Source organism: Drosophila montana, unplaced genomic scaffold (assembly GCF_035044405.1).
Source record: "Drosophila montana isolate Dmon_TW-CO22-7 unplaced genomic scaffold, ASM3504440v1 contig_3200_1, whole genome shotgun sequence".
NCBI lineage: Eukaryota > Metazoa > Arthropoda > Insecta > Diptera > Drosophilidae > Drosophila > Drosophila montana.
In genome coordinates this window covers 7,332,372-7,464,199 of record NW_026998080.1, presented here as the reverse complement: position 1 = coordinate 7,464,199, position 131,828 = coordinate 7,332,372, and the positions used below count along the sequence as shown (strand labels likewise).

The 131,828-nt window shown below is 40.0% G+C and overlaps 11 protein-coding genes across 23 annotated transcripts; 6 read left to right on the top strand and 5 right to left on the bottom strand.

The window, feature by feature from the left end:
• The first annotated feature begins 3,594 nt into the window (after positions 1-3,594).
• On the top strand, positions 3,595-13,591 carry babos. Its single transcript, XM_064686576.1, has 3 exons — positions 3,595-4,215; positions 12,818-13,039; positions 13,097-13,591. The coding sequence occupies exons 1-3, from the start codon at positions 4,146-4,148 to the stop codon at positions 13,408-13,410; spliced, it is 606 nt and encodes a 201-aa protein (XP_064542646.1). The 5' UTR covers positions 3,595-4,145; the 3' UTR covers positions 13,411-13,591.
• A 1,089-nt stretch (positions 13,592-14,680) lies between these two features.
• On the bottom strand, positions 14,681-26,035 carry LOC135431430 (neuroplastin). Its single transcript, XM_064686575.1, has 6 exons — positions 25,848-26,035; positions 17,665-17,883; positions 17,281-17,603; positions 16,613-17,170; positions 16,147-16,333; positions 14,681-16,089 (listed from the first exon to the last, which is right to left on the bottom strand). The coding sequence occupies exons 1-6, from the start codon at positions 25,903-25,905 to the stop codon at positions 15,938-15,940; spliced, it is 1,497 nt and encodes a 498-aa protein (XP_064542645.1). The 5' UTR covers positions 25,906-26,035; the 3' UTR covers positions 14,681-15,937.
• Positions 26,036-30,314: 4,279 nt separating this feature from the next.
• LOC135432031 (uncharacterized) lies at positions 30,315-31,864 on the top strand. The gene is made up of 4 exons (XM_064687475.1): positions 30,315-30,791; positions 30,851-30,964; positions 31,020-31,082; positions 31,149-31,864. Exons 1-4 carry the CDS (start codon positions 30,384-30,386, stop codon positions 31,770-31,772), a joined length of 1,209 nt encoding a protein of 402 aa, XP_064543545.1. The 5' UTR covers positions 30,315-30,383; the 3' UTR covers positions 31,773-31,864.
• Positions 31,850-35,253, bottom strand: wrapper. Its single transcript, XM_064687476.1, has 6 exons — positions 34,916-35,253; positions 33,444-33,923; positions 32,938-33,381; positions 32,811-32,876; positions 32,171-32,305; positions 31,850-32,110 (listed from the first exon to the last, which is right to left on the bottom strand). The coding sequence occupies exons 1-6, from the start codon at positions 35,082-35,084 to the stop codon at positions 31,914-31,916; spliced, it is 1,491 nt and encodes a 496-aa protein (XP_064543546.1). The 5' UTR covers positions 35,085-35,253; the 3' UTR covers positions 31,850-31,913.
• A 1,841-nt stretch (positions 35,254-37,094) lies between these two features.
• On the bottom strand, positions 37,095-40,535 carry Rtf1. 2 transcript variants are annotated; one of them, XR_010436806.1, is made up of 5 exons: positions 40,378-40,535; positions 39,299-40,268; positions 38,062-39,243; positions 37,736-37,997; positions 37,095-37,675 (listed from the first exon to the last, which is right to left on the bottom strand). XR_010436806.1 is itself a non-coding variant. In XM_064686887.1 (4 exons), the coding sequence occupies exons 1-4, from the start codon at positions 40,456-40,458 to the stop codon at positions 37,891-37,893; spliced, it is 2,340 nt and encodes a 779-aa protein (XP_064542957.1). In that variant the 5' UTR covers positions 40,459-40,535; the 3' UTR covers positions 37,697-37,890. The 2 variants fall into 2 exon arrangements, 1 of the variants encoding a protein (XP_064542957.1); XM_064686887.1 differs by lacking the exon at positions 37,095-37,675 and having other exon boundaries at positions 37,697-37,997.
• Positions 40,536-42,071: 1,536 nt separating this feature from the next.
• Positions 42,072-48,015, top strand: LOC135432531 (uncharacterized). Its single transcript, XM_064688256.1, has 2 exons — positions 42,072-42,264; positions 47,630-48,015. Exon 2 carries the CDS (start codon positions 47,650-47,652, stop codon positions 48,013-48,015), a length of 366 nt encoding a protein of 121 aa, XP_064544326.1. The 5' UTR covers positions 42,072-42,264; positions 47,630-47,649.
• A 98-nt stretch (positions 48,016-48,113) lies between these two features.
• LOC135431823 (uncharacterized) lies at positions 48,114-51,471 on the top strand. The gene is made up of 6 exons (XM_064687151.1): positions 48,114-48,266; positions 48,366-48,567; positions 49,138-49,389; positions 49,453-50,384; positions 50,451-50,648; positions 50,947-51,471. Exons 1-6 carry the CDS (start codon positions 48,158-48,160, stop codon positions 51,057-51,059), a joined length of 1,806 nt encoding a protein of 601 aa, XP_064543221.1. The 5' UTR covers positions 48,114-48,157; the 3' UTR covers positions 51,060-51,471.
• Positions 51,472-56,680: 5,209 nt separating this feature from the next.
• On the bottom strand, positions 56,681-71,588 carry Atg16 (Autophagy-related 16). Of its 8 annotated transcripts, none has more exons than XM_064687845.1 (11): positions 71,280-71,588; positions 70,908-71,169; positions 70,688-70,850; positions 69,989-70,077; positions 68,870-69,345; positions 68,665-68,807; positions 57,480-57,780; positions 57,328-57,412; positions 57,123-57,266; positions 56,852-56,977; positions 56,681-56,801 (listed from the first exon to the last, which is right to left on the bottom strand). In XM_064687845.1, the coding sequence occupies exons 1-10, from the start codon at positions 71,377-71,379 to the stop codon at positions 56,884-56,886; spliced, it is 1,857 nt and encodes a 618-aa protein (XP_064543915.1). In that variant the 5' UTR covers positions 71,380-71,588; the 3' UTR covers positions 56,681-56,801; positions 56,852-56,883. The 8 variants fall into 8 exon arrangements, with proteins under 8 accessions (XP_064543915.1, XP_064543916.1, XP_064543914.1 ...); XM_064687846.1 differs by having other exon boundaries at positions 56,681-56,793; XM_064687844.1 differs by having other exon boundaries at positions 56,681-56,977.
• Positions 63,995-67,942, top strand: LOC135432371 (uncharacterized). The gene is made up of 8 exons (XM_064688040.1): positions 63,995-64,295; positions 64,382-64,547; positions 65,173-65,348; positions 65,441-65,642; positions 65,792-66,043; positions 66,114-67,048; positions 67,230-67,478; positions 67,540-67,942. The coding sequence occupies exons 1-8, from the start codon at positions 63,995-63,997 to the stop codon at positions 67,707-67,709; spliced, it is 2,451 nt and encodes an 816-aa protein (XP_064544110.1). The 3' UTR covers positions 67,710-67,942.
• Positions 71,589-73,685: 2,097 nt separating the features above from the next.
• On the top strand, positions 73,686-120,819 carry Liprin-gamma. Of its 5 annotated transcripts, none has more exons than XM_064687840.1 (11): positions 73,686-74,124; positions 106,357-106,918; positions 107,424-107,955; positions 112,187-113,089; positions 113,158-113,218; positions 113,278-113,963; positions 114,043-114,204; positions 114,369-114,513; positions 118,359-118,470; positions 119,984-120,007; positions 120,072-120,819. In XM_064687840.1, exons 2-11 carry the CDS (start codon positions 106,805-106,807, stop codon positions 120,513-120,515), a joined length of 3,183 nt encoding a protein of 1,060 aa, XP_064543910.1. In that variant the 5' UTR covers positions 73,686-74,124; positions 106,357-106,804; the 3' UTR covers positions 120,516-120,819. The 5 variants fall into 5 exon arrangements, with proteins under 5 accessions (XP_064543910.1, XP_064543909.1, XP_064543911.1 ...); XM_064687839.1 differs by lacking the exon at positions 73,686-74,124 and adding an exon at positions 106,160-106,285; XM_064687841.1 differs by lacking the exons at positions 73,686-74,124; positions 118,359-118,470 and adding an exon at positions 106,160-106,285 and having other exon boundaries at positions 120,072-120,346.
• LOC135431770 (uncharacterized) lies at positions 103,462-104,188 on the bottom strand. The gene has a single exon (XM_064687078.1). It carries the CDS (start codon positions 104,132-104,134, stop codon positions 103,595-103,597), a length of 540 nt encoding a protein of 179 aa, XP_064543148.1. The 5' UTR covers positions 104,135-104,188; the 3' UTR covers positions 103,462-103,594.
• Positions 120,820-131,828: the final 11,009 nt, after the last annotated feature.

Genomic DNA, 131,828 nt, shown 5'->3' with positions numbered 1-131,828 from the left:
GCTCCAAAACAGTGGAAGTTATAGATTTGCCGAATTGCCACTAATATATATATGTGTGTATGTGTGTGTGTGTGTGTGTGTGTTAGGGTATGCATGCATGTATGTGCATGTTTGTTTTCTAATACCAAAGGCAGACCAAGCTTATTTGTTGTTGTGCTGCAAATTTAAATAAAACGAATTTTTGCCAAGTGCTCTCCTCCTCGATTCTCAAGAACTCAAGTAGGCCTTGTATGTAGATGTATGTACGTAGATGCATGGCTGTTGATGTGTATTTAGATGTATGTATATTATATGTATGTATGTATGTATGTATGTATGTATGTATGTATGTATGTATGTATATATGTATGTATGTATGTATGCATTTATGTATGTATGTATGTATGCATTTATGTATGTATGTATGTATGTATGATTGCATGTGTGCATGCATGTAGGTATCCGGACATACATATATTCATACATGTACGCATGCATGCATGTTTGCATATCTACAAAACAAACATGCATACATGTATGTACAAACAAGCATACTTATACTTACTATATATGCAAACTTAAAACTTCGCCCAAAAACCTTTGATTCGTATTTCTACCGCGGAAGCTTGGATTCTGCGAAAAGTATGAAACACAACTAAAAATTTTTTTTCTCCATTTTTCCACACATGCGGGTGGAATTTCCCGAAACCCCATATAGAGATCTAAATAAAGATTTGCTTAACATTAAAACGCATCTGCCCAGAATCTCTTTTAACTAGTGCAACGCTAGATATATAGAGTGATATAATAAAAATATACGATATGCATATCCATGTCTACATTTCATGTAGCCACCATAAAAAGATTGCAAAGCATTTTTTCAGTGTATGTTTACATATGTATTATGAGTGTTTACTTCTTTTTGCTTTGTGGTAGATTGAAATTCTTTCGCACATTTGCTGACACTTCCAATTCCAAACAATTATTTCAGTTGCCTTTGCTGGGGACTGTGGGTCCTGTTTCATCCATTACGGGCTGCTCTTTTGCACAAACACCAGCAAAACAACCCCCGGCACACACCCACGTCCACACACACACACACACGCACACGAGATACTTGTTTGGTTTTACATATACGTATGCGCCGCGTTGCCAACCATGCTGAGCACAGCCGGCATGCCAATGCTTTGCTCTAAGTTCTAACGCTCTCTTAAATGCGCACGGGCTCTCTTAGCTGCTGGGTACTAATGGAGTCTGCGCGGCGACTGAGATGAGTGTGAGATACATCTATTAAGATCTCTGAAATGCTTTATGCTGGCAGCGCGCAGCTTTTAACCGACGGGGACACACACACATACACACACAACAGTCACATAGATTGTCGCTGTTGTTTATTTGATTAATTTGTTTCCAAAGTTGTAAAGAAAATTCTGAGAAATTCGGTAAATGCCGCCGCCCAACAATGTGTGCGTTGTCTACGTGTAAATATAAATATTTGATTAATATCCTGAGCATTGCTTAGCTGCAGGCGCGAACATGTGCAGCGCTCGGGGTGGTGCTGGGGGAGCTACAAAATCTCCGACTGCTGACTGGCCCCAAATCTGCATTTGCGGATGTTTACAAAAAACTTGGCACCCAGGCAAGCAACCAGGCAGTCAGGCCGGGCAACCAGGCCCAGTCCCAGTCCCAGTCCCCAACAGAAGACAAAACACAAACAACAAGATGAATGTGAAATACACACAAATACATAATGCATCCGCGAGATACTCTCTCACTCACGCTGCACACACAATACGCACTTTGTTTTATGGTCGTAGATTAATTTTAATTGTTTGTTTGTCTCGCTTGCAACCCGAAACATATCAGCAAATGTTGCATTGCACATTACATATGTGTGTCCACAAGCAGAGCACAAACATGACACTGTCTGACAGTCGTCGTCATATCTTGCCGCAAACTGCATCTGTGGGATGCGATCCCCCATCGCACAGAGCCAACGCTGCTGTGGTCTCTCCAGAGCAAGTAAATCACAGTGCCTGCCAGTACCGAGGGCAATCAGCGGGCTTCCCATACAAAATGCTGGGAACGTTGCAATTTCATTAAGCAAATACGAACTGTAAAATGGAAAATGCCAACTTGAGATGTTTCCCGGTTCTGCAGATGACTCCGCAGCGCTTCTGAGAACTTCCATGTAAGAGGAGCATGTAGAACAGCCCGAGCATATTAAAATGGCAAACAGCAGCAACGAAACTGTGCAGTGTCCAATAAATTAATGGAATTTAGCACAGGAATGCCTAAATAAGATAAACATGATATAATTACATTTTTTATGCCTTTGCGAGTTGAATGCCAAATTAATTGCTAACCGATTGCCTTTAATTTAACCCAGATTCGCTGCAAGCCAGGATGCTGTCGCTTTCACATATGTTTTTTTTATTGCCATTTCGAGCAAACTACAATTCGTATGTAAAATTTGACACATATATTACCCGGCTTGGCCTGGGCAAAGGTTTTGTTTTTTCAATTTGTTTCCCATTCATATTCGGCATGTGCAAAATTCGAAAATTTTCCTTCTAGCTTAAGCTTCCATTATCACTCTGCGGCGTAGAATTAGCGTGCTTGCAAATGAGTTGAAATTCCATCGAATTAAAGAAAAGTTGTAGGCAATAATTTCCGCCCGGTTGTTAAGCACTTCTGAAATTAATTTTCACAAAGATATTTGAAAGTAAACTTGAACCCGTTCGAATGGTTATCAGAAAAGTTGCGTACACTCTCGAAACTTTGTCTTAGATTGCACTTTTTTTTTTTAAATACATATTTACACACGAGATCAACTAAAATAGTTTGATCCCGCTATAGAATTGCATTTAAGTACGTCAGCAAACCAGAAGCTAATCAGCTTACACCTGACTATTCTGCCTGTTGTTTACAAATTAATCATTTAAAAACAAACAAATGCTAATTATACTTAATAACAATTTAAACAATAATTAGCTTTCAGTTCGCCTATCTATAGTAGATTATATAAAATATTAATTATACGCCCTGTTGCGAAATATTCCAGAAACTTAGAAATACGCGAATGTTTGTTATGTTTAGCAAAATGTTAAATACGTTAGTTGCTTTCAATCGATGTGTTCTTTCAATCATCATCAATCATTAGTACCCTCAGTAATTGGTCGCCTTCTGCTCATCCGTTTTTTACTGCATCCATATCAAATTAGAATTCAGCTTCGCTGTTTAATTGCTTCAAAAATACTTGATCTCCAATATTTGTAATTTATATGCAGCTTATTATTCAGTCAAATCTGCATGGGTATGGTTGGCCCTAAGCCAAATTTCTAATAGGTTATATATTTGCATTTCATTGAAAGAACTTTCTCAAATTCTAGGCGAATAGCGCCTTAATTGCTCTCAAAATTCAAGTCAATGCATGTTTCTCTTTGGCATAGGTGCGTCGCTCTCTCTTAAGGTAACTCTTTGGCAATGCCACAGACTGTGCGCTCTCACCCGCTCGACCGCTCGCCCGCTCTCCACCACCGACACCACCGCCATCACCGCCGGCCCAGCGCCGAGGCCGACGTCATTTGTTACTGCACTCTTGTGCCGACCAGTTCGAGTGCGAGTGTGCGTAAAAGCCGAAACGAATACCCGAAACCGAAACCGAAACTAGCCGAGTGATTGGAAAAGTTATTTCATAAATTCGCGCCTACGAAGACAGTCCAACAGTCAAGCTTTATGCGGAGATCACGGTGCTTGGATTCGGAAACGTTATCGTCCAGTAATTAGTGGAACTTTTCCCTGGATTTCCTATACCTCGTTTATCTGTGTCAGAGTGTAAAGTGTGCCGAGTGAAAGAGCTGGAAATCAAAATACAAAACAAAGTAATTACAAAGCCCATCAAAAGAAAAGTGCTGAATATGTAGGCTGAAAATTGGAACGCTGAACTCTTCGAATTCGACTTCAAATTAATTACTCGGCAATAATTTTGGAAAATCACAAGAATAATAAACACGCGATCGAACAAGCAGCCAAAGACGCTAACGAAGACGACGTGTGACACAGTTTAACATTTGGACGACGTCTTTGGAATATATACCCAAATACATTATCATATTACTTTCGAGTGTCGAACAGTTAAGAGCGCTCCAGAAATCCAGACAAAAATGGTGTCGAGCACAGCCCTAAATAAAGTTCTTATATCAGGAGCGCTGCTGATCGCGGGATGTTGCCTGGGTAAGTTGCATTCCGGCCGTATGATCGTATGATCTATGTGCAACGGAAATCTGTTGCAATTGTATGGTTTATGTAAGCCGGAGCACTTCGGCACAATCTAATCTCTGTGCTTATTGGGACCCTTTGAACTGACTTAATCGCATAGATCAGATTCACATGCATCGAAATGCGTTTTCGAGCATCTAAATAAAAATGATTGTGTGTCTGTGGAATGTGTTGGACAAGTTCTGACCTATATATATATATATATATATAAGTGTATTCGAAAGTCCATCGCATTGAGTGTGAGCATTCAAACTATCTTAATAGCTCAAAGTGAATCATTCCAGAGGATTAGACACAGCGCCCAAAATAGTATCAAGTATATCCTGATTCATAGTCACAGATTGTTGCATATAAGTATAAAGAATGTCTGCATTAATTTTGGAGGTATGACAATCTTTCTACGTGACAAAATTCAAGTGAATACGTCCAAATGATTCACAATCGGGGATACCCAAAATACTCAATATATTTAAGCGTGTGAGAATGATATTTTCATTGGAATAATGTGGAAGCTGTTGGCATTTGAAAAGCATGCAAACAAGTTCCGCACTCAAAGGTTGGCTAATCAATCTTTCAGCTATTGCTCAATCATCGCAAACATTAAGCGAATATAATAAGTGTGATTGCTACCTGTTTGTGAATATTTGCGTACCCAGGTGCTGTGAATGCAGCGCGCTTTTCAAACAGTAAAATCTCATAATTTATTGGCGAAAGCTGTCACATTAATGCAGTTATTTATCACGATCAATAGACCGAGTGCAGCTTGCACAAGACGAGCACTCCCTCGTTCAAGCGGGCACTCATTCAATAGGAAGTGAATATGCCAATTTTCAAATGAATGGTATGAATGCCGCCAGCACGACGGGGTGTGCGATTCGTTCGCGTATCGGTTACGCTGTTAATTATTCCATAGGTGCCTAATAGGCGACAACACAACAAAAACAACACCAACAATGCCTGAGGAAGTAGGCAACAGTAACCAGGTATATCGCCAGGTAACCGGCAGGGTAGGAAGCGAGTGCGAATCTTGACACACCGCAGCTCCTTGGTTCGATTTCGGTTAGGCAAGCGTGTCGAAGGAGCGTGAGAATGTGTGTTTTGCAGCTCGTAACCTCCTTTAACCTCAGGCATTCTTCTCTCTCCTCTCTCCTCTCTCCTCGCGTTACCCTTTGCCCATAAACAATGCGATTGCAATCGGTTTGATTGGATTGCAGAGCTTGGAAGAATCAACCGTTGTGTGTGTTTTACTTTCTCAAGGCAGCCAAACTAGCAAATGGCCATCAATTTCTGCTCCTCACACATGGCATTAATATAATACTCAAATCAATCCTGACATGGGTAAATAAGCTAAATGATCATCAGCAGCAGCGCAAACGTTATCTGTGCGCTTGTTTGTCTACCTTTTCTTGTGCATCTTCGGAGCCTCCTTTTCGGGGCGGGCATTAAATTTCACGACCGCGAATCCGAGAAACCGGAGCGATCGAACAACATCCTCGCGCTGTCTCCCAGTCACGACGCGGAGGGGCTCGGTCTGTGTCTTTTGCATAATTCTCTCTGGTATTTGCATACATATGTATATATTTATTTTGGAATCTCTGACTCATGCCAGAAACATAGATGTGGCTGTTGCTCTTGCTGGAATTCGTGAGTATATAAAACCGGAGATACAAAATGCAGATACGACGAGTTTGCTTCTGTCGCTGCGCTTTATGTTTAGCCGCCCGATTCATTCGCATTTTCATTCTCAGTCCAGTTCTCTCTCTCTCTGTCTCTCCCTGTCTCTGTCTTTGTCTTATTCTCGTACTCGTTCGGCGGGTGCATGCTACAGATGGGGGCACAATGGTATGGGTAAGGGGCATGCCGCAGAGCAGCAAAGCGAGTTAAACCAACTCGTAACCAATTCTCGACAATTAAAGAATCAATTTACTTAACAGAGCTGGCGAATTGGCGGCTGCCGCTGCCCCCTCCTCAGCTCCTGCTACAGCTACTGCGGTGCGGGTGCCGGCTTGAGATACAGGCAGGGTTCGGCTCAAGTGTGTGTGTGTGTGTGTGTGTGTGTGTGCGTGTGTGTGTGCACTCAACTGGGGCAACAGCAGTCAGAGGCGGGTATTATTATTTGAGCATGTGTGTTGGCATGGCGACTCCCATGTGCAGGCAATGAATGAGTACTCGAGTGCACATACAAAGTACTCGTTTATACTCATACATACTCATATGTACTCATATGTACTCGAATGTACATAAATTGTGCCACATTAAAACATAAAAATTAATCGTTTTGATCGGTATAGTAATGAAGAGCTCTTCATGTTGACGTTGATGATGATGATGATTCAGCTGCAGCAGAAGCCGCAATTCGGATGGAAAAACAAATTTATGCTGAATATGTATATATATTGAATCAACAAACATTTGTGATTCTTTTGATGAGTTTTGTAAAGATCAGCGCCTGAGGAATGACGCATGTATCAAAATGTCATAGATTCTACATGTTATTGTTTATTTAACTTACAATTAACGAAATCTGAAGTTTTCATTTTAGAAGCCACTTAAGTACTCCGATTCGAAAAGGGGTTTTGCGATTTCGAATGTTTCTTCTTCTTGTAGTTTTGAGCTGAGTCGCAATAAGATATCGGGCTCTATTGGTTGATTCTTTGAATATCGCGGCATTATGTACGACAGCACATGAAAGGGAATGGCCGAGGCCTAGCCATAAATAATAGAACTGGAAAAAAAGCAAAACAAAAGAATTGCTGTTGCCTTTTGCGCTAAATAGTTGGCGGTGCTGGAAAAGGAGTGCCGCATATTAATTACATGCCACAACCACTTGAATGGAACACGAGCCCTGGGCCAAGCCCTGCCCCACCCCCCTCAAACCCAAGGGTACCCAAAACGCCAGTCGCTGGTTCCCGGCTTACAAATGAGGAGCATTTTAATATGCGCTGAACGTAGAAGCACTTGGACTTGGACTATGTTTCGACCAGTGCGATGTCTATGCTTTTGTTGACCTATTCGATTTGTTGGGGATCTATGCATGTATTTATTTATATATATACCTATATATATGTATATATAGAGACGAGTAGCTGCTGCTGTTGTGGTTTTTGGCTATGTGCCCGCATCCAAGCACTTGCCCGCCTCATAAGTGCCGACACGTGCACTTTGGGCAACGGGAAACGTTGTCCATGCCCCTTGGCTCTGCCACTGCCACTGCCTCGGGTTGGGCCTCCCCTCGACGGTGTCTTCGTGTGTGTGCCAGAAATTTTAAGGCGCTGGCTGGCGCTGATCATAACTCTGGCGGGCAACTGTTGAGGCCAACTACATAAGTGAAATCAATGTTCTGTTCCCTTTCCCTCTCTCTCTCGCTCTCTCTCTATGTTTGATTTGTCGCTTTCAAAATGCACAAGTGTAAGTGCATATGCATGTACCGGGCCGTAAATTTGTAATTTATGTTTCGAATCGTACTTTCATTTGCATTTCTTTTGGGCTTTGGGCACTTGATCGCCTTTGTGGCCCGCTTCAATTGATAATCGATTATGGGACAACACGCCCAATTCAATAAATTCTTTGAGTACCATTTCGATTTGCATTTTCGATTCGAACAGCTTTCAATAATTGCCAGAAAATGCGTTAGTTCGACATCTGTCGATTTTTAGCTAAATGCAATCCCCTCAACCAGGCGCAGGACACGCGGCCTTTCAACTCCAATTGTATGCGAATATTTTGTGTGTGCATCTGTGTGGGTTATTTGTCAATGGATGTCCGTCTGTCCGTCCGTCCTGTGTCTGGAGTCTGCGTCTGCGTTCGCTGCACATCTGCCTGGGGCAGTGCGTAGGTAGACCTGGTTTATGGCTGTGTCGGGCTCTCCCTCGGGCCGTAACCTGATCGTTCTTTCACAGAACCAGAATGCCATTATCATTATCCGCTTCGCTTCATGTCTCTATCTGCCACCACGCCACACAAACAGCATAATTTTCGGCTCGTATAACGCACTCGTCAGTTGGCCAGACGGACTGAGACCTGGACTGAGACCGTCAGGGTCAGTCACGTAGGGGCATGCTGGCAGGCAGGCAGGCGGTTCGTAAGCCTGAAAACACACAGTCAAACAGACGGACACGAGAGTCAGACGGATAGACAGACAGGAGATCAAAGATCAGAGCTGCAAATGCGCTTTTGGGCCGCTGCCACAAATGAGGCACTCGCGGGCTTATCAGGTAGTAAAAATGCTGCACTTGGATGATTCCAGTGACTGGGCACAAATCCACAAGCGGGCACTGGGCCCTGGCCCTGGCCCTGGCTCTGGCTATCCAGTGGTCAGCGGCAGCGTCATTCGCATCGTCATCTTCAGGCGCATTCGGGTCAGCTCTAGGGGTTATTAGCCGAAATTTTCGGAATCATTGTGCTTATGATAAATTGTTTTTGGCCCAATTCTGAGTACCAATTAAAACAGGAAAACAAGCTGGAAACAACAACAAAAACACAATCAGCTACAATTGTTATCTTAAACATTTAAAACATGACACAAAAAAAAAGAAGAAGAAGCTGATTCTCATGAGAATATATGTGCTGAGGCCTAAATATGGAGCATTACAAGAGTTTTTTAGCCTAATGATAAAATTCTGCTACTCTGATTTTTTTTACTTAGCTGCATATATACGTGACATAAGGAGTTGTCGATGGAATATGCTTAAAATAATAAATAACAGCTTAAAACCATAAAAAATGCAGCTAAATTAAACTAAAACTTCGAAGATTTCAGAAACTCGAGTCCTTGTTGACAAAAACAGTTCAAGAACCATTTCAAGAAACATTTCAAAAATAATATATAATATATAATAATTCGAAATTAAGTCCAGTTAATGCGAATATTTTATCAAATTATTTCACACTTTTCACCACTTGAACAAAGTGTAAGCAAACATTTTTTGTCGCTGCCTTGTTGCACAATATTAAGTCCATTTAGCTCCGGCAAATCGACTGCATCCACTGTGTTCCCGGTTCATTGGCTTCTTTCTGGGAAGCAGCAGCAACCATTTCTTGTTATTGTTATTTGTTTAATTTTATGGCTCAAGTTTACGACAAAGAGAAGTCGACGGGGTCAATGGGTAAGCGTATGTGCATTTTACGTTGTTTTTTTTTTTTATTTGGTAGTTGAGGAAACGTATCCGCATAAAATACGTCCAAAAGGAATGCATCTCGAGAAACTCAATTCATTGATAGAGGGGCGGGAGCTGCTGTGGTTCCGCCTACGCGAAAGCAATCCAAGTTCACTCACCCACATTCTGGCACATGTCTGCGTATCCGTATCCGCAATGCATTAGCTGCTGAAATTTAAGCCCACTGAACGTAAATACCCTGTAACATGGGTAGAGTGGGTGTGTTATATGAAAGGAGGTGGCTTTATTGTCGTTTATATTCGATTCAAGATCTCTGCTGCTAGCAAAACAAACTTCTTTAAAATAACTAATATACCCATTTTACTCACTTTCAATGGGTATACGATATAAACAATTGAATTAAATACTTCACCCCGTTACGCTTGTTAATCTTTCAAAGTCAATTATGTCTCATCCTTCGCAAAACTTTAGGCAAATCTCTTACAGGGTATTCTTATAGTCGCGCATTCTGGTAATAGCATTCCTAGCTGTTTGTTATTGTGCGAGTGTCCGATCTATATGCGAAGTAACAATTTCAACACGCAACGCTGAGCAGCCGCGGCGACAAGGAAAGCGACAAAAGTGGCTATAATAAAGTGTGTGCGGGTGCGGGTGTGTGCGTGTGTGTGTGGCAAAGAATAATACAATAAAGACAATAATGACAACAACAACAACAATAACACAGTCGGCAGCTATAACACACACACACACACACGCACACACTTAAGCGAGACGCCAGAAATGGCAGAAGCGAAATACAAATGTAAATTTAAACTTTTTTTACAATCGCCCCCCCGCCCCTTCACTCCCGACACTTTGTCTGCCCCTGGGAGCGAGGGTGTGATATGCCTGTGTGTGTGTGTGAGTGCGTGTGTGCGTGTGTCTGCCCGTGCACTGCAGTTGCCAGAATAAAAATGGACATTGTTGTGAAATGTTTTTCGATTTTGTGTCCACTGTCGACACCACCAAAACAAAGTGACGCCGACAGTGACAGCGACGCCGACTGCGACGCAGACGCCAGCAGCGACGTAGTGGCAGCTACTGCGCGTATAAGCCATGCCATCAATGTTGGCCGCATTCCCCGACCCCTGGACCGAGCGCACATGCACATGTGGGTGCGGCGATCGGCCGACCGACACGGGGTGGGGTTGGGCCGGTGGTGGGGGGGGGGGGGGGGTATGTTTTCTCTTTCCATTCGCTTATTTTAATTTCTGTTTTTCGTATGCCCCGTGCACCCGAGTTTCATGTGACCCCATTTCCGTGAAATGTTTTTCCATTCGACTTTGACAAAATACTCGTATGTACACACACTCATATCATTCTATATGTGTGTGTACGACCGATAAAAAGGAAACGGTGAATATTTGAAACGGGGAAAAATTCGAATTGTCTTAATCTGAAATTGCAGATGCTGCTCCTAGCTGTATCTGTATCTGTATCTGTATCTGTATCTGTATCTGTATCTGTATCTGTATCTGTATCTGTATCTGTATCTGTATCTGTATCTGTATCTGTATCTGTATCTGTATCTGTATCTGTATCTGTATCTGTATCTGTATCTGTATCTGTATCTGTATCTGTATCTGTATCTGTATCTGTATCTGTATCTGTATCTGTATCTGTATCTGTATCTGTATCTGTATCTGTATCTGTATCTGTATCTGTATCTATCTGTATCTGTATCTGTATCTGTATCTGTATCTGTATCTGTATCTGTATCTGTATCTGTATCTGTATCTGTATCTGTATCTGTATCTGTATCTGTATCTGTATCTGTATCTGTATCTGTATCTGTATCTGTATCTGTATCTGTATCTGTATCTGTATCTGTATCTGTATCTGTATCTGTATCTGTATCTGTATCTGTATCTGTATCTGTATCTGTATCTGTATCTGTATCTGTATCTGTATCTGTATCTGTATCTGTATCTGTATCTGTATCTGTATCTGTATCTGTATCTGTATCTGTATCTGTATCTGTATCTGTATCTGTATCTGTATCTGTATCTGTATCTGTATCTGTATCTGTATCTGTATCTGTATCTGTATCTGTATCTGTATCTGTATCTGTATCTGTATCTGTATCTGTATCTGTATCTGTATCTGTATCTGTATCTGTATCTGTATCTGTATCTGTATCTGTATCTGTATCTGTATCTGTATCTGTATCTGTATCTGTATCTGTATCTGTATCTGTATCTGTATCTGTATCTGTATCTGTATCTGTATCTGTATCTGTATCTGTATCTGTATCTGTATCTGTATCTGTATCTGTATCTGTATCTGTATCTGTATCTGTATCTGTATCTGTATCTGTATCTGTATCTGTATCTGTATCTGTATCTGTATCTGTATCTGTATCTGTATCTGTATCTGTATCTGTATCTGTATCTGTATCTGTATCTGTATCTGTATCTGTATCTGTATCTGTATCTGTATCTGTATCTGTATCTGTATCTGCATCTGCATCTGCATCTGCATCTGCGTCTGCGTCTGCGTCTGTATCTGCATCTGCATCTGTATCTGTATCTGTATCTGTATCTGTATCTGTATCTGTATCTGTATCTGTATCTGTATCTGTTACTGTATCTGTATCTGTATCTGTATCTGTATCTGTATCTGTATCTGTATCTGTATCTGTATCTGTATCTGTATCTGCATCTGTATCTGCATCTGTAAATCAATCTGTATCGGATGTAGCAGTGGTGGAAATGGATATGAGCTGCGAACTGTTAAAACAAACATCAACAAAGCACTTTGATGAGTAGCCCTAATGCATTGCCAAAATAAAATACGCCGGTTTGAATTTCAATTTAATTCAAACGTATGTTACAAGTGATTAGCCAGCAGGAAATGTGGGTCATAATGCCCCAACCCCTGCTATGGCAGCCACCGGCGCGCAGTGTCTAGATTTCATAGCTATTTTTATTACTCTATTGTTTTTACCAATGATCATTTCTTGTTTTATGAAAATACCCTGCAGGTCAAATGCTCTCGTAAAACTTTAGATGATCAGGTCGTAAAATGATTTTAAATTCAAGGTTGAGATCCACCCACCTATTTTGTTTGATTTTGCTTTGTGATTTCAATCTCCCGATATTCAGGAGCCTATAAAAACAGATCTTTCTGTAAAGATTTTTCATGACAACGAAATCAGCAGGCAATCCATTAACTGAAATTATTTAACAAATTCCATAAATTCTTTATTGACTGCAGCGTGATCATATTCATAAAATTTGACAGACTTTTTTGACTTTTTATTGAAGTAAGATATTTTAGAAAAAACGTTTAAGTTTCTTTATTATTATATCATAATTGATATGTAAACTATTAGATTTTGAAAATGTTTGTTTCTTTCTTTGGTGGTTCTATTCAATATATTGCAATATTTATCGTTGCAGTGTTTTCTTACCCGACATTTACGGAAGATGATGATGTCGGGATGATGGCTGATGAGTACGACTACGGTCCCGATGATCAGAGCGTTGCCAGTCAGCCAGTCAGCCAGCCAAAGCCAACAAATATTGCAAAGTCCGCCGTGCCGAAAGCCAACAGAACTGTGATCAAGACAGGAATTCTGGGCGAAGATGTTTTACTAACGTGCGATGAGAAGATAACAAAAGGTATGTACTTAAAACAAAATTGATTTCGAGCTGACCTAATTCTGATGTTCGTTTCAGATGTTGTTATAATCTGGTACCAGAACTCCAATGTCATCGCGCACGGTCAAAATTTATTACTTCCAAACTTCAGTCTAGATCCGAAGAGCTTTGATCTGACAATACTGAAGGCGAGTGCCCAAAGTGCTGGTGACTACTACTGCCAAATTCTGCCACAGAATGTGTTCGTGCACACAAAAGTCATTTTGGGAGATCATTCGCTTGACGTCATCACGCCGGAGAGCTCGAAGTCCGCTCAGGATAGTTTGCATCGATTTGCGTTGATGTGGCTCCTGATGCTGGGCCTGTTAGTTCTGCATCAGCACAAGCATTAGTTAAGTTTAATATTAAGCAGCGATTTATAGAATGTACCCTGGATACACCGAAATTGCATCTCTGTCTCCCTTCTGTCTCCAAAAGCTAAATAAGAATTTTAAGTCTTGTTAATCGTGAATTTATCTATTTTGTAAAGACAAACGATTTTATTTATTAAAAACCAAAGTATACAGAAGTAAATTTATTTTCTATTAATTTCCATTAAATAACAAACTAATCAAAAAAAAAAACATTTAATTTAGTAATAATTTTAATTCATATTTTAATGTATGACAATTCTTAAATCTTAGTCGGAAGTGTATATTCGCAAACCTTTCGTTGCCTGAAATTGGGGATTTAAAAACATTACGTCAAAACAATACCAAATACATTACAAACCTCAGCTTTAAGTTCGGCTAGTGAACCGGGCTTAACACTCCCAGCTGACTAAGGCCTTTGCTTATCATTTATTTTTAAGATTTAATTAAAAGCACAACTTTTTAAATTCATAATTGCCCATTCTACTGAAAATATTAAAATTCCTAAATACTTTCACAAAGAAATTGTGGGCTAAATTGGATCTGAACCCAAAATTGGCATCTATCAAATATAACTAGAATATCCAATGCTTGGGGACCAAGATTTTCAGCTCATATTATGTATTTGCCGAAATTGCTCAAAAAAACAGGACTTCGATATCGATTGTTATCGATTACTTGGAAACGGGGCAAGTTATCCAATATCGGAAACAAACTCGATCTGCGCGGGGACTAGGAGGACCTACAGCTAAAATTTCAAGTCTCTAGCTCTTATAGGTGCTGAGATCCTTGCGTTCATACATACGGACAGACAGACGGACATGGCTAGATCGACTCGGCTGCTGATGCTGATCAAGAATATATATACTTTATGGGGTCGAAGATGCTTCCTTCTGCCTGTTACATACAGTTCAGGGAATAAAAACAGTTCCGTTCGGGTTTCAGTTACTTCAGTTTACTTTCGATTCTGTTGCAGACCTTTAACTTGCCCCCAGTTCTTTAATGGATTGTCTTTCACCCGATGGATCGCAAATAATACAATGTTGAAATTTTGCTTTATTTATATCGGTATGTATATATGTATATTCTTAATGTCGCATTAACTAAATTAAAAGAGAAAAATGTTACAATATTTGTTTAAGACACTGGCTTTTAAATATGTATGTTTGTTAACAGGTCGGCTCACGAAATTAAGTTTTGCATTTGCAAAATTCATATGGAACTTGACTTTAAAGTTGAAACAATCTTTGCATTGATTGCTTGCAATTGGCACGTTTATTTTCAATGTTTCAATACTAATATTATGATTCTTAAATAAAATATAAGTATACAAAATATATTCTCATATTTGTGTGTGTGTCTGTGTGTGTGTTTTGATTGTAAGCATGCGAGCATGCATAAGTATATCATCGATCTGTATGGTCAGCGGCTGCATATATATATATATCTATGTATATATCAATGTATATGGCCAATGGCAATTTCAGGTATTGTAGCTAACAAATTTCAATCGAAGCCAAACAAATAAGCGACCATCCTCTCCTCACCTGATTATAGTATATACGATATTATTACAAAAGTACTTATTAACATGCCGTTTGTTCAATCTCTTAATTTTAAGTAAGTATCTTCCGGATTCCTTATCGTTCATAGTTACCCACGTTTATTTCCATTTCGTAAAAAATAGTACATGTGCGCGCGTGTGCGTGTGTGTGTGTGTGTGTGTGGGTAGGTACACATGTATATTTAAGCTTTGGTCTAGTTATCATAATATTTCAAATGTTTGCATAATTCGAATATATATTTGTTAAATAAAATCTTGTATATCTTAATGCTCGGTTAAACAAAACACGAAAAACATTCTCATTCATACACCCCCCCGCCTATATGTCACTAGATCCTCATTAACCCATTTCTTTTTTCCTTCTTATTTACATTCTTAGTTTCGGTATCTGTATCCGGTATGTGTGTGTATATATAGTATATGATTCTGTTTCTGTTTCTGTTCAGGTAATTAGGATGTGCTCCATTCGGATTCTAGAAATCGTCAATGTTAACTATCCGTAAATACAAACAAATAAATATTATATGCTAGGTTTTGGGCGGTTTTCAACCGATCGTCGCAGTTTTTCGTTTTTTTTTAACTTTATCTTTAACTAAACTAAGCTAAACATAATTCGTACAATTCTTCCTTCCGTATGCTGTTTCTTGGCACAAATGATTTGTTGTTTTTAGTGAAAATTCGCCTATGCTTGATTGATTTTATATTAACATTAACATTGAGCCCACGATGTGGGCACTTTCAGGCGCAATAGCATTTTGCATGTATAATTAGAATACTTGGGTTAGGTTTTGTTGTTTTCTTTGCAATGGCATTCTTATAGATAGGCTGTTACTGCCCAGTTGCCGGGTTCAAGGCACAGCACAAGCAAAAAACATGTAACTCGAAATACGTATGTACAGTTCCCCCGGCCCTGTTCCTGCTCATTGAATCCCACAATCAACATCCTTAGAGTCGCAGCATGGATATGCTGAAGGCGGCTAGCATCAGGCCGGGCAGCATTCCCATGGTGCACGCCGAATTGTTGCCGGAACCAACCCCAAAGCCGGCACGCACCAAGTCACCCGGCGGCACAGCCCCATCGTCGATTTCCTCGGAGTCTGAAACCGAATTGGATTGGTGAAAAGTTCAAGCATATTTCTATTCAATTAAGTTACCCTCTACGTCCTTAATGTGGAAGTCATGATCTGGCGAGAAGTTGGACCAGCCCTGGGTATTCTTCGTCTTGACACGCGCATGCCACAGGCCAGGCGACAGCTCCATCTGATGTGTGATCTTCCAGATGCCGTTGTCCTTGTCATGGCGTTGTGTCTGTATCACCGACACGGTGCTCCACGTATACGACTGCAAATGTGTGGAATTAGTAAGCGTGGAAATCAATTGGATGGAATAAGAGAGCTCTAAGAGAAAAGGTTCCATTGTGCAGCGTTTGAGGAGGAATTATATATAAATTGTTAATTGGCATAAAATTTCAATTCCACATAGGATCATACAAGTCGAAAAGCATGCTTAATGAAACTTTGCGGAATTGAAGCGAAAAGGGAATACAGAACAAATTTCTTGTGGTACATACTATGTTAAGCTTAAATCAAGTTTTGTAAATCTTTATATTGTGAAACTTACCCCCGTCAACCTGTAGTCTAGCATGGCCTCGGAGAGGGGCTGCAGACTGCGGACCAGCCAGTGCATGGTCACCTGTTTGCCCTCGATGGAGCTGTCCTCGTACTGTGGCGTCTCGGGACGATAGCTCAGCTGGATACGCACCTCGTTGGAGCCAATGGCGTTCTCAACGTGGCACAGATACTCGCCCAGATCGTTGGCCTCCACATGCTTGATGAGGAGCATGGTGCGATTGTGCGCCTTGTGCAGTGTGTTCCTGATCGAGTACTTGTCGGACAATGACAGTGTCTTGCCGTCCTTTATAAAGAAGCTGATGGCAATGGGATTGGCGCGATATTCGCAGTAGAGCTCCGCCGAGTCTCCTTCCTGTGTGTTCACATGGTGACGATGGGTGGAGACCTTGGGGCTGTACTGAACATCGACGGTGACCATGCCGTGAGGCGGATCAGCGCTGCCGTCGTCGCCAAGGCACTGATAGACGCCAGCGTTCTCCTCGTCCACATTATCCAGAACTATGACGCCATTGGCTGCATCGCTGGGCGGTGGCTGCAGTCGCTGACCCTGAGCGGATGGGAAGATGAAGTGGGGGAGAGAGGCAAAACATTAGCATTCGGCACAACTAGTAAAATCCAAGTGGGCTTTGGGTCAATGGTCAACCACTATACACATACATTCAGGGACCATTTGATATCTGTCTTGGTGGGCAGAAACGCGCGGCAGACGAGCTTGTGACGGTCGCCCTGCTTGAACGTCTGCGAGCGATCCGTAACATCGCGATCGTCGCAGAGGATCGACAGCCGGGCGCCCACGATCAGTTTTGTATGCTGCCTCACGTCCTGCGGCAACACCACACAGTAATAGTCATCCGCATCCTCCGCCGTGACGCTGCCAATGCGCAGCGAGTTGTTCCTCATGACTTCCACCCGGTTGTTGATGGCATTCTGGCCAGTTGCCAGCACGGTGCTGTTCTTGTACCACATGGCCACATTTTTAACTGTCAACGGGTTGTTAAGACTAGGTTAATAAACAAATTTAGTGTATATTGAAGTACGTACTCTCAAAGTTGCGGGCATCACAGTTGATGATCACATCGTCGCCTGGCTTGGCGTCTATAACAACATCCGACTGCTCGAAGTAGGGTGGCGCACTCTGCACATCTTCCACAATGGGCGCTGGTGGCCCGTCCGAATTGCCAGAGTCATCCTCTCCACCGTAATCGTAATCATCGTCCTGGTAGTCCTCGCCATTCTCCTCGCCAATCGGTGACGCCCGCTCTGTAAGAGGAGAGGCATTGTGATAGAGTCAGTGAAAGGCAACTCATCTACGACCGTGACTCATATTCCATGTATCTATAGCTGGTTCAAGTCAACTCTCAAGTGTACAGCTTGTTTGCATTACTTGTTTACACGGCTGACGGAACTCTTAATTGGAATTGATAAAAATCACACCCCATCAACGCATTCAATAGGGAGTGCTCGCAACGAGTTCGTCATCTGATCTACACTTTTTAGCAAATTGACTTTTACACCGGATGCGAAAGGGTGAACTCATTTGTCTGCATTCAAAAAACTTTCAGCCACCAGAAGCATATGCTTTGCCAAAAACAAGGCTTAACTCTGACCCATGTCCATAACGAAGGGGTCCCAGATTGTAAAGTAAATATTTTTGGACTTTTAGTAAGGATATTTTGTAGATTGTCCTATTTAATATTACTAATGTACTCTATTGACTCTACCCTCTGTAAGTCTTGTGGTTTTAATAATGGATTGTCTATATGTCCAACACTTCTTAAACTTTCTTTGAAGACCCAACAAAAGTTTCCGATTGTACAGATCACGCTTTGAACCAATGCTACGCCTTAGGTTCGTGGGCCCAGTTTTTCCCAATTTCTTAACTCTGATTTTAAACTTTGTCTGCTTAAATTTTTGTCAATTGAACAGATTCTAAGTATAATAAATTAAATTAAACTAAATGGAACCTGAACCAGCAACCGAAATAAAAATTAATTATTCTTAGATTCTTTACACAATAGAGTTCATTTAGCTTAGTTTCAAGCGAGCCCGTTTACTTTTACCAAATGGTTCGGTTCAGATTTATGTCCAGCTATTGTTTATCCAATTTATTCGGTTGGGTTCATAATCAAATTAAATTAAAACTGAACCGACCCATCTTAAAAATAGAAATGGTTTATTGTAGGTTTGGAATCTTTTCTATTTCTTACCCAACCCGTCTTGAGGTTTGGTTCAAAGCTATACAAATATTTAAATTTAAACCCAAAAGATTCGGTTTAAAACCGTTTTGCAGCCTTGGCTGTAAGTCAATTAAGTAGCTCATATAAATAACTAGAAACTATATAAAAAGCGGCAAATTTTCTATTATTTTTAATTATACGCAGACAAATTGCCACTAAAAAGTAACGAATTTTTCGGATAAGGCCGCTAGAAATTTAATTGCCAGCGATAAAGGTGCATGGGCCAGAGTTGACCGATGAAATTGGTGTCTTTGAATTACATGCACGTAATCAAAGACGATCATAATATGTTAATCGAATGACGAATTTATGGCTGCGAATCACAAATCGCCATTACCAATGGCCAATAGCTACATAAGTATATGCCATTTGCATGCCTTGTATGGGGATCGTTTTTTCTAATTTCATCAGTGACATCTAACGGCAATTCCAATCTGACGACGCGGTGCCCACGCGAATGAGTCATTTGCCAAAGGCATCGCGTCATCAAAATCAACAGTCTTTTGCTGGATTTGGATGCGGAACGATGCGCCGCAAGGTGAGGCATTACGCAAGGCGCTTCAATTGGCTGCCACTCGTTATCATGGCTCGATAAAAGCGCTTGCCTTAAAGAGTTGGCAATCAAGCAGAGTCTCGGTCGCAGCCAGAGCCAGAGCCAGTTATCTTATCCAATCCCCCGCAAGACAGATAAACTCACACGCAGTCAACCCCTTTTATGGCAATCAGCTCTTCGAGCCGAAAACAACTTTTGCCAAAGGCCATCGGGCGCGGGAGAAATAGATATAGAGATTGAGAGTGAGATTGAGATTGGGGGACCGAGACCAAGACCGACCGAGACCTTCACCGCCAGCATTGAATACCAAATATTACAATCTTGGGCAGACGCAGTTGTGTTTTGTTGGTAAAATTTCATTTGCCTGAGTCAAGGCCAAGTGCGTCCCAGCCCAGTTGTTGCCACTCCAATCCCAGTAGTCGACTGTTGGCATTCGCGCAAGTGGGTCAGCTCGAGAGGCGCCCCGGCGGGGCAAGGCTTTTCACATGCGTCAGCTGCTGCTGCTGCGGCTGCTGCTGCGGCTGCTGCTGCTCTCTTTCAGTTTCAGGGCTCTCACTCCATTGGCCCGCATTGTCCTTGGATCGATGTCTGGGGGCCAGCAAACAAAACACAATACAGCGCCAGGCACTCAACAGTCTGCCATATGGATGCTCCAGCAACCCCTCGGCTCCAGCTCCTGCTGCAATTCTCGATGTGGGACAATGGCGTCAGGACGTCGCGGCGCCAACGACAGCACCCTTGCCCCCCTTCTTCCCCTCCCACCTACCGCTCCCTGCTCGATGAGCTTAATGTCGTAATGGCTGTGGCCTTTGATGGCGTTTGCCAGCGCACGCATTGGGACTAGACCGGCAACATTTGGTGCTTGGAACTGGCGTCAGCAATTGGCATTCGGGTCTCAATTGCTTTTGAATTCCTCGACCGAACTGTGCCAAGGGATGCGATGCAATTCGTTATGCCCCAAGAAAGCACATTTATCAGATGACAACTAAAAGTTATATGGTAAGTAGTTTTTTATCTTATCTCATCCCTAAGCAACTTTTATGACCTTGTAAATATAATTGTCTCCTCTGCTGCGTATGAGTTTATTTTTCATCTTGACTAATACGCATTGTTCCCTTGCCTTTTTTCTCAGTGTATTAAAACAATGTATGTTTTAGTTATAATACACATTTGGCTGCTTGGCGCTTATTTGATCCACATTTGGTTTATTTATTGCTACCAACATTCTGTCATTTCGACGCTGTGCTGATTCCATCTCAGCAAAACATGTTTTGCTTAAGATTTTATCCGAAGAACAACCTGTTTGTGCCTTTAAAATATCCACTTACAAAGTTTATTGTATTAATTTGACAACGTGGAACATTTAAGAATAAAATATGATAAGGCATTGATGGTTCGAAACGTTTTCGTCATCAATTCAAAGTCAGGGCTGCAACCTAAAAAGCAATTGACGCTGGTTTGAACCAGCTGTCTGGCTCTAAGTTCGATTCATGTGTCATATATTTTCATAATTGTAATAAAACATTTGATTTAGATTGATTGAATGCCCGTTCTACTGAAAATATTGCAAGTCCCAAATATTTTCATACGTAAGTTGCGGGCTACATTTGAACTGAATCCAAAATTCGTTAAATAAGTCCAAAGATTGGGATCTCAGTTTTTTAATGCTTAGGGACTAAGTGTTAATCAAAAGTTTCTTTCGGGTTTTGCTTCATAGTAAAAAAAGGATGAAGGTATTCCGGGCTGAAATTGCCTCGACTCAAAGCCAATTTGCAGCCTTGTTTAAAAGTATTCAATCTGTCTATGTTAAATAAATGTTTTAGATCGTTTTCCCACTATAGTTATATAAATAGTGACTGTTGGGAAGTGACATATCAGTAAGGTCAGTATGGAAGCAGATAACATGCCCGGCATCGCATCGCATCGAGTCGCATTGATTGTTCCATTCAATTCAAGATTTAGTTCAAGATGATTGCTATAAGCACGTATAATATGTGCGAGCGTGTTTTTGTATTTATTTCATTATCGTCATGGATGTTGTGCCCACCTCTGTACCGCTGCACCACACATTGCAGTCGATATGTTGTGTGCTGTCCTACATCTGCTGGTCATACGCATATATATATATATATATACAGACGAATATACAGATACTGTCGAGTTATGGGGTCAGTTCGTAAACAAATAAAACGCCATGTCTGTCTCAATGAAATATGCTTATAAATAAATATGAACGGATCGCAGTTCGCCAAATCCATGTACGATTTTGGTTTTAGTTCGACTGTCAAATCCGCAACGCCAAAATTGTACACGCTATTTCCAGGGAATGAAAAATGTACAAGTAGCTTTGGCCACAGGCGCGTTTACAGATGGCCGCGTGTCGGGTTACGGCAGCACAGTCAAAAATATGTTTTACATCAATTTTTCATTATATTATTAAGCGTCAAAAGTTATCAAGGCAACAATTTCTTGACTATTTTTCTCCCTTTCTTTCTTTCTCCCCTGCCCTACGGTTAAGATAATACTACATCCATGGATCCGGAACCTCGCTATTCGAGAGGGTATCTATCAATGTTAATGGCTGGCCAAATGGTCCGACAGACGGCATAAATTGCTTTCCATATGTATGTCCAAGTACATAATGCGATTCCACGAATTTGCATAACGTCTCCCAAATTAAACCAAAAATAAATATGTACATACGAAAAGGGAAATTAAATTGAAATCAATTGGTTCGGCATCGATTGGACTTTTATAAACATACATACACATTATGTACAATTACCTATGGATACATATGGAGCATATGGACTCGTGACAGACAGTCGAACTGGGAAATGTGATTTGCACACGGATCACAAAGGGCGTGCCGCGGATCTGACGAATCGCCCAATTCGATTGATCAAATGCTGGCCAATTTCCATAAAATCGTTGCCGATCGGCAAGTGAATGCGTAATTTGAGAAGTTTTCAATTTCAAACGAAATTTAAATGCGGAAATTCTTGGGCATGCAAAATATCTGCGTACGTAGGTCCAGCATAATCGATCAGCTAATTAGAATTTTAAATAGTATTGTATTCCAGGAACCTCCATTAGTATCAACCTATGCTAAGAATTTTGTGGCCCGCCTGGTATATAATGGCATTGAGTTCCAAAGAACCTTCATTGATATAAAACCCGGAATTATAAAGCTAACCCGAAATTTGATTAAAATTGGGAGCTTTTTAATGCTAAAGTAAAATTATTCAAGGGTAGATTTTAAGTATGAAGAGAATATGGTATTGTTTCAAAATATATTTGAGAGTTTTTTATTGTAAGCATTCATTATGTTTCCTTATATATCCAAGATATGTAAGTTGTATCTCTATCTTATATATTATACAAGAATAATGTTGCTAGCTTTAGATGCCAAATTGATCAATAGGCCGAACCTTGAACAAAGAGCCAAGCCTCGTGCAAATCTGATGAGATTTGACCAAGCTATGGGGTTGGGAAATTTTGACCTATGTCTATATAGGATATTTGAGGTTACCATTTTTACATGAATTTTGACTTAGAATAATGTTGCCAGATTTAGATGCCAAATTGATTTTGTATGTATATGTGTGATTGAATGAATTAATGCATGAATGTGTGTATGTTTTTGTGTATGAATGTATGTATGGATGTATGTGTGAATGTGTGTGTATGTGTGCGTTTATATGTATGTATGTATGCATGTAAATTGTCTTATAAAATACCAATAGCAGACTGATTTGTCTTGTTGCGCGGCAAATTTAAATAAGAAAACGTATTTATTAAAGATGCCCTCCTCCTCGATTCTCAAAAATTTAAGTAAGGCTTGCAGGCTCCACCTATGAATTAGGCGCAGGTGGCTTCAACGCTGGAAGCTGAGGAGCCGGAGGAGCACCAAGGGGGCGGAGCTGGAGGCGTATGTATGTAAGTATGTATTTATGTATGTATGTAGGTATGTAGGTATGTAGGCATGTAGGTATGTAGATATGTAGATATGTAGATATGTAGGTATGTAGGTATGTGGGTATGTGGGTATGTAGGTATGTAGGTATGTAGGTATGTAGGTATGTAGGTATGTAGGTATGTAGGTATGTAGGTATGTAGGTATGTAGGTATGTAGGTATGTAGGTATGTAGGTATGTAGGTATGTAGGTATGTAGGTATGTATGTATGTATGTATGTATGTATGTATGTATGTATGTATGTATGTACGTATGTACGTATGTACGTATGTATGTATGTATGTATGTATGTATGTATGTATGTATGTATGTATGTATGTACGTATGTACGTATGTATGTATGTATGTATGGATGTATGGATGTATGTATGTATGTATGTATGTATGTATGTATGGCTGTATGTATGTATGTATGTATGTATGTATGTATGTATGTATGTATGTATGTATGTATTTTCACATGCATTTTGACAAAGAATAATGTTGCCTGGCCTAGCCCGTGGCACGTTTAAAATAAATTCTCTCAATGATCTTTGAAAATGAGTTTTGTTGACTTCTCAAAGAATTTATTTAAACCTCAAGAAACAATTCCCATTCCACAGTAGTCATTAGTCTCCGTTCGTTTATGTGATAAATGTTGTAATCATGAATTAACAAACATAATTCGTACAGCTGCTTATTATATCAACATCCGTCAAATTCTTTCAAGTAAATTTTGATGCAACAGCCAAAATTTCAAAATATTTACATAGAAGCCATAAATATGCTTTGAACTTGTTGCTCTGGCTAAAAGTCTATTTTGATGTATGTTTTTATGTACTGTTCTCTGTGCGGACTTCCAGCAAAATATGTGTGCAAAGTTTTAGCTGAAAACTATATAGAGAAAAGCGTTTGTATGTGCTCGGGGAAGGGGTTTGTCAGATTTCGACATACGCCATGCTGCCTTATCGCATGCCTAAAATTGGAAAAGCGAACATTTAATTAAAAATTTGTATTCTTGGTGGCCCCCGATGGCAGGCAGCACTGTGTACCCCACTCGCACACTGTGACCGCTGTGCCCAGTCGCAGCGTGTAACCGCGGAAACCAGAACTGGATGAAAACAGAGATCCATAGAGTTGGGGGCGTCTATTTTGTTGGCAGGCACTGGCTGCGTGTCTGGCATGAGCAAATATCCAACATCAACCTGCCATTCTTTGCACAACAAATATTTGCTCTTCTCATTGGACTATTCCACTGGGGACTGGAGGGGGGTGCAGAGCCACATGGCCCACAGCCTCGTTGGCATATATAGAGTTGGGTTCGAGCCAGCACCCAGCAGTAAATGACTAAATAATGCGAGGTTCTGCGTGTATCTCTGAGCTATGAGCACTGGAATGTTTACCGTTATCAACATTTATGAAATTTAACTTTCAACAATAGATAAGCATTCAACCACACGATAAGATATGCTGGGCTCCGCGACTGGCATTCTGTTTTACGGCGACGGCTTTGGCTTTAGCTTTGGCGCAGGTAAGCGTAACACACGTGGGTACTCACACAAGTATACATATACATGTGTGTGTTCATCGTCATACTATATCGGCATGATATGTGGGCTGGCGCATGGCTCATGCCTATTAATATGGTACACACAGCTTTGGTAATTCATAATTTTGACACATACGTCAAACCCATTGACAACGCCCTCCATTAAGTTACGAATACTTTTGTAAGCAACTGTAGTACGAAAGAAATATTTGAAATTCCTTCTATTTAATAACCAACTAATAACAGGCGTTTAAATGAGCTGAACAGACTTTACCTAATCTGAAGAGAACCCCCTTTCTCTTAAGGTTAAGTGTAAATATATTTGTAGTGCATATTTTATAAAAATGCATATCATTTGCTTATCAAGCAGTGATAAATAATAACAATAAAAAGTGATTGGATTAGCTACACTATAAAATTACTTCTAAGCTTCTGCGTCTTACGATATAGAAAATCATATATATTTACTAGATCTTATTACCCAGCTTTGCCCGGGCAAAGTTTTCATCATCAAACTTTAAACATTCCTTTTTTACTTCTATATAATTCACATAGATCTTTGAAAATAAGTTTGGGACCAAGCAGATCGTTAGCAACGACTTTCATACAACCCTTTCCGCTTATTTTCCACTCTGGCGGGTGGAATTTCTAAAAGCAACGCTCTAAAGTTTAGTAAACTTATTCATTTCAGCCAGGACAAAATTATTTTTGATATTTTTTGTTTAATAATCAGAAATGAAAAAAAAAACACAACTTATATATTTATTTTCATTGCATTGCTAATTTTTGGGGCGTGTCCCATGTGTATTCGATTTGTCGAGATTTCAATTCTCTAGGGTCCAATATGAGCTTGAGTGCCAATTAAATAAATCCGATTCATATCTACATATAGCTCTAAAGAGCAACAGCCAGGTCTGATGAGGACTTACCGCCATAAAATTGTCCAATTAGCAGACAAATGAGTAACATCCACGTCGTAGCTCTCATTGTTATCTCTCAGCTGGTTTTATTTGTTTGTTTGTTATTTGGCAGCAGCGCACGCACTTAAAATTTATATTTGTTTTTTGAATTTGCTGCTCTATCGGAGGTAGATCGTTAACTGCAATTAATATGTTTGTTGGAACTCGATTTAATTAATTTGCCTCCAAATTGCTACAACCAATTGCGGACCCAATTGGGCGCCGCAAAGACACAAAATTTCTGTTGCTTTTTTAAATTGTTCGAATTTTTCTTTTGTATGCGTCGCGTATCGCGTCGCGGCCACCGGAAGCTCAAAAAAAAAAAAAATTTGCCAAGCCAAAAAAAAAATAAAATACAAATTAAATATCAAAGAAAAGCGCGCGCATTATTTGAGTTATTGAATTCGAAATCAAGCTGTGAGCTAAGCGACCCCAAAACCAAAACTCGTGTTGTTATTCGCAGCTGTGCGCTAGAAATCGCAGCTTCCACTGAAAAAAAGTGGACAAATTTTCGCTGATTGGCAGCTAAATGATAAACATGGCTCTAAGTATTCGCCTAGGTTATGCAAGCTGCCTCTCGGATGATGTTTTGAGCCCAGTGCGAAAATTGGAATTTGTTGTTGCTCCGCTCTGGTCACTAATACGCCCTCTCCCTCTCTCTCTCACTCTCTCCTTCTTCATCTCTCACTCTCCATTTATCTGTGGGCTCGCTCAATGCCAGAGCGCTTGGCCGGCTGCAAAAGTGGGTCGTGTCGGGTCGTTGAGGTTGGGGGAAGGCTACAGGCGCGTGGCGGTCGGGGGGGTGGCCAGGGTGTGCCAAGTCGGCAAGCATGCAAATATGTATGCATATAAATAAATTAATGTGCAAATGCGAAAACTCAAAAACGAAAAATAACAACAACAAAAAAAAAAAAACCAAAAATTATTGTGGACATGACGAAGCCTCGACACCCTTTCCATCGACATTCTAACCAGAGATTTGTAGAAAAAATATATATGTATGTGCAAAATTAATGTGCGTATATGAAATATGTAAAGTTCACCACGCTCTGGATATATCTGTGCCAATTGGAACATGGCCTAAACCAATAACAATTTGGGCTTAGCAGACCTACTTTAGAAGGCCTGCATACTTTGAGGCAGAGTATCGAAATGCAAACATCTGAATACACATGTATGAACATATGTATGCAGCAGCATGTTTACATATGATATATACTATGCACATACATATGCACATACATGCACATATACATATGTAATATGCGAGCTACTCACAAAATAAATTTGCAATGCTTCGCAATGCGCTAAAAGCAGCACAACGAATACTAACCAATACCTATTCATCTATTCATATATTTGTTTTTCGCAAAAGCTTTTTTAAATGATGGATGAGTTCGAATATATAATCACCTAACACCCTTCACGAATGGAGGCGAGAGTTTTGGTCCAAACTCCCCTAGCTATATTTTAGGGCCTATTACAGTTATGACACCTCATGTGACAGCTTTTGACGTAAAAAAAAGCCTCTCGGTTATCAGAAATGACTATTTCGAATATATTTATCAATGTTAAACGTGACATGGCCTGTGCTTTCCATTGGACTTCGATTCTGACGAGGGCCGTTCAAGGTGTCACTTAAAGTACTTCCCTTAACTATTTTTTAGTTTTAACTGTTTTATGAACTACAATTGAGGATATGGATTATTTTCTGACTATATTCCCAGGAGTTTTTCTAATAAAACTAAGTGATTGCCTATGTTTTTTCCTACTAAAGGATCATTTAGTTAAATTACAGTTCTTAGAATCATTTTGGTACTAGCCAAACGGTCGAAACCGAAGATTGCAATTCTCAACAATTAATTTCCGAACGGCTCTCGTTGCACTTCTCGTACTTCTTCTTCGTCTTGGGGCTTTAACAATCTCTGCGCTTGTCTTGGCTTTTTCATGTCTTGTTTTTGGTCTTGTTGCCGTTTGTTTATTTACATTGCGCTCCAAGTTTACTCACACACACACACACACACACAAGCGCACAGATGCAGCCAAGGGCTGCACTTGTATGCGTGCGTACGTGTGTGTGTGTGTGTTTGAGGCAGCTGCAGCTGCGCTCAGTTTGCTATTACAGCGATTTTTGGAATGAGAAACGAAAACTAAAGTCCCCGCCTGAAAATTGAATCGAAAACTTTTTACTGTAAATAACAACAATCGATGTTTTTTTTTGTACTTTTGTTTTCAGTTCTCTGACACACCCCCTCTCTCGCTCTAGCAGCCATATCCATCTGTGGCTGCTGCTCCTGCTGCCCTACACAGCAGCAGCAGCAGCCGCTGCCATACCCCGCAGGCCCCGTCCCCATTCCACTCTTGCATTTCCATTTCCTTTCTCGGCCAACTCTCCGTGCATTCATTTCGCTTTCGTTTGCTGTACATTCGGCTGGGATAGCCGGCAGCGGCGACAGACGACAACTGCAGCCAGGCATCGAGTATTTTGCATACATTTTGCACATATTTATAGAATGCGCGGCCAATGCATTTGCATTTGCATTTGCATATTGCACAAGTACGAGATGTTGTATTTGGTTATTTGTATTTCTGTTTCTAATTGCGAGTGCGGCGAGTGCCAAAATGCATTGGGGGCCGCCACAAATCGAATTCGCTGTGGCAATGCCACATTTGCTGCTTGAGGCTTGTGGCAAGATATTTGTTATTATGAATCACGGGAGTCATAGAGTTAGTTTAAGGTGTGCGTGTAGCAGAGGCTGGCTCTGGGGCAGCTGCACCCGCCGCCTGGGCCAGGTAAAGAATGGATAAAGTGAAGTGCCTCAGCCTGTGCCATTTACACGGGGCAGCATCTAGAGGAAGAGAAACAGGTTTTGCGTTCGCCTGCGACTGGTCGGTCGCGAGATGCGAACAACGTTGAGCGACGGACGAAGAGAGATGGACGGAGAGTTTTAAACAACAACAAATATTCGGCTGAAGCATTACAAAAGGCAACCCAACTGGCAGCGACGACATATTGTACGAGCAATTTTGATTTACGAGCAGGTTACCGTCCACAGATGCTCTTCGAAGTTGTAACACTTGCACTTGCAACGCTTTCGCTTAACTTCGTGACGAACTTGTGCCCCTTATTAAATTCATTTGCTTCAGATACTGCCGTGAAAAAGCTTTTGCTCGCCCAGCGATAGATACAACTATGTGCATGTGTGTGTGTCTGCGCGCACAAAACAAATTGAAGTTTTCAAGTACTTAATGGTAGTATTGATAGGAGTATATTTTTTTATTTTTGTTATTTTTTGTGCGCTACGCGCTTGTTTCGTACCCGTCGCGATGCTTTTCAAGCGAGAACTGAAAGTAAGTGTAGCGCGTGCTTGGATGCCAGTTGGGAGCCAAAACGATGGAATGGAACATAGCCAACGCTCTCACAACGCGTAACAGTTGTTGTTGCTGCTGCGGCTGCTTGGGGCTGCTTGCTGCTGCCGCAGGTAAACAAATTCGTATCTTTTCCGCGTTCCTCTTATGGCGCCAAATATATCTGAGCGAGAGAGAGATAATCGGACGGTGTGTGGGTCCAGAAGATGCTCACAATGTCATTGTCAATTGTTGGTGGTTTTGCTCTGATTGAAGCCCTACACCGAATGAATACCCTCTACTAATGCGGTAGGGAATTTATGTCATGGAAAATATAGGTACATTATAGGAAGATTATTTTAATCGTTATTATTTATAAGACTAAAAAGAAAATTGTTTGAGTGACGAGTTTATTCTGCATGATTTTGAACAATTGGAAACAATACAAAAGACAATTATTTTTATAAGTTAGTAATGCTATAAGAAATGTTAGTTGGCATTACTAAGAGGTGAGTATGGGTTAGATTACTTTATCAATTTTCCAGAATTTGTATTTTGTCTTATCAAATTTTGTTAGTCATAACGGAAGTCCTTTATATCTTGATTTATTTGTCATCTGATGTGATGCATTGTAAATATGCGCTGTGACTGATGATGATCAAACCACTTTAAATTTAGCTTCAGATAATGACAATAACATTGATAACAAGAATTATTAGCTATCAATATTTTCACTGCAAATAAACATATGCAGTATTTTCAAATTTTAAATCGCATTAAAATATATGTAAAAATCAAACTTAAAATTTCCTCTTTCAAAAAACCGTTATGGTAGAGGTTTACTTTTAAGCAGTCGGTTGCTCTTTATTCTCACACAACTAATAAAACTAATTAAATAAACTGTTTTGTCAGTTCTAGTTTTCATTATTTTTACAATTTACGGTCTTACAATTACTGGTTCAAATTAATAGGTGTTAATAATTTGTAATATGAAAACTAAAATAACTGATAAATACACTTTTAGCTTTAGGCACTTTTTTTTTTAAACTTCGAGCTATCGATACATCGATATAAGATTTCGCATTTGGCACCAATTTGCAACACTGGCAATTTTTAATACTGAACTTACTGCGCGAATCTTTGTTTACAACTTGAATAATGGACGTGCCTCTATCGGAGTTCAATTCTCTGGACTTGGAACGCGAATTGTACGCCAGAGTTCTGAATACCGATGGCTCAAAGCAGGAGCGCTTCGGGCGACTGTTGGCAGCGCGGCAGACAGAGGCACAGGCGCCAAATCCACCCCCACCAAGAAGATCTTCCATTGCAAAGTTTGGAGCCCGCGTTCAGCTGGACGACTTTGCTGAAATTCAAATGTATAATCAGGCAGAGTTTGATTTGTTATCTGGCAAAGTGCGGTGGAGACTAGAGCGTGTGCGCAGGACAGAAGATGGCGAGGGATTGGAGTACTTTCATCCGGATGTGCTAAGCCGTATTGAGCGCAACCAGACGTATATGCTTAATATGGATGAATTCCTGGTACGCCAGGAGCCATATATTCATAAGGTAAATCCTATACAATATACATACTAGTTGACATTAAAAAGTTCATGTTTCCATCACAGATCTTTGCCATATTCGCATCGCGCACCAATGGCCAGGGGCAAAGTCTTTGCTATGCCAGAAGTTTGGCAAAACTGCGCAGCTGGGATGAAAATACGGAAGAATTCGAATGGCCAGTAAGTTGGCTATTGTATTTATCCATCCTCTGCATCTAATTCATACATTAAACAGCTTATCACAACGGAAAATATTGCCAGCGTGCATTTGGAGGACAATGGGCTGCTTCAGACAACCGTAAGTTAGTTCTTGCCTTATGATTCCTGTCTGCATAATCTCATGTTAAAGTATATTCTCTTTTAGCTTATGACGCCAGAGTATATTGCTAAAGCCTTGAGCTACATATTGACGGCAATAAAGGATAAGGGACTGGAGAACTATGTTGCCATTGCCTGTGATCCGAACAAGCTCGGCTTGCCAGCTGTAACAATGCTGGTGGAGGCCGTTGGACATGTGATGCTTCCCTGTGTTTATGATATTGCCGATCTGCAAAAGACATTGCAGAACATGTTTTGTTTGGCCTGTGTGCGCTGCTCCATGCGATTGGAAAACGAGCTATATATTAAGAGTACATGCGCGGAGCAGCTGAGCAGGATCTGCAATGGCAACAGTACAAAGAATATGAATGCAGTTGTGCTGCTAACGGACTATGCGAACCGACTTACACAGGTCTTGCAGGCTATGTGGCAGTACGAGGAGCACCGAGACAAGCCAATCTCCCTGATTGGGCTGAACAACAAAATGCTAAAGATCTACGGCTCCCACGTTAAAAGAGAGCTACCACCAATTACGTTCGAGGACTGTGCGGCTGGCTCGGGCCTTTTGCAATTGATTGTCTTTGATGCCTTGTGGTGTATTTCGCCGGAGCGTGAACAGGAAGAGATCAATCTACATCCCATGCTTTATCAAACGGTCAGGCAGGAGTGAAAAGCATTTATAACAAATATGGAATAGGATAAATTCTGTAAGTACATTTTGTGATTAGTATTTTGCGGATGTGAAAATAGAAAATTTCTTTATTTTATTGGAACCTTGCATTCAGTACAAATATATTTATATTAACTTTAGTTATGTGTAGCGCATAGCGAGGCAAATTTGCATAAATATCGTAAGATGTACCAGGGTACTATAACCACAGTCTGTTGCGCGGTTATGTGTCATGCTGGCTGTGAAAATATGTGATCTCTGCGTTATCTCATTCTCAAAGATCTCTTCCGTAGCATCGTATTGCAGTTCCGATTCCGTTGAATAGTTGGGTAGCTCAACTAAAAATTACAATGGGAAAGTTTGTAAATATCTTATTTAGAAGGTTCTCATGGACTTACCCTCGCCGCCAGTTGCGAATCGCACGGTCTTACTGTTATCGCTCCAGCCAAAGCTGTTCCTTGCCAGAACCGAGACCTCAAAGAGACTGGCAGGCTGCAGGCCATGCAGAGTGTATGATGTTATGTAAATGGGACCTACGTTTGGGGAAGAATATTGAATTAAAGAATGTGCAATCGAGGTGTGAATGAATGACTCATTAACTATTCCAATTGTTTTGTTTATAATATAAAATTTGTTGATGCCAAATTGTTTGAAAAGCTTAAGGCTAAGAGTTGCAAGCCTTGCAAATAACTGGAGTCTACTTAAAGATAATGTTACAGAATCACAAATATGCAAATATTGATTATTTATTTGATTATTTTCATAATCATAACTCAAACGAAGCTTGGTATGTAGGTTCTCGCATAACAAATAGATTGCAAATATTTTCCCTTTCTAGAAGTCTTCTCTCAAAATTTGAAAAGAAAAATCCCTATAAAAGGTACACATTCTATTTAATCCCCTTAAGACCGTACCTTAGACACCGAGTTTAATCAAGAATGCATTTTCAATACAAAGTGTGGGATTGAGGAAATGTTCGTTCGTACAGGGTATCCCCTAGTCGGTCACTCCCGACTACAGCACTCTTATTTGACTTACCAATGGTCACTTGAGCTGGAATTGTCAGTTCTGTCCAGTTTGTTTTCACTGGCCTTGTTATATTTGCTTTAGAAATAAAAGAATACGTTTTTCAATAGACTTAACAAATATTAAGGAAATTGCCTACCTGATGGAATCTGTCGGAATCTCAACTTAAACTCCATTATGGGCAGCAGGCTCTCCGTCTGCCAGACCAGCACATGCGACGTGGAGCTCTGGGTGCCGGGATTGATCTTGAAGACGCACGGCATTGGGCGTCCAGTCAGCTCGATGGTGGCGCTCCTAAAGCCAATCGAGTTGCTCGCGCGGCACTCGTACTGTCCCATGTCGGCGTCGCGCACCTTCTTGATGGTCAGCACGTGCTTGACCAGGCTGACATAGCTGTCCAGGGCGTGGCTGCTGGCCAGTTCCGTCTCCTGGCTGTTGATGTGTGCGCCCATTTGGACGGGCACACCGTAATGGAACCATTGCAGCGTCGCAGGTGGCGCCGCCTCCACAATGCACTCCATTTGCGCCCGATCTCCGACTTTGGTGTACACCACGGGATGCGGCAGCGTCGGCTCCGGAGCAACTGAAAGTGTATCGATTGCAATTACTGTCGGAGTCGGGAATTGGTTGCATCAGCAAACCTACAGAGGACCCGGAGTTGAACTCCCGCCACCGCCGGCTGACCCACTCCGTTGGCGGCCAGGCACTCGATCAGGCCCGCCATGCTCCTCGACTTAATCTCAAAGATGTGGCTCTGTCGATTGCCCGCATTGCTGTACTGGTCCAGCGTGTTGCCGTTCAGCCGCCAGCTGATCGCCGGCTGGGGCACGCCCTTGGCCATGCAGACGACCTCGAAGGTGGCGCCAATGGGCAGCTCCAGGACTCCGCTCGGTTCCGTGACAACGCTCGGCTCATATTGCACCTCAATTGCATGCACCTGGACGGCGTGATTACTGTTCGACATGATCTCACAGTAATAGTCGCCAGTGTCTTCCGATTTCAAATTTGACACCTGCAGGCTGCCATTCGCCCATAAGACCACACGTTCCGGTGGCGGAATCTCCGGATGACGCGAGTCCACCAAAGGCACGTCATCCCTGTGCCAGCGCACATAGTGAAACGGAGCTGCGGGCAAACATTACATTAAATCCTATTCAAAATTCTCAACAGCTGGTAAGTACATTCTTGATCTTTCTCGAGTTATTTAGTGAGAAATATTTTGCCCTGAATATTAAAAATATATTTAATTTTCCGTCCTTTGCATATCAAGTTAAGATAAAGATGGTGAGAATTCCACATAAGTCTGTGTATTTTTTTTTTCATTGCAACCTTATTGTTCTATCCCATTCGAATGAATGTCTGCCCCTTCATTTTTATACTCTGAACCCATTGAAAATGGATAAACAGGGTATAATGTATTTGTGCAAATGTATGTAACAGGCAGAATGAAGCATCTCCGACCCCATAAAGTATATATATTCTTGATCAGCATCAACAGCCGAGTCGATCTAGCCATGTTCGTCTGTCTGTCCGTCTGTCCGTTCGTCTGTCCGTTAATGGTATAAATGAGAAATAAATTATTTCAGTTAATACAGAATTCTTCCCAAAAAGAATTCCTTTCAAAGTTATCATAATATCAGCAAAGATTCAACAAGAAATTCCCAGCTATAATTAATTATAATTATTTAAATTATTTATGCACCCCTTTATAGCTCTATTAAGAGACAGAATCTTAAGGCGCAGCTACTTCAAAACCATCTAGTCGACATTTAATTAATCAAATCCGTTTTCGTGTCTATTATAGAAAATAATAAAGAAAAAAAAATAAGATGAAAATCCATTGTGATGAACGAATTTCCTTAGCTGCCTTTTGTGCATTCATTCAAAACGCTAAAGAACCTCAATTTAGAGTCCAAATTAAATGTTATTGTTGTGTCCAATTGCGTATAGAACGGGCCCAACAAAGGAACAGTTTCAAGGTCCATTAAATTGGTAACCTAAACTGCATTTTGTTCTCTTAATTCAAACCGTGAAACGCAGTTTTTCTTTAAATTCAATTAAAACATTAATTTATATAAACTTTATAATTATTGATTTGTTTATTTAGTGGCGCTTACTGTCCAAATGGCAGGGCAATAAAACGGTGTCATTTTCGTAGCTTTTGATGGTAGTTGGAACGCTTTTAAATTTCTGATGGTTCTCAAGATCATTGTTGAAATTGAGCTCGCCTCGAATGAGGGGCAATATGATCAAAAGCGATATTAGGCACAAATTCGTTGAGCACATTTTGCAGGCACTTGGACTTAAATTTAATAGGAGACTGTGATTTAAATTCTCGACGAATAATCGAATCTATGCGTAGCTTTTCCCCTCGGGCGCGTGTCGCTATTTAAACTGTGTATCTGGGGGGCGAACTGTTCCGGCGCGTTTGCAATCCCGAGCTCAACTGAACGCTTGAGCGGCCGATGGGAATCTGTTCGATGCGGCTTCAGAGGGCGGCGGCAGAGGCAGCAGCAGCAGCGGCGGCAGCGGCAGAGCCAGTGACAGTGACAGAGGCGACGCCGAAGACAGCTCAAAAAGTCACTTGCTCTTTCTTGCTGGGATGCCGGTTGATTAGCTGCCATTAATGTTCGGCAACGGAGGCGCGTATTGTGCTCGAGTACATACATATGTGCCAGTTTGAGATACAATTTAAGTGGCAGCATATACTATATAAACATATATTTATTTGAAGTATCTATAGATGCAGCGGAGCGTTCCATACACCCACGGCAAGCATGTCCATTTGCATGGGCCATGCATCGGTAGTTCTGAATTCTGAATTCTGAATCCCATTCTGATGCTGCCTCTGATCTATTACATTCTCCGCTTCAGAGAACGTGCTGCTATTGCATACTTTGAGATAAAATGTCATTGTGCCACAATATATACATATGTATATGTGTCCGCCACATCATTGTGATCGGATCAGACACATTCACACATTCGCAGTTTGTCTCACGGAACGGCCCCAAAAGCGAGCGAGATGGACGCCGACTCGGTCACAGTTAAAACCCTGGGGCTGGACCCTCCCCTATATACTTATCATGGTTGGCATTATGAATCGAATGCAAAGATTTTAATAAGAGAGGAAAAAACTATTACCGGAAGTGCATTTAAAAACATATATGCATATACGAGTGTACCTATAAAAATGTTGCATAATAGTAAATATTTGTATGCTTTTTACGGTGCAAGCAGCTTTCATCTTGGGAATTACTTTTGTGGCTCGTACCCTTAGATACCTTGATTTTTCTTAAAAAAAGGTCTAAATTATGAAACATTCCCTCTTCCTCTAAAACATACAAGATGTATTGAAATTTACAAAAACTCATTTTCTTTCGATTTGAGATAAAACTGCAGGAGAGATAGAGATTATAACATGAGGAAATTCTCCCAAGAAATTTCTTTGCAAAGGACTTTAGATATAAAATTTGAAACTTTTTTTATTTTGTACATATTTATTATTTTTATTTATAGACAATTGTAAATATTACAGTATTACTTATACATTTTAGTTTAAAAATAACTCTTAACTGATCATAACTATTATTTTATGCCCAAGCTCACAAGACTTTTGCTTTTCCACAAAGCTTTTTATTATATACTGAGAAGATGTTTAGTTCGACAAGATGAGGCAATATAACCATGGCAACCATGTATCAATAGCTGGTAATCTTATATAATGGTTCGTTTCGAATAGTAGATATTTAAAAATTTTCCAGAGCTTTTCTCAAAACAGTATTCGACTTTTTAAATGTTATATAACTAGCGCTTATCTAATTTCCATTAAAACTCAAAACCCGAAAATCGACAGCAGAAAAACCCAAGTACAACAGCAAGTACTTATTCTGATAGGTAATACTCCCAAGAGTTCATCGATCTTCAAATTTGTAAAGTCTGTTAAATCCGTTTATGTAACATATATATAGAGTATATGTATATATATTATATATTGACCTTTGACAACTTGACGTAGCTTAATTCGAACTCCCGCAAAACATCTGAAAGGCGATCGCTTTCAATTAAAAGACAATTTCATCGAATTAATTAAATTAAGTGTGGACACGAAGGGGGCTCCAACAGCTGCGCAAACAAACTGCAAACCAATTAAAGAGGCGTCCGAAAGACTTAACCCGCTTCGAGACGAACAGCATATGTATCCATCCATCCATATGGAGGTCCCACTTGGAGTCAGCAATGATGTACTCATCACCAGGGTACAGTTGGGCAATTACAGATACATTTTGGACACGATCATTGAGTATGGTACGTATTTATTTGTAAACCTGACTACATCAACAGATTTCATTTAAAATTAATACAGCGCTGAATGCTTACAACCGATGTATTTAATATTATGTGATTATGTACGTATGCATGTTTGTTTGTAGGTACACTTATATGTATGTATGTATGTATATTGTGGGAAATAACAAATACAATTGTAAATTTATAAAACATTGACTATTGGATTATATAGCAACTAATACAGTTAAAAACTTATCGCTTATAAAAATACAAAGGACATGCGAACCTATGACTATGCGTAAATATAATATAATAATATAAAATAGCTGGTAAATGAGTTTTGTTTGTAAAATTTTAGCTAATTGTTGTTCGTAAATTAATATTATTCACACACACTCAATTATATGTATATATAAATATTGATTTATATATATATATGTATAAAACCAGTGGCAACTGTTACAAATAAACATAGATCCGAGGAACAGAGGCAGAAGTCTCAGAGAACTCCCTTGGGACGGGACATTGGAATGCAGACGCATTTGCATTCTGTGCGAAAGTCTCGTTAGGGATTTCTTATGACAGCCCTGAATGAAAAATAAATATGGTCTCTATATCAGTACATAGCGATATATTCGTAAACATACAATACAATTTGTAAACTATGCCTATAGGTGATGGAGCCAGGTTGGAGCGTTAACAAACTTTCCTCCTTTGTTGTCGTCATAATAATCGATTACGTTTAATTACTCGTAACACCACACTAACCTAAGTAAAGAACATTGTTAATTGAACGGTGCAGCTAGATGAGGCCACGCTTCTTTTTGTAATCTTCCAGGTTCAGTGAACGCTTGGACACCGTCTCGGTTGGTTTGTTCGCTGGCTTGGGCAGCGCATTGGCGCTGTTCACTGCAATTGGAGGCGTGTTAATAACAAACTATTATTGGAACAAAGGTATCTGTTGGTAACTTACCTGGCAGCGGTACGTCTAGGTCTATATCAAAGTCGTGCAGTGAGTACAAGCTGTAATCCTTGCCATCTGTTGGCTTTGCATTGGAAGTGCTTGTTTCATTGGGCTTCTTCTTGCCTGGCAGCGGCGGCGGTGGCAACGGGGATAACAGCGACTCATCATCATCCTTTTTGGTGCCCTTAAAGCCCATGCGGGGCTGTGTAATGCGGCGCGTAAATGGATCTGATATCTTCATGCCTTTGTTTGCACGCGCCTCCTCCATGATGGCCTTCTCAGCGTCCTGCACATTGCGCTTACGATTGCGATCGTTTATGTAGGAAATCAAATTGAGACTGTGAGAACGTCGCTTGTCAAGCTCAGAGGCGCGAGTCTCTAGCTGATCGATTTGCTGGCCCAGATCGTTGGCAATATCGTAGTCGCCACGAAGCATAGCCGCATCGCGCTCCTTCATTAGGCAGGTCTTCTTCATGGCATAGTTGGTGGGCCGATTGCGGAAGCGATTCTTCTCCTCAACTATCTTGTCTACATCCTCGTCCTTGAACTCGTAATTGAGCGCCTTCTTAATATCGTTCGCCTTGATCTCAATCAAATCAATTGTCGGCGGGAGCACGTGCTGCTGCTGGCACATCTCAACCCATTTGTTAAACTCGGTTTCAGTGAACTCCTGATTAGATATAAACTCCAGCCGAAAAACGCGCTCCTGTGAGCCGTGCTTGAGACGCAATCCCCGATTGGTGCGTGTCGAGCCAAGTGTGTATATTTTGCCGGTCTCCACAACGCCCACGATCTCGGCCACCCGATACACGGGCTTCTGGCCATTGTTGCCAATGCTGATGCGCACAAAGCAGTTGACTACGGTGCTCTCAAATATGGGCAGATTGACGAAGCGCTCCATTTTGAAGCGGGAGAGCCGCAGCTTGTTAAGATCCTCGCGGGTGGTTATAAACACGGGGCTCTTTGTGGCCTTCTCGTCGTCCTCGGACTCGCTAGACGCCTTGCTGCTGTTCGAACGTGATCGTTTGCCCGCCGGCTTCTCTTCGTCATCCCAATCGCTGCTGCCCGAATCATCTGAGTAGATCTCTGACGCTTTCAGCTTGACCGCCGATTTACAGCCAGAGACGCTCTCCAGTTCCTCCTTATCATCATCTCTGTCGCGTTCTGCTTGTCGCTTTGCTTCCTCCTCCTCTGCAATTAAATTCGTTTTACTATGTATAGATTTTGTGGATCATTTTGTACTTACCTCGCTTGGCTTTGCCTTCACGCTTGGCTTTGAGCATGGCCATGGCGTTGCTGCGCTTGTCATCGGTTTTATTTGCCTCGACGTTCTTCTTGCGCTCCTTGGACCTCTCCTTGTGATCAAAGTAATCGGCCACGCTGCTCGAACTCTGCTCTTCAGCGTTTTTCTCGGCGCTGCTGCTGGTTGTACTGGACCCAGTGCCAGATGTCGATGGACCCTCGCGAATCGATGGTATGGGCGAGGGGCTCTTGGCCGAAGCACGCGCCTCTGGCGCACCGCTCTTGCTGGTATCTATGTCAGCTGTGGTTGCTGCCGGCACGGGTGGTGCCAGGTCCTTTGACTTTTTACTGCGTTTGTCCTTCTTGGATTTCTTCTTGGCACGCTCTCCCTTTGTCTTTGACTTCTCGTTCTTTTCGCCACGACGGGCGAGTTTGAGCTTCCGCTCAATCTCCCATCGGGTGCGCATAATGTCGCGCTGTTCAATACGCTTGAAGATCTCTGTTTCGCGCTCCTTTTCGGACAGTCCATTCAGCCGTTTGCGGTCCTCTTCGTCGCCCATCAAATCGTCATCGTAGCCGTCATCAAACTCTGAATCGGAGCTAGACGATGACGAGCTAGATGAATCCGATCCAGAGGGAGAGCCAGACGTCGATGATGATTTCGATTTGGATTTCTCATTTTCAGAATCGCTGTCGGACACCTCGCCCTCCTCCTGTTCACTTTGAATGTCTGGCTTCTTGGGTTCGGGCTCGACGCGCTTTTCCACGGGCGCTGCGACCTCATCCTGACTGTCGTCGTCCCAATTCTCCTCGGAAGAACTCGAATCTCTGCTTGTTTTCTTCGGACGCTTCTTTTTTGAGGCTGGCGCACTTGATTTATTATTTGCCCAGTCCGAATCTGAATCGGACTTTGAGTTCGGGGCTTTTGTGGCATTGCTTGGCTTCTTTCTCTTTCTGGCCAGCGACAACAAGTCCTGCGTGCAAAATATATATAGATTTTTACAATAAAATGCTGCGCATTGATTTGTTACATCGCGCAAATTTTACAAAGGCGTCCTTCCACATTTCTCACGCATAACTCACCGATTCCAAGTTGGTGTCCGCGTCGCTATCACTATCGCTCGAATTTGAGTCGATTAGAGACTGCGTACGACGTTTTCCCATTGTAATTTAAGTAAAATTTGTGCCAAACAACGAGTTAACCTGCAAACAGTGTGAAAATAAATAACTAACATACATATATACAGCGACAAGGGCTTAACATTTTGCTCAAATGTTATTAACAGCAAGCATTCATTTCTTCTCACATAAACTGCGGTTAATAATGTAAAATTAAATATAAATATGCATTTTCGTATAAAATGTTGTTAAAAATAGATTTATAGTAATTATATAATATATTCTGCGTCTAATTTAATGCCAAAACATAAAAAACGTTTAATCTAAATTTAACAGCTGCCAACTTACTCCGAATCGTTGTCTCTAACATTAAATATAGTGCCTTAACAGAACTCCAACATTGCGCGGGTGCCTATCGATTGTTAATTTTAATAATATTTTTCCAAAAATATAAGCAGCTAATTGGATTTAATTTGATATTTGAAAAATATATCGGATAATTACAATTTTGAAAAGAGAAAAATGTATGTTTATGGAAACAATAAAGGAACATCAACTGTGAAGCCACCGATAATATGTCCTTTTACAACACTTGCAGCCCGAAAATCACATTGCCTGATCTCTAGTATCGTTAATCGATATGTATGGCTGTGGTAAGCTGGTAGCTATGAAACATTGGCGCGTTTTCAAATTTGTAGGTCTCATTAATTTACATGGAAAATTAAATCGAAATATTTATCTGTAATGCACTATATGCATTATACGACTGCATTTTAAAGCTTGGTCAAAGATCGACTCACCCGTGTGGTTGGCGGGCACAAGAATAACCACCACAGTATGTCACTGCTTGTCGTACGAGGCGACTAAAAGAGACAAATTCCTGGAGCCTTAAATCTCCTCGAAGATAGCTTCGACTTATTATAAGGAGTACAGGTGTAAATTTTCGCTTTATTTGTTATAACTTATGTAACTTTTTACCATGTAACCCATGTTATCTCACCTATGTAAACACACTTGGTACAGGGTATACAAGTATTTATATTGCAAGCGGCTTGCGCAATATAACTGTTCACATTATTGTTATAAATTATACAACGATAATTGAGTTACATTAGTGGCCATTTGTGGCAGGTCCCTAATAAATGAGCCAAGTACGCAGCCTCCGAGCGCACATTGTTACACATTACCGCTGACTGTAAAGAGACACCTAACAATATGTGTTTGTTCGAGGGGAAGGTGGTGATATAAATTACTGGCGACGTCAAATTAAGAGAGAGAACTCAAATTAAACAGGTGTACATTCAACATCGTACATTGACCGCTTCCGACAAGTGCGCTCTTAAAAGTCAGTTGCCGGATAGTTAGAACGCAAACAAGTTTGAGTTGGACGGTGGAGAGATTTGGTTCGAACAAGATGTTGGTAAACATACGTTAAATTTCTTTCAACTGCAGATCACACACTTTCTGCCCCAAAGAAGTGCTCTTCGGTGCTCTTCTCTTATATTGAGTTGCTCTTCTATTGCGGCCATATGACTGGAGTGGTCCGTTCCGTTCCCCAAGAGCACCAAAGCAAGCTGCGTCTGCAGAACTTCTTTTTTCTAACTTTTATAACAAGCAACTGCAGGAAAAACTTTAGTTCTGCGTTAGCCATCGTTTGGATGAGTTCGGCTTTCTGTTTCTGCACCGACTTGAAGTGAAATATAAAATAAAATCAATATTTGTGATCGGTCTTGTTGTAAGTGTTTGCAAGGTTGGGACACACATTACACACATCCCATTAAGCAGATTATGAGATTTATGACGTTATAAAGTAAAAGAATACCAAAAGAGAAACCAAGTGCAATACGTAAGGTAAGTGACGCAACTAACCAAATAGTTAAGCTAGGTTTATAAAGGAATCGATAATTAGGACTATTGTTTAACAAGTTAATCCAGCTAAGCCTCTTTTATATAGTTGTCATCATTTGAACCAACTTTGTTTACGGTCTATGCACAATTCTTACATATGTGCATATATTATATTCATATTTCTATGTAAATTAACAGCTTCGGCAACAATAAAAACAAAATAACAAAAAACCATTACCCATACCTTAAGAATAAAAAAAAAAACCATTACACTTACTGGAGGAATGACTAAGAAAAATCACAAAAAAGATGTTAACCGGTTTGTTCGAACCGCAGCGACAACGGCGTCGGACATCTCTCGAATGGGATGGGAAGGGATGGGATGGGATGGGAGGACAGGAGGCAGTGCATAAATGTGGCAAAGAAAGATTCTGTAAGACACTAAACTAAACTGTAAGACTGCAGTGGGAAAAAGAGCGGCAGTTAAGTTGGCTAAGAGCTAAGAAAGAAATAACATAACATAAAACACACATTCAAAGCAGCAGCATACGATTTTTAAATAAAAATCAACAACTTCCGTCCAAACCTTTAATGAACGGTTGCATTTTCCAGTTATATTCCACAATGGGATAACAGTAGGTTTCCAATCGTGGGTTTGCCTTGATTAAAACACAGCTATTCGGTTGCATGACCACGAATTTAGCTCTTTATAGAAATAACAGTAAATCTAAATTAATTATATTATGGTTCATTAGCGTTCTCATGTTAAAGATTGAGTTATTTACCATAATTCCAAGATTGGAAGGAATATCTTCAATATTAATGAGGAGCATTTCATTTTCCAGTCCAACTCAGCCTCGTTTTTAAGTTAAATCAACTTCTAGGGAATATACCTTTATATATATTACTTACAATATTTCTAGCAAAAAGATTAATTCTTTAGTTATTTATCATAATTCCAGGAGTGCTGGAAGGCATGTCTTTTTTTATAGGGTTCATTTTGTGTTCACTCTAACTTAGCCTCCTTTTGAAGTGACATAAACTTAGAGGGATAAGTTCTTCATATTACTTGCAAGTATTTAAAGAACAAGATTAGGTCTTAGTTATTTATTATATTTCCAATGGAAGTAATAGTTTCCATAGCAAAACGGTTCAATTTGTGTTCATTCCAATATTGCTGGAAGGACCATCTTCATTTATACAAGGTTCACTTTGTTTCCATTCCAGCTCAGTCACATTTTAAAGCAAAGCTTACAATTCCAGAGTAAGTCATCAGTTACTTATCATTACTCCAATAGGGATGGAAGGAATATCTTAAATATTAAAAATGATTACTTTGCTTCCATTCCAACTTACAATTACTTTTGGTTTTATTCATGGTTCCCTTGGCCAAAAATTCTCGACTATTTCTGCGCACATTCAAATGCGGAAATTCGAAAGATAAACAGAGCTCGGTAAACTTAACGGGTTTTTTTGTTTGGTAACTGCGTTTTGGGCTGGCCAATTTCTTTCTTCAATTTCGATCATAAATTAGCTGTATAATTGGCCGCTAACACCTAAAGAAACAGAAAAACTAATAAGTGTGTCAACAGGCAAACTACGCACACATATGTAGAAATCAACTTGAGCTGAGCTTGGGTGTTAAGACCAGCGACTCGTAGATGGAGATACTACGGACTCAGGTGGGCATTCTTATATTATGTGGTTTCAGCCAGCAGCACCGTTAAGCATCCGAAGATTTGCCAGTGATAAACGCCTATTGAAAATTCCGACTACTGCATGACACAAATAATCGAGCCGCTCGGTGAATGAATCAAATTGCCCGACCTCGCAGCATGCAGAATAGAGAGAAAGTTCTTTTAACGGGTTTTTTTTCTACTTCTTCTTCTTCTTTCGGCTGTATTGATTTTTTGGCCACGGTGTGGAGTTTAAAATGACATCACGCACAGACAACTATTCAAAGTCTATTTGTATACCCTTAAATTTCAGGTAAATAGAGCTCAGTTCCTTGAATTCTAGAGCCGAGATTACGGCTCTCAGACCTGGAGACTGCGGCAGCTTGAGCCTGGCAAGGTTTCTCGGCCAGCATAGGCTGGGATCCTGCATATACTGGACATATATACATACATAGACACTCCCCGATTTGGAGCATATCTTGGCTATTATAAAAATTCACATTAGGTTTATTTCATTTTTCGCACCTATTCCCGCTCACACCTTAATTAAACAACCCATTTTCGAGCTGTGCGAAAGCGGAGCAACAGCCTCTGCCCAAAGTGCGGAACTTGCAGCATGCGAATGTTGTCAATGTATGTGTGTATGTATGCATGTGTGTGTGTGTGAGAAACTATGAATGTATGCTATGACAATTCGCAGCTGTGTGCAGGGTATCTCATAGTCACCCGACTGTCTATGGGTCACTTCAACTGGCAATACCCTGCATCCGTATGTATGACCATGTTTATAGATGCATATAGATCTGATTTGTTAATTGGAGAAATTAGATAAGTTGGGAGTAGCATACGATCTTATGAGAAACCACAACAGATCTGTGCAAGGCAAGATGAGATGATAAGCAAGAAGAGCTGGCACTCCTTAAGATCGGGTTAGCCTAGTATAAATTCTTCGTCAACAGAGCTGAGGATCTTTTAGAAACTCTTCATATATAGTATATGATGTTCATTATATAATACCATAAAGAAGTTAACAGTCTGAATCCGGATATGTTATAGAATACAAAAATGGGTTTGGGAAATACGAGTTTTGTAATATGAGAAAACGGAGAAAGTTATTAAAATAAAAATATGATGAAAGCGTAAATAATAAAAATAAAAATAATAAAACCATAAATAATTATATAAATAAAATAAAAAATTAAACAATTAATAATAAATAATAATATAAAAAACAAATTACAAAAATAATAATAAAACAATTAATAATAATGATAATAACAATTATAATACAAATAAGAACTATCAATAAAAATAAGATCAGATCTGCCTGTTACATGCCTGCACACAGCTTGACTATACCCTTTCGATAGGCGCAGGGTATACAAATTGACCTCATTATCGTGTGGGTTTTCTGAGCATTTGAAAGAAAAGAAGAAAATAAAAAAAAAAAAGGCCAAACAGATGACCACGTCGTGCGCGGTTAAAGTGTTGGTGAAATTGAACAAGTGAATCGCGGCATACCAATTCGTGTGCTCTCCGGTTGGGTTTTAAGTGCGCCATAAAAGGTTATTTGCATATGGATTGAGACTGTGATGGATTCGACGATAGCACAGCTTGTAAATAGAATAATGATATGCTTATTAAATGGAGCTTACGACAGGCTGCAAGTCTATCTATGAATTAAATATAACTGGCGGCGCGCTGGGCTTTTGGGCAAAGAGCCGGTTTTTCTTTTCTTTACTTACTTTATTTATTTTTGGTGAAATTGTTGTGTCTAGGTGTAGCTCTGGGTAGGTGTGTGGCGCAGGTGAGTATCAAATACCGTTGCGTCGACATTGTTGCCAATGAAGATTAGGGTGCATGGCTTTCTGGCCAAGAGGCTGGGAGCTTTTCTTAGCCACATTGCGGCATTTGCAGCATGCAATTTTCATGTTTAGCCTGCGCGATGCACGCCACTGTAAACACACACACACCTGTGTGTGTGTGCGTGTGTGTGTGCGTACGCAGTAAAATTCACTGTTAGAATAACAAGTTTTTCGACCTGTGAGTTCAATTTTTTAGTGAATACTATGCGAGATGGTTTTTTAAGAACTGTTACTAGCGCTAGTAGTCGCTGGCCAGCCGTTGCGCTTGGAAAACTCTGCTAATTGGAAATGAGACGCTTAAAAGCAGCCAAAAGAAAACTCACCTAATGCATATGTATGTGCCTGCCTGTGTGTGTGAGTATGTGTGTTTGGATAGTAGCTTATTTTTATGGGTAGAGAGGCGTTTATTACTTAAGCCTGTCAGCCGCACGAGTTTCTCGAGATCTATTTTAAGTCGGGGCATGCTTTTGGTCTAACGAAAATCGAAAATCAAAAATCGTCTTTAAAGTTTATGCTTTGAGGCGACTTTTTTGGGGAAAGTGAAATTCGACAGACTTGTGCTCGCTTGTTTTCTAAATATATAAAAGTATTTAATTCGGAGCAAAACACGTTTCGACGTCTGAAATTTGTGCGGAACAAAACGACAATTCCGACAAAGAACCGATAAATATCGATTGTCGAACGAACGCACAGTTAGATTTAATATCGTAAGCTTTGAAGAGCCCACAGGTTTTATGTAAATATTTACTTATCTATAGACAAACGTATTTAGAGTACCTTCTCGTGGAGTCAACCGAGCCCTTCGCTCCGTTGTGTTTGACTTGGCTTTGTGTCGATGGAAAATGTTGAGAAAATCTACGAAAGTTCACAACCTTTTTATTATGTTTTGGAGCTGGCAACTATCAAGCATAAATGCTGGCCATTAAGTTGGCAACTGAGCAGGCACAGTTTCGGCCAGCGAACCAGAACAAAAGCCCAGGTCACTCACTCCCCAAAGAGGTAATTGACTTTCCTCGTACTCAATAGTCCATGAGGTCACTTACGTGCCCGCTGCCCGCCTGTTATGAAATATATATGCTACAAACTTCTTGGGGCACAACGAACCCGCCCAGAATTGCGACTCTTGCGGAGTGCATATCATATTAATTATATGGCTCTCGGCCATTCGCAAATAAATTGATGTGTATCGAAAACGTTTGCCCAACAGAAATTCAATCTAATTTCTGTTAGAGCGCAAAGTCTTTTAGCTTAACTTACATTTAAGAGGTCTTCTTTCTTATCCTCTCTATGTAATCGTTGAATATATTTAATTATGCCAATAGTCGCTCTTAAACTGTGTGAGTTCTTGCTAATTCTGGTCCGGAAGTGGGCTTCAAATCTGGCTCGTTCGTGAATGAAGGAAGTCTGAAATCTAGCTGCCAATATTTGCCCTCTTCCACGCCCCTCTTGGGTGAATGTGGCCGATATATGAGAAGTTCGCCCATTGAAAGAGGTCATTCGTAATCTGACTGCCAAATGGAGAAAACAATTTGCGGGTTTAAGCTGGTCTCTCAATGGGCGTGGCTATAGATATAATTCAAAACTTTTTCTATTTAGAGTTTTAAGCTTTCGAACTGATTTAAGGAGAATTAATATTGCTCTGTAAATAGATTACATTTTTAAATATAATATAGCATTAATAACCTAAGGCTTGGATGGCATAGCTTAAGACAGTTTGTGTATACTTCAGTCAATAACTTTTAAGAGGTTGTTCGTATATGCTATAGACATATATATATACAATTTAGTTCACAAGAAGCATTCCCTGATATTTATGTGTCCTTTTAGCCATCAGTTGAATAGTCAGAATGGCCAATGGACTGTTTAGCAAAACCTTTTTGCAACCTTTTGCGATTGGAGTGCTGCTGCTGTGCCTGACTCAGTCTCGGGCTCAAGAGTCGGCGACGGTGGCCACCACCACATCTCCCGATGAACTGGCTGATCTCGGCGAGCAGAGCACAATAACTGCGATTCCGGAGACAACGACAGAGGTGGGCATGACAGTCGACATAGTGCCAGCCACCGAGACTGAGAATCGAAACGCGGGCTTTGATCTGTCGGCTGCCATAGAGGCGGAGTCCAAGGACGCAGTGCATCTAAGCGAGCAGGAGCTCTTCTTGAAAAATGCGCTCTGTGAAACGGATAAAGTTGGCTTCGAAATTGTGACTGGGTAAGGCAGAAAAAATCAAGTTAATGAACGAAAGATATTCAATTTTAATTAAAAATCTGACAAATGTCTTATTTTTCTTCATTTTTTTTTTTAGTTATGTATTTTCCGCTCCTGGCAGGCTTCTGGATTCCCTGCCTGGCACTTTGATGCTAACAGATTGTCTCGCAACTTGCCTGAGGAATAAAACCTGTCAGTCTGTCAACTATGAGACTGGGCTCTGCGTGCTATTTTCAGCGCATGCCGATCAGCTGCCAGGTAAATCATAAATAACAGATATTTGCATATTTAAACAGTTTTACAGAGCAAATCTTGATCACATATATTATGATTCATGTATCTTCATTTGGATTTCAGGCGCCTTGACGAAATCGCAATTTCCGGTTTTCACAATCTATGCGCAGAAGTCTTGCCTCTCCGCGAAGCCCTGCTCGCGGGCCTGGTTCGTCGACCGTGTACAAAATTATAGGTTGAAGTCGGAAGTAAAACGCAGCGTCCCAGTCGGTTCCCGGCGCGAATGCTTCGAGCTCTGCCTGAGCGAAACGGAATTCACGTGCAGGTAATATGGGCTTTCATTAATATACTCATTAAACAAAGGATTCACGGTTTGAACCAGCGACTCGCCTTAATTTCTGTTCGCCATGGTTGCCACATCTATGAAGACAGCTTTCAATTTAAATAGTTCAAAACTATTGATTACGACTGACTCTGAACAATTCGCAGATTGTAAAACTCATACTCTCAGTGTTTCACACTTCTAACATGTTCCAGTGATATTCGAAATTCCACCCGCAACTGCGGAAAAATTGTGGAAAACGGTCATTTAACTAGTTACATAAACATAACTTTAAGCTTTATTATAACAAATCGTAGACTTCAGTATAACATTGTTTCCATGCTCCAGCGATTTTGGAAATTCTGGATTCACCGGAATCTGTGGAAAATTGGCGGAAACAATTTTTTAATTAGATAAATAAATCGTTCAGTTTTAACATTTTTTACATTTTTAACTTCAAGTTTTCTACTTTTAAGCTTCCTAGACTTTTTCTTTAAAAATCTTAGAGCTAATTGTAAAAGGATTCGCAGTTATATTCTGATTATGATTATTCCCATGTTTGACATTTTTCAGATCTGCGAACTTTAAAAAAGCATCAGGCGCCTGCGAGCTGAGTGAAATGGATCGTTCGACATTGGCTGGCACGAATGCCTTCCAGATCACGGAGGGCACGGACTATCTGGAAAACCATTGCATCGAGGAGCCAAACAAGCTGTGCGAATTCAAGCGATTGCCCGGACGCATCCTAAAGACGGTCGACTCTGTGTATCAGGAGGTGAGCAGCGTGGATGAGTGCCGCGAACTGTGTCTCAATTCGCCCTACAGGTGTGTGCACATATACGATACATTTGAATGAAAATAATTATTATTATTCCTCATTCCCGATAGATGCCACTCGTATGACTACAACGATACGGGCGACATGGTCTGTCGTCTGTCGCATCACAGCCGGGCAACGCTGACAGACGTGCAGGATCCCTACCTGGAGGTGCCGGAGGCATCCACCTATGAGCTCGCCTCCTGCTACAACGTGACCATCGAGTGTGGCGGTGGCGACATGCTGGCCCGCATACGCACCTCCAAGCTGTTCAGCGGCAAGGTCTATGCCAAGGGTTCGCCAAGGTCGTGCGCGGTCGACGTGCGCAGCGCCTTGGACTTTGAGCTGCGCATGAACTACCATGACCTGGAGTGCAATGTGCGCCAGAGCCAGAGCGGGCGCTACGTGAACGATATTATAATACAGCATCATGACATGATTGTCACCTCCTCCGATCTGGGCCTGGCGCTGGCCTGCCAATACGATCTGAGCAACAAGTCTGTGACCAACGGGGTCAACTTGGATGTGCGCGGCGATCTGACGCCCGCGCTCTCGGAGGAGGTCATCGTGGACTCACCGAATGTCATTATGCGCATCACCTCACGCGACGGTTCCGATATGATGCGCTCTGCCGAGGTGGGCGATCCGTTGGCCCTGAAATTCCAAATTATGGACGAGCAGAGTCCGTACGAGATTTTCGTGCGCGAACTTGTCGCCCTGGATGGCGTGGACAATTCGGAAATCACGCTGATCGACTCGAATGGCTGCCCCACAGATCACTTCATAATGGGCCCCATCTACAAGAGCGATGGCTCCAGCAAGGTGCTGCTCTCCAACTTCGACGCCTTCAAGTTCCCCTCCAGCGAAGTTGTCCAGTTCCGTGCCCTGGTCACGCCCTGCATGCCCAGCTGTGAACCGGTGCAATGCGATCAGGAGGACACCAGCGGCGAGTATCGATCCCTGCTCTCTTACGGACGCAAGCGTCGATCATTGAATGCAACAGGTGAGTTTGGGATTATAAGTGGAATGTGCTTGGATTGTCTTTAAACACGTCCAATATTTCTTTTAGCTACCTTCGATATGCGTCGGAAACGAGAGCTCAATGCGCCCACAGACATGCTGCTCGTGCAGTCCATACAAATAACTGACAAATTCGGCTTCGATGAGCAGCAGAGTCGCAAATCCAATATCGGCGGTTACTCGGAAAATAATGAAACGGAGTTTACAACTGCCAGCCCGGGCCGCGGTTTTTGTGTGAATGCCTTTGGTAGGTATTACTCGTTAAAAAGAGTCCAATAATTATAAAGATTAATATTTGTACGTAAGCAGATTGTCTGTTTAGTTATTTCAAGAATATGCAGACTTATCGTCGCTCTCATTGCAAGCGCCTTATGCCCCTTTCGCAACTTGAACTTGTTGGGAATTACAAGCGTCAAGCAACGAAAGAAGCCAGAGGCTTTTTTCTATGTTACACTGGGCTCATTCTCTCCACCCATACGCATAGTTATATTATTAATAGTAGAGGAAAGTCTAAACTCTATAAATATCCTATCTTCTTCTTCTAGGACTCATCACGGCCGCGACATTTTTCCTACTTACTCAACTGGCTATCATTGGCATTTGGACATTTTGCTATCAGCGCCGGCAGAAGCTGCAGTCGTACCAGCACTCGTATTAGTTCTTTCAGATTCGCCCTCAAATCGAACAAGTTAATTTCGGGAGGTGCGAACCAGAGATAACGGGATACTATATATATCTACTTGGGCTGCCTTAGAAATTGGTCTTGTCTAGTCAGTGCTCGATTTGGGTGTAAGATAATAAAAATAGAAATGTCGCGGATTGTTTGTTGGTTAATGGATACTTTAATGTCAAAAAACAATTTACATATATGAATTAATTTTTTACTTGATCTATTATTAACATTGATTTCCACACTTATAAAGGTAGTTCGATCTGCGCATTGAACTCCCTTTGTGACTTCGGAAATGGGCTTTTTTAGTTGCTGGCATTTGAAATCGAAGTTAAACAAACTGTTTTTAATTAACTCTCTTTAATTTACCGATTAGCTTAGATCAATGAAGAATTTTCAACCAGACATCAGATTATTTATTTACATTTATTTATTTATATTTTCATATATATTTAATATGTTTATTTTATATACAATACATGAATTATTGCCGATATGTGTACTTGATTTAATTAAAATAAAAATTGCCTTAAAAACAATATGTTGACTGTCAGCTGAACATATCACATTATAAATTTGTGATATGTCTTGACATACATGTTAATTAATTTTCCTGGCAGACTGTTAAAAGTTCAAAGCTAATCCTAAAATATTTTGCCATCAACTCAAAATAGCCAAGCACTAACTAGGCAATGTTTGTCTCAATTTAAGTGAGTATAATTATAGTAAAAAGCAGAAAATATGATTATGTGTAGACACGATTAGAATCAACATCCGATTAGATCTTGACCTACTCCGATGACGGCGCACTTTTGGCACAGATCACAACTCCGTCGACCGCCTCGAAAGCTGTCTACGGGATGGAATGTGGCCATTAGCCAAGTCGAATCAGCTTGTGCCATCTCTTTGAAAAAGAGATCAAAAATGTGAAAAACTATGCTGCTGAGCTCAAGGATTGCATAGGAGACCTCAGCTGACCTTGAGGCATTCATAGCTCACATCTGGACTCAGCCTTAATTGGCCAACTCAGATCAACTTTAAGCCGGAATACCGGAAAGACGCGCACAGAGGATGCCGCGCAGGAAGATTCCATTACGACCCATATAAAAAATATGAGAAGCTATTTTTAGTTTTCTCGCGTAATGCGCTAAGTAATTTCTTGACAGGTTGAATGATGATCTTCCAAAAATAGAAGTCAAGCCTAAGCCAAAAAAAAGTTGCACAGTTTTAAACTCACAAGCTTAGAGTCACAGTTTGATGGTCAGCCACAAGGCTCTAACCCGTCTGTTTTGAGACATACTTAGACAGGGCAACAGATTATTGCCACAGCACAGCAGTTAATTGATATACTCGCTCACAAATTAAAAGGAGTATATCGGTTTTATGCACTGTCCGTATGAAGTAAGAGACTTAAAGCTTGGAATTTATGCGCTTGTATAACCGCTTCAGATAATGTAGTACACTTTATGGAAAATCACAGAAATTTATATCTTCCGCCGTTTTAGAGAGCGAACGAGAGAGAGAGAAAGAGAGAGATAGTGTTTAAATTGTGAAGCTGCTCTAGAGATCACTCTAGCTTAGATTGATAACTCTTCACGAATCTATATCCTCCACAGTTTTAGAGCCTTGCCTATGTGTTTGAATTGAGAATGAAAACTATGGATGAGCTGCTTAAAATATCTTTCTAAAAATCGATTTGCAGCGTGGCAGATCGTTAAGATCATGGACCTATATCTTCCACAGTTTTAGAGCAAGTGACCGAATTGGGAGTGAAGACTACTGATGAGCTGCTCTGAAGATCGATCTAAAAATATTTTGAACTTGCCACAAGTACGATCGTTTAGATCTATAATTCTTAATAATTCCATATCTTCCACAGACTTAGAGCTAGAATGTTCAAATTGGGAAAGAAGACTATTGACGAGCTGCGCCAAAGATCAATCTATAATTCTTTTGTACTGGAGCTTGGGAGATCGGTTACATCAAATACGCTTTATAAACCTCTATCTGGGAATGAAGACCACTAATGAGCTGCTCCAAAGATTGATCTAATAATATATTGTACTCGAGGCATGTAGGATCGTTAAGATCGACAACTCTTTGTAATTCTATACTTTCCACAGAAGGCTAATGAGGAACTGCTGCAAAGATCGAGGCATGAGGATTGCCTGTTCAAGCTGTAACTGGACTGTGAAAGAGTATTGGGCAGTCGTGGACACCCGGCTGCAACATTGCTGCAAGTTCTCTCTGCTTTTTGGCATTTTATTTCTGTGGACTAACATCGATCGGTTTATAACGATGCGTGCTAATGTGAGAGACATAAGGCATAAATCTGAAGTACAAATCTGAGGTACATTGTCATCTCAACGCTTGCATGTTGCAACTAATTAAAAAAACTTTCCTAATTTTCTAATTTAAGAAGCGCACTGACAACGACAACGACGACGACGACGACCTTTTATCATTAATTGCAGCAAAGTGCTTAGAGTCAGTGCGGAATTCATGAGCGGCTCCTCCGCAATGTGTATATAGGCGTATTTATTGCTGTTCCTAACGTTGTTTTCGTTCTTGTTGTTGTTGTTGTTGTTGTTTTTGCTTTGTAAGTGAATTAATTGAGATGAATGCACCTAACTGTGCGAGGCAGCGGGCGTGTGGCGCGAGGTCCAGCCCAAGCCAGGCCAGCCCAGGCCAGACCAGACCAGACCAACCAGGCCCGATCCGATCCGAGCAGACAGCAGTTACCTTCTTGAATGTGTGCTTGGTCTTCCAGCAGATAAAGATACAAATCTGCACGAAGCCTGTTTCCTGTTGCACTGAGGGTGCATTAATTTGCATGATGCACACCATCGGCTCCAGCCAACGCCACTTATTTACGTATATATATATACAGATATATATATATATATATATATAGAAATTTCTGCTGGTGCTTGAAGCAGGTGCGCAACAGTTGGCCGGCCGCTGGATGATAATGGCAAGAAGCGTCGCAATGAGTGGAACGTCCAACCCACATCTTAAAGTGAATCGTTCGTTGCCTCTGCATCATGGTGTCGCCAATAATAACGCTGCCGGAGACTGCACATATTATTTTCGGGTTGCTTCAAGTGGGCGTTCGCAGTCGCAGTCGCGTTCACGTTCGCGTTCCAGGAACCTCTTCAATTTTCATTTACAGTTTGCTGCTGCGTGCTTCGTTATTTTACGAAAAGTAAATAGTTCTTAATTGCAATTGTGCGCGCACTTGATCGGACGCAAAGAAACTTATATAAATACCTATTTCGGAGTTTTCAGATTCTCCTGCAGCAATTTTCGTTGGTTCGGCTCACGCTTCATACTAATGGTTCGAACCAAAGGTTCGCTGGTTCGGTTCGCACTTCATACTAATGGTTCGATTCGTGAACCGGTTCCATCTATATTATATGTTTTGGTTCGAGCCTTGGTTCTTTAAATTCCAATTGAACTATTCAATATAAATTGTATTTATTAATCAAACATATTTTCTATAGTTTACTTTTAATATAAGAAAATAATCATTGTGAACCAAAAATTATTTTAAAAAAAACCGGTTCGGTTCAGCCTGAGATTCGGCTGTTGTTCTTTCTAGCCAACTAAAACGGTTTGAGATTCGGTATATGTTGAATAAAAATCTTAAATTCCAGTTTCAAACCGGTTCGCTCTGAACCCGGTTCATATAATTACAGTGCCTGCCAGCTGTTTGCTCAGTGTAGGCAAAAATGGCATTGATGTGTTCTCTAAATTCCATATACACATGCATGGTGGGCCCTGCTGCTGGTAAACGATCTCATGAGATTGGACATCGCAGTGGCAACTGTCGTGCCAAAGTGAATACATTTCTCAATAAAAGGGCTGCACGAATGTGTCCCTGTCGAGTGACTGTGGACTGTACCTGCAGAGCAATTAGATTTCTGCACCTCATTATCCACACGAAAAGCATTCTCGTGCTATTAAAAAATTACTTTTCTCAAGTGTACCAAGGTAAACGATCTTTGCCAACTAGTCTATACACACACACACACACCGAGCTCTACCCAAGTGACTTAGTTGCTTTCATTTAATGCCCAACGCTTTGTTATAAAATGCATACTTACCTCTAGACGGCTATCTCAGCGAAGTTAGCTGAAAATGTTGTAAATTTTACGATAACCCTTCATGGCTAAAATGTCACTAAGGTGCATTGACATTGCGTTTATGTTTGGCTCTCCGACTTTACATTTAAATGGCAATGTTATATAGAGCTCAAATGTTTATATTATCTTGCAAATACCCAAATATTTGTAAATAATCAATTCTATAAGATCAGCTTCTTCCACGACGAAGGGGTAACTACCCTAGCATATATATAGTATATTAGAAGATTTGAAAGTGCAAAAACTCTTTCTTCTACTGCCTGCATGCAGCTTTACAATACCCTCTATTTATCCAATTTTAACGGCCATCACAGGGTATTAAGTTCCTTAAGTTCCCATGTTGTATGATATACTGGTCCGATCCGCCCAACTTGGCCATATGTACTACTGCCTGCATGCAATTTTACAATACCCTCTATTTAACCAATTTTAACGGCTAGCACAGGGTATTAAGCACTTCAAATTTATAACGATGAAGGCAACATTATTTTTAATGCCATAATGACTCGGCATTCTTGCGGCTGCTTAAATGCTGCTGCATGCCAACGGCAGATGATTTAAATTGTTGCCTCTTACGTTTTAGATAAAAGAATGTTGGTTAGCCAAAGAAAGGCAGGCCGAAAAGATGAGGCGTATTATTACTAACGCTTTCATTTGGCCAAGCCAGACTTTTCTGTTCTACGCTTTAATATTTCAATTTGCTAAATATTCAGATGTAATTAAGATGTAATAGATAGATATTGATAAGTCGATTACCGATTATCTACCGATTATAAGGTGTCCGAATTAATATGTAAAAAAAATTAGAAAGTAAGAATATCTTTGGCACGCCGAAGATTTTATTCCCTAGCAGACATTTGCCTCTTGCATATACTTACATATATGAGAATCGTGATGCTCGCAAATCTTCTATTCTTCGATTCTTTAAACATTTCATGACATAATTAAAGCATCCTCTGCAAGGGTATAAAAAGGTTCATAGGACTCGTGTTATCTTGAAAAAACGTTTGCCTGTAATTTGTGATTTGTTTTTATGATTAAAAAAAAACTTAGACATGCATCGAGCTCTATTCTAGACATGTTTATAGCGCACCTGAAATACGTTGGAAAAGGAAAAAAAGAGAAACAATATTGTTTGTTTTTTGTAGTTTATATTTTCATATTTACATGTTTAAAAAATATTTTATACATCTTTTTTAATCAATTAAAAAATAATTGTTACGCGTTTATAAAATAAATATTTTGTTTTGAAATAAAATATGTATTAATTGCTAAATTCGTTCAAAACCTAAATACACAAAAAATCAAAACTAAATATTTAAAGGGTAAAACATACAAACATATAAAATAGGAGTAACCATCTAAAGTTAACTCTATAATAAGAATTTCATACAAAATGTGTGTGTGTGTGTGTAAAAAAGTTGGTTACATAAAAATCTGAATAGGTATAAAGCTGACTCAAGATACATATATATATATATATATTGTATAACATCAAAATACATATAATAATTTTAAGGAGGTGGTAGCCAATGACACAAGGCTGACTTGCTGTACTTGGTGACAGGCATCGGGAACTATATGCCTGACAAAAGTAAGTGTAGCTAAATGATAAAAAAGCTGCTAGTTACATACTTAGATGAATTTAATTGCTTCTCAGTTTTGGGCTACGAGTCGGAGTAAATGATGCATCTTTTACTCTTCCCCACAGACGCCAGCGAATTGCTGTTTGGACTCCAACAGACTGCATTCACGGCCGTGCTGCAAAAGAAACCGAAACCAGAACTAGTTGCGTTAGAAATGACAACACGCCAAAAATAGGATATAAAGGCAAAGAATACAAATAATGCAAAGGTATGTAGAGTACGATTCTACGGACTGTTGCCTAGTTTTGAGTACAACACACCTGTGGCCCTTGAGCGTGGTTTCGAGAAATCCGTTCACATTCCATATATATATTGCCCCGTCTGCCGATCCGCAGGCGATCTTTGAAGCGCAATTATTAAAAGCTGCCCGAGCGAAATCACAGCTGATCTTAAAATGCTCGTTTCTGTGGCATGAAAGTATATTATTTATAAATGTATTCAGTTTGGAGTTGAAATTGAGCTTACGAAAATGTGGATATAACTTGATTCTTGCGTAAGTCTAATAGTTTTATTGTATCATCCCTCACGGAGCATATCAGGTAATTGCAATCTGTCGGCATAAAGATTAAAGACAAACATTAAGTTTTTGTTAGTTTTATCATTTGAGGTCTTCTCACCCTTTGATAAATCCAGCGAGGTGATTTTGGCAGGCATAAGCACATCATCAGCTTGTTTTTCCGTTCGTATATCCCAGAAGCGGATTTTCTTATCATAATGGCCACTAATTATTGTCGAGCCGAGGCTATCCGTTGTGCACAGATCATTGCAACTGGAGCCGGCAAACTTGGTCTCGATGCAGGCAATGCTGCGTAAGTCCCAGATCTTTAAAGTGCGGTCGTGACTTCCGGTAACCACTTTAATTGGCTCTTGGACATATTTGGCGGCCATCACCTTGCCACTGTGACCCGTCAGTGTGTGCTTTAGCGTGTGGAAGATAAGTGTAACTCAGTTAAAGAACAAATATATGCAGGCAATTACATAGTTACAGCCCGGGGGGGGGCAATATAAACCCAACGCGTTGACAATATTTCGTGAACAATAAATTTTGGGACGTCTAAGATGTACGTAATACGCTCGAGTCACTTACTAATTACTCAGTTTTCCAAAGAACAGCATGCAATTAAAGTTGTCGTAAAGACAGACCTTAGACAACAACAAGCGACTGCTTGAAACGAATTATTGAATTAGCTCTGTTCTGTTCAGTTCTGTCTCTGGCGTTTGCTCCAAAAAGTAAATAAAACAAGTAAGAGGTTCTAGTCGGGAGCTCCCGACTAGGGGATACCCTGAACCCTCTTCTTCCGACAGGCGATAGATATAAAATGAAAAATACTTGATATATATATACTGTTCTAGATGCTACATGTCAAGTTTGGTGACTCTAGCTCATATTATTTGCCGAAATTTCTCAAAAAACAGGATTTCAATATCGATTTTTATCGATTACTTGGAAACGGGGCAAGTTATCGAATATCGAAAACAAACTCGATCAGCGCGGGGACTAGGAGGACCTACAGCTAAAATTTCAAGTCTCTAGCTCTTATGGGTTCTGAGATCCTTGCGTTCATACATACGGACAGACGGATATGGCTAGATCGACTTGGCTGTTGATGCTGATCAAGGATATATATATACTTTATGGGGTCGGAGATGCTTTCTTCTGCCTTTCTCATAAATTTGCACAAACACATTATACCTTGTTTACCCATTTTTAATGGGTTCAGGGTATAAAAACTGTGTGGACAAGGGTTAAGAGTGGCAACACTTTAATGTACTGGAAGAGAGTTACGGTTAGGATCAGGTCGTTATCGTACAGAACGCAGCTATTCATTGCCAAAAGCCATTTACCTTTGCGGTTAAGTTTGTTTAACTTTAAGAATTTTGACTTCATCTCAGACTCTTCAATATATGTAGTTTTCTGGATGCCAAAGATATACCCTTGGAGGCATTTGCTTTGGTAAACTCATATTAACAACTTGAAAAGTGAGAGATCACAAAGTTTGCAGCCTCTCGTTGAGTCCACATATCAATTATATCGACAGATGTATATTTTTTTTTTATGGGGTCGACTTTGGTGCGTAACACGTTTCATGCCAAAACATAAATATATGTACATATACGTATATATATGCATGTATATGGCAATGCAAATTTTTGTGGGTATTGGTAACCAGAATAGCCTGTTCATGTCCCTGACCAAGTTTTTCTTGGCAATAGCAAGTGATGCGCAGCTCCTGCTCTTAACCGGGCTCCGAAAGAGCATAAAGGGGAATGTTATCAACCCGGCAACTGAAGCTGAACGGTCAATGCACGCTCTGTAGACTTGGAGCTGGAAGTTAACCAGAATAAGACAACAGGTTTAATAGTTGCGTTTCTCTCTGCGCTCTCTCTTACTCTCTCTCTCACTCTTGCCGTGGAGACTTCGGATTAGAAGTTGGCACAGGTTGACGTATTGTCAGAATTTAAGCATAGACTCTCTCTCTTACATTTTCACACATTCAAACTAAGTTTAGTGCCAGGTTCTTCAATCTTGAATGGAATGCCGAATGAGCATGCAACTGTTGGCCCGTTGGCTGTCTTTAAGTGCAGCGCGGAAAGGCCTCTTAACTTATAAATATAAGAACATAACATTGGTCAAATGTCTTTAGTTCTGCGGCAACCTTTCAGTCATCAAGTACGTCCTCCAATTGTGCAAGAGGTGGATCAGTACCCGAACTTCTTACTTAAACTAATATGATTTAAAGTGTTGTGCGTCGGTGTCAGCTAAATTCAGTAAAAACTAAAAAAATACTATATATAAATCATGTATGAGACAGAAAGGTTCTTAGTGTCGCAAAGGTAGGTTGTGCCTAAAAATTATGAACAATTAATTAAATTTTAAATTAAAAAGCTGCTCTTGGTCTTAAAAGCATTTCAGAACGTTTCAATTAAGTGCCCTAACACACAAAATAGTTAAAAGGGATTATTTCTGGCAGTCAGCGGAAGTTGCAGTCAGGTGCAACAAGTGCGAATAACAGGTGGAAAAATGTCTTTTTGGTTTATTGAGCTGTTTATTTGCCATTTGCGGAGGCGGAAGTTTCGCTTGATCTTTCGTGAAGGTCGCACTATGCGACAGCATAAACAGGGCCAATAAAATTGTGGCAAGGTTTTACACTTTTAATTTTCGAAATTGGAAATGCTTTTTTTGTTCCTCGTTTTGCAACTGACCTTCGCAGTTATGTTACTGCAGATTCGATTCGCTATTTATCCGTGACCCCAAATTTAAGCACTTTCTCTGAAGCGCATATATTTGAGACTTGAGCATATATTACAAGCTTTAAGTCTCTTCTGACGTGGGAGGGGCATAGGAGACGAACTAGTATACTATTTTCTATTTAATTACTTAATTTTAAAAATGCATATGCTATTCATAAATTAGGAAGTGGATATCAGAAGCAAGAGTCCCGAAATGTAGATTCTTTTAAGGAATGTAATTGAGATCTTTTTTAAAGATTTAAAAATGGAAAGTTTGCCAAAACCAGCAGGGAATATTATTTGTTTATGGATTAATGAATTTTAGTGTAGTTATGTATCTATATTAATCGGGGCTCCAAAAAAATTGCTCGTGTTTCGGTTTGCCTTGAAATTCGGTTCGTGCAACTATTTGCTTAAGCCTTGATTTTAGATTTAACCTCGTTTAAGCTTATATTTTAAAAATTTCTATGAAACAAATTAATATTTTACTTAGAAATGCCCGTTCTAATGAAAATATTGCATATTTATACATATTTTCATATGGAAATTGCGGGCTAGATTTCGAGCTCTACCCAAAATTGGCATCTACCAAATATGGTTAGTTAAATCCAATAAATGGAAGCCAATTTATTGGGACTAGAACTTACACAAACATTTTTTAAACTTAAACTAAGTAAATGAAAACAAAAACTTGTTTTGATTAAAATTTTTTTTTTTTTTTTTTTTATTTAAGGTTTGGTTTGTACTTAGTAAAAACTTAAATAGAATTCCAGATTCTTATCGTTTTGCAGCCTTGATATTAAAATGAACTTGAAATCCTTCCATGTAATATATAATTCATTGCAATATATTAGGCTGTTAGTAAACTGGGTTATGTCTGCCCGAAAAGGCCCATTTAAATGCCGGCGGATAATGAGCACAGTTTTTGTGGCTGAGAAAAGGTTTATTAAGGAATTGGGTCGCGGCGGCAGAAAATGCAATCGGGTATGTTTTTCGTTTTGGGCAATTAAATAACCAGCTGAACAAAATGTTGTCGCTGTTGTTGGTATTGGAAACCGTTTGAGTGATCTTCGCGGTTGTCATTAATTCAATAGCAATAATTCAGCCGAGATGTGGAAGCAAGTTGTCGCGGGAATCGCGGCATGATAAGGAGGAGGAGGCAGAGCTTAAGTCAATGTGCTCATTTCAATGCCCGCGGACAGCGGGACTATCTCAAGATGTGCGCAAAAAGAACCGTTTAAATGTCAATCCAGAAATACCAGTTAGAAAAGGTGGTGCAGCAGCCGCCGCAGCAGCAGCAGCAGTTACTGCAGATAGATGCATAGAAAAAGTAGGAAGAAATCGTACTTATATGTTTAGTCACATGCTCGCAATGTGTAGCACCAAATGCTGCCGCTGCTGCTGCTGCTGCGGTTGCTGCTGTTGGCCAGGCCTAAGTTGCCTTGATGCTATTTAGGCCAAGTCAATGCGGGTTCTCAGCCTGTTGTCATATTTAACAATTTATTTGATTTGCTCGCAATGTGCACTTGCATAGCAAAGGAGGACGCCTGCGCCCAATCAATCTGGTTCTATATATCTCGAGAATAATCCGCAAAAACAATTTTCTCCAAATTTCTACTGCAAATGTAAGTAGAGTTAGCTATAAATAGCAAGTGCTTTAAGCAAGTTGCCAGAACTTGATTTAGCTAAAGATTTCTTCACTTTTTATACTCCTACATCTGCAGCTAAAAGAACCTTCATCTAGAATATATATATGCATGATCAGCATCAGCAGACTAATCGATCTGTCCGTATATTTATGTATCTTTAATTCACAACCGATCTCTACTACAAGATAACTCTCTCAAAACCGATTACTCTTAACAATATATCCCAGATAATAACACCTCGTTTCTCGACTTGTCTGAAAATGGGTTATAATGCAGAAATGTCTGTTACCTTTGTTTACGAACCTGTAACTAATTTACATAGGGTCATGTGTGGAAACGCAAATAAATTAAAATGCTAATATCGCGCATGGGAAATGCGGCGGTAACAAAAACCCACTAACATATTAAACTTGTCTGCTTTCATCTCATGTTTACGACATGCAGCTAAATCCATAATTTCCATTTTGACTGCGACAGAGGGAGGAACGTATTCAAATATTTATTCTTTGAGAGTTTTCTTTTTAGCTTTGTGCAATGTCCGTCTGCCGCCCTTGAAGATCGTTTCGTCACGCCCACTTGCACTCCCACAAATTGCTGAAAACGTTAATATTATGAATTGTATAAGCCATACGAGAGTCTAGTTATCAAATTGGGTGTCTTGGTTCTGTTAGGTTTCGCTATATACTATAAACCGATAGTTATCGATTTTGTAATAGATCTAAAGACAAACTCCTATAGACCCTGCGATCACCGTGATCATACAGACCGACAGACTGATGGACAAACAGTAGATCTCCTCACCTGATCTTGCTGATCAAGAATATATACCTATACTCTATTATCCTATTTATTCATTCTACACCAACTTAAAGTTCCTTCTGTTGTGCTGCTCACATATTAAAACTTATACTATAATCCTCAAGTTGGCCTACGTCGAAAACTGTCAATCAGCAGATGTCACTCGTCAATGTTGCATTCAAGATGTTTGTGTCATTCCATAGATGTCAACTAAAGAGTTCAGTAGCCTCGTTAGTTGACTGTGTTTTCTTCTTCTTCTTCTTAACTGTAGCGTCTCTCGATCATCGGGATTGTTTGCCAAGTTAACAATGGGCTGGACTTAAATCAATATAAAAGCATTTCTTACTAAGAAAACATTATAGAAAACGACAAAGGGCAGTTGTTCGAGTAGAAGGTGAGCTAGTTGAGGTCTTGCATTTCCGAACCTATAAGGTACTTTGGGCACAATATAACTTGGCAAAAAAGTTTATATCGATTTAGTCATATTCTTAAATCTATCTTTTAGAAACAGGAGAATTAATATGCGATAAACTATTCTCTTTTCTTTCATATATCCTATCATTATCATAATATCGATTTGAGAAATGGGTTTTTAAGCATATCTACAAAATCTAAAGAGCTAGATAACCCGAAATTTTTAGTTCTCGTAATGAAAATACAGATTAAGAATGTTTTACTTTAAGGGTACCTCGCCTCAATTCCTCTAGATATGGAAGAAACCTCATTTGTTAAGTTATAGCCTTGCACTTTGGTATATACACACTTCTGCATGCTATATTTAAACCCATAAAGCGTCATAAGGATCGGACTATAAAGACCGAAGTTAACCAAGAATGCACTTCCCATACATAGAGTGCGGCAAAGAGAAGAAGAAGCACAGACTCTGCATAAGGTGCACAGCTTGCGGCGCGCATTCGTGCATAAATGTGTATGAATGTGTGGATAGAACAAAGCCAGAATGCTTTTAAGTCGATTCAGGGTGTCTAACTTGTTAACTATTAATAGTACTTAAGCTATGAAAAGGCTAGGCGTTGCCTTTGGGCATGCCCAACTCTAATTTAAAATAACAAAGATTGTTTTTCTAAAGATTTTATTGTATGAGAGAGAGAGAGAGAGGGGGGAGAGCCTCTGGGCTGTCTGATAGATAGATAGATAAACGCAAAGGTCATTAGACCATAATAAGCCTATTAGGCTTATTAACAAAAACTACTTACATACAATTAGATGGGCATAATGGTATCTCCCCTGGCAGGGCGCCAGAGCAATTGAACGGACTAAACGACACCTCGAGACGCTGGCACGAAAACATAATTAAATTAATACCTTTGCTATTGTTTTTCTTAACGTTTTCCAGCGTGCCGGGTACGAGGAGCTCAAAAATAGACAACGTGCACAGTCCACGCATATCGAGGAAAATATTTCCAATGAAAAGCAGCATAAGACCATTACGCAGCATGAGGCCAACGCACTCACTCCTCCTCCTGCTGTTCCTCCTCGCCTGCCTGGGCCCAAAGCCAGGAGATGCGGCCGCAACGCTGCAGCCAGCTGGAGGCAGGGACAATTTGGCGGACCTGGTACCAGTCGTCATTCATCTGGCACCACCAGCACAAGCAGCATCAATGCCTGAAAGTGACAAAACAAAGAGCACCGACAGCAAGGCAGCTGATCCCAGCCAGAAGAATGATCAATCATTGTACGTGGCCAATGGCACGGGGCAGCGAGGGGCTGCGGCAACAAAGACCAAATTGGTTGACGGTAAATACCTGCAATACAGTAGCTGCCGCTACCTCGGCCCGATAATGCAGCGATTAACCATGACATTGGTCATTTTCTACCGATAGATGCCAGCCAGGCAGACGCGCAAATGCCCTTATCCAGCGAACAGACCCGTCAGCCCAACGCTGAGGAAATTGTCTTTGAGCGCATCTTGCCAGCCACCCAGTCAAACTATCACAATTCGGTTGAGGAGTGTGACCCAGATTTGCTGGGCTTTGAAATTATCACGGGGTAAGATTTCTTAAAGATTATCTAACTGGAGATCTTAAGTATACAATCTATTAGATTAGGTTATGAAGATATTATTTGCAGTTCACGGTAGATCAGTTGTCCCAAAGAACCATTTGGGCAAGTGAGCAAGAAGGTTGCTGGTTCGAATCCCAGACAAAGGTTATTCTTGGCCAATGTTTGTCCACAATTGAGTCAATATAGCCTCATCCAAATCGTTATGAAGTTATTATTTGCAGTTCTCGGTAGATCAGCTGTCCCAATACAATGAACCATGAACAAGAAGGTTGCTGGTTCGACTCCCAGGCGAGTGTATGGATGTAGAAATGTCTAAGCCGAAGGTTATTCTTGGCCCATGTTATATAAAAAGTTTTACAGCTTATAACTATATGCTATATATTCCTCATCAGAATCTACACTTAAATCGATAAAGTCCCATCCAAATCGTACAACTTTATTATAAAGGAACAATTGATTGCCTATAAAGTTTTTGTACAAAGCGTATTTAGTCTTCGGTTAGCCGAAGTTAGCTGTTTCTTCTGTAAAATAACAGCTACTTTTCTCAAGTGTTCACGATCTTAGGGCAACATATATGATTTATTCATTATGACTTATTATCATTGTAATTTAATGTCATTTACAGTTATGTTTTCTCAGCGCCGGGAAGACTGCTGGACTCATTACCCGGCACCTTGATGCTCACAGACTGTTTGGAATCTTGTCAGAGCAATGAAACATGTCAGGCCGTCAACTATGAGACAGGACTTTGTGTTCTATTTTCATCTAATGCTGATATTTTGCCAGGTAAGTTGAGGTCAAAAAGTGACACTTAACATATGTTTAACTCTTAAATCGGTTAAGTTTAATGGGGTTCATTAATGGTTCCATTCTTTTAGGTGCCCTGACAAAATCACAATTTCCAGTTTTTACGATATATGCACAAAAAACCTGCTTGGGAGTGCGCCCGTGTGCCAGAGCTTGGTGCATTGATCGCGTCCAAAACTACAGACTGGATGGACATGCAAAACGGGTCATTTCGGTCACCTCTCGTCGTGATTGCCTCGAGCTGTGTCTCGGAGAAACTGAATTCATATGCAGGTGATTCAAATTAAGAGCGTTTTTATTGCGAGTAGTTAAATTATTAGATACTCTCTGATCTAGCTGGAGAAACGGGGCAGAGTAGAGAATTTAGTTCGTGTTTTTATTGTGGCAAGAAAAATATATATCTAGCAAAATATTTATTCCAGGTCGGCAAACTATTATCGCGATTCAAATACTTGTGAGCTGGCCGAAATGGACCGCTTTACGTTGGCGGGTTCGAACTCCTTCCAGGCGCATGTCGGCACAGAATATTTGGAAAACAATTGTGCGGAGGAACCAAATAAACTCTGTGAATTCAAGCGCTTGCCGGGCAGAATTCTGAAAACTGTGGACTCGGTATATCAAGATGTTGGCAGCGTTGACGAGTGCCGCGACCTGTGTCTCAATTCGCCATACAGGTAAGAAGACAATCAAAGCTTAATTGGAATAATTTACTAAAGGTATTTATCAAAACTCCTGACTTTCCAGATGCCATTCGTATGATTACGGGGACACCGGCGACATGGTCTGTCGACTCTCGCACCACAGTCGGGCAACGCTTTCGGACGTGCAAGATCCCTATTTGGAGGTGCCTGAGGCGTCTACCTATGAGCTGTCATCCTGCTATAATGTGACCATCGAATGCGGCGCCGGAGACATGGTCGCTCGCATACGCACATCGAAGCTCTTCGATGGCAAGGTCTACGCCAAGGGCGCGCCCAAATCTTGTGCCGTGGACGTGAGCGGTTCGTTGGACTTTGAGATACGCATGGGCTACCAGAATCTCGAGTGCAATGTGCGTCAAAGTGGTTCGGGTCGCTACATGAACGATGTGGTCATTCAGCACCACGACACCATAGTCACGTCTTCAGATCTCGGCCTGGCAGTTACCTGTCAATATGATCTGACCAACAAGTCGGTGACAAATGATGTTGACCTGGGCGTGAAGGGCGATGTGGAGACAGCGCTCTCCGAGGAGGTTATCGTCGATTCGCCCAATGTATTAATGAGAATCACTTCGAGAGACGGTTCCGATATGATGCGCTCCGCAGAGGTGGGCGATCAGCTAGCTCTCAACTTTGAAATAGCCGACCCACAGAGCCCCTATGAAATATTCGTACGTGAACTCGTGGCGATGGATGGCGCTGATAACGCAGAGATAACGCTCATAGACTCACAAGGCTGTCCCACAGATCACCTAATCATGGGGCCTATCTACAAAAGCGCTTTGTCGGGCAAGATTCTATTTTCGAATTTCGATGCCTTCAAGTTCCCATCGAGTGACGTCGTACAGTTCCGTGCTCTAGTAACGCCCTGTATGCCCAGCTGTGAGCCGGTGCAATGCGAACAGGACGATATTACGGCGGAGTTTAGGACACAAGTATCTTATGGACGCCGGCGGAGGCGCGAGACCTTTGCAGAATGTACGTACTTATCATATTATATATTAAAAACTGTCTCCAAATCGATATTTATAAACACGCTCTTCGTATGGTAAACGAGAATATATGTTTTAAATTTATATTCAAACTTTCCTGTCCCTATATCCCCTATGTATCCTCAAAAGCAATCAAGTCTTAAGAGTTCCAATTTGTACACTTATAGCAAATGTCGTGGGTCATCAGCAGCATCAGTTGTGGCGCACAAGTCGCGAGGCCAAATCTGGCATGGGCAAGAACAAGCCCAGCCAGGAGGATTTGCTTCTGGTGCAATCGATTCAGATAACCGATAAATTTGGCTTCGCTAAGAAGCAGCAATCGGAGCAGCAGACAAATCGGGTCAGGGACTACGATAATTATGACAATGTGCTCTTTGTCAATGACGCAGTGCCTGGCTTATGCTTTGATGGCATCGGTACGTATAAAGGAATATTAGATTAAAGCTATTTATTGATTTATATGTGTTTTTTTTACAGGCTTTATTGTTGCTGCCACCGTGTTTTTTGTGGCCCAGTTCATTGTTATTGCCATTTGGTCATTTTTATACCGGCGACGACAAGTCCACCAGCCATATGTTAATCACTTTCTGAATGCGGCAACAAAGTACCGGGGCAATGGCTGCAACAATATCACATTTGATAAATAATCTGATAACCCCCACCCAGCGAGCGGACTCGATGATATACCCACTTTGGCAGCCGGGCCCCAGCTTGGGAGCCCGAACTGCGGTAGTTAGTATGTAATTGGGGCCCCTTTTTGAATTGTGAGAAATCCTGGAGTCGGTGCAACATGATGCAATATTTTCGATATGAAATCGTAGGAACGCGTAGCTTAATTTAAGTGAACAAATTAAAAATATAAACAAGTGATATTTCGAAATTTAACAATTTGCTTAGTGTAAAATTTTGCAAAAAACATAAATATAACAGTAGTTAATAGTAGCAATAATAACGATATTAATTTATTAATTTTGGAAAAATAGATGACTGTTTTCTAGTACACTTGTCAATTTTTCTGATTTGTTTAATAACTGTTTTAATAAAATTCGTATATAATAAGTTAAATAAAATTAAATAAATCCACCTTTAATACTCATACAAAAAGCTTCCCATTCTACGAGAGAAATATTATAGAAATGTATCGAATGTATTGAATTTTAACAGGGTGTGTCCTAGTCGGGCCCACTAGCTTAGAGCACTATCACTTGATTTGAATATTAGTTAAAGGGCGAACAAGTAAACAAGTATTGCAATAAAAAGCTGGAAAAGTTTGATATGCACTTGCTGATAATTGTATCAACAAGTTTTTAGGTATTTTTCGATCAAACAAAGCTCTACGAAGTTCTCAATATAATAGCTACTCTTCAGTATATATTAAGATATATACATTAGATGAATTTGATTAGATTGTAGTTTTGTATATCGTAGCCTTTTCCAGTTGTATTTGGTTAAAGATAAGAACGGGCACATTATTAGTCGGCAAAGTCAATTACTCATAGGCATGCCTTAAATAGTTTATGGCTTGTTTAAATAGTTTTTTGTTTTTCCGTTTTTGTTTTAATTATATTCAATGATTCACATTTACATCTAACTACCACTCACCCTTAACCGGTTATCCATTACCGTCCATACGCGAGCGCCATAATCGTTCGATGTACCCAGAATGTAAGCGCCGGTCGAGTCAAAATCGACAGAGTTGATGCCGGCACTGCTCCCACTAAGCACAGCGCGTGGCTCCGTAGAACCTAATTGAAATTGTATACAGTTTATAATTAAAACACCTAAGCAGCTGCAGCACAATAATTACTTTTGCCGATATCCCATAGTTTGACTTTTCTATCCGCGCCGCCCGTAGCTACCATGCGCTCTACCGGACTCCAGCGTACCGCATGCGACTCGTTCTCGTGGGCTTCGAACTTCATCAATATTTTGGTCGGATTTGGCTGGCCCAGATAGCCTGCCGCCTTCAGTGTTTCCATGGACATATTCGGGCCGACCCGTCCCACATCATGTCCAATTTCACCGGCTGTGAATCTTGCACTAATGTATTCCTCATCATTGAGACCCAAAGCTTCCATGGCGCCGTTTATAGAGCCGTCATCGATTTCCTCGTCACTCACAGCAGTCCCGACAAACTGGGCTGGACTCGAGTTACGATGCAGCGGGGTGCTGCCGGTCGCAGGAACTATCTGGTTCATTGCCGAATTGGGTTCACGAACGGCGTCTTCCAGGTCACGTTTCAGTTTTGCCGAACGTTTTCTGAAAATTGACGGCAGTCTTTTTCTAGATATTTTTGAAATCGGTTACATATTTTATGTTGAACCATATAAAAGCAAAACAAGAAAAAAAAAATCATTAAATTCAAGAATGCCCGTCTGGTTTAGACAAATCAGCATTATTTACCTTCAATAAAGCAATGTGTTAAATTAATTAAATGATCCAATGAACAAGCTTGCGAATTATTTAACTGTCGAAGTTTTACTAAGTTATTTCAATATGCCATCAATCTTGAGTTTGTTTATTCAATAATATAAAAAAATATATCTGGATACAAAACTGTCCCCCAAAATGCAGAGCTGGGAGCCTAGATTGTCTTGGATGTTTGGATGATAATTTTTTGATAAGCATTTAAGAAGACAACTTTGACCCCTTGAAGAGCTCTTGATTGGTAGAAAGTTGTATTCTTGCATACAAAACTTCATAGATAACCCTATAAAATTAAAATTCGCATTGACTTCTTAATATGACAACCGATTTGGTATGGACCCATGCGAACCAAACCTATAAATATCACAAGTTTTGGCCAATACTTATCAACATTTCTATAAAAATGATAAATTTACTATATCAAAAGCACGATCCGGTAATTGAAATATGAATATAGTGCACAATGTATAATAAAAACCATTCTTTACTATTTGATTACCTTATGATACTTTCGTTTTCCTCGTTCAGTTTATCGGCATCTTTGGCCCTATAGCGCATTAATCTTTCCAACAAGTACCGATTTTCATCCTGTAAGTCAACAGAAAAGATCAAAATATTTATTAACAAATATTTAAATATTATTGATTGCAAGGATTACAGCTGTATATGGCCTGGTAATAGAATCTATATTTAAATGAAATCAAACGAACAAATTGAATGGAAATATTATTATTATAATTTAGTAAGTCGATTCGACTCTCCGCTGACGTAGTTATTGCCCACAAAATATAAGATTTAATATGAAAAATTAATCCAGATATCAATACACATCTTTGTAGACAGACGGACAGGCTAGTCTTGTTTCTCCATTTCAAATTCAGTAAATTTTATGTGGATTGATGTGTACATAATTATCATAACTATTCAAAAATATCTGACTATTTGATCCACACACATATTCTTTGCTATTATATACACACATATATTAACTACTTACCGAATTTCTTCAAATAGCGACTAGGCAATAATAATGACATACAATTTATAATATAAATGAGATAATTTGGAAAAAGTTACAATCCTTGAAAACTAACAATACTTAAATGTTTAAAAAAATAATGTATAGAATTTGTTAGCAATGCTACAACGATGACACCCGTTAATCAGGCGTACCTGGAATGACCATACACCTACTGACCTGTACGTTGCGCATCTTATCCTCGAGGGAACTGAATGCCAGCTGTAGCGCCGTGTGCTCATCGAGCAATGTTGTATTCAGTTTTTTAAGTTCTTCCAAACTAGAGTGTAGCAGCTGCACCTCGGCCCGTAAACGATTGTTGGCAGTTTGTTGTTCGTAGAGACTGAAAATACAGCAGGGGTAAGTTAAATGGACGCATCGATTGGTATGCTTCACTCACCTGTGCTCCCTTTCGGCAATAAGCTCCTTTTGCTGCTCTACTTTCAGATTTAAGTCGACAATCATTTGGGAGTGTTCACCCTTCCGCTTGTGCAGGTCCGTAAGTTCCTCTTGTTGCGCCAGCAGCTTCTTCTCCAGCGTAGCTATGGCCACATTAGGGCCGGTGCCACCTGTTGACACAGCATTTCGCAGTTGCTCGTTCTCTACAGACAATTTCAGGTTGTCCGATTTGAGCTGCGCAACATGATCTATAAGCCGGTTGTCTATGATTGGAAAGAGAAAAGGTGTTAATAAGTATAAGACGTAAATTAAGATCTGGGCGCAGTCAGAACATGCTCTAGCTACACCATATATGTATACGTATGTTTCTCACTTTGCACTATGATCTCCTTAAAGGTTTCACACTCCTTGCGGTCTCGCTCACGCAATTTACGGACAACGTGGTCGCGCCACACGTACTCCTCGGTGGACATCTCGCAGCAGTTCCAATGACTTTTAGCTTATCCCAATATTTTATTGCGCCTTGCTGCTGTTGTCGTCACAATGCGAATGCAGGCATATTTATAATGGCCACGGAAACCTATTTAATTTCCAGAATCTAAGCGTTGCAGTGCTCAAATGTTACTTCTTTCGGTATCAGAGAATGTTTCCTTTCTTGTTGCAAGAATTTGTTGTGACCGGACGATAATTGTTGTACGCTATCTTGCTGGACAGCTGTTTTTACTGTGGTGGCTGGACGATATTTTGTCAATCGATAAATATTTTAAAATACTTAAAATACCGAGTTTGGGGTAAGTTGACGGTATTTATAATTTATGACGGTTGGGAATACCGCCGGGTGGAATTTCTTAAAAAACTTGATATAATTCGGGAATCATACGACTTTCAGCTTGCATCACAGCAATTCGTTATTTATTAATATCTATTGTATATGAAAAGAAGATGTGTTTTCTTACAAAGTTTAATTTTATGTTATTCAGAGAAAATTATACTTAATTATTCTACCGTTTTAATAATATACACTTGCCTTACAGTTGGATCAACTGTTCTTTTTATATATATAAACAATTCGAAGTTTTTTTTTTTTGAAATTTTGTTATAATCCGTTAAAAATACAATCTTAGTTTAAAATCGGTAGTGCAGTGCTTTAACTATTTTTATTTTTTAACTATTTATATTTGTAATAGGTATTTTTGGAATAGCAAATCAAACTGTCTCATTTCAACAGGTGCGAACAACAATATTACGCACTTGGCTGCATTAGAAATTTTACATATCCAGTCCAGGTGTGATTTTGTTGTGAATCGTGTATTATTTCTTTGTAAAAAGAGACTTTTATTTAAAAACTGGACTATGTACGTGAACTATGAACACCTTAAGACCATTTCCACGTATTATTATCTCTTTTTGACTTCGGGAAAAGACTTTAATTTGTTAACACTTGTTAAACCTTGTAAACAGTTGTAACTGATAACTAATAAAGTTTACCAATCAACTCAAATGAATGGAGATTTGTCCTTAAAGCTAAATATCGTAAAGGATAACAAAGGTGTGCTCATAGTTTACACTCTATATCCATATTTTGTAGTAAATATTTTTATTTGACCATAACGAATTTTCCAAATAAATTAAACGCAATTGAATTAAAACACACCTGTCCCGCTCAAACAAGTTCAATCAATATTAATTAAAATACAGGTATTTTCCCTTAGGCGCATTCCCGCTCCTGACGTTTTGCATGGGTGCTTCTGTTGTGTGCAGGGTTGCTGTGGAGCGCAGGGGTGCTGCGGTGCCTGCTTGCACCGAGTTTCATAATTCGACTTAAATGCTACGAGGCAATTTGCAGTAGCTACAACAACACATAGCACAAACAACATGAACAAAGTGCACATTCCTGCCGCTAAAACGCCGCCTGCTGCTGCTGCTGCATTATTACAAACACAATAACAACAACAACAGTAACAACATGCGGTAGAGAAGAACCATCCACTCACACTCGGACACAACTCAAACAGACCGCAACCCCACGCTGGGCAACCACCACCCACCCACACGTGCAGGGGAGCGAAAGTACGAGAGAGAACGAGCAAAGCTTTGAGCGCGACTTCTGAACAACCATGTCGCCGCATGCGCATAACGAGCAGGGTGCGCTGAGCTTTTCAACGACACGCGTCGTTGGCCATTTTTGGGTGGTTGTCGTCCAAAGCTCGGCGCGCTGTTGCGTCGCATTTATTGTGCCAGCTTTGTGTTATTGCACAGTCAATGCCGCTTCCAACTCTGGCCAAGCAAGCCAGCGTGAACGTGTGGGTGTGCGAGTGACAGAAAGGGAGAGCGAGAGGGAGAGAGAGAGAGAGAGAGATTGCATTGAGAGTGTGCTCAAGCAAAGCTTTTAAATAAGCGCTTTCAGTTGTTGCTGTAATAAACAGCAATTCTACTTTCCAAAGTTCAATTGAGAAATTCTACGGTGAGTGTGCGACTTTTTTGCCAGTTTGACGAAAGACGTTCGCGAGTGCGGTAACGGTAAACCGAAAACGAACAGTAAACAAAAACAAATATCGCTGTCTGTCGCAAGGCGCAGGGGGTTGAAATATTAACATTGCATCAGCATAAGGCGCAATAACTTTTCTGCAAAATTGTTGGAAGTGTAGTGAGGATATACTCTTTAAATATATAAATAATAATTGCAACATTATTATCATCCACATATGTGTATATCTGTTGGTGCAAGTGCAAAGTTAAATAAAAAATAAAATAAACTGCAACATTAAACACACAGTTTTCGGGCAAAAACAACGTACGCTAACTGTAACTTAAACACGCCGTGTTGCGCCTTCATCCAAGGGTGAACGGGAGCGTTCCACCCACCCTCGCCCACCCTCGGCTGCCTTGAATAAACTTTCATCCCAATCGTGTGCTGTGAAAATCACACAACAAAAACAAGCGCAGAGTTTTAGTTTTTATTCGCACAGCCATTTGCTTAGTGCCACAGCAAAGCCGCGGGCGTGGCGTACACGGTAACGGACACGGACACGGCTAGGGACGCGGAGACAGACGCACAAACACACACACACACACAGACACACGCGGAGACAGCAGCAGTTGCAACGGGACCATTTCCTTTTTTTGTCGTTTTCGCCGTGTGTTAATTTGTCCTGCATTTGCAGCAACAGTGAAAAATAACTGCGCAAAGTTTTACTTTCGCTCGTGGAAAATATTTGGTGAGTGCTGTACAAATAAAAACATTCGATGCCATATCATATTTTCCACTTTTGTTATACTATATCTATTAAAAAGTTGTGTATATATATCAGTTATTGATATCTATATCTACTTCAGCTACACTTTTATTTGTTTGAATAGAAATTTTTTTTTAGAAAATAAATAGGTAGGTCTTTAAATATATATGGGAAATTAAATAATAATAATAATAAGAAAAGGGTATTGGTTATAAATTTTTAATTCCTATTTAATCAGAAAATTTGCACATTAATAATTCAACTGTAATTTAGTTTATCCCCTTTCGCTCAGTGTATGCACAGGCTTTTACATGTAAAATGCGCAACTGGCGTATTGAAGTGATTTAGTCAATAGCTACACAATAAAGTAGTTAAGAGCTCTGCTAAACAAAGATGGCCAGAGTCAGTTCGTATTAAGGGTCAAATGCGAAATCCATGTCCGAAAACAAGGAACAGCCCAATTCGAAAATCCAAATTCAAATTCAGAGCAGATCCGAGCGGAGCAGAGCTTCCATTGGCGCATCCCACATATGTGTGCACAGTGGGCAGCAGTCAACTAACTAAACAAAAGAAGGCAATTCTGAAGAGCTTAAAATGCGTTTTGTCAACATTAGACAAAAGGTTCGTCGACTCTGCATGTGTGTGTGTGTGTGTGTGGGTGGGTGGTTGCTTGTTTTTGTTGGGGGCAGGGTCAGGCGGTCGAGTGTCATGTGTGGATAAGGGGAATGATTAATGCTGCAGAAATTGCTTTCGAATTGCCACCAACACACAACAGCAGCAACAAAGCTGAATGTGATGTGGATTTTGTGCGATGCGGCAAATGCACAAAGTTGATGCCGCAAAGCGCCGCAACGCCGCCGCCGCCTGTTGCCGCCAACCCTCTCAAGGACGGCATGCTGCAGGGTCGAGCGAAACAACCCTCGTTTTGCTGCAACTGCAACTGCAACAATGATGAATAATTCAAATTCGGGCGCGCATCTCGTATGCATGTGCATGCAGGTACAAAAGGCGAGCAGCAGCAGCAGCAGCAGCTGAGTTACGGTTACTTGCGCAATCCCTACCAGGTTAGGGGGCTTAAGTGCATTATCCTTGAGCGCGTTGCCTGGCAGCGCTGCCTAACCCTCAAAATAATTGCTTGCATCTTGCACCTAACGCCAAGTTCAGTCATGCCCACAAGCAGCGCCTTCTTTTGGGCGGCCTCGCAGTCTTCCGCCGGGTCCTTGACTCGAGTTGTTTCCCCTAACAACCCAGCAGCCATCCTCCCCCCTCCCCACCCTTCCTCAGCGTCTGCGTCTGTGCACCTGTAGTGATCAATCATCATGGGATGCCTGGCTGTTCTGGCTGTCCTGGCTGTTTGTTCAATTTCTTTATGGACTGGCAAGAAATTTCATATTTCTTTTTCAATTCACAAAGGAAGCCCATCAAAATCAATTTACTTGAAATCCTTGAGTAGCTGCTTCAAGCTGGGTAAACAACTTTTTCGAGCGCTGAAGTAAATTTAATTGAAATCAAACTAGTTTTATAAAATATTTTATATGTATAAAATTATTTTATTAGGCTTAAGCGGATGAGCCTTTCGATATACTTCGATGTACTTAATTTGACTTTTGTCCAACTTTAAAAACAACTGAAAGCTAATTTTATAAGTAGAATATCTCTTTATATCTAACAAACCAGAGCAAGCCACAAAAAAAGGCTAAATATCCCACATTTTAACAGCTAAAGTCCCCAAATTTGTGAACTACTCATAATCTTCTCCAAAGTTCGATATCGAAGGTCACAGTTCGAAAGTCACTTTCTTGGGGTTTCAGCCCTAAACTCGAAGAAGACCCCTTCGACTCATTTATTCGTTATTTACACTGTGAACAGAGTATTGCGCAGTCGGTTACAGTCGGAAGCAACGTTCAAAGTTGTTAACTCCTTAGTTGCAGCGATTTTAGTTGGCTTTATGCAATTTAATTAGGAGTATTGACCAGCACTCAATATAAAGATATCACAACTCAGTCAGTTCCGTATCCTGAGCTCCTTAACGATATTAGCAGGCGGGTGTGGCCAAGGGGAGGGGGGGCTGGACTTTGGCCTGCTGTTTCCACGCCGGGCACGTTTCTGTGTTCCAGCTAAATTAGATTGCGTGCAGAATGTGGGCAGCTCGCCCAGCTCGACAGGTGCAAACTGCGGCGTCGTCGTTAGCTTTGGCTCAGGGCACGGGCGTGCTTAAAGTACAGAGGTAGGAGATGGAGTAAGTCAGCGACAGCATTGCGTGTGCACCTATTGACTGGGACAGGGACTGGGACAGGGACAGGGGTCTATGGCTGATGACTACGCGCTGGATCTGCTTTTCAGCCAACTGTGCTGTTGTGTTCTTGTGCCGCGAAAACTTATGCACAGCAACTAATCTCTTTAGTGCAATTAATTATGTGCCGACGCTATTTTGTTAACCAGGGCAACCCGAGCGAAAGGCTGAAAGAGCGTTACCAGGCCATTCTCTTGGTCCGCGGCTTGGCCCAAACACTTTTAGCTGTTTCGTAAAAACTTTATCCTTTCGCCTGCTCGATAAGCCAGCCACAAAAGCGAACGCTTCACGCAACTTTTTCGCAGCGCTTGCAGATTACTCAACAGCCCATCCGTCCAAGAACTTTGCACCCGGTTCAGCTGTTTGCCTTAGTTCTTTGATCAGAACAAAATTATGCACACATTGTACATTCAATATGCAGAATACACCATAAAGAATAATGCACCATGATTTCGTCTCCCTTTTGGTTTGTTATAAAACAAGTCTTGATTAAAAAATGCAGCTTTTTTAAAAAAACTCAAGCGAATTTAGCTTATTCCGTATTTCCGTTTGGGAATTTTAAAAATTGTACACATAATGATCTTTGTACTTAGCTGAAGAAAACAAGAAAGGAATCATCCATATCACGGGAGTTGTTTTTGAGTTAATACATACAATTTTTACATAAATATGTATTTCACTCCAGTTAAAAGCTCAGAAATATCAGCACCAAATTCACATATGATAAAGGCTAATAATTTAGAATTCATTACATCCAAAGTTGAAAAACGCCAGCGTAGACAGAGAATATTGTGAAACTTTGTTATTGCGTAACTTACAGCCACAACCAGAACGAGATAATCTACAACTTTCTACTAATGGGATATAAATTTAACTTTGTTTTTTTCAAGAACTTGATGAAATTTATGTGGATGCACGCAAAACATGGAAAAGTGTTGAACTAAATAGAAACAAATTCTAATTCTCTGTCTTTCTGAGCATATTCAGAGCAAAGCTTACCCAACGAACGCTTCATTTAATACCAAATTTGGTAGGTGGTCTTTTAGAATCCAGTTTTCAACAGGTAAACTAATGCTCTATAAGTATTATTATTGAAGACTCAAACGGAGAAATGACACAAATTGATTACGTATACGACCCGTTGACTGAAAGACTGTGTGCACATTTGAATGTGGGATGCGTAATTGCAAAGCTTGTTTCTGGCCAATTAAGTGCAAATTACATTATAAAACTCGCAGTGTATATACATATATATATACGCCACGTACGCCCACGAAATTTCCACGATTCAATTTCAATGCCAGTCCGTCAGCTGCTCGGTTTGTCACTAAGTCAGCGTCAGCTTCAAAGTACAACCACAACAAATACAAATCAGAAGCAGAAGCATGAGCAGAAGCAGAGTCCAAGAGCCAACCATTCGGATGGGATCTCTATGGCCTGGTGAGTGCGTGATGATGTTTCTTAGGGCCAGTGCCGCACTGTGCATAAGTGAATGAAAATGAAAAAGTGCTGGTGGCACACAAGCTACGTGATCCGAATGCCAAAACTCGACTGACATTAAATGACGGCGACGCGACGGGCGAGAATGACAAGTGGCGAGTGGGCGACTGGGCGAGTGGGCAATGGGCGGTGAATGGTCACTGGCTGCCCAACCATGACTGGCGGCTGGTCAATGGCTCAGCCCTCCCAATACACAATGCGGACCATGCTGAGCACACATTGTGCTCCGCACACAAGCAACAGCTCGGAGCAAATTAAATAATTTGTATTGCTGCAATTGTTCGTATTTGAGGTTGAATCCCCCCTTGTTATGTTTACTTGTAGATGTCACTGTCGGGCCATCGCTAACATACATTTTTTCAAATTAATTAGATTTCCCAAAAATAGCAGCAAATTAAATTCAAAACGATTGCGGAGACTGTCGTAAACATTAAAGCAATGCGGATAGCTTCGATTCGCCTCGCTAACCACCGATTACTGAGATTTCTGTCACATCTTTAGAGCTTTGAGATTGTGTTGGCTTGTTATAGGCTCGCCAGATGTGCTGCTGTTTGTTGCTTTCCTCGGGCTCAAAAGTCACAGGAGTTGACCGGAAAAATGCGTAATTAAAATTTTAATTAAAACCATAAAAGCCACTGCCACATGCCCGAGCTCACAAGATTTGGTTACTTATTGTGTACTCAGATGCTTAAAAGCGTATGTGCTTGACTAAGATATTTTCTTTAAAGGAGAAAATATCCTAATACATATTCGTGTTAACTTATATGCGTTCGCAAAATGTCATTAACACAAACTTTTTACTCCTTAAGTAAGCCATGAGAATCGCACAGAAAGGCTGTATATATAAGAGGCAGGGCGCTAGTGTATCAGGTATGAAAGAGCGAGATAAGTACATTTAATTAATCGGTTAAAATGGAAAGGAATAAAAGGAGCTTAGAGAGATATCAGTAATAATAAGAGAAGTTAATTCCTAGTGCAATACCACAACTTTAACTGTCTTAAAAGTTCAGGAATCACATTATTACTGGAAAACTACTTATGTATGCATATTTCCCATTACGGGAACCTATTAATTTTTATCTCTTATTAAATCTTAAGGCGACTAACAAAAAACAATATTTGTTTAGCCCGAAAAGGCATATTAAACAAATGGCAGCCACCTCTATAAGATATTATTTCTAGTCTAATCAAAGTAATTTAAGTGTTATACGCCTTAAAAAACACATTTTCCCACAAATGAACCATATTATTGATTAGATTGCGATCGAATAAGCAATAACAGGGCAAAAACACCAATTACTTGGGGATAAATATAAATACTAACAGGAAATATAAATCAGAAGTTTTGCACCTATGAATGCAGCCAGGTGGTTCGGTAATTTATAAAATATATATGCCTCTGGTTATCCACATAGTATGTTTATGTTTGTATCTTGCCGCAATAGCAAATGAATTGGTCAATTAGTCGGGTTTCAAATTTATCTATGGCCCAATGAATCAATGCGAGCCTGTGAATCAATGGAATGTCGCTCGTTCAAGACAGTGACATATTCTCTGTGAATAGTATATTTAATACAGGTAATAAATTACAGCCATGCGATAGCTGCAATTCATCCCGGAAGCTCGGCTTTACGAGCCTCGGGCAGCGGCGCGGAGAATGCGAAACCATTATAATTGAGCACCTGCAGTTGTTCCACATAACCACCCACCCACACATACACCCCCACACACACCCCCACACACCCCATCCCTCATTCATTTATTAGATTGCATGCAGAAACGATGTCAATATAAAACGAACCCAAGTTTTAAAGGTAAAAGCAGAAAATGTGTAACCGTAAACCCAGCTGGTAACCACAAAAACAATTTGGTGGTTGGGCGGGTTCACGTACGGGTGTGCATGTTTATAGTCTGGCATGGTGGGTGTCAGGGAAACAATTGTGTGTCATGCACTTTCAACCCCAGCGCCGTCATGTCTGCAACTCTCCGTTCTGCCGTGCTGGACGTGGGCGTGAGGATGGGCAGGGGCATGAGCATGGAGCTGGCCATGAGCAATTGTCTGGCGACGGGGTAACTAGAGCCAATGGACTAAATTGAGCAGCAGCAAGAACAGAACAGAACAGAACAGAAACAAAAGCAACAACTGCCAGAACAGCAACAAAGAAGCAACAGTCTGTCGCAGTTGCTGGCCCAGTTGGCGCAGCTTTTTGATACATTTTCATTTGGGTTTTCCCTCTGAGTGACAGTTTCGCCGAATTCCCCGCAACTGCAGCCCCGCGGCGCGGACACGTGCGCCCGTCTGAGCCGGGGTCGGCTTCTGGTGTTCATTATTTTAGCCAGTGGCAAATGTTTTGCCAACCCTTCAGCCCTTCAGCCCTGCCAACCTGCCTCCGCCAACCGCCGACTGCCGCAGTGCGTTTTAATTTTGTTTGATGTATTACCCAAGCACTCCCCGCCCCAAAGCCCGAACCCGAACCAAATGCCACCCACGCAAACACTTTGCTGGCAATTGTAAGTGGGGTAGCACGATTCTTTTATTCACTTGCACATATTCTCTAGCTTAGGGGCAGTCGACTCTATTGTGTGCACATATTTAGATAAAGATATATATGTATGTATGTGAGGCAGCATTACTATGCAGATTTCTGTGATTTCCATTTGATATTACGCACAGAGCAAACAGCAATTTCCGCATCCAAATTCAATAAGCCGTTTCATCAGCATTGTCTGTAATGGGCACTTAGCCAGGCCAGCATCCTGCCAACGTGTGCTTCAATTCCAGCGAAAAAGGCCATAAAAACTAAAAGATGGCCAACCGCCAAAAATTGCGTTTTGTTTTTGAGTGTAGATTGGATGAAATCTTTAAAAGGCAACCGCAGACACACTTGGCCCGTGACGGAAAGCGAATATTTGAGAAATACGAAAGAGAGATACCCTTACAAGCAGCCGTTCAGTTACAGTTTAGGAGACTTTAAGCCAAAAACGGATATCTCAACTTCTAGTTACTTTTTACCCCAAAGTAAATCCTAAAGCAAAGACGACATCGGAACTTCCCAAACCCAGCAAAAACAGCCCATCATAAAGGCAGAAAGCTGGTTCAAACCTTCAACCTAACCAGCACTCTTTTAATCATCCATTCAAATGTGTATATATATATTGTCTATTTGCTCATATATACACAAAGTCGGGTTCGTTTTGGTGTTTGCACTCTTCCAAATATGATGACAAAGTCCTTGTATCTTTCGTAGAAAAATAAAAGTTCCATCAACGTCAACATCAATGCAATTCCATTAGCACGAAATGATTTGATGCGCTCCGTTATCTCCGTAGTGTCAAGCGTCCAAAGGGACATGGATGGAGGGGCAAACAACAGGAAGGAGTAGCGATTGGAAAGCCATAAAACGCGCATTCTGGGGCTGGGGGCGTGGCCCTTTGTTAGCTTTTGCCTTTGCAGGGCAGACAGTTTTTTATGGTCATACCGAGAGAGACAGCCACTCAGACCTAGATAAAACCCAGCTGGAGTAGCACCTAAAGCATAAAAAATCGAGCAATAAAGTATTTTCCTGTGTTCTTTTATACGACTGTGCTTTGTCGATTTAAGCTGTGCTTTATAAAACCCAAAAATAACCCATTCGCGTGGACAAGCTTAAAGTTATGCTTAAAACGCATCAGTGCGGTGCTGGTGCTGGTTCAGGTGTTGTTATTATTTACCTGTGCACAGTTGACCTCAATGGGACAAATAACGCATTCCTAATGGAACTCTGCACCAGAGGCCCGAAATGTGTTTGTTATACGAGGCCATGGCAAGCGGCACAGCCAAATTAAATGATAGCAGGCCGTACCGGGACATGCGCACCTTCCATCTGCCACCTGCCACTGTGGCCACTAATTGAAATGGACTGCCACTGCCCCGAAAATCCTATTACCCTTATCCAAGCAGCGTGCACTTCTGGCCGCTATTCGCTGTGTCCATTGCGTAGATGCTTCATGTGGCATTTTAAATGAGGGCGACAAATAGAGCTTGCTAAAAGGACCCAGGAAATCCGGCTACATTGGTATTGGTGCCAGGGCTGCAGGCCGTACCAGTTCAAATCCGGAATTGCAATTTACTCTTTACCTTGAACCGAGCCTTAAAGCTGCCCAAAAAACAGCCAAGCCGAAACACGAACCGAACCATATTTTTGTGCAGCTCCAGTTCCAAAGCATAAATAAATTAAAATAAATATGTTCTCTTTACCTTGAACCGAGCCTTAAAGCTGCCAAAAAAACAGCCAAGCCGAAACACGAAACGAACCATATTTTTGTGCATAAGTCATTTGGTTTAAATCAAAGAACTTCTGTGGGAGCTCCAGTTCCAAAGCATAAATAATTTAAAATAAATATGTGAGAAGGTTCACGAACTAAACCAAACGACAGGGAGTTGGTTCGAAGCGTGAGCTGAACCAGCAGGAATTTAGTTGCGCTCGCAGCCCTGATAACATGGGAAATACTTGAGAGACAGAGACAGAGACAGTTGTAAATATTAACTTAGCTAGTTAGTTGCGTGATTCAATTTGAATGCATCTTTAATTTGTTGCCAAGCACTTGACGCACTTCTCGCAGCTGACGACAGACATTGGCAAACTTGATGGGTTTCACTTTAACTACTTAGAGCTGGGGCAGCATATGGCACACAGCCCCGAGGCAGTGCCATGGAATGTTGTGTAATGTGCACCTGCCGCCACGTTAGCCGGCTGAGAAATGGGAAATGGGAGACAGCTGCCTCAGGCGAGGCATTAATTCCGGCAGCCGCGTCTAGAGATGCAGATGCAGCCACAGCCACAGCTGGGGCATATATGAAATGCCAACAGAGCCGGCGCGCTCCAATATGGAGTAATGGGAATTCTGAGGGCGTTCGCCGGTGTCGATCCCGGATGGCGTTAGTGTGGCTCAGCAGCAGGAAAATGGAATAGGAAATTGAGTGTGTCTAATGCGTGCTTCTGGAGCACATTTTAAATGAATTTTTTCCCAGTCATGTGTCGACAGACTCCAGGTTGCAGTTGCACTTGCCCACCTGCAACAGGTGACGTTGCCAGCGACTGATGCTCCTTCATACTTTTTTATTAAAATCGTGCTGGCTGTCGGCGTAACTCGATTTCGTGCAGCTTCCTTATGCCACAAATCGGGTCTCTCAGTTGCCATTTGCATATAACTTTTCGCCGAGCCGGAACTTGGCAAATTTCTATCATTTTCTTTTTTCTTCTACTTCATATGTGGCATGCTACAATATTAAAGAAGTTGCATTTCGTTATTTGTGTGCACAATATGTATTATATGTACTTGTCAGGCACACACACACACACAGACTCAAAACTCTCCGCATTTGTATCTGCACTCAAGTCGCGTTTGCTGCTGCCGTTGCAAATAAATTTGTCAAATTGCATTCGCAATTCGCTGTTTTTCTTTGCTCCGCTTATGAAAACTGGGCGCTGGCAATTGGGCGGCTCTGTGGCAGTTGCAAGTGGCAACTGAAGCTGCAGCCGCAAACAAGCGACACAGCCATGTGTCTCCTTGTCTCTGTCTCTGGTCTGTGTCTCTGGTCTGTGTCTCTGGTCTGTGTCTCTGGTCTGTGTCTCTGTCTCTGGCAGAGTCCATACTCACGTTCTCTACTCCCCCTCGACATTTCATTTTATTGTCACGTACGCGTTCATTTCGTCGTTTCTCTTTATGGTAGGTCGGTTTTCCACCAAAATTATTTCCACTGCCACAGCCACCGTATAAGGCCATGCCTAGTTGTCGTATTTCGCCACAATAATAGACGTTCATAAGTTTTTTGTTCAAGCTACATTTACCTACAGGGTGTTTCAAGTGTAAACAATTAAATTTCCATCAAATTACGTGAAATGTTCTCTAAAATATGCATTTCTGTCAAGCCCTCATTAAATACTCCGAGCTGAAAAGCAGTTGTATTTTCTTTTCAATCAACTTAAAATATTTGCTTAAGTTATCATAGAACTTTGCAGTTTGGCGTTGTATTTTTCAAATACAAAAACTAAAAAAAAATATATTGATATCTACAGTAGGAACCGCTTAACTGAAACTTGTGAAATTAAATTGGAGAAAAAGTTTAATACAAAAGAAGTTGTAAAACTGTTTGCTGTCAGCTAAATAAGTTCCCTTATTTTGTTACTTTTAATGGAAAATCTACGGAATACTCAGGTTATTCTATTTATTAAGTTGGAGTTTATCAAGAGCACAATGTAACGAAAACATTCAATGTAAGTAGCAAAAATGTGCTGCAATCAAATCATGAAAATCTGTAGGAATTGGGTTCATGAGAATCGCATAGTAAGGATCTACTTAAAAATATGAAGAGTTATCAAGAACGTAATGCAAACCTTGTCTGATTTTCATATAACAAAGAACAAGTCTCTGTTTAACAGTTTAAATTAGTTTTATAAAGATTTATATAACTATTTTCCATTAATTTTCCATCACATAACTCAGTCTCCCAACTCTTACGGTCAATCAATCGGAACAGTTTTATATGAAAAGATGCGACAAAGTTGAACATTTCTTTATTTGTAAGTCCTGCATTGACATCTGTAACGCCCAATTTCCGATGACATTTCGCCAGCAGCTGGCAAATGCTGCATCTGCATCTGCATAGCTCGGCAATTCGCAGTTGCGTGCAATTAAATCGGACAGTCCGTCAGACGAACCATAGAAGCCAAAAAAAGCTGATAAAAGTCAAAAGGAAGAAGGAAGCTGATAAAAGTCAGATGGAAGCGTAACGGAATGTAGCAGCAATGAGCAAAAAAAAACAATTACTCGTACTTGATGCTCCAGACGTAACTTGTGGCCGAAAGGAAAAACTGCTCAAGTTGAAATGGTAGAGCAGCTGCACTTAGTTAATTGACCATTAGAAGCACTTTGCCATTCGCGTGCAACGTTAGCTTTAACTTTGGTAATCTGCTCAAAGTGAGTTTCGCAAAATGAATTAAAATTCCTTGCGATGAATTAAAGAGCTCGCGCGCAAGTGTTGCCCGGGACACAAAAGCTTGCCAGGCCAGGCCATGCCAGGCCAGGCCATCTATCCTCAGCGTCTGCCAGGAGCAGCCAGCTCCGGAGAGGGCAGATTCGTGCCGTGCTAATTCAGTTTCGCCGTATCATCTTTCAGTTTCTGTGCAGTGCAAAAAGTTCGCTTTTGCTCCGCTTTTTTTTTCCTTTATTATTTTTTTTGGCAGTCAAGTCTCCGGATAGCCGTGGATTACACGCAGATGCAGCTGCAGACGGCAGGAAATATGAAAACTAACAGACTTATTGCATTACTTACGCTAAATAACCCACTTACAAAATGGCGCACATGAAAAACGTGCTGTCGCAGTCGCAACGCAGTCGCAGTCGCTGAATGACAAAACGCGAAGAGGAAGCACAATGGGAGTAGCAGGTAAAAATGGCAAACGGGTTACACTCGAGGTAAACGCAACGCTGATAGCGATAATGATAATGATGATGCGACCAACTTATTAAATTCTTCAACGGATGCTCACAAATAGAGTTACAACCGCTGACAGGCAGAGGAGAGTGCGCTCTCCAACAGTTGCCAAGAGAGACAGACAGAGAGAGCGAGAGAGAGAGAGAGAGAGAGAGAGCGAGAGAGCATGGCGATTGCACAAGGCAACTTGACAGCCCCAGTGACAGCTTCCCAGCGGAGGGGCGAACTGCGGCGCAGCAGGGCAAAGCCAGGCAAAGTTTTGGCATTGCCTGCTGAATGCATGAAAAATCTGAGATACGTGTTCCATGCCACACATGTGTGCGTGTGTGCGTGTGTGTGAGTGTGTGTGTGGGTATGATGTATGGTTAAACAGGTATCCAGGATACGCATATGAAAATGAATCGACGTGGCTTTGGCTTACCATACCCTGTTCTCCGTTAATGAGTGTTTGAATGAAGCAGTTTATGTGTATTGAGTACTCTATTTTGCAATTTATTAATATATTCTGTTAAGATAAAGGGCGGAAATTGTTTGATATACATAGACAGCTCATTTAAATTAATCTGCTGATAAAAACTTTATGGTTAAGCAGACCTTTATGAATATGTGTGAAATTGAGTACCAGAGAGTAGTCTTGAATGCTTCTATTACATCAATAATTGGGATTTAAAGTGTATAGAACACATATTAAAATACATTCCCAATCGATTTATCATTAAGATCTCAAGAACTTAATATTTATAAGTATGTATTTGAAAATATGTCCTCGAATGAACTCTTCGAATCAATTCCTCGAGTTCTCTTGAAATCATTTTGAAATACGTTCGTAATCGATTAACCCTTGAGATTTCTCAAGAACTTGAGATATATATTTGAAACTTGGCTTAAGGTCTTGATTTAAACGAAAAAGCTTTCCCAACTCATGAAAAACACGTCTTACAGGGTATCAGACAGTCTGACAGGGTTCTACAACCGCACCAGCCTTTTACGTAGTTCTTTGGGTATTTTGCATTCGCATTGTTTGGTCGGGTCATAAAATTTGCATTCAGAGAATTGTTTTACGCTCTTCGGTATTTGTATGTTTTCTGCTCGCATGCTTTGGCTGCTGTCTTTTGTTTTTATACTTGAAAGCTCTTGAATTTCACAACTGACATTCGAGTATCGCAAAAATCTGCATTGCGTTGCACACAGATACAGATACAAACAGCAAGTGCGTATCTTAAATTTCAATACGAATAGCAGCTGCGTGTATTGTGTGCTTAAAGTTTGCAGCCGAGAGACCGGCCCGGATGCATTTGTATTCAAATTTATGCTGATGCCGGAGTGTAGGCTGGCTGCAACGACTGGGAGGCACCACCAAGTGGCGGCGGCCAAAGATGAGAATGGAAAATCTAATATGCTAGAAAACCCAATTAAATGTTGCACAAAGCAAGAGCAACGCAGCTGGAAATAATTTTGTTTACGCTGAGCAGCACGACAGACAAGTTAAATCTTTTCTTCTGGATGTTCATGGACCAGCTGTGCTCTGGTCCAGGATCCCAAAGCGCCTGAGGGTAGGCTATGAAAAAGCGCAGCGTTCACATTTGATTGGATTTGCAGTGTGCGTTAGCGTTAAGCTGCAGCTACACAGCTCTGAATACTCGGCTCAAATAATGCTTTAATTTGAAGCCGGTCTTTTTTCTAATTGGTTTTCAATTTCATTTTATTATTACTTTCAGTGCTTGGCGACAGTTGCGAAGTTGTCGCATTTAACAACTGGCTGAGGTAAGTCGAAGAATTTCATTTCGATCAATTTGGCATTTCAGTCACGACATCTGCGATGGTTGCCCAAAAAAGGAGCCAACGCCACCAGCAAACAGCTCAGCGTATTTTTATGGCAATCGTCACGGGTTACAACTGAAATACGTGAGACTATTTCCGAGTACACGTATTTTTACAATTTCTGTTACTATGCTCGGCAACTGTCAGAAGCCTTCAAACCGAAGACCCAGACCATAGTTATTTATTTCTTATACTCTACTCGATTAACACTTTCCTCGCAACAGACAGGCAAAATTCGGCTCCATAAGGTTTCAAAAATGCCTTCCTACTGATACTCTTTTCATTCATTGCCAATGACTATTGCCTTAGTAAGAGTATGCTTGAAATTTAGGCCAAATACACACTTAATTAAAAATCTCAGCTCTCTACTCGATTAACACTTTCCTTGCAGCAGACAGACAGACATCGGCTCAATAAAGTATAAAAAAGGTCTTCCTACTGATACTCTTTTCATTCATTGCCAATGACTATTGCCTTAGAAAAGTAGCCTTGACAAGTGTATTTGAAATTAAAGCCAAATGCATACTTAATTAAAAATCTAAGCTTTGATGCCTTGTGTATGTCTGGCCACTTTGACAAGATGTAATACATTGACTTAATATAAATTCTAGCCCCGACTTTGACGCACAACAAAATCGATTTGGCTTCAGCTCTGCAGGTACTGCTAATGAGCTCCTGTGTGCGTTCTGTGTTCTCGGCTCTTGTGGCTAAACGTACTTGTGAGTTTTTCACAATGCGGTTACAGCTGTGCCACAACAAAGTAGCTCAAAGTGTAGGCATTAAGCCAGTGAAACTCAGTCAAAATCAGCATACAAAATACACATATGTGTGTGTGTGTGTAGTGAGGAAAAGGATTAGGAAGGCAACCGCAGGCGCTGTCAAAGAGCCGAGCACTCACTCATGCACACTTCTGAGTATGTGGCACAGTGGAGCATTAAGCGTGGCCCGGTCTGACTTGACTCCGCCTTTTTATACTACGCACACTTGTAATTTATGTAAGTATTGCTTGGTCACAAGCGAATCAGCGAAAGCGGCTACAAATGTGCGCTGTGCCACTAAGTACACACACACACACATATAAGCGCACACACGCACACCTGCTCCACTTCCCATATTCTGGCACACATCATTTGCTTGTTGACCGAGTTTAGATCGATGCTCTGACCGGGTCAACTTCTGTGATTGCGACGCCATAAATTTAGTTGGGTGCAAAAGCAAAAGGCAGCAAATGTTTTTATACCCTGCATCTATGGAAAATGGGTAAAAAAGGCATATAGTTTTGTGCATATGTACATAACAGAACAGCTGAAGAAATCATCTCTGGCCCCATTAAGTAGAATATTTCTTGGTCCGCACAACCAGCTGTATCGCTCGAATACTTGTCAGTCTTTCTGAATCTAGCTAGAGCCTTGAAATTTTAAATATATATGATCGTTCCTCATTTTTATTTTCATAATGTCGATAAATATCGATTTCGAGGAAAGGTTTTTTAAGCATAAATCGCAGATTATAAAAGGCAGATAGAGCAAGCTTGGTATCTAGGTTCGCTTATATTATATTAAGGTTAAAAATATTTTGCTTTTAGGATACCTCACTTCATTCCCCAGTATTGAGAAAACTCATTGAAGATCCTTGCGCTTTGATATATGCAGACTCTTTGATGTCATAAGTAAGCCGTGAAAGTTTCTTAAATATCGGACTATAAAGACCGAGGTTAATAAAGAATGCATTGTTCGTACATAGTGTGGGAAAAGAAAGAGGCTCGAATGGGTATCTCTCAGTCGGGCACTCCCAATTAAACAGCTTTTACTTGTTCTAACTTCTTTAAGATAGCTTTAAGGTCAATTTTTTGAGCATAAGCTGAGCCCAACTTTCTTTCAGGACACATCGATTCAGTGTAACATTGCAGCCCGTTTATTCTTTATGGCAACAGGGATCTTTTGCGATGCGTTTACAGTCTTTATGGCTGCACAGAATACACAAAGACTCTGGTATCTGTGGGAGTAGCTTCGGCGGGGGCCATAAAATGTCAGGCCAAGAACTAATCGGTGGCGGTCATAAAAGTTCAACTGCCGCAAGTTGGACCACAGAGCACAGCGAACCTAGGCGGGCACAGAAAAGTTATTGGCTAGTAAAAGCAGAAGCCAACTAGAGCTTCAGCTGAACAGGTTGAGTGCCACATGTGGCAGTTGCCCATGTAGCGTAGCTTCGACTGGTGTTGCGGCTGCCACTGTGGCGGCAACTGTGGCTGCCGTTTCGTGACATCTTAAGTGCATCCCAGGGTATCCTGGCGTAGCTGCCGCATTTATGGTCACATTTCCAGCGGCAGACAATGTCAAATGGAGCCTGCACAACACTGTTGTCTAAAGAAGTTTTGCTTTTTACTCACTTTTTTTATACCCTGAACCCATTGAAAATGGGTAAAGAGGGTAGGCAGAAGGAAGCATCTCCGACCCCATAAAGTATATATATTCTTGATCAGCATCAATAGCCGAGTCGATTTAGCCATGTCCGTCTGTCTGTCCGTCCGTATGTATGAACGCAAGGATCTCATAACCTATAAGAGCTAGAGACTTGAAATTTTAGCTGTAGGTCCTCCTTGTCCCCGCGCAGATCGAGTTTATTTCCGATATTCGATAACTTGCCCCGTTGCCAAATAATCGATACAAATCGATATCGAAATCCTGTTTTTTAGGCAATTTCGGTAAATAATATGAGCTAGAGTCACCAAACTTGACATTTAGCTTATAGATTAGTATATATATATCAAACATATTTCATTTTATACCTATCGCCTGTTGGAAGAAAAGGGTTCAGGGTATCCCCTAGTCGGGAGCTCCCGACTAGAACCTCTTACTTGTTTTTTTTATTAATTTGCGTATATGCGCTTGTGGGTTGACGAACCGCGGAACTAAAAGCTCACATTGTGGTTTTAACGCGTCAAATAAAAAGGCACACGAGAGCGGAATTCCCGCACAGATGCATGAAAAACTCTATGCGCACAGCTTTTATGCACGCCGGAGCAGGCTGTACATTTATTTAAGCAAATATTTTCACACGCGGCCGTGTCAAAATGTCCGTCAACCTACTTCCCACATATGCGCTCTGGCTTAAATTCGATAATGTTTTTTTAAAAAGCCCGCAATATTTCATATTAATGCTGTATGCAAGCAAAAGTGAAATTGGATTTCCATAAGACAAACGAATCAAATTTAATCACGATTGTCAAAGGAATCTCATTTGAAAATCAGATGTATTTCATACACAATATTCGAATAATTATATGTCATTCAGCTCAGTTAAGTTCGGCTTGAATTTTTTGAACCTCAATTAATAGTCACGCTACGTTCAAGTCCAAAAAGGTATTTAATACCATTTTAGCCGTTCCCAACAGCAGCTCCCTTTCCTTACGACACTTCCTTTACCAGATTTTAAAATATATCTGAAATCTCTTTAATCTCTTGCCTAACTAAGATATTTGTAATTCTGTCTGTCTAGATTAAAATTTAGTTATTCAACAATACTGTCGGACATCGGAAAACTCTCTGAAGAGCTGAGAAATTGTTGCTTGTTCTTATCAAATGGCAAATCGCAATCAAAGCTCGTTTCGCTTAATATTTTATTTATAAAGTGTGTCCCAATCGAAAAATAGTTTTCTTTTTGACATATGGCTAAGTAGCTTAAAGGCTGACTGCATCAGTTTCGTATTTCCAGCTCGAAACAAAGTAGATTTTTCGCTTACATACACAAACATAAATCCATAAGTACACACACATATACGATTATAAACATATGTGTGCGTGCGTGTGTGTGTGTGCAGAGCAGCTTATAAACTGCGGACGCACGTTCCCTGCTATCACAAAAATTTTGCGCAATAATATTTGTAAAATGCTTTTATGAAGAATTCATGATATTGTATCGTGGTCGTGTTTTTCCTTTTTTTTTATACATTTTCCTCAACATATTTTATGTTGTGAATGTCAGTGCAAAAAGGCAACAAAATATAAACGAGTATTAAGTAGCGTACTCAGAGCTTAAAATATTCCGATTTGCTCGTTGGGTTCGCTGAAGATCTACCTACATGAATTTACATTGAAATGCATAGAAATTTAAGTTTAACCCACAAATTGCTTTCTTAAGTCAACTATTTTGTGCTGCATTTAAATGTTTTCGGGGGTCTGGGGCATATTAATTACTGGACGCTAATAGCCGCAAACATAACCACAGACGGCATACAAAATGAAATCCCAAATAGCCAATTCTGTCCCAAAGTGGGGTAGGTGTTCAAAACGGTCAGTCATTATCCTGCTTGTGAGGCGGGGCACCCCTGATGGCCAGGGCGGCAACACAAAGGGACCGAAAAGAAACCAAGCAACGGATGAACAACGAACCCCATCCTTCTATGCCATCCTGAATGGAACTTATTATCTGCGTCAGTTGTACACAAACACGTACGTTGGACTGAAACGGGCACCACAGCCCGTACAGCCCGTGACTCGGCGCAATAAAATCTTATTAAGGCGCTTTACAATAAGCGCTCAAAGGGGAATGCGAATGCTGCCTGCCTTCAAATAGCGCAAAGGGGGACAAGGATCTGGATCTGGAACAACGGCCAAAACCTAAGGCTGGCCAAAATATTGCGATTTTACAAATGCGGCGCCAAGCATGCGGGCAGGGTGAATATTTATAACTCGCTGGGTATCGGTAATAAAATATAAAAGCGAATATATGTATATTGCGCATACGCCGCATTGTGCGCAGCTTCGAGTGGTCTCTCTCGCTCTCTCTCTCTCTCTCACTCTGTCTGTCTCTCTCTGGCTGGTGCTGGCAACCATGCCAACTGGCTTATGGTCATTAATAATATATCGCTGCTTCCGGTCGAAGGCGCCCCTCGGCTAGCAAGTGCGATAAACCGTTTAGCAATATCCGGCAAAACACACAAGAGCGCCAACTAAACGTATACGTAATACAAATAATTGTGCTTGTACTTTTAGTTCCTGACTCGTCGTTTTCCAAGTTTTCTTTTTCCCATTCATTTTCCACTGTCACCTAGAAAGACAAAGAATGGGCAGAACTACGTGAAAACTTATGCTTAAAAGGGAAAGAAAATGGAAAAAAAAACTAAGGGGACTTAAAAAAATGTAATCAATAGCATAAAACCATAAATTGCGACGAGATAAGCCGAGGCTTATCAAAATATGAAACATTGTACATGTGTATAAATATTATTTAATTTACATATATAACACACAACAACATATAAATAAATAAATAAATATGGATTTGATCAATGACCTAACTTAATCAGCAGCTTAATAAATTTACACAACGTTCACCCACATCTAAACATGTCATGAATCGTAATTAATCAAATTATTTAGTTATGCAACCTCCCACTTTATGTCCAGCCACACTTGTGGGAGGAAAATTTTGTTACCCTGAAAATAATTCTCTATCAATTCTAAATATTCTATATATTCAAATTGTGGTCAGGCAGATTTCAGCTTTGCCGGATGTTGTTTATATAAATGGAAGATAATCAACAAGTAATACAACTTTAATTGTTTATATACTGACATATTTTTATTAGTTATTTGCCGAATGCCTTTGACTTTCATTATTTGATTCGATTCAATTTTCTGAGAGCGACTCTAGAGATTATCTCTCGTTAAGAGATAAGTCTGACACTAAATTCGGTAACATTTGTGTGCTAAGAACATAATCCGTTCACTAAATTGCCGAGTGGCATATGAGGCAGAGGCACATTTGACTCTCATCCGAAGACACATGCAACGTCTGACATCCTTTGACTCCAGCAACAGTTGGATGGCTGCTTGGTGCCAGCTTATTTAAGTTGGTCCTCGACTGTGTCGTGGGTGCAGAGAATTTGAGAATTTGAATGGGGAATTTTAATAAAAATAAATTGTACAAATATTTCGCAAGCGCAACACACATACGGGTATTCTATTTGTGGATGCGTATATTATATGCATGCTTATTTATGTATGGGTTTGCTTGAACAATGGCAAAACTTTGCCGACAGCAAAACACACTAACACACACACATGCACACACACAAATATATACACAATACCGTGTGCTTGTTTTCGCACATCTGTGCAAAAAGTTTTGCCAATAAATGAAAATAGGAAGCGCACAACGGATAACAACAAGATGTTGAAATAAGTTGTCAACCTAACGCCAGCCACACAACCTTTCTCCCAGCCCTCCCTCCCTCCCTTCCCCCAATAGCCAAACACCAATGTCGTTGGCTGCCAGTGCCCATTTCCGCCAGAGAAAATGGCGGCTGTCGGCGATAAGCGCACAACATTGATAAACATGCCCGTTCTACAGAGAGGCTGGCACGGCCAAGTCGCTTGTACTTCCACAAAGCGGAGCATGAGTTGGAGCAGGATAATGCGGTTGCCTGGCAGCGCATCAGATCTTTGACAAAGCACACACACACACACAGAGAGAGACAGCAGAGTAGACAATTGCATCCACATCCATTTTTGTTGAGGAGTTGCAAGCGACAATCGCAGTGGAAGTTGAGCTCGAAATGCTGTGGAGTGGAGGGCCCTTGTTCTTGTTCTTGCCACGTTTGCTGCTTTTGTCAGCTTTTCTAATACCCTATAAGTAGCGCTGTCAAAGAGTTGCCTGAATTTGCAGCTGGTCAGCATTTTAAAAGCTGCTCAACATACGGCTCAAACTCTGAAAAGTGGTCCAAGTTGGCATGCAAATTCAAAACATCGCAATTTTATAACTGTGCTTTGCGTCGGACCAGCAACCGGAAAGTCGCCGGTTCACTAAATGAATGGAAACAGGGCGAATGCTTAGCTGCGTGACGGGAATTTAAGCTTCTTTTTATCTGCCTTGAAGTTGACCAGGTAATTTATTTTATTGCAATTGTAGAGTCATATAAAGAGATTATATTTTCACTTGGTTCTAAAATAATAAACTCTCTATTAATGCTCCTACTGTAAACTAGTGCTATTAAGGGGTTATTTTCAAATAGCTGACACCCAAAACCTTGCTGAAAATTGAGCTTTTCTTTGTTTTATGAAACTATACTCGAATCTTTAAAGCCTTTCTCTTGCTTTATCTTATTGACTGGCACATTCATATGGTACAGGGTGTCTATTGGTTTCTCTCGTTAATCCTATTATTTCTATTTTGTTGCAATTCAATTGAGAAATGCACGTCTTGCGCGTCTTTCGCCTGGGTTTATGGAACACTTGCTGCCACAATTGCTGCTCAGTCACATTTGACTAACAACTGAGCCGTAAATTGCAATGCGAAAATGTTGCTCGAGGTGTTTGAAGACTGTAACGAATAGTTGCCATATTTATCAGTTTATCAGTTTTTTGTGTACATGTGCATATTATAGGCGTAGCCTAGCCAGATGAATGAACCCGCCTTCTGTGTGGCCATCAATCGATTGCTTATACATAAAAGTATCTATATGTATGTATATGTATATCAAGTTTATATGGAGTTCATATTGTGCTGCTGTTTCCTACTCAAAGCATCTGCCTAGTCGATAAAAATAAAATTCATGCACATATAAATTTAGGCGGCTATGTGTGTGTGTGTGTGAAAGTTGTGTTTTGCTCCATCAAGATGATGCCTGGCCATGTTGATAAACTTTTATTAGCCGCTTGTGAAAAACTGTTGACAATGGGCAAAATAAGTTTGACATTCAGTTGATAACATTTTGTAAGCATCCAGTTGGGGCTGTCGCCTGAATGCAGCTCTGATATGGCCTGACAGTACAATGAATGTCAGTCTTGCACACACACACCCAAACATACACACACACACACGCATACAGAAACACATAACGTACATAACAAAGATATTTGTATATGGAAATCACGCACTCAGGCCAGGTATGCTCGGATTATGAACGCATTCCGTAACACAAACTATCCACAATACACACCAGGCACTATGCTTAATTAGACAGCCAGCCTCATTTTCATATACGTACATGTATCCATCCGTCCATCCTCCACTCATCCAATGGACAAGGCGTATCTGTAGATACTCGGCGTATTTGCACAGACGAAGCGAGCATGTATGTGCGCATGTATTTGGCCAGACCAACCAACTAATTACTGAGTCGCTTGCGTATCTCTGCAAACAAATCAAATTAGTTTGTTCAATTTCAATGCAAGTTGAATTACTCGAATAAATCATAAAAGCAAGAGCGCTTAAAGTATCGCGACTTTTATATACCCTACCCGCTGATTTGAAGTATAGAGGAATTTAGAGTAGAAGTATGTATAATATAGAGGCTTGAATTCCAGTAAAGATTATAATTGTTATTAAAATAAAAGAATAAGCATATATAAATTAAATAGTTAAAACAGAGCTTTAAAAATATCAATCATTTTAAGGAATTAAATATAATATGAAATACGCTGAAAGATAAGCTTCATTCGAAGATGTCAATATATTAAATATTATATTTTATTTTATATTTATATAATATTATATTATATTTTATGTTAGTTTGGTCACTTAAGCTGATGGAGTATCTGAGTTCTCTTGAGTTATATACGCAGATAGACGATAACCTGTACGAATATCCAGCGCAAACATTTTAATTTAATTTGCAGCCTTATTCAGTCCATTGCATTTATGCATGACTTCTACGTTTCTACCTATTTTTATTGGTTCCGCTAAGTGCCGACTGATACCTTTTGGGGCCTTTCACAAAGAGTACCCAATTTGTCGTACTCCAATTTGTTGACAAAGCGAACAGCTATTTTAATGTAGTATATTTTTATTAAAATGTACAAGTACCAAAGCCTAAAAGTTTACCTATTTTATTTAAATTTTCTTTATTTTATATTTATTCGCTTATTCAGTTTGATTGTGAATAATTTTAACGTCCATTTTGAACAGCTGAAATTTATTGAAATATGGAAATGCGAATTTATTTATTCACCCATGAGTTTTTCTGCTAAGTTACGATTTTTTGTGCATCAATATCATACGTCAAAATGGTCAGACTCGAATAATATATTTATTGAAAGAATATTTCAATTATTATAAATAATTCACTCTAATCCTGACTTGTGAACTTGTTAAGGTAACATGTGAAGGCGGCAACTGAGTCAAGTCGACAACTTCAATTGTGTCTATGAGTAGGTATTGTTATTCAATCTATCCCGATAGACCCATCGAAACTTGCCACACAATCACTTGTGGCTACCAAGTCAATGGATAAAAGAGTGGCAACAATGACATCGAGTGGCGAACCCAAATGAGAGAGGGACAGTTGCAGAGCTCAAGAAGGCAAACAATGTGCACAAAACACATATAAAATGAGTGCGGAAAAATTCAGAGACAGCTTGCAGCTTGGCTGCGAAATGTATCTGTTGGATTTGTTGCTAAAATGTTAATCTATTTAAAACGTGACTCAGTTAGGCACTTCATAGTTTGTTGTAAAACTATGCTTCCATTTAGGTACGCGCCTTGTGGGCTCTACTCTCATAAGACTCGGGCATTAGATTTAATTGAGGATTGTTCTGCTGCAAATGCAAAGGAATGAGCTTCAGCTATTTCAATTTGTTGTCAGGGCAATATGCTGGCAGCTCGCAAAATATCTCTGGTTTCGTCTGATTGTGAGTTCGTATTTACGTCCTGGTTAATTGGGCTGCTTGAAGCAGCAATTCAGAGCAGCAGCTGAGTAGAAGTATCTGCAAGTCACTTGCAGGCAAATGCGAGAAAGACATGCTATTTCCACCACGCCGAAGAATGAATACGCTTACATTGAAGTGCTTTTATACAAAAGCTTTACCCCGTCTTCCTATCATATCATATAGTGGAAAGGAATATTAATGCAAAGTTGATAAGTTTTAGCCAAGTTTGGTTAAGATATCTTCAACAACAAAAACTTGTTCTAACAAATTTGATGAGGTATCTTTCTGTTACACAATACGCGACAAAATAAGAATACCTCTAAAGGACGAGGACGACACTAGATGAGCACAGCCTCAATTTATTTTGCATTGCCAGTTAAAGTCCGCCTCGACGACGATGCTGAGCAGCCGATGGTGACCTTCGGCTTATGCCAAAGCCGAGGCATAGGGACAGGGATCAGACTGCGGATAGCCGGAGTGCCAGCCCGGCCAGCAACATCAGTAAAAACGTAAACAAACACTTGTCTATGTTGGCGACGGAGCTGAGTCGGTGGGTGCATGGGTGGCTACGTCCGAGACGTTGGCTCGTCAAAAGCTTCGCCTCGACGCAGGCGCCCTGCACTCTACGCCGTGCACTCGGCTGCAGTCGGAGCTTTAAGTGACGTCAGCTAGCCAAATGCCAAGGACTCTCTCTCGCACTCGGATCTGGCGCCAGGCAATAAAACGCCTGATGGCGGCTGCTGGCGCTCAGTGACGCTCGAGCTATACGCGGTGCAAGACGTGCCTGTGTCAACACGGTTCGTCGTCGTATTCCCTCGAGTCCGCCTATAAACGATTCCATGTATATACATATATATACACTCACTCGTCTACCTACACGTGTGTGGGCGTGCGTTCTGTTTGTGTGTGTAAGTGGATGCTTTTGAGCGTCAATAAAACAAACAAGTTTGGCAAAAACCACAAAAGTTTCCACCCAGCACGAAATACAATAACAACAATTAACGTTGCACTTGTGGACATTGCGAAGGTAAATTTTTGATATGTACTCCAAATACACACACACGCACACATTGCATTGGTGTGGGTTTTTCATGCGTTATTTACGCACTCACTTTTAGGCAAATGCCGCAGACAATGAAAACAGCGACAAAAGCCACGCACACACGCTCACACACACACACACAGAGACAAACAAGACCACTAAACCACACGACAAAAGCGACCAACACGAAAAACATGGCCAAATTCGACGAAATTCGGTCAATATTTGTCGTCTGTGTGCGGGCGCGTTTTTGTGAGTGTGTCGAAAGACCGCTGAAAAATAAGGGAAATTTTCAAGTCTTGCCTATTGACACTGTTGGACCCAATTCTGTGTCAGCATAAAATGCGACATACGCGATGCCTTTTAAGCTTTTCTTAAGGAAGACGCAGTTGTTAAAAATTAAAAGAGGAAAGAGGAAAAAACAGCTGTCGGGAAATAAATGCTCTTGATTGTATGCTAAGGTATGATGTTTGGTGTGTTGCCTTAAAAAGCTTAAGAATCTACATTTTAATTAATTTTGTTTAGAGGACATTATTTAAGACTCAATAACAAATGGGTTTCATGGAAGAATTTGGCTTTCGATCGATAGCTACTTGACATTTTAATCAAATACTGAAGATTTCGTTAGCAATAAAAAGCAAAAACAATATTAATATAGAGCTGGAAGAAGAGACTGATAGAATCAGATCCGCATTCTGATCAAGAATATGTGTACTTAAGGGGCTAAAATATTCGGCTCGGCATTCTGATCAAGAATATGTATACTTAAGGGACTCAGAGACTCGGCACGTCGTTCTGATTGGGAATATGTATACTTTACGGGATCAGAGATCTTCAATTATAATCGACAAAAATTTGTGTTTACTTGAAACATATATCTTATTTGCTATAATGACTCCATTTTCAATCTAATCACTCAGGAGTGATTACCCTCTCTGCTTCTTCCAACAATAAGTGTAATAATAAAAATGTTTTGAAATAATCTACCATACATTTTATTACTGAAAGTATTTTACCTCTTTGAAATGTATCCTTGTGCGACCTTTTGCCTTGGCATTAAGTATTATATTGCGTTTCCTAAATATTGTATTCACATTCTAATTACTTTATTGTGAATCAGGGCCTCAATTTACTCTAATTATAAGATTTGCGGCTTGTCGAAAAAATAGTGTCTGATGGCAATCGGCGGGCGTGTAATTGACACCTGGCTACATGACAGCTGACAAGCGGGAAACAAGTTGTGTGAAAAGAACAATAAGCGTTGACACAGCCGAAGACAGGTCAATTTATCGTATACCCCTTAATAAATGCATATGAATATAAGTATATCTGCTTGCATATTAATTATGCACCTCCGTAGTTGCATCTCGGCGTTTCATAGCCATGCTGAAGAGCAACAAGGCGCATGTGGAGCCAAGCAAGGCCGCACTACATTACGCGCGTGCTGCCACAGGCAAAATATAACGTGCATTTTATTACAATTATTGTTACGCATACGCCATGTGGAACAGCAACAGCAGCGGCAGCAGAGCGTCGCCCGTTGCGCGTAATAAATCGCATGACAATAATTCACCCGAGCAGCAGAAAACCAAAGAAATGAAAATGCCATCAGGGGGGGGCTGAGACACAGAGACGAGAACTAAAAAAGGCAGGGCTATTAAGGCAAAGGACTTAAAGTATTTCCCAAGTGGCAAGCTGTGCGCACTGTCGCCAGCCACGCCCACAGCCCACAGATAGCCAACCGAACATGGCAACAAAGGGCTCATACATCCGTGCCGGGTTCCGTTTCCCGGTTCCTGCCCCCAAGTAACAAAACGTAGACACAGTTTGTAGGCTGCACAGTGTGAAGCCACGCACCTGTATCTGACCCGACGGCTGCCGCTGCTGTTGCCCCCTTCTACTGTGTGTTTGTGTGTGTGTGTGTGTGTATGTGTCCCCACGCACTTGGTGAGACTCAACATGCTCTTAATGCCAAACAAAAACATAAGCTCAAGGACATGAGTGCGAGTGCGAATGTGCCCCGTGCCCCGTCCACCGTGCACCGAGCGCTTTGTGCTGTCTTCCAGCTGCTGCTCAAAGTGTGCCTCAATGTCATAATGTGTAAATTTTTAATGTTGCCAACCCAAACACGTTGCAAGCAACAGAAACAGCAACAATAACAAGACAATTCTGAAAGTAGGTTATCAAATTGTGTAAGTACAGGGTTAGGTCTCCGGGGCCTGAGACCACGTTGTTGCACACAAACCTCGCACAGCTGCCACAAGAAACAAGAAACTTTTACTTATCACAAAAAAAAGCCCTTCTCTCTCACAGACAGACACACACACATGCGCAAACATTTTAATGGCAAAATCATTTACTGACCCAAGATTATGCGGCATTATGAGCCTCCCCCTCATGAGGCATGCCTCATGCTATCTTGTGCGCTCGGGGGGTAAATATTTTGCATGTTTTTCCATCAGCACTTGCTGCCAATTGGGTCAAGCATTTCAAGCATTTTCATTTCGCGCCCCATCAAAATATTCCGCATAAAGCACTTTTCGGTTTTTGCTGTTATTTTGTTAGGCCTCCCTCGCCAAGCCGCCTACGAGCTGCAGCTGGAGCTGGAGCATAACCGGAACCGGAAACCGCTTTCCAAACTTGCCGTGCCAACACAATAACAACAAAAAACGAGCTGAAGCCGCATCTATTTAGTTTTTAATGAAAAACACAAACTCCACCCTGTACACACGCGCTGTTAGCTGTTGGCCCCAACCGCTGCCTGTTGCCACTAATTAATTGCAAACTAAATGAGTTGCTCAACGGAAACTTTACCTTCTGTTCGGTTGAACAAATCTGCGGGCGGGTACTGCTGAAGTGCTCCGTAGGAATTGCAGCCAATGCGAATGAATCACAGATAATGCACGCCACAAAGCCATAATAAAAAACCAAAAGTGCAGTATGCTTGACCACAAGTTACCCAGTAGGTGAGTCCAATTCCACTCAAGTACTTGATGAGTTGTTCACATTTCGAAAAACTCTTTGAAATATGTACTGTAAAAAGCACATTCAGATTAATTCGTGGAAATACATATATATGTATTCTTGAACATTTGCAGAGCGCCCAAATTCAATTTTTACCTATTCTTTATGTTTATTGAAGTTTACTCTTTGACAATAGGTTAATTATAATTTTAATGTTATAAAAACTAAAGTGGCTATAAAAATGTTTGTCTTAAAACATTCTAAGCACAACGGCACACGCATTAAGCAAGGTGGCAACACTTAAGAGTAGCAAAATACGTTTTTCAACACTAAACCATTGTGAATAGTCACTGTGCAAAGTGATTTTTCAGCTATTTTATGAGCTGCCTTCGCAAAGTTTTAGTTCAACAAAAAGTTAAGTTAAGCAAACAACTTCATTTGCCTTTCTTCAATGAATATACACAAGCAACAAATATGTTAAATACAATTCATTAGCCCAGGCGCCTCAGCAGGTCCTTGGCCAGTTAACGTTGGGAAATATGCTGAAGCCTGCTATACAATTTGCATATCAATGATGTTCAGCCCTGGGGCCAACATAAAATCAGTGTGTTGATGATGATCTTGGTTTGGCTTTGACGTCTTTTGGACAGCTAATCGAAGTACTTAAACTTTTCGCTCCGTTCTTGTTTTAGATTGTTTCCGTGCGGTACGGAAAAGCGAGTCGTAGCAGCGAGCCAAAGGGAAATTAATATTAAAAGTGTGCACAGCTCCATATATGTAGGTGTTGGGGCTCCTATAGCGAGTGAGTCATGGTAAAACATATTTATGAGTCACTGCGACGTTAGATTTATGGTGTTATTCGCCAAATCAAATGCTGTTTGTGCTTTTCAGTTGTGATATGCAAAAGCCACTGCCAGTCAACAAATCGGCGAGCTTATTGGATGGCCCAACTCGAAAAGTTTCCATACAGTTGGCACTTGGTGTTTGGTGCCGTAATCGGAAATGAAGTGAATGAGTTTACTTAACTAATTAATTTCCAATTAATTTCTGTTGGCTGTCGAGTGTCATCATGACAGCGTCCTTCCATGAGAGAACGCCGACAGCTCGAAAAAGCGACAGGACCAACAAATGCTGCACCTGTTTGTAACACGGCTTATTTATTCACAAAATATCCACATTTGTTTTTGGTACCAATTGAGTGCCAAATTCGCTGGGTGAACTACTAGATCCCTAAGGCTGACAGGCAGTCAAAATGGGCTTTAGATACATTGGCACATGTGTGCAGATTCTGATAGATATGTTTATATACCTTCCTATCCTATTACTGTAGGAGCTGAAAAAGTCAGACATTTGCATAATTTTTATAAGTATATCATCTTTATGCACAGTCTATTCTGAATAATGTAAATCTACACTTATTCTAAACCTTTTTTGGTTTAAATTAATATCTATAAAAAACATTTATGTTTTCTTGAGAAGAAAAATCTTTGTAAACAAAGATGACCCCGGTTCCATTCAATTTTGATACCTTCTTATATGTATTATTCAATTGTGATTCCTTTAGACACTTGAATATTCTGGTAAAGCACAAATCTGTAATTATATATTCTCACTCAATCGCACTCTTAAGACTGCATTAACAAATTTTGAGAAAGCTGCCTTAATTATAATTATAGAACTCAGTGAAGCGAATGGTATTCACTTTCAATTATTTCTTGGAAAAAAATAACAGTATTTATAGACTGATGTTTTACCAAGTGTAATGAATATAATTCAATTGCACCCCACTGAAATAAATGCTTTGTCATGGGCTCAAATTGTATTATGCTTATGATCTTAGCTGAGCACTGAGCACACATCCGACACTCCAGGGTCTAGTGTTTAATTGAATAACATGAGGAGGCCAGAGTTTAAATATGTTTTCAAACAGGTCAAGTATTTAAGTTGAACTTGGCACACGCCAAAGGCTAAGAAGAACGCTCTCAAAGTTCCTGAGACAGTCAAGTTGTCGGTTACTTTTGCATTCCAACAACTGGTCTGTAAGCTGAAAGCAGCTCAAAGGAGCTTTGAGAGCTGCCGGAATGCATATAAAATTGCACTTGAGTACACATGATTTCGGTGCACCGGGTTCCATGGGAACACACTGGAGCACTGTCTTTGACGCTGCACAAGAGCGGCTGCCAACCTCAACCCATGGAGAGGAACGCTTGTGTTTAGCCAAAAACCCATAATCGCCACTTTATTCACCGACTGAAGCTAGACGAAAGACCTGGCTAATTATGGCTTACTTGATGCATTCACGCAAACTTTCGGCAAAAAGAGAAAACTTTTGCCACAAAAAACTACAGCGAGAACCTCTTGAATCGAGCATATTTAAAAGCAAATTGCCCTGACCCCCATTCACTGGAGTGGCATTTGGCTTTGTGGCTGCCAGGCAGCTGATTTTATGCGCTTTTATATGAGGCATGCCTCGGACGTTTCGCCAAAAACGGAATATGTCAGAGGTTGACAAGTGATTTAGTTGAAGCTAGTTTCATGTTGAAACTTTTGACGCATTGAAAAGTCCTTTAACTTCTGTGGCTCGTCGCTGCGAGCTGATGGTTTTTACTGGACACAAACACAAGGCCCGGAGAATACATAAACATTATTAGTTGGAAATATGTTCAGATCGACGCTGTTTGCCACAGACCTGAATATATTTCCAGCTAAAATATTCCAATGCGTTTCCGTTTCTCTTCGTGCTGCAGCGCGATGCGTGTCAGATAGTTCCTATATCGCAACAGCTCGCTGCGCTTTTGCACCTGACTATTGTGGGCACGCAGCTGCCTCACACGCACCATCAGCTTGAGCTCGTGTCTATGCAGATGCTTCTGCATGTCCTGCACTGAGTGATCCCGCAACGCCAACCAGCTGTTGTTCCGCTTGGCATGGTAGTCGGCGGTCAGCAATGCCACGTTGGCTAATCTGCCAGAGAGTCGATCCACGCGCTGATTAGTTAACTGCTTTCTGAGCTCCTCGGCTCTTTTGTGTCTTTGCTCCATGGTCTTCGCGTTAAACTTGCGTCGGTAGGCCATAACAAACGCCGGCCACTGCTCCTGCACCGCATCCTGAAGGTGTATATAAAAGGATTCGTTGGGCTTCCTAATTGTTGGCTCTGGTGGGCTGTGCTGTATGTAAGGGTATTGAATCGCACGATTTTCAAAGACTTCTATATCATCAAACAGCTCGCTATAGATCAGTTCCATATTTAATTTCAATCAAATTTTCCAAATAGTACAAATTTTCAACGGAACACAACACGGCTACCATGATCATAAATAAAATAATTTAAACTTTAAAAATAATTATAATAAAAATAAAAAGTATATAAGTATTAATAAATTTATAAATATAAATGATGAAAAAACAATTATATTAAGTAAAAAAATTAAATAATTATAATTTACATATATATACTAGTATATTTCCAATTAAGGTCAAATATTTAGCCTACAGTTGGGGCCTTAATAAGGTGGCAACTCCTGCAAGTACATCAACATACGTTTCCCAACACTGACACTGTGAACAGTCATTTTTCAAATAGTTCAGAGATTTTATGCTGTAATATAAAGCCCGTTCGGTTAACATACTTCGCTGCCATATTTTCCATTATATTTAGAACGAAGAATTGAAATAGTGCAGAAAATAGAGCGCTTCAATTATGAACCAGCTTGTGTATTACAAAACTCAACCCTATTCACAAACTGCAGATATAAATTTTCCTAGCTAAAATGAACTTGTTTGCATATATGTATGTACACACATGCACAAGTACATATGTATATGTATGCCGAGGTGGGGGGCCATGTAACTGTATGCTCGGATTTAACCGAAAAGTTGTGTGTTATTATTATGATTAAAGTTCCTGTTTTGCCACATGCGAACGCCGCTCACTCCACCCCACTCCTGCGCCTCCAGCAGGGAATGGACGCCCACTCCGCCAGCTCACCACCATAAAACACATTAGTCCCATTTGAGGCAGTGGGAATCCCCAGCTTGACTTCACTTGCAGCTGTGCTGCATGTGTGCCTGTGGTCAGGTTATTCTCATATCCCAGCCATATGTTTGTGGTTTCGAGTCAAGGTGCACCAGAGATAGAACTATTTCCGGTTGAACACCGCCCGCTGGACAGTCGCCAGCATATGAGGACTCTACTAAGCCGGCTATTTGTGAACATTTTTTCTTACCTCAACCAAAAAAAAGATTAACGGAAACTGGACACCATTCATGGTCGGTTTTTTGTACCTTTGGCTAAATCGGATTAAAATCTGAATGCAGAGAGAATTCACCATTGAATATAAACGGAGCCACTTACAAAAATTTAATTCGAAGTTGTATATATTTTTATTATATATGCTGTTAAGTAATTTTAAAATGTAAAACCGGTTCGGAAAGAGGTAAAAAAAAGATATATACTATTGTATATGTATATTTAACCACATCTGTCGGTCTGCTTAAATATATTTATATGCAACAAAATTGTTGGAGAACTATTGAACGAAACTTTTTGTTATTCATTCGATCGGCTTTTGGCAAGTAAAGAGCGAATATTGTATGGGGCAAAGTTAGGTTAATGTTTCACAGTCGCGAAGTTAAAGCTAACACATGAAAAATATTAATGAAAACATAACTTTTCGCCGATTTTGTAAAATACTCAAGCTGCGGTCATAAAATGGATGCAAAAACTGTTAGTTAAGGCTCCGAACAACGTGTGTGCATAAAACTGAAATTGCTCAACCGTAAATTATTTCTGGAAAGCACTTTACATAATATATATGTACTAAATCAACACTTCTGTATGCTTCCATCTAACCCTAACCCATTTGGCGGTACCCATTACCGTTTCTATTACAAGCATTCTGCTTTTACATTTACTATTTTCCGGACGCAGTGCAGTAAAACCGAGTCCTGACACGCAACTGGATGCATAGAAAATTGGAAACAACTCAAAACCGATGTTATGAGCAGTGGATTACATCTATACCCACACATATATAAGGTCCGACTGCGATAAAGTGTTTACAGCCAGCAGTAAAAAGGGTACGAACAGAGTTTTGAGCGATAATCGACTAAGGTAGATACCCTCAAATAGTCATCGAATAGTACTTAGGATGTTCAAGGAACCTTCGCGTAATACAATAGATAGTTGTGTACGGCAGTACCTCAGTAGTATCGATACTGTGAGGTCACAAGTATCGATATATCGATGCTTTGTACGTTTTGCTTTTGGAGAGCTTTGGAGATTTGTTTTTTTCGCATTGTAAATTTGTAGGTTAAATTCCAAATTTCTTTAGTTTATTGAAAGATATTTAATATATAAATAACTTAAAATGCCTTCCTCTGTATATGTATTTATGGTAGATATATAATAAGAGCCCGCAGCTTATGGAAATAAATTGCTCAATAAAGCCTCTTCATTTATTTACAGATGCATTCGAAGTCGACGGCGACTAAAAAAGAAAATCATCAAACGAAAAGTTGAGCAATTAAAGGATTAAAAGCAAGGACTCGAACTGGGACAGAGGAAGACATCATCATCATCATCATCGTCATCATCGTCGGAATCATCGGAATCAGCGGCCAACATCTGCGGCATATCGGGTGTGTGTCTCTCTCTCTCTCCCCCTCAGTCTGTGTACGTATTTCCTCGGGTCTGTTTGTAATGGTAGTCAGAATGTTAGAGCGGGCTGCGCATGGTGCAAATTGTGGCAGTTGAAATACTTGCGGTCGGGCTCAGCACACTTGTACATTCGTATTCAATATCTGGGCAACTAGCAACTAGCATAGAGCGACTGCGACTGGGACAGACACAGGCACTGGTTCTGGCTTTGGCTCTTCAGTTGTGGCACTGGGAGCTCTTCAGTTGTGTGTGAGGTATGCAAATAAACGGTCTTGCTGCCGGACCAACCATGGCCGCATCAGAGCCACCAGAGCCGCCGCCACGCAATCCGGATCGCATAAATGCCTCGCTGCACAAGCTCGGCGAATCCGTAAGTACACCAAGTACAACACAACCAATCCAAGTGCCAACCCTGCATGCCCAAGCCCCGCTACAACAACAACAAAGACATCCACAAAAAAAAACCCCACATTCACTTGATGTTTAACCTAATTGGGCCTCATTCATTTGCTTGTTAGCGCCGCTGGTGGTAGGCGGGGTATTTGGGGGGTTGGGTTAGGGTTAGGGGTCAACATACAATTTGCATGCCACTCGCCATTCAGCGCTGTTCCACTTTCACATGCTTATACTTTATGCTTGCAAAAGTTTTGGCACATTTCCACTTTCAAACTTTTCAATTTACCCCCCGCTCACACATTTTCATTGACTAATTGACTTCGGACTCTGACTGAGCTCACGTCTACAACATCAGCCTCTATCCCCCTCTCTCTCTCTTTCTGTCTCACTATTTTTGAACATCTCTACTATCCTACTTATGCATAGACGCTGGCTAATTGAAGTGCTTGCATTCATTAAACGCTTGTCCAACATTGCAGAAAATTGTCAAGTCGCTGGACTCGAGTGTGGGCGCGCTCAAAGAGAAGTCCGTCAACAACAACAAGCCCGTTAAGCCGGTGCTCTCCCTGGACAACAGCAGCAGCAGCTGCATCAGCCAGGCGTCTGGCGGTGGTGTCATCGCCTCCTCGACCTCATCGGCAGGCGGAGCGCCACCGACATTAAAGCAGCCCAGCCTACTGGCAGGCAAACGGGAACTGACACCCTCCGCCTCCGCGTGCGCCTCCGATAGCAGCAGCTCCCCGGCCAGCTCGAATGGGAGCAATCAGACGCTCACGCCACCCATGACCATCGACAACCAGAATCGCCTGGCCGCCAAGGGCGACACATTGGGACAAGCACAAGCCGCGGTGATTGGGATTGGGCTACCACAGTCGCAATTAGTGAATGGCAGCAGCGCCAACTCCGGCACCACAATATCCACGGCAGCCATGATCCATGCGAATAACTCAAATTTGATTGCCGCCGGTCACTTGGCCCAGGTCAACGCAAGCGGCAGCCAGCTGAACGCCGGTAAGTGCCAGCCCGCCCCGCTCCACAAGCATTTCTATAACATTTCAGCTGAGTGGGTATGTGAGTGGGCGCAATTAGCTCAGCTGCACCTGGATGGGGCTTAAAGCACTTACATGTGCACACATGCGTATATATATAGTACACATATATATGTATATATATATATATATATGTATGTGCGACCCAGCACGGGAACGACCATAAACCATAGTCACAAATTGTCCTCTTTTGTTACACTATCTGCCACACAAACAACAATTTAAATTCTTCATATATGTACTTTAATTGTATGTCCTCTACCCTGGCAAATGGGTAAAGAGGGTAGGATGTTTTTTGTGCAAATGTAACAAGCAACAGCATTCATTGCCGACCCCATTAATTATATATTTAATTTTGACCAGGACAACAAAATTAGTAAATTGAGCCGAGTTCTAAATATTGTTAATATATATTCTTCTATAATTTATCCTTTTTCTTTATCGATGTCGAATCCCATTTTTTAAACAAAGATCGAAAATTATCAGAGCTAGATTAACCAGTATATATTCTCGTATAGCATATAAAAATGATAATTTAACTTTTTTTGTACCTTTCTCCTTCTAACTAAAATTGGAAATAACTAACTTTTAAAAGTAGAGCTTTGGGCTTTGGTATATACATCCTTTAATATCCCATTTTCACGCCCTACGCATTTCATAAAAATCAGACTTAAAGCACCAAAGTTAATCAAGAGGGCCGCTCTCATACATAGTTTAAATTAAGGAAAGAAAAGCATAGAAAGCTTGACGTTGGGTATAGGGTACCTCCCAGTCTGGCACTCCCGACTAGTGCGCTCTTGCTTGTTCCTAGCCCCCGCTCACATCTTAATTATACCATTCACTTTGGTTATTCTTACCGAAAAGAAACTTTGTTTACGTTGAGCACATATCGAAAACAGGTACCATAATAAATGGGTTTCCATTACAGGAATACCATTTAGGCATATTTCGTGTATGCCTTGTAGTTGGAATTGCTTTTCGATTATGATTTACGAGAGGCAAATGAATACAACTGTGTAAAGCAGTTTGGGCTGAGATGGTCTTGAGCCTGTTGCATTAAAAATTCGGAAAATGAATTTACATAGGTATTTTTGCATATGCCACAGACAGTTGCACAGTATTTGCATCAGATATTGAGCAGGATACGTTGAGCTGCCTTCACTGGACACTTTCTGCAGTAGTTAGTCCTAAAATTAAAATTAAAATCGCACTGCAACCAAGTCGAGGCCGGGCAGTGGCAAATGTGCCAGAAAACAAATGGGGAAAACTCGGGCAACGGGCACATGAGAAGATGACAAACGCAAATCTCTTGCTTACTCGAATTAGGAACGGCAATGGGTCCGCAGCTGGATTTGCAAATGCGGCGGCCAGCAAAAACGAGCCAAAGTGCAGTTGGGGTCCAGATTATGTTGGGGTGTGGCAAAGAGATGGCACTTCGCATGCCCGGCAAAACTCTCAAAAAATAATAGCAGCAAGGACTCCTCTCAGCCGCTTTAATGGCCCGGGCACAAAACGTAACGAAGCGCTGCAGCGGCCGCTCTGATGGATTCAGCTACAGAGACGCGGTGCCGACCTGCTGTCATCAGGATTAGAATCGAGATTGCGGCAGCTGTTGTCGAATGGCAATCGAGCTGCAGGGAATCGCAAATCACGCTGCCTGACGAGATGCACATCCCTATCTCATGCGGTCGCATTAGCATAGCCCCTCAAATTTGCCACATCTTGATGTGGCTGCAACTGACTATACACGGGTTGACTCAGAGCTATCCTTACTTAAAACAGATTCAAAAACATGAAATTCAAGAAAGAGTTGTTTCCTTTTGGGTTAAAGAGTTAGATATTCAATATTAGACTTGTTAAAGTTGATTTCATCCAATCAAAGAAGGTAAAGACTTTAAACTTAAAATACTGAAAGTAAACCGTTTGAAATACTTTAAGCTTAAGGTACACTATGAGATTTCCTAAACACACCTCCGAATTACCTTTACATGCAAGCCCAACAAACACATGAAGTAAAACTTTCTTAATCTGTGTATGGTATACGAGAATTTTGGTACAAGACAAAATGGCTGTCATCAGCTCTTATTAATTCCGATTTAACAAATTGGCATTCAATTTATTTCTACGACTATTACACAATTATAAAAACCTGATCTGAGAGAACAAAAAGAATTTAAGGGAAAATTGGGTTCAGTAAAGTCCTAACTTTAATCTAGGCTAAAAATCTTTTACATAAATGTGGCCTGTTACAAAATATAAATCTCTACCTCAAATAGTCCCAAATAGTCTTCGTATATTTCATGGCAAAATATCTTCCATAATGCGTCACAAATTTCATGAGAAAGTTATGCAAAAATATCCTGTGCAAGTCAATAAAAACCTTATGCAATTTGATATTTTTTCAACCTGACTAGATCTGATTAGGTTATGGGTATATATAAATGATTGCCGGCAGTTATTGTGGCTTCTTTTATAATAAAAAACATCAAATTTATGGATTACCGCGAATTTATTTTCCCAAATTGTTTAATTCGGATTTATAGTCTGGCCTTTAATCATAAATTACTAGGAAAAAACGTGCAAATAGAACAGAATGAATAAATAATAATAAAACAGATGTGTAATCCAACGATTTAAATAAACTATGCACATGAATGAGTTTGAAATCCATTTAAAATGAATGCCCTGATAAAAAGTCAAATCGAATTCATCTCCAATTACTATAATAAAATATGATATAAATGTCATTACGTATTTTAGTTAAATGTTGAAAAATCAAAATGCATATTGATTGTTGTATATACATTTTATGTTTATTAAATACCCTTTATAAGTATGTTTAAGTACTTCGGATGGCATTTGGTTTTCACATTGTATTTAGCTATTCAAAATCAAATAGAAACCTGCACGTTCCATTTCCCTGTGTGTGTGAGTGTGCACGTGTGTGTGTGACTAATCCAAATCAAAGATCCAATCAAACCAGGCACTCACATACACATACTCAACTCCATTGTGTCAGCCCTCCTACATAATCTTAAACATAATAATCCTTAACATAATCATTAACATTAACATTAACATTTACATTAACATGATGTGCTTAAATCGTTGCTGTTGCTGTTGTTATTACTGTTGTTATTTATTTTGTTAACACCCCCCAACCCCCATCCATTTGGACACTCAACCCACTTATTGACGAAAATCACGAATTCGATTGAATTGCCCCGTTTGGTGTGTATTTGGGGGGGAAATACTCAATACACAACAATATAACTGCAGTCGACAAGCGAAATGCGAATGATGTTTGCTCGATTGTGAAATTAATGGAACCGGAGCTACCTACCATATCGAAGACAATGAAAGTAAAATCCGCAACGGCAATGCCCGTACCCATGCCCACGGCCATGCCAAAGCTATTGGCATCCCCAATGTCCTGCTCCCCGACATCGGCTGCATCCGCCGCGCTGCTGATGCTAGAGGCAACCAGCACAAGCCACCACATAAACTCGAACAGCATTCCTGATGGCAATCGCAATGACGAGTCAAAGTTCATATTTCGTCCAGGTAAGTCGATCCGAGACTCGTACTCTTGCACCCGCACCCGTACTAAAGCCTTTCCCCATTCGCCATTCGCCATTTCAATCTTGCGTTTTCCTCACATTTCATCTGCCATTTCCGCTCTGTACTTTTAATTGGAGCACAGCAGACGTCCTATCAGCACTCGCATTAACATTTAACCCGCATGCCCTACTCACACACTCAGCAATCCCTCCGCAATCCCATCCTCCGGCCACCCGTTCGGAATTTGTCCAGATTGATCCTTGACCTAGCCCATTTAACTTGTTTTCTGTTTAAACGGAAAACTTTTCCTGCTCCCACACTGCACTCTTTAGTTTTGCTCGTTCGTAGTTCTGTGTTTAGAGATTTGGCATGCAAAGTAATCGGCAGCTGACTGGGCGACATGTCAGCTGGAAGTGTTGGCGGGGTGATGGGTTCTGTGGGAGCCTGTAGTAGAACGCCTGGCATATAGATAAAAGGTAGCTATGGGAGCCATGGGGCTAGCTGCTAACTAACGCGTAGCATCATCGGCAACGACACCGTCCCCGCTTTTCCACGGCTTGAGCTTAGCGCGGCACTCAACCCGGCCAGCTGGCTGGCCACACACTCATCTAAAACCCAACGTTCTCTTGCAGAGATGGCCATGAAGCTGCGCGACGAGAACGAACGCTTGAATGCGGAGCTGCTGCGTCTGCGCCGGCTGTTCGAGCATTCGACGGACGGAGCCGTTGGTGGTGCCGAACCAGGCGCCGCCGACCTGGATGCAGCCCAGCCATCGGCGTCGCAGGAGCGCGTTGAACGGCTGGAAACGGAGCTGCGCAGCGTGAAGAACCAGTTGCTGACCATGCGGCTGGAGCGTAAGAAACTGCGCACCGACAAATCCGATCTCTTGGGCCAGGTGAAACAATTGTGCGCCTCGCTGCAGGAGAAGGAGCAGGAGTTGCGCGACTTTATACGCAACTATCAGGAGCGTGTGCGCGAAACAGAGTCAACCAATGCCAAGATCTCGGGCGATCGGGATCGTGAGCGCTTCCAGCTGCTGAAGCAGGCGCGCGACGAGGCCGAGCGCTCGCTCGCACTGGCCCAGCAGCTATCGGCACGCGACCTGCAGCTGCAGCGGCTGCAGGAGCAGCTGCAAGAGGCGCGACGCCAGCTGACGGGCTGCCTATCCGACCAGGAGAGCCTGCATTCGTTTGCGCCGCTGACGCCACCATCGGCCGCGTCCGGCATGCTCAGCCAGATGGCCGGCGGTTCGGGTCTCGCGGGCAACCTGAGCGGAATGCGTGGCACAGCCGAGGACAGTGGCCGTGGCAACTCCAACTCATTGTCGGCGTTTAGCGGCAGCCTCAGTGGTGGCTCCGGCGCCACAGTCGGCGATCGCAACTCCTGCTCCAATGACTCGGGCCTACGGAATAGCAGCGATCGCGAGAGCACCGGCGGGGAGCTCAACTTCAGCGACGGCACCTGCGACAACGGGCCCTGCATCACCGTCGATCCGGACAGCATCTCTCTAGTCTCCAGCCAGAACATGTACCAATGTGAGTAGCCGAGAGTTTGTCCAAATCTTCCGCTTAATCAACTTCACTCTATTCTTCTTATCTTTCAGTTGGCACACCCAAGGAACGCAGCCCTACACTCTCGCCTCTGAACTCGGGCGCCTATTCCAGGTAATTTAACACTACAAAAAGTCTTTCAGTATGTACTATGTATAATTTCTTCCCTTCAGATCCGTGGAGCAGCTCTCGCCGGATGCCGAGGGACCAGGCGGCGCTGGCGCCATAACTCGCAAGTTTGGCAACAAAAGCGGACCGTTGGGCGCACGAAATGGGCGTGGCGGCACTTGGGGCAGCATCTCGCGTGTCTTTGCACGGTCCCGTAACAAGAGCAAGGCCATGTCCGCCGATGGAGTGACCGAGTACAGCGACTACTCATGGAATCCGCTATCGGAGGAGGGCTATGCCGAAAAGCTGCGACTGCTGCGTGAGGCCTCCCAGCTGCCCATAGAACGCTGGCGGGCCACGCAGGTGCTGGCCTGGCTGGAGGTGGCGCTGGGCATGCCACAATATAGTGCACGCTGTGCGGAGAACGTGAAGAGCGGCAAGGTGCTGCTCGAGCTGAACGACGTTGAGCTCGAGGCCGGCTTGGGCTTGGGTCATCCCATGCATCGCAAGAAGTTGCGACTGGCCATTGAGGAGCAGCGACGTCCGGAGCTGGTGCGCTATCCACTGATCACCCAACTGGGCCACACTTGGGTTGCCACCGAGTGGCTGCCGGACATCGGACTGCCGCAGTACGCTGAGCCCTTCCTGCAGTCTCTGGTTGATGCCCGCATGCTGGACACCCTATCCAAGAAGGAGCTGGAAAAGTTTCTCGGTGTGACGCGAAAATTCCATCAGGCCAGCATTGTACATGGTATGCATTTGCAGCAGCAGCCTTTGGCTGGAATATGCCCAACTGACAGCTAATATCTTGGCTTCTCTCCTGCCCTTAGGCATTCACGTGTTGCGCATTGTCAAATATGACCGTCAGACGCTGGCCATGCGACGGGTGCAATCGGAGACTGTCGATACGGATCCCATTGTCTGGACTAACCAACGCTTCATACGCTGGGTGCGCTCCATTGACCTGGGCGAGTACGCGGACAACCTGAAGGGTAAGTTCGTTGTACTCCATAATGAAGCATCCCGTTCTTGGTTCGATGCAAGTGGATATCAGTTGCCTATATGGGATAATGATAATGTGCCATTAAAGCACTTCAGTGTTGAGTTTCAATTGAAATATACTGAATTGAGCCCTTGTGTCCGGTTCCATTTGCAGACAGCGGCGTCCATGGCGGACTTGTTGTGCTGGAGCCATCCTTTTCGGGCGATACCATGGCTACGGCGCTGGGCATTCCCCCATCAAAGAACATAATACGACGCCATCTTAATACGGAATTCGATGCCCTCATCCTGCCCGCAAGGTGAGTGTCCGCTCCGCCCCGCCCCGCCCCCGCCACCATTCACATTCACATGATTAGTGTGTGTGTGTGTGTGTCCCTTACGTAACCCTGGTTTCGGTTGTCGATTTCGATACCGAGACAACTCTCTGCCCTATCTGTATACATAAGTATGTATGTAGCGTTAAACAGCGTTTTGATTACTGTACCCATTCGATTAGAATTTCTATTGTTTCGTTCACATTTGATTGGGTTGTTTTTACTTTGCATTTTCTCCCATTGTCGATTACATAATCGTACATGCTTGTAATTTGATTTGTTTATTGCTATTGTGCTCATTATTTCATTCATTTTGTTCGTCTCATCATTTCTGCATGGTCCATCATAAACAACAACATCCCCATCATTCCCATCATCATCATCAACATCATCATCATCGGCATCATCTGCTTTACATTAATATTCAATTTTATCAGGGAACTGCTTTTGTCCAATTAGTATAGGAATTTGAACTAGGGCAACGTATTAATGTTGAGTAATTATTTTTAAATATATGTTTGGAAAAGGTTTAGGTTGAATCCAACATTAAGCTTTTTTCCCATCTAGCCTTAACTATCTAACAATAATGTAGATGTTTATGTTAATATTGACGTTAATATTAATGTTAACTTTAATGTCAGTGTTAATACTTATGTTAATGCTAATGTTAATTCTAATGTTAATGTTAATGTTGATGGTAAAATGAAAGTTAATGTTAATTTAATTCAAATATTGTTAATTGCAAAATCGGATTTAGCTAATCATTTTGGATTGTTTATAAATAATTAACATAGGAAATATTTTAAAAATTGAATGAACAGAAGATTGTTAGAATTTATGAAATATTAACATCGTATTTCGGATCTAAAAGAGATATTAATTATTGTTCCTGATTCTGAAAGGGAAGAATTTGTTTCCTAAAAAGGAAAGTAGCGTGCCAGTATTTATTATATATATTTACATTGTATATGTGTGCTTCTTCTTCTTCATTATTCACTTCATCCAACACACACACACACACATATACACAGACACAAGCATTAGAGACGCTTTTCTTGATTTTGAACGGCTTTGCATATATTCTCGTACATATCATCACTTTAAGCTCAGCCTGCTCTATCAGCTCTATCAATCATCCAGTAATCCAGTGTGGAAATAGTCCAGAGACGCGTTTAAGTGTCCTGATTGTTGTTGTAGTTGTTGACTGAAGACAATCCATTCTCTGATCTATAAACTGTATTTATGCGCCGTCATACGATTCCATATACTATGTGTAGCTGCACTCATCATCTAAAATATATCTGTCTTCTCGTACATCATAAGAGTACCTGTGTGTATGTATTATATGCTTATATATAGATATATATATAATTACATACATGCATATGTGGCGTGTTTGTGTGCGTGTTTTAGAGCATGTCTGAAATGCCGTCAAAACGCACTAATTGGCTTGTGCCTTATTTTTCTCTCTCTTTTCTCTTCCAACATCTCTCGCGATATCTACATATTTTCTACTTTGCCCAATGCAGATACATAATATACTGTCAAATGGAAGAATTTCAAATGGAAAACTCCCGGCAATTGGCCAAATTGCAGGGCCATTAAATCAAAATAATAAAAAACAAAAACATAAAATCAAAATTCAAATCGAAATCGAAATCGAAATCACAAAAATTATTCTCATAATGCCAGTGGCAAAAAAATGTGTGTATTTGTAATCAATTGTAACTCGATGGGATTCAACTCGATTCAATATTTAATAATGTATTTAGCTAAGCTGATTGGTAATTCTAGGAAGAGAACAATAATTGGAGCACAGCGCTAATCAAATCAACATAATTAAATACTTACTTAGCATAGCAAAGAAATTGAATATTTATGCATAAGCAACGAAATAACTCGTAGGACTTGTAATCAGACAAAACCCCACCCCGATACTCATGACCCAACCGAAAATAACAGATAACAAAAAAAAACAAATTAGAGTGAAAATCCAGTAAATCACATATCGAAAATCTGAAGAGCTTTGCATTATCGATATGTCCATACTATAATATGAATACTTAGTGCAAATCGGGTCGCAAAATCGGTTGATGCTTTGCAGCTATCTTTAAGCAGCTTAACACGTTTAACACTTACATGCAAATATATAGTATACATATATATATGTATATACTATATATGGTATATAGGTATTACACAACTGAAATCTTTGCATTTAAGCCAAACACCACAGCCGCAAAAGTAAAAACGCGACACAATTGAAACGCACGCGATTCGAATATATCTATTAAAGCATAAATATAATTATTTGTATTGATGTTATTTGCATTCCAAGTATAAGAGATCCGCACAGATATTGGAGACAACATAGATGTGTGTTTAGGTATAGTGGGCCAGCGAAAATTTGGGTAGCAAATCTTTAAGTAGCGAACGCGATTCGTTTCTAGTTTTATATATAAATATGTATTAATCAATAGCCAAAACATATTATGCATAGAACAGATACAAAAAAAAAAAACGAAACACAGCAGACATTAAATGTGTAATAAAGCATTCTTCTAGCAACTATTTATATAGATATATGTGCAAACATAAACTGGGCTCAATTGCCCGTGTAACTAATGTGGACAGCCGTCCACTGTGATACAGATACAGATACAGATACAGATACAGATACATAAACTGAACATTATACTTACATACTACATATTCAAATTGGATTATCTGCGAATAGATTTGCTAGATTTTCTAGTTAAACATACAAACATGCATTCACACCCGAACCACCAATACATATACATATACATATATATATATACATACATACATTAGCTTGTTTTCTTCTCAGTGTTGCCTACTTTTGTGCGCCTTCAAATGCCGCCGGCCACATTTCGAAATGATATTTAGTCGTAGTTCATATCTCTTAGTTTTCGTTTACTTTAAACACAAACCCATCCAAATCCCAAAAACCCAATATCCTAGATATTAACTGCCAAGTCAATGCAATGTCAATTGTAAGTAAAACTCAAGTGATTTTCGAGTAAAAATTAGCACACTTTGTCTAAGTATGTGTCTATGTTTAAGTAGATTTTTCGTTTGTCTACTCGTTGTCCATCTACTCCACATACAAATATGTTTTGATGTGAATGAAGCAATGCTTCTGCCAAATTTATTTCATATTTTATTCTAGTATTTGTGCAAACTTTATAATTTCGGGGCCCCACATCATCTCTCTTATAATAATAACATATATGTATATCTTAGCCATAATTTTGTTGTTTACGCTACAAGTAGTCAATTATGCAAAAATACAAATACCAATATCGATACACACAAAATTTCTCAATATTATTAACCGTTTTTTGTCTTTGTCCTGTTTCTTTTCTACTTTCTATATTTTCATATATACTATTTCTTTCAATTTGGTATAATCCTCAATTCAATTGTATACAAAATCAACGGCTTGTTGTTGCTATCCTTGTGTCTTGATTGTTTACAATAATGCATTATACAACACTACCACAACAACAACAACCATACGACTACAACTGCTACAACAACAACATCACTTTTGGCATCTGTGTGTGTGTGTGCGTGTGCTTGCCTGCCTGTCTATGCCTCTGCCACTGTCTGTGCCTGCCCCGTTTTGTGTCTACTATTCATTTGTGCCAAATGCAACAAAATTCTCCACATGCACAAACATATATAAACACCCACCCACTCCCACACACACACACACGCCTACGCCCACAACCAAACACACACACACACACAAACACAAACCTAAACGAAAACAATCCGGTTGTATTGCAATGTTTGTTGTGTAGAGCAACTTTGGGTCAAGGCATTCGTTCCGGTTGCGGCATAGTGCCCCTAACTGGACCCGGCGGACTGCAGCACTATGCCACAACAGATCGGCGATCGAGTGGCAACTTGCGGGTAAGTCGAACTCCAGCCTAACCATAACCATACAAACAAACATACATCTATGTATATGTATCTAGCGCTATATTGTCTGCACACACGAAAGTCAATTGGAAAAACTAAATGTCTTACGAAATTTGAAAACAAATATCAGAACGGAAATAAAAACGATCAAGTTTCTGCCTCTGTATTTATCTTAGCCTGATTTGACGTGAAGCTTTTGTTGTCTCTCTCTCTCTATCTCTCTCTTTCTCTCTATATATATTTATATGTGTGTGTCTATGCCTCTATAAACTATAAACTTAAACTTATCGCTTTCAGTACTTGTGTAGAATGTCAAGGATCATATTAGTTTGTGTTATTTTCCAACTTTTTATTTACCTTACCACAAACAACATAAGACAGACAAATGGCCACTTCTCAAAAGTACTTTGAGCACACAGTACAACGATGTTTCGACACTTAGAGTACTTAGTATTAAAACAAACTAAACTAAAATTTCGCTTCAGAGTTGAACCGAAAAATATGAGAAACTAATATACATTTTTAAATATACATATATAAACATACATTTTTGTAAGGATGAGCATTTCATTTTCTTGAATAATATTTCTCAGCAATTTCCAATAAATTGGCATGTTTATTGAAATTGTGTGGATCCGTAAATTCACCAAGTCAAAGCATACGTAGCATCAACATTTAAGATATATTCGATTGATTAGTAGGGAGTAAGCATACAAGGGAGCTGAAATGTGTAACATGAAATTTAAATACATTTTCAGCTCTCTTTTTGGTAAAATTATATGAAAGTAAGATGAATAAAAAAAATGCATGGAGTGTGATTTGGTTTTATAAAAAAGATCTTGAAGGAATGTTTTGCATTAGCTAGTTCAATTATTTAGAATATATTATAACGGTATAACGTGTTTAAGTGTTATAAGACAGTGTATTATTCATTTTCAGTGTTGCAAAACGCACATATATAGTATTTAAAAGACTACCATTTAAACACGTTACAACGTTTACATTTAATCATGCATTATATACATCAATAATAAATGAAGTGCGAAAAAAACAAACGATACATACAGAACAGCCCGAGAGCTATGAATATATATAAAATAAAAAAAATATATATAATATACTCGTACACAATGCGTAGTTATTGCAAGTAAGTAACAATTAATGAGCATTTTGTAAAGTGCACTAAATATGAAAATTAATTAAAATAAATATAAACTGTTTAAATTGCGCTCTTTTATTCGATAAAAGAGCCCGTTTGATTGACTCTTGACTACTAATTAACCATTTTTAATAAGAAAAAAAAAAAAATACCTGACACCAGAAGTTTCACGGCAAATCGCAGATAAATGTCAAATGCAACTGGCCAAAGGGGTTGGCAATTTAAATAATTGACATTGGTTGGGGGATTGGTTGGGTTTGAACTCTGCTGGTTATCAATTATTCAACGAATTCAAAACTAATAAAAATTATTTGTTTTTATTTTTTCGTCTCTTCTACCTTACAGATTTCGGCATGGAAAGGATCTCAGGTAATGGGAACTATAATAATTCGAATGCAAGTTCTCTTCTAATGGGTCCCCCTTCAATTTTCAGAGCTCTCTTTCAAAAGCCTTTCGGTTCAACAGCAAACCCCATCGTGCCGGCGATCGCAGCTCCTTCGGAAACTCCACCTCCCCAACGCCATCGTACAGCAGCAGCGAGGGCGGCGGCGGTGGAGGAATATACGCTACCATAGGTCCGCAGCAAATGCAGTCGCATCACCATCATCCTCCCCATCATTTTCTACCGCCACCCACAACAGCACCGCCCCCGCCGCCACCAAGCTCAGGCAGCTCCAATTACGGTCCACCCGGTCATCGTGTGAGTGCCCCACCCGTTGGCAGCATCCTAGACCCCAACGGGCTGGACAGCCACCTGCTGTACGAGCAGAATAGTCGCCGGGTGAAGAGCATCAGCGACATTGGGGTGGCAGCCAGCGGCAGCATGGGCGCCTGCAGTCTGGGTGGCATATCCGCATCATCGGACTCGCCTGAATGAACATCTGATTGCAGCTTATGGATTCCCTTTATATAATTGCTCCCAGCTAATATATCATATAATATATTATTTCATCTATTCCCCTACGCCTCATCTGGCATTCCAAAGTGATAAGTTAAGAGTGAAGAAACCAAAGTTTATCGATTATATTTTAAAGAGGATGCGATTAAATTTAAATCAAGGCCCACCTCAAAGACATTACTTTGAATTCCAACAGGTACATATACATATGTCAAGATACAAACACACAACCACTAAGCATATTTGATTAAATCAGATTGAGGGAAACTACAGAACAGAAAAATTGAATATTTATTGAATATATATATGTGAAAACATATAGGATAAGTTCTATGCACGCAATTAAGAGAAAATATTTAATTAATTGAATTAATCAACCACAAGCTCCAACTAAAAACAATTTAACTTTATTATAGCCTAATCAAATCGTATGTAATTGTACATTTAAAAATTGATTTCATTTAATACTCGACTACAATTGCTGGGAGGCGAGTGGGCAATAGATTTAAATGTCAGCGGAGATTGGATTTGAAATAATAATACCCTTAACCGTAATTGCAATTTAGATAAATTGAAATTATTATTTTGTAAGCGCCCAACCAACCAAACTATCGTGTAGCTAAGCAAATGTGAAACCCCCAGAATAAATGAATTTTTCTAAAGTGCAGTGTTGTGCAAATTGTAAATGGCTATTAATATAGGTTTAGGTTACAATTATATGTATTAATCGCATGTGTATGTCATTTTCAACAGAATTAATTGAGACTAACAAATCACAGCAAACGTAATCGGCAATAGGCAAAATGTTAAAATTCTCCAAAATATAACTGAAATATCCTTCCTACCATTACGACAACTGAAGCATATATTGTATCAATAATATGAGATGTTTACTTTTAAGCAGACCAATTTAATTCTAGATTTACAATTACAAGCCGATAATATAAACGAATAAACTAATGATCAAAAACCTCGATTGTCAAAAAATCAACATTTTTTCATTATAATTATTATAGGCAATTTTGTAAACCGAGTTTGAAGAAAAACGGTGAAAAAATAGATTTAGTTTTATTAAACTTTAATTTTAATTTAATTGCCAATCGATAGTTCTTCCTTACGATTTCAAAATGGTATATCATTGAAAAATCGAAAAATATTTTGCCGAGATATTCCAAAATAGCATGAAAAACATCATTCAAATCATTGGAAAATCTTTTAATGCCCATATCTCGGCAAAATACAGCCCGATTTGTTTGTAAAGTCAACCTATTTTGATGATTTTATGTTTTTTCTCAAATTCGGGGTCGGTTCGAAAATGAAAACTTTTTCGATGATTTTTATTGAATATCTCGGGTAAATACTGTCTGACTTTGAAATGTTATACCTTTTTGAATTCGTAGGGATCCCTACTATCAATCTGCATTCAAATATTTTCAATATCGATGGGTTAAAAAAAGTGGTTGACCAAAAACCGATTTGTTTGTAAAGTCAACCATTTTTGATGATTTTTTTGAATATATCGGCCAAATAATGTCCGATTTGGGAATTTTATACCATTTTGGACTCGTAAGGATCAGTACTATCGATTGGCATCAAAAAAATAAAAATCTAAATTTTTACCAAAATCAACAAAATGGCAAGGGGTTACATCACGTTTTTTCTCAAATTCGGGGTCGGTTCGAAAATGAAAACTTTTTCGATGATTTTTATTGAATATCTCGGGTAAATACTGTCTGATTTTGAAATGTTATACGTTTTTGAATTCGTAGGGACCCCTACTAGCAATCTGCATTCAAACATTTTCAAAATCGATGGGTTAAAAAAAGTGGTTGACCAAAAACCGATTTGTTTGTAAAGTCAACCATTTTTGATGATTTTTTTTAATATATCGGCCAAATAATGTCCGATTTGGGAATTTTATACCATTTTGGAATCGTAAGGATCAGTACTATCGATTGGCATCAAAAAAGTAAAAATCTAAATTTTGACCAAAATCAACAAAATGGCAAGGGGTTACATCACGTTTTTTCTCAAATTCGGGGTCGGTTCGAAAATGAAAACTTTTTCGATGATTTTTATTGAATATCTCGGGTAAATACTGTCTGATTTTGAAATGTTATACCTTTTTGAATTCGTAGGGATCCCTACTATCAATCTGCATTCAAATATTTACAAAATCGATGGGTTAAAAAAAGTGGTTGACCAAAAACCGATTTGTTTGTGAAGTCAACCTTTTTTGATCATTTTTTGGATTATATCGGCCAAATAATGTCCGATTTGGGAATTTTATACCATTTTGGACTCGTAAGGATCAGTACTATCGATTGGCATCAAAAAAATAAAAATCTAAATTTTGACCAAAATCAACAAAATGGCAAGGGGTTACATCACGTTTTTTCGCAAATTCGGGGTTGGTTCGAAAATGAAAACTTTTTCGATGATTTTTATTGAATATCTCGGGTAAATACTGTCTGATTTTGAAATGTTATACCTTTTTGAATTCGTAGGGATCCCTACTATCAATCTGTATTCAAACATTTTCAAAATCGATGGGTTCAAAAAAGTGGTTGACCAAAAACCGATTTGTTTGTGAAGTCAACCTTTTTTGATGATTTTTTTGAATATATCGGCCAAATAATGTCAGATTTGGGAATTTTATACCATTTTGGACTCGTACGGATCAGTACTATCGAATGGCATCAAAAAAATAAAAATCTAAATTTTGACCAAAATCAACAAAATGGCAAGGGGTTACATCACGTTTTTTCTCAAATTCGGGGTCGGTTCGAAAATGAAAACTTTTTCGATGATTTTTATTGAATATCTCGGGTAAATACTGTCTGATTTTGAAATGTTATACCTTTTTGAATTCGTAGGGATCCCTACTATCAATCTGTATTCAAACATTTTCAAAATCGATGGGTTCAAAAAAGTGGTTGACCAAAAACCGATTTGTTTGTGAAGTCAACCTTTTTTGATGATTTTTTTGAATATATCGGCCAAATAATGTCCGATTTGGGAATTTTATACCATTTTGGACTCGTAAGGATCAGTACTATCGATTGGCATCAAAAAAATAAAAATCTAAATTTTGACCAAAATCAACAAAATGGCAAGGGGTTACATCACGTTTTTTCGCAAATTCGGGGTTGGTTCGAAAATGAAAACTTTTTCGATGATTTTTATTGAATATCTCGGGTAAATACTGTCTGATTTTGAAATGTTATACCTTTTTGAATTCGTAGGGATCCCTACTATCAATCTGCATTAAACATTTTCAAAATCGATGGGTTCAAAAAAGTGGTTGACCAAAAACCGATTTGTTTGTGAAGTCAACCTTTTTTGATGATTTTTTTGAATATATCGGCCAAATAATGTCCGATTTGGGAATTTTATACCATTTTGGACTCGTACGGATCAGTACTATCGATTGGCATCAAAAAAATAAAATCTAAATTTTGACCAAAATCAACAAAATGGCAAGGGGTTACATCACGTTTTTTCTCAAATTCGGGTCGGTTCGAAAATGAAAACTTTTTTGATGATTTTTATTGAATATCTCGGGTAAATACTGTCTGATTTTGAAATGTTATACCTTTTTGAATTCGTAGGGATCCCTACTATCAATCTGTATTCAAACATTTTCAAAATCGATGGGTTCAAAAAAGTGGTTGACCAAAAACCGATTTGTTTGTGAAGTCAACCTTTTTTGATGATTTTTTTGAATATATCGGCCAAATAATGTCAGATTTGGGAATTTTATACCATTTTGGACTCGTAAGGATCAGTACTATCGAATGGCATCAAAAAAATAAAAATCTAAATTTTGACCAAAATCAACAAAATGGCAAGGGGTTACATCACGTTTTTTCTCAAATTCGGGGTCGGTTCGAAAATGAAAACTTTTTCGATGATTTTTATTGAATATCTCGGGTAAATACTGTCTGATTTTGAAATGTTATACCTTTTTGAATTCGTAGGGATCCCTACTATCAATCTGTATTCAAACATTTTCAAAATCGATGGGTCAAAAAAGTGGTTGACCAAAAACCGATTTGTTTGTGAAGTCAACCTTTTTTGATGATTTTTTTGAATATATCGGCCAAATAATGTCAGATTTGGGAATTTTATACCATTTTGGACTCGTAAGGATCAGTACTATCGAATGGCATCAAAAAAATAAAAATCTAAATTTTGACCAAAATCAACAAAATGGCAAGGGGTTACATCACGTTTTTTCTCAAATTCGGGGTCGGTTCGAAAATGAAAACTTTTTCGATGATTTTTATTGAATATCTCGGGTAAATACTGTCTGATTTTGAAATGTTATACCTTTTTGAATTCGTAGGGATCCCTACTATCAATCTGTATTCAAACATTTTCAAAATCGATGGGTTCAAAAAAGTGGTTGACCAAAAACCGATTTGTTTGTGAAGTCAACCTTTTTTGATGATTTTTTTGAATATATCGGCCAAATAATGTCAGATTTGGGAATTTTATACCATTTTGGACTCGTAAGGATCAGTACTATCGATTGGCATCAAAAAAATAAAAATCTAAATTTTGACCAAAATCAACAAAATGGCAAGGGGTTACATCACGTTTTTTCTCAAATTCGGGGTCGGTTCGAAAATGAAAACTTTTTCGATGATTTTTATTGAATATCTCGGGTAAATACTGTCTGATTTTGAAATGTTATACCTTTTTGAATTCGTAGGGATCCCTACTATCAATCTGCATTCAAACATTTTCAAAATCGATGGGTTCAAAAAAGTGGTTGACCAAAAACCGATTTGTTTGTGAAGTCAACCTTTTTTGATGATTTTTTTGAATATATCGGCCAAATAATGTCCGATTTGGGAATTTTATACCATTTTGGACTCGTAAGGATCAGTACTATCGATTGGCATCAAAAAAATAAAAATCTAAATTTTGACCAAAATCAACAAAATGGCAAGGGGTTACATCACGTTTTTTCCAAATTCGGGGTCGGTTCGAAAATGAAAACTTTTTCGATGATTTTTATTGAATATCTCGGGTAAATACTGTCTGATTTTGAAATGTTATACCTTTTTGAATTCGTAGGGATCCCTACTATCAATCGCAAACATCAAAATGAGGGTAAAGTGTTCCAAACGGAGTCGGTTGAGAATGAATAACATTTTGGACTCGTAAGGATCAGTACTATCGATGGATCAAAAAAATGAAAATCTAAATTTTGACCAAAATCCAAAATGGCAGGGGTTCATCCGTTTTTTCAAATTCGGGGTCGGTTCGAAAATGAAACTTTTTCGATGATTTTTATTGAATATCTCGGGTAAATACTGTCAGATTTTGAAATGTTATACCTTTTTGAATTCGTAGGGATCCCTACTATCAATCTGTATTCAAACATTTTCAAAATCGATGGGTTCAAAAAAGTGGTTGACCAAAAACCGATTTGTTTGTGAAGTCAACCTTTTTTGATGATTTTTTTGAATATATCGGCCAAATAATGTCAGATTTGGGAATTTTATACCATTTTGGACTCGTACGGATCAGTACTATCGATTGGCATCAAAAAAATAAAAATCTAAATTTTGACCAAAATCAACAAAATGGCAAGGGGTTACATCACGTTTTTTCTCAAATTCGGGGTCGGTTCGAAAATGAAAACTTTTTCGATGATTTTTATTGAATATCTCGGGTAAATACTGTCTGATTTTGAAATGTTATACCTTTTGAATTCGTAGGGATCCCTACTATCAATCTGTATTCAAACATTTTCAAAATCGATGGGAAAGTGTTGACCAAAAACCGAGGTGGCAACCGGGTTACGTTCTAAATTGTTGACCCAACAAAATGGCAAGGGGTTACATCACGTTTTTCTCAAATTCGGGGTCGGTTCGAAAATGAAAACTTTTTCGATGATTTTTATTGAATATCTCGGGTAAATACTGTCTGATTTTGAAATGTTATACCTTTTTGAATTCGTAGGGATCCCTACTATCAATCTGCATTCAAACATTTTCAAAATCGATGGGTTAAAAAAAGTGGTTGACCAAAAACCGATTTGTTTGTGAAGTCAACCTTTTTTGATGATTTTTTTGAATATATCGGCCAAATAATGTCCGATTTGGGAATTTTATACCATTTTGGACTCGTAAGGATCAGTACTATCGATTGGCATCAAAAAAATAAAAATCTAAATTTTGACCAAAATCAACAAAATGGCAAGGGGTTACATCACGTTTTTTCTCAAATTCGGGGTCGGTTCGAAAATGAAAACTTTTTCGATGATTTTTATTGAATATCTCGGGTAAATACTGTCTGATTTTGAAATGTTATACCTTTTTGAATTCGTAGGGATCCCTACTATCAATCTGTATTCAAACATTTTCAAAATCGATGGGTTCAAAAAAGTGGTTGACCAAAAACCGATTTGTTTGTGAAGTCAACCTTTTTTGATGATTTTTTTGAATATATCGGCCAAATAATGTCCGATTTGGGAATTTTATACCATTTTGGACTCGTAAGGATCAGTACTATCGATTGGCATCAAAAAAATAAAAATCTAAATTTTGACCAAAATCAACAAAATGGCAAGGGGTTACATCACGTTTTTTCTCAAATTCGGGGTCGGTTCGAAAATGAAAACTTTTTCGATGATTTTTATTGAATATCTCGGGTAAATACTGTCTGATTTTGAAATGTTATACCTTTTTGAATTCGTAGGGATCCCTACTATCAATCTGTATTCAAACATTTTCAAAATCGATGGGTTCAAAAAAGTGGTTGACCAAAAACCGATTTGTTTGTGAAGTCAACCTTTTTTGATGATTTTTTTGAATATATCGGCCAAATAATGTCCGATTTGGGAATTTTATACCATTTTGGACTCGTAAGGATCAGTACTATCGATTGGCATCAAAAAAATAAAAATCTAAATTTTGACCAAAATCAACCAAAATGGCAAGGGGTTACATCACGTTTTTTCTCAAATTCGGGGTCGGTTCGAAAATGAAAACTTTTTCGATGATTTTTATTGAATATCTCGGGTAAATACTGTCTGATTTTGAAATGTTATACCTTTTTGAATTCGTAGGGATCCCTACTATCAATCTGTATTCAAACATTTTCAAAATCGATGGGTTCAAAAAAGTGGTTGACCAAAAACCGATTTGTTTGTGAAGTCAACCTTTTTTGATGATTTTTTTGAATATATCGGCCAAATAATGTCAGATTTGGGAATTTTATACCATTTTGGACTCGTACGGATCAGTACTATCGAATGGCATCAAAAAAATAAAAATCTAAATTTTGACCAAAATCAACAAAATGGCAAGGGGTTACATCACGTTTTTTCTCAAATTCGGGGTCGGTTCGAAAATGAAAACTTTTTCGATGATTTTTATTGAATATCTCGGGTAAATACTGTCTGATTTTGAAATGTTATACCTTTTTGAAATTCGTAGGGATCCCTACTATCAATCTGTATTCAAACATTTTCAAAATCGATGGGTTCAAAAAAGTGGTTGACCAAAAACCGATTTGTTTGTGAAGTCAACCTTTTTTGATGATTTTTTTGAATATATCGGCCAAATAATGTCCGATTTGGGAATTTTATACCATTTTGGACTCGTAAGGATCAGTACTATCGATTGGCATCAAAAAAATAAAAATCTAAATTTTGACCAAAATCAACAAAATGGCAAGGGGTTACATCACGTTTTTTCTCAAATTCGGGGTCGGTTCGAAAATGAAAACTTTTTCGATGATTTTTATTGAATATCTCGGGTAAATACTGTCTGATTTTGAAATGTTATACCTTTTTGAATTCGTAGGGATCCCTACTATCAATCTGCATTCAAACATTTTCAAAATCGATGGGTTCAAAAAAGTGGTTGACCAAAAACCGATTTGTTTGTGAAGTCAACCTTTTTTGATGATTTTTTGGAATATATCGGCCAAATAATGTCCGATTTGGGAATTTTATACCATTTTGGACTCGTAAGGATCAGTACTATCGATTGGCATCAAAAAAATAAAAATCTAAATTTTGACCAAAATCAACAAAATGGCAAGGGGTTACATCACGTTTTTTCTCAAATTCGGGGTCGGTTCGAAAATGAAAACTTTTTCGATGATTTTTATTGAATATCTCGGGTAAATACTGTCTGATTTTGAAATGTTATACCTTTTTGAATTCGTAGGGATCCCTACTATCAATCTGTATTCAAACATTTTCAAAATCGATGGGTTCAAAAAAGTGGTTGACCAAAAACCGATTTGTTTGTGAAGTCAACCTTTTTTGATGATTTTTTTGAATATATCGGCCAAATAATGTCAGATTTGGGAATTTTATACCATTTTGGACTCGTAAGGATCAGTACTATCGATTGGCATCAAAAAAATAAAAATCTAAATTTTGACCAAAATCAACAAAATGGCAAGGGGTTACATCACGTTTTTTCTCAAATTCGGGGTCGGTTCGAAAATGAAAACTTTTTCGATGATTTTTATTGAATATCTCGGGTAAATACTGTCTGATTTTGAAATGTTATACCTTTTTGAATTCGTAGGGATCCCTACTATCAATCTGTATTCAAACATTTTCAAAATCGATGGGTTCAAAAAAGTGGTTGACCAAAAACCGATTTGTTTGTGAAGTCAACCTTTTTTGATGATTTTTTTGAATATATCGGCCAAATAATGTCAGATTTGGGAATTTTATACCATTTTGGACTCGTACGGATCAGTACTATCGATTGGCATCAAAAAAATAAAAATCTAAATTTTGACCAAAATCAACAAAATGGCAAGGGGTTACATCACGTTTTTTCTCAAATTCGGGGTCGGTTCGAAAATGAAAACTTTTTCGATGATTTTTATTGAATATCTCGGGTAAATACTGTCTGATTTTGAAATGTTATACCTTTTTGAATTCGTAGGGATCCCTACTATCAATCTGTATTCAAACATTTTCAAAATCGATGGGTTCAAAAAAGTGGTTGACCAAAAACCGATTTGTTTGTGAAGTCAACCTTTTTTGATGATTTTTTTGAATATATCGGCCAAATAATGTCAGATTTGGGAATTTTATACCATTTTGGACTCGTACGGATCAGTACTATCGATTGGCATCAAAAAAATAAAAATCTAAATTTTGACCAAAATCAACAAAATGGCAAGGGGTTACATCACGTTTTTTCTCAAATTCGGGGTCGGTTCGAAAATGAAAACTTTTTCGATGATTTTTATTGAATATCTCGGGTAAATACTGTCTGATTTTGAAATGTTATACCTTTTTGAATTCGTAGGGATCCCTACTATCAATCTGTATTCAAACATTTTCAAAATCGATGGGTTCAAAAAAGTGGTTGACCAAAAACCGATTTGTTTGTGAAGTCAACCTTTTTTGATGATTTTTTTGAATATATCGGCCAAATAATGTCAGATTTGGGAATTTTATACCATTTTGGACTCGTACGGATCAGTACTATCGATTGGCATCAAAAAAATAAAAATCTAAATTTTGACCAAAATCAACAAAATGGCAAGGGGTTACATCACGTTTTTTCTCAAATTCGGGGTCGGTTCGAAAATGAAAACTTTTTCGATGATTTTTATTGAATATCTCGGGTAAATACTGTCTGATTTTGAAATGTTATACCTTTTTGAATTCGTAGGGATCCCTACTATCAATCTGTATTCAAACATTTTCAAAATCGATGGGTTCAAAAAAGTGGTTGACCAAAAACCGATTTGTTTGTGAAGTCAACCTTTTTTGATGATTTTTTTGAATATATCGGCCAAATAATGTCCGATTTGGGAATTTTATACCATTTTGGACTCGTACGGATCAGTACTATCGATTGGCATCAAAAAAATAAAAATCTAAATTTTGACCAAAATCAACAAAATGGCAAGGGGTTACATCACGTTTTTTCTCAAATTCGGGGTCGGTTCGAAAATGAAAACTTTTTCGATGATTTTTATTGAATATCTCGGGTAAATACTGTCTGATTTTGAAATGTTATACCTTTTTGAATTCGTAGGGATCCCTACTATCAATCTGTATTCAAACATTTTCAAAATCGATGGGTTCAAAAAAGTGGTTGACCAAAAACCGATTTGTTTGTAAAGTCAACCTTTTTTGATGATTTTTTTGAATATCTCGGCCAAATAATGTCCGATTTGGGAATTTTATACCATTTTGGACTCGTAAGGATCAGTACTATCGATTGGCATCAAAAAAATAAAAATCTAAATTTTGACCAAAATCAACAAAATGGCAAGGGGTTACATCACGTTTTTTCTCAAATTCGGGGTCGGTTCGAAAATGAAAACTTTTTCGATGATTTTTATTGAATATCTCGGGTAAATACTGTCTGATTTTGAAATGTTATACCTTTTTGAATTCGTAGGGATCCCTACTATCAATCTGCATTCAAACATTTTCAAAATCGATGGGTTCAAAAAAGTGGTTGACCAAAAACCGATTTGTTTGTGAAGTCAACCTTTTTTGATGATTTTTTGGAATATATCGGCCAAATAATGTCCGATTTGGGAATTTTATACCATTTTGGACTCGTAAGGATCAGTACTATCGATTGGCATCAAAAAAATAAAAATCTAAATTTTGACCAAAATCAACAAAATGGCAAGGGGTTACATCACGTTTTTTCTCAAATTCGGGGTCGGTTCGAAAATGAAAACTTTTTCGATGATTTTTATTGAATATCTCGGGTAAATACTGTCTGATTTTGAAATGTTATACCTTTTTGAATTCGTAGGGATCCCTACTATCAATCTGGCATTCAAACATTTTCAAAATCGATGGGTTAAAAAAAGTGGTTGACCAGAAACCGATTCGTTTGTAAAGTCAACCTTTTTTGATGATTTTTTTGAATATATCGGCCAAATAATGTCCGATTTGGGAATTTTATACCATTTTGGACTCGTAAGGATCAGTACTATCGATTGGCATCAAAAAAATAAAAATCTAAATTTTGACCAAAATCAACAAAATGGCAAGGGGTTACATCACGTTTTTTCTCAAATTCGGGGTCGGTTCGAAAATCGAAACTTTTTCGATGATTTTTATTGAATATCTCGGGTAAATACTGTCTGATTTTGAAATGTTATACCTTTTTGAATTCGTAGGGATCCCTACTATCAATCTGCATTCAAACATTTTCAAAATCGATGGGTTAAAAAAAGTGGTTGACCAAAAACCGATTCGTTTGTAAAGTCAACCTTTTTTGATGATTTTTTGGAATATATCGGCCAAATAATGTCCGATTTGGGAAT

Coding starts and splice junctions, on each gene's coding strand:
- babos (XM_064686576.1), top strand. CDS start 4,146: ATGGTGTCGAGCACAGCCCTAAATAAAGTTCTTATATCAGGAGCGCTG. Junction 4,216..12,817: donor GATCGCGGGATGTTGCCTGG/GTAAGTTGCATT, acceptor TTATCGTTGCAG/TGTTTTCTTACCCGACATTT. Junction 13,040..13,096: donor CGATGAGAAGATAACAAAAG/GTATGTACTTAA, acceptor TGTTCGTTTCAG/ATGTTGTTATAATCTGGTAC.
- Liprin-gamma (XM_064687840.1), top strand. CDS start 106,805: ATGCAAATAAACGGTCTTGCTGCCGGACCAACCATGGCCGCATCAGAG. Junction 106,919..107,423: donor TGCACAAGCTCGGCGAATCC/GTAAGTACACCA, acceptor CCAACATTGCAG/AAAATTGTCAAGTCGCTGGA. Junction 113,964..114,042: donor TCAGGCCAGCATTGTACATG/GTATGCATTTGC, acceptor TCCTGCCCTTAG/GCATTCACGTGTTGCGCATT.
- LOC135431430 (XM_064686575.1), bottom strand. CDS start 25,905: ATGAGAGCTACGACGTGGATGTTACTCATTTGTCTGCTAATTGGACAA. Junction 17,884..25,847: donor AATTGGACAATTTTATGGCG/GTAAGTCCTCAT, acceptor CTCCTCTTACAG/AGCGGGCGTCACCGATTGGC. Junction 16,334..16,612: donor TAGACTACAGGTTGACGGGG/GTAAGTTTCACA, acceptor ACACATTTGCAG/TCGTATACGTGGAGCACCGT.
- Rtf1 (XM_064686887.1), bottom strand. CDS start 40,458: ATGGGAAAACGTCGTACGCAGTCTCTAATCGACTCAAATTCGAGCGAT. Junction 40,269..40,377: donor CGGACACCAACTTGGAATCG/GTGAGTTATGCG, acceptor TTTTGCACGCAG/GACTTGTTGTCGCTGGCCAG. Junction 37,998..38,061: donor CCTAGACGTACCGCTGCCAG/GTAAGTTACCAA, acceptor CTCCAATTGCAG/TGAACAGCGCCAATGCGCTG.
- Atg16 (XM_064687844.1), bottom strand. CDS start 71,379: ATGTCCACCGAGGAGTACGTGTGGCGCGACCACGTTGTCCGTAAATTG. Junction 68,808..68,869: donor ACTATGGGATATCGGCAAAA/GTAATTATTGTG, acceptor AATTTCAATTAG/GTTCTACGGAGCCACGCGCT. Junction 57,267..57,327: donor CAAGTTATATCCACATTTTC/GTAAGCTCAATT, acceptor TTCATGCCACAG/AAACGAGCATTTTAAGATCA.
- LOC135432031 (XM_064687475.1), top strand. CDS start 30,384: ATGGACGTGCCTCTATCGGAGTTCAATTCTCTGGACTTGGAACGCGAA. Junction 30,792..30,850: donor AGGAGCCATATATTCATAAG/GTAAATCCTATA, acceptor TTTCCATCACAG/ATCTTTGCCATATTCGCATC. Junction 30,965..31,019: donor CGGAAGAATTCGAATGGCCA/GTAAGTTGGCTA, acceptor TACATTAAACAG/CTTATCACAACGGAAAATAT.
- LOC135431770 (XM_064687078.1), bottom strand. CDS start 104,134: ATGGAACTGATCTATAGCGAGCTGTTTGATGATATAGAAGTCTTTGAA.
- LOC135432371 (XM_064688040.1), top strand. CDS start 63,995: ATGAGGCCAACGCACTCACTCCTCCTCCTGCTGTTCCTCCTCGCCTGC. Junction 64,548..65,172: donor GGCTTTGAAATTATCACGGG/GTAAGATTTCTT, acceptor ATCATTGTAATT/TAATGTCATTTACAGTTATG. Junction 66,044..66,113: donor TGTCTCAATTCGCCATACAG/GTAAGAAGACAA, acceptor CTGACTTTCCAG/ATGCCATTCGTATGATTACG.
- LOC135432531 (XM_064688256.1), top strand. CDS start 47,650: ATGGCCAATGGACTGTTTAGCAAAACCTTTTTGCAACCTTTTGCGATT.
- wrapper (XM_064687476.1), bottom strand. CDS start 35,084: ATGTGCTCAACGAATTTGTGCCTAATATCGCTTTTGATCATATTGCCC. Junction 33,924..34,915: donor ATTGCCCTGCCATTTGGACA/GTAAGCGCCACT, acceptor GTTTGCCCGCAG/CTCCGTTTCACTATGTGCGC. Junction 33,382..33,443: donor AGTTCAACTCCGGGTCCTCT/GTAGGTTTGCTG, acceptor ATACACTTTCAG/TTGCTCCGGAGCCGACGCTG.
- LOC135431823 (XM_064687151.1), top strand. CDS start 48,158: ATGCTAACAGATTGTCTCGCAACTTGCCTGAGGAATAAAACCTGTCAG. Junction 50,385..50,450: donor TCGATCATTGAATGCAACAG/GTGAGTTTGGGA, acceptor TATTTCTTTTAG/CTACCTTCGATATGCGTCGG. Junction 50,649..50,946: donor TTTTTGTGTGAATGCCTTTG/GTAGGTATTACT, acceptor TTCTTCTTCTAG/GACTCATCACGGCCGCGACA.